Below are 113,406 nucleotides of genomic sequence, written 5' to 3' on the forward strand. Positions count from 1 at the left end.
TCTAACTTCAGAGTGCAGTCTACAACTTCACCAAATTTGGAAAAGTAGTCCTTCAGATCTTTCTTTGTAGTGTCCCAGCTAAGGCCTCCTATAAACATTTTCCTGTAAAGACAAAAAGCAGTATTAAAATGCTAAGAAAGAAATTAAACCTTGCCTTACATTTACTCACATTAGAAACATGTTTTTCAAACATTTATTAGTACAATAAAATGTTATTCTTCCTACATAGCACATATCAAAAAACCCTACTGTTTGAAGTCCCACTTAGCACTGCTCCTTCTGATCAACCACAATACTGAGCAAGCAAATTGCTGGTATTTACATACATACGTACGCATGCCAAGTAAAAGTATTGCTTCTAGATTCTAACAAATCTTCATTAACCATGTCAAGGGCTATTGTGCAGTCTCCAGTGTGGCAGCCCCCAGCATGCTGTCTATGCTGAGACTCCTTTTCTACTTTTAATAGTTCTTCCATCTGCAGAATTCATAGCACATACAATGGAAAAATGCTAAGTCCTCCAAACTGAACTAACTTTTTTCACTTCTAAGAGTCCTTAAAAAGGACCAAAGTAATCATATAAACAGCATAGAGCAAGAATCACACAAATCACAGCTCACTAACTTAGATGATTACCTACAGTAGAGCCTCAGCTAGCGAGTTATGAACGGCTTAGGCCTGTAAAATGGTAAGTGGAATACACCCAAGAAAAGATCATATAGAAGACCAAATTAGTCTCAACATACAGCAAAATGCCAAAAAGCAGTCCTGGCAGCAGTTGTGGTCCTTTCTACATCTGCTTGTTTTCCCAGTAAGTTAATAGCAGTAATTATAAAAGCAAACCTGTACTTTTTACCCTTTACGAGTCAAAAACAGTCGTAGTAAATTGTTAAAATTAGTCCTATAAGGCTAAAATTTTTTACTTCAGAGATAGAACTATGCTTGCTCAAGATTGTCTCATCTTCATAGCTTGGGATATGGGGGGGTGGGGTCATGAAAAGGGATGGGGAAGATAAGGCACCAGCTTTCAGCGCTGCAAAGACATTAAAACATCTCATCTCCACTTCGTAGGCTTTTAAGAGACTGCCACTACAGCCCATTCTGGTAGTAAGATGTTCATTGTATCTTCACCTCTAAGGCGTCCGTTTTACTGAAGTGTTGTTACTGATCAATTCTTACCACAAGTTTGTTTAAATTAATGCTAACAAAGCTAACTTTTAGTACAAATAAACTTTACTTTACTTGAACTCTTTCCATTTAAAGTTAGGTTTTAAACCTAGAATATAACAGAGCAGGCCCCAATTTTCAAGACTCCCTCAAAGTGTCAAGTCCTGAAGACTTATAACCCTTTAGTAATGTTATAATCAAATGAATATAACCAAAACCCATTATGTACATTTTAAATGTCTGTTTATTGCCAATTTCATGGAAAATTAAAAATTTCTCAGCACACATTTCTTTCAATTGAATAGTGCCAACTCCTAATATATATCTCTTATTTAAATAACCACTGCTATACACACAGTATTTTTTTTTTTACCTACAGGTCCAGAATACTACTTTCATAAATGAAAATTTCATTACCAACAATTCACCTTTCAAGGTGAGGCATATGCTAGTTTTTAAAGACAAGGATATTGACTACAAAGCAATGGCCTCTTGCTTAGATATCCATTATTAAGTCCCAGAACACAAACAAATTCAGCTAGATTTAACTAACTAGTAACCATTTCTGTGATTACAGAATTTCCCCATGAATAACTGAATTTAGAATTATTTCAGTCTAACCAAACTAAAGTTATAATAAAAGACATTGTAGAGGATAAACCTGGACAAGAAAATTCTGCCTAGTCCATTAACCAAGTATCAAGACAGAACTTGCTTTTATTTCATGAAAGCAATGTATAGGGGAAATGTCCTCAATTTAAAATTGTTACATATACTTCCTAATAAAAACAACACATAGAGGGCTGAAGAGATGGCTTAGCATGGGCGGTTCTTCCAGGGTTGAATTCCCAGCACCCACCTGGCAGCTCACAACTGTCTGTAACTCCAGTTCCAGGGGATCCGACACCCTCACACAGAGTATATACACGCAAAACACCAGTACACATTAAATAAATAAATAAACCTCTTGGGGGAAAAAATGACACATAGAATGAGGCATCTACTATTTTTGAGCCACATAATTGTTTTTGATAGGAAATTAATTTTCTGAAATATTAGATATGCATACCAACTCATCAACTGACCCAAAGGAGTTCAAACGTAAAATCAAACAAAACCCCTCCGTACCCTTACCAGAGGTAAAACTGTTCACTGTGAACACTCTTCTATAAACAAATCCCCTTTATCCAGATATTAAATATTCTGGTCAACTTTCTTTTTTTTTAAACTTTAATACACTACATAGTATTAGTTTTCTCCAAGTATTGCTTGCCCTCCCTAATCCTCCAACTGTTTGTTTTTTAACCTCCAATTATTTTAAATGAAATGTTTTAAGACTATTTGTGACGAGGTCTTACACTACAACTCAAGCTGGCTTCAAATTGGTGGCAATTCTCCAGCCTCCACCTCTAGCGGAGCTGCCACAATTGGCTTCCAGGAACAATAGTCTTCTACAAACCCCAGCCGTGCCGCCTTCAACACAGCAGCCACGATGTTAACAGCCTAGGGTCTGCCATCTCTACTAAGCTACCGTAGTATGTTCATTTTCTCTGAAATAAGCTACTTAACTAGTACATCAGGTGCATCTCACTTGCTTAGCTTTTAGAACACACTTTTGCCAGCAATTCATGCCAACAAGCAATTACTTGTTCCATAATGAATATCTCCCTTCCATTCTGTAAGTAAAGGGGCCAGATGTCAAGTTTTCCAAATCTTCTGTGAACTACAACTGCTTATGACAAAAGTATTAGTATTCTGGTAGCACAAAAGCACTCGGGATTTTTTTCTGCTTTAAGAAAAGCTGAACAGATAACTAGAAAACCCAATACATTACAACAAACACAACACTGTATTCTATCGTTACTAAATAGGAAGTATGAAGTCCACTCCATTTTTATTCTGTAGGCACATAGTTTAATGCTATTTCTGCTAACCTTTATGGACAAGTAGGCACCTATTGGATGCTCTCTAGAATACTAGCCTAACTTCCTCTAACTCTGAGATGGCTTGAGATTAACACTAATTTGGACTACTTTATACCTACTGTCTGTCCAATAAGGAGCCTGACACGAAACGTTTTTCTCAAGCTGCTATTAACTCCTGCAGGGATGTAAACACCTTGCAGTAAGGCGACAGAACTTGGAAGTTTCTAAGCAAGAGTACTTGACACTTTGAGGGAGTCTTGAAAATTGGGGCCTGCTCTGTTATATTCTTAAGTCACAACAAATTGACTCCGAATGCTGTCATCTAAATTTAAAATGTGATCCTTAGCCGTAAGCAAACCAATAATCCCAATTAAAGAACTTAAACTACAAAGGTCATCTGTACCCCCTACTCCATTTTTTTAAGAAGTCTCACGTAATCCTACCTGACTTCAAACTTATAGCCATTTTCCTGCCTCAGCCTCCCCAGAGCTGACTGACAAAGTTTCATTTCTTAATCCTACTTATAAACCAAGTGTTTCAGTGGCCCAAAGGAAATGCAGCAGTCTATTTACAGTTACAGAATAATGGAAGTGCTTTCACAGCTACTGACAGGAAAGCCGGTGTCAAGCACAGTTACACACTTAGTATAGACGACTGACTCCCCAACTGCTTCCTTCTCAGCTTTGCAGGGCTGGTCCCGCAGAAATTCAGACTGCTGGGTGGGGGACATTAGTGCTATGTACTCATACTCGAGGTGAGCGAGCGGGCCAGCTGCCTGGTTTTATGTGCTAGTTCTGCTACCTACTAACTAACTACACAGCCCAAAAGAGGTTAGAGTGATAATGTTTAAATGTTATCTGCAGTCAGTAATAAAAACTGCGTTAATATAAAAGAATGTATTTTAATTCTTCAATGAAAAGTTATTTTTAGAGGCAAAACATAATCTAAAAGTAACTTAAAACTTTCTCATTAACTTGCTTTCCTTTTCAAATGGAGAGGCTTCATAAATTCTAACACTAAAGGGGAAAAAACATGATAAAGTTTACATAAGATCATCTATGTTCAAGTGTGAAGTTCTAAAATACCCTATAAAATATTTAAATACCCAGAATAAGAAAGACAGCCTGAAAATTATGTCAACTTTCCTTTAAGAAAAATTGTGAGCCAGGAAGTGGTGAGGCATGCCTTTAATCCCAATACTCGGGCATGAAGAGGCAGGCAGATGTCTTGAGTTCGAGGCCAGCCTGGTCTACAGAGTGAGTTCCAGAACAGGCTCCAAAGCTACACAGAGAAGTCCCTCCTCAAAAACAAAAACACCAAAAGTGTGTCTGTGTGTTCTATGCATGTGACTGACTGCAGGTGCCCCGGAGCTGGAGTTACAGGTAGTAGTGACCACCTGATTTGGATCCTCTGGTAGAAGCGACTGTTATAAATGTAGCTTCTAAGTCCTCTCAGTAACTCAGCTCTAACCTACATATATGCCAGTATTTTTTTTAAGTAATTAAAAGCATAAAAGGCAATACCTTACAAGCACTTGATACCTGACAGAAAATGCCTTACTAATCCCAATTACCAGGGTATGGTGGTCCATGACTATAATCCTAACACTTAGGAAACTGAGGCCAGAGGATCAATAACCTGAGCTATTGTTTGACTATCTAAAATATAAATAAATAAAAAACACCCTCATCCTCTCCCCAGTACACAAAGCTAATTTTCCCTGGACCATGGAGATCACTAGTTTAACACTCCAAACTGAAGAAATATTATATTTAAAGATGCTTTCCCTATCAAGTCTTTTGCTCCCACTTTTGAGGTAAAACAATGTTTAAACCCCTCCAACAATTCATTATCTTACATAAAAGACTCATACCAAGTATTAGCTTGATACATTTTTCAACCATAACTGCCCCATTCACTGGCACCCTTTATAGTAATGTTATTCAAGCACACTTATTTACATTATTCTTCTGGTAGTCTATCATTAAAGCTCAACTTTTGAAACACTACCATGATAAATGCTAACAAAATCTTACCAGTATGTATTAAAGAGCATTTTTTTTAGAAATTATTTTTAACACTGGGGAACTAACTACCACTTGGTAGGGAGTAACTTTACAATCTATATAAACTACCCTTGAAAACACCCTGACATACCTTTAACAGTAACAAGACTTATATCTCATGTGGTTTACGGCACTTGAGAACTACTTTTTAACTATTTAAAACTATTAAAGTTAGCCAGCCAAGAAAACTTTATTCAGTAAAACCTATATGCAAGTATTATCTGCCCACTATTAAACAGACATTTCCTCCCTACATTTTCTATTATATTTTAAAGCTAAGTGTGAAAAAGGATCCTATTATTCAAGACTAACACATAAAAAAAAGCAAACATTTCAAGGAAAGATTTTAAACTCTTTTACATTAAATCTCATTACTCCAAAAGAACCACAAATCAACCACCATAAAAAAGATAACTAGACTGAAAACATCTTCCCAGCAATCAGGAGGCAGAGGCAGGTGGATCTATGGGAGTTCCATGCCAGCAAAGGCTACATAGTAAGATCCTGTGTCAAAAATATAAAGTAAAAGGAAGAAAGGAAGGCAGGTATAACATCTAAATTAAATATGACAGCTTTTAAAAATAGACCTTAAATGCTTAACCCAGTATTTCTATCATGCTGTTCAAAGTTCTAAATAAACTCCAACCTTAGAAAGTAAACTTCCACTTACCTAGAAGTTAAAGACTGGTGTCTCCTTAACCTAGAGGTTAAGGTTTGGGTTAACTGAGATCACTACCTATTCAGTTTTCTATTAGGTCAATTTAGATAACACTAACTAAACAGAAATGGATGTTTCCTTTTCTTAACCCAGGACTGTAGGTAAGTGTTCCATCACCAAGCAAATTTCCATCCAACCCCCACCCATCTTTCAGAATCACATTCTTTTTAATGCAATGAAAAGCCGAACTCATTTCCAAGACATGTGTTTACTGGTCGCCTTTTCACTGTGTTTGCTGACACTTTCCCTGCCTCTTAAGACTACAGTGGAGATAGAAGGTGGGTTTCCTGACCCATTTATTTATTTATTTGCTCATTCATTCATTCATTCATTTTGTTGGCCAAATATAAGTATTTGAGTCTAGAATCCAATACTTCAAGCCATCACTATGACTACTGGACAAATACGCCAGTATGAAGTCTTCCCCCACCCTAAAATACTCTCAAGTACATAGGCATGAACATACTATTTTAACAGTCCAGAAACTAAAATATGCTTACCTTTACTCCACAGGAGTAAATCACTGGCAGTAGCAACTATTAGAGCAATGGATAAATACACACAGACATGAAAGTAGGCTGTGTAGTCAAGTCAGTCTTCCTACGGCGAGCATTGTTTCCAGCAAACAGATCAGAGAACCAAGTATAAACGTGTTTTATTACCTGAGACCACACTGTTGGAAGTAACAGAAACAAATCCCAGGCTTCCTGCATCCAGTTTAGTGTCCTATCTACTAGAATACTGAAGCACAACTACAGTGAAATCAAACTAACCGGTTCTTTATCACTCCATTTGTTAACATGCACATTCGAAGCATACAGCCATAAGTTAAATAGGAAAGTCATTGTTTTATGTTCTCAGGCACGGCTTCTAACATCACCCAAAGCTAAAGATGATTAGTTAGCTTTCCTGGTGGCCTTAAGTCATAGCGAAATGGACTCTGAGGTACATACATATGTATATCTACCAAACTATAGATATACATGAGATGTTTTGCATACCTCAGACTACCCAGGCTAAATTACTGAGACTATATATATATATATATATGTATGTATGTATTTATATAAAGTGTCACTTAAGCTCAAGAACTTGTCCAAGTTTAAGGCGTTGTCTCAAAAATAAGCATTTGCCAAGAGGTACATGTCATGCTTATTATCTCAGATCCTGGGAGGCCGAGTATGAGGATTCTTGTAATTTCTAGACCAGCCTGGGCTAAAAAAGTGAGATCCTGTCTTTAAAACAAAGTACTGAAATTTTAAATGATAATCCAGTTTAATCCTAGGACTATATATTCCACATTTCTCTTAACAGATGACAACTGGAACCTAGTACTCCTAGATGGGAGTATGGCTCAAACAGACCATCTAACCACACGTGTACAAGGCCCTGGGTTCCATCTCCATCATGGACAGAGAAAACAATGAATGCTCCTCCCCCTAAATCTGGAGCTTCAGCTTCTATGATTTTACCCCTGCAAAGGTTCCAAAGGAAGTAAACATGGAGACCATCAACTGACAGTCTAGGCCTGTAAACCCAATCTTACTAAATCGAAAGGCCAATAAATTTGGCATGAGAACCCTCTAAAGGTACTGTTTTTCAAAGCAATGTTCAAATTGTCCCAGAAACTTGGGGTTTCTAATATACTCTCCAATATTTTAAACAGAAACATGTGTGAGCCCCTTCTCAAACAGGAGAGAACTAACCATCTCTAAAAAGAATCACACTTGACCTTGCACACTAACGGTTACAGGACCAACTCTGACAACTCTGACACCGCCCTGGACAGTCTTATACTGACAACTCAATGGAACTCTTCTGCTTCCCACTCAACCACATTCTGGAGGCGGGGGTTGGTATGTGGGATGATTTAATGTATCTAATCTGGTAAAAGTGTCTATAGTAGTCTAGGTTTCCAATATTCTTTATATTTTAAAACTTGTCCCCATAGCTTACAACATGGCATGCACATTTCACCAGACACTACCCCAAAGAATTGAAACACTGCGGAGTGATTACACACTGCAAAGCAAAATGAGAAATTTATACTACAAAAAAATAGAGATCTCAAAGTTGCAGACATTGAAGTGGCCAGCAAGATGGCTCCACAGGTAAAGAAGGCACTTGCTGTGCCTGAGCCCAGAGTTCAATTCCCAGGACCCACATTACAGAATAAGGACTCTCACCAGTATCCTTTGATCTTCACATAGCACTGACATACAGATAAACAAATCTAACATCAAAACCAATTTTAAAGGTGAACTCAGGTAGCCATTTTACACTGTAATGAACCACTGTTGCCAAGCCCCATTATCTTGAAACAAGGTTGCTCTTCTAAAAATAACTATTCATTTTCGTATGCGAAAAAATAAATAAGTAAAAATAACCATGTCAAATAACAAATTCATCTTTAAAAATATTTTAGGAGGAAAAGCAGGAACAATGGCATCTACCTACAGCCCCCAACACTTGAGACGGAGATATGAATATTAGGTAAAGGCCAGCCTAGGCATGTAGACCTCGCCTCAAAAACAGCACTTGAGGACAAAAACCTCATTGTAACAGAACTACACACAGAAGTGTTTAAGAAATTAACTTCTGTGATTTTTAGTCTACTAACCAGTCTCATCTTCACTATGGAGACTGTCTTCCTAAACTGGTGAGGAAGACAGAGAAACACAGGGTGTACACACATGGATACCAAAAAAGTATGTTTAAGCATCTTCATTGTTTTGTTCAGAAAGTTTAGCATCTGCAACAAAATGGAGTTGGATAAATGGACAATCATCAAATCAAGTTAGAGAAAGAAAAGAGAAGGAGGGGAACCTGGCCACATAGTGCTAACAACACACCTCTAGTCCAAGAGACTTGGGAGGCTGAAGAAGGAACCTCCAAAGCCTGGGCAACACAGCGAGACTGTCTCCAAAACAAGTGTTGGAGGGTAAGAATGCCTTCTAAGTGCAGAACTGCTTTTGTAAAACCTACTACTCCACAAAGTCTGCCAGTGGAGAACTGGCCATCACCTGAAATGTTCTGTAACACTGACAGAAGTTATCAAACTTCCTCCACAAGATGACCCCAGAAAGCTCTTAAGTATTTGCTACTGAACAAAGGGGCAAAGATATTCTTTAACAGTGAGACAATGACCTTCAAATCTAACACATGGTCAATTCAACTTACCACAAACAATTTACAATTATCTAAGGTTCAAACGGAAGTCAAATACAGTTACAGTTTAATTTTAATTTGACATTATTACCTAGTTAACTAACTGTGCCCAGCAGGCACCAAAATATAAGGTTCATCCAAACATTATCATTTACTATGTCGCACTCAGACCCCAGTCTTTGTTAGTCTACTTTACCTCCAACTTAAAACTGGACAAATACCAGTAGATGAGAATAGTTAAAAAAAAAAAAAAAAACCATATAAAATTTAAACATTTCTAAAATAATGGATATGGTCTGTACAGACAGACATAAGGCAGTGTATGGCTTTTTAGCCTCCAACAGTGAGACACGGCCCAGGAAAATTACAGTATGACCCTAACAGCAGAGACTGACATTTTAGGAGGGAGAATTGGGAGAAAAAGAATACTCAACCTACCAGCCTCCAAAGGGAAGTCATGCAAATGTGAGCACATGTCAACCAACTGTAATTAACATTCCAGCCAATCACACTGAAAATAAAAATCTGGTAAGAGCTGTAGTGGGAAGCCACATTTAGCCCACCTATGAGTAGTACATACACAATGCTTTAAGTGTTTATACTGTTGGTGAAGAGAAATAGGACTTTGCATAAAGCACAGTAATACTTAAAGAACTGTCTACTTGACAGAATACTTCAGTATAACATGCAAGACATTTCAACACACAATATTTTTATCAAGTAACCTTTATATTTAGCATTAAGCTTAGAATTTTAAACAAAAATATTTCAACCTAATAAAAACTAAATGAAAGTACAGTAACTTTTCTGCTTGCCCATATTTAAAAGAAAAATTACTAATTACATTTAGTTTAGGTTGGCCAAATTGTCATTCATTACATCATGCATTACCACAAACCATATACCACGCAATGGCATCAATTTTGCCCACAGATTACTTAGGATATCTAGAAAGGCTTTAGGCTTTATATCCCAGGCACAAGACTCATCCTACCGTATTAATGTCTAAAAATCTCCTGGGACTCAATGGGCAACTAAATTACAGAGCCTCTGCATGTTATGACTACTGAAATCTTTATAAGACAGAAATAAAATGTAAAAGTTTTACCATTCTTCCCGCTGTGCCGTCGCTGCTTCAGTGTGTCGTGGGGAGGAGTTTGAATGGCTAGGGAATTAACAACCGGTACAGCAACCAATCAAAATTCTAGTTTTAGTTTTTGACATTGTTAGGGTTAAAAACTAATTCATTTATACGTCAGTTCAACAAAAAATAACTACAAAGACAGCAAGCTACTTTGTAACTTCAAAACTCGGGGGAGTAATAAAAAGCCTGCCCCAGTTACACAATTAACCATTTTGGTGCCTCTGTCCAAAGAACAGAATTCAGAAAGCAAAACCCAAAATGTTAAAAACTGAATTCTTCAAATATTTAAGAGTTATTTCTTTCTAAAACTAAGCCACATTGTTGCTCAAGATTAGTTCTATTTTAATAAATTCACTTCCCCTCCCACCCCAACTCCCCACTAATGCCAGGACAACCAGTAGCTGACTCGAGTGTCAATCTTAACTGAGATTTTAAAACTATATTCCAAGTACTTCTCTGTTGCCCCAACATCCCTACAAATCTTATATTTTTAACCACTAATGGAAATCACGTTTTCTAATACCAGATTTAAATGACTTTTTTTTTACTTCCAACCAAAACTTTTTCCTTCTTAAAGTTAAAAAAAAAAAATTGCATACGCACAGCCCCATTATAAAAAGTATCGAAACGGTAACTCAAGATCAGCAATCTGTAATGGGAACATGAAAATCTAAGGACCCAGATCGAACCCACCATTCTAACCTCCTGTATGATACTCAGCTCCCAAAGACTGCATTTTAACATACTAAAAGCAGCTTTTGGTGGCAATATAAAAGTTATTTCAACTAGAGGAATCAAAGTAGCTTTGAAAAAAATCCTGAAAAATTAACCCATTGAACAACACAGAATTTATTGTATTTTAAAGGGCGAGTGGGCTTCTTTCAACAATAGTAAGAGGGCGAGACTGAGAAGAAACCAAACAGGCTCCTGGGCACTGAAAAGGCGGGAAGAGAAAATCTTAAGCTGCACAGAGTAAGTAAGGAAAGATTACAATCTGTACAAATAGGCAACCCAGCATCTGAGGGCGCGAAAAGGGTGCACAGGGAGAGTAACTTGGCAGAGTGGGGGAGGGGCAACCGCAGGCAGGAGGTAGAAGAGCTCCAGTCAAGTGCAGGCCCCATCGACCAGGAAGGACTTAAACGCAGCCCGAGGAGCCAGACCAACGCGCCAGCAGGAGACCGGGGGCATCTGTCTACAGCACAAATGCAGGCCCAGTCTGTCTATTGCACAAATGCAGGGCCTATTATGAACGTGCCGTGGTGACAGCGTAAAGTGGACAGAACGAACGAGTCCTATGGCGAAACTTATTTAAAACGCTAAAAACCACTGGCCTGAAGCCGACGCGGGAGAAAGAGGTGGACAGCCTACACCTTCCTGAAAGCAACAGCATATAAATAATCGCACCGTCTCGGGGTGGTGGAGAAGCACCCAACAAACCTTGGAAACCCTAGTAAAAAGCATTCTGTGCGTTTGCATTTTTAAGCCTAAGAGGTTAGAAATCCGGGAGAGATGGGGGGGGGGGGGGGCGGTTAGCTCCGTCAGGCGGGAAAAAATCCTGGCGGCTAAGTCGGTGGGAGGAGACCCATGGCGAGGGAGGAAAGAGGGCGGGCCGCGGAGTAGCATGGTGACGGCTAAAGGTGGAAACGTGTGTGATGGGGGAGGGGGCGAGCAGGCAGGGAAGGAGGAAATGCAGGCCCCGGGGAGCCCGAGGTACAAGAGGGGCGGCCGAGCAGGCGACTGCACTCGGGCCTGCGGGCGGGCGGGCGGGCGGGCGGGCGGGCGCGGGAGCGAGGCCTAATGGCGGGGAGGGGGAGGGGGCCTGGCGAGCGGCTGCCCGGGGCCGCCCCTTTACTCACCCTTCATCCTCCTCGTTCTTACTAGCGTCGATCTTCGCCCCCTCGGCCTCGGCGCTGCCTCCCTCGGTGCCTCCGGCCGCCGAGCCGCCGCCGCCGCCGCTCCCGCTTCCCGCCGCCGCCGCCGCCGCCGCCGCTGCCCCCTGCGCCGCCGCCACCATGGCTCCCTCCTGCTCGCCCGCCGAGCCGCCTACCGCCGCCGTTGCCGCCGCCGCCGCCCCGTCCCCTCCGAACTGCTCCTCCGACATCGTGCTACTGCCGCCGCCGCCGCCGCCGCCGCCGAGACGACACCCGCCGCTGCCGCGAACCGAAACTAGCAGCAAAGTAATCCCCGCCGCCGCCGCCGCCGCCGCCGCCGCGCGCCCGCTCTACCTCGCGAGGCACACACACACAAGGCCAGGCGCGCGCGTGGCTGCAAGGGCTCCTGCGCCTCTCCCCGGCCTGCCCCCCTCGCCTCCCACTCTCGCGCAGCGCGCACTCGCACTCTCCCCGGCCGCGCTGAAAAAAAAAAGAATAAGTAAAGCAGCGGCGGCCACTCTCGCCTCCTCCTTCGCTTTAATGGCGCCGCCGCGGACCACCTAAAATGGCCGACGGAAGAACGGCGCGTCCCGGTCACGTGACTCCGGAGCGCGCCCTTTGCGCCTCCTCCGCCCCTTCCACCGCTAGTCCCCACCCCCCACCCCTCAACCCCCCTCCTCCCCCCAACACACACACACACACACACACAGACACACACACACGCCCGCGCGCGCGCGCGTCCCGCCCTCCCCTTCCCTTTTATACTTGGTCTCACGCTCCTCCGGCGCGCGGCGCGGGCCTTTAAAGGGAACCGGAAGTGGCGTGCCGGGGAGGGTCGCGCGGGTACCATCGAGAACAAGGAGCGCTGGTTCGAGGCGGCGGCTAGAGAGACCTCCCCTTCCCTTGGCCCCGCCCTTCCGCGGATTCCTGGAGTCCCTCGCTCCTCCTCGGCTGCGGCTGGCGGCGGCGGCGGCGGCAGCAGCAGCAGCAGCAGCAGCAGCAGCGAGCGGCCCGGGTGGAGGGGTGTGGTTCGGCCTCCCCCGCGGCGGCGTGGCCCCGGCTGCCCTAGGAGTCGGCGGCTCCGGCCCCGGTGGCCTGCGTGGGGCGGTGGCCACGCGTGTGCGCTGGTGGCCGCGCTCCTCCGCCCGCCGTCCCCGCCTGCTCCGGGTGACATTGAGGTTCCGCCGCGGCGCCGGCTGCTGGCGAAGGCCGCTGACGGCCGAGGCTGCGTTTTCTCAGAATGACTTTCCAGCTCTTAAGGCTTTACTTCCGTTACTAGAAGAGCCTAAAGCCGGCCACGGTGCTTTGAACCGACTAGGGGTTGGGAAGTGTGCTAAAAGTCGACGCCAGGGTTCGTATTTTTAATGAGTTCCAGTCCTTGTATTAAATAGGATATATAAATGTCATGAATCATCTTTACGAGGGTTCTGAGTTTGTGGTGGTGAGGTGGCGATTTTATAAAAAGAAAAATGAAACACCGTTAGGATTGTGATTCAGGATTTAAAAATTAGAAACCTCTTAGAATTCCTATTCATGTGTTGGGCTTTACAGCTCCCTCCAAGACTCTTAGAAGAAGATGGGATTTCTATATACTTTTTTGTCGTCGACCACTTGACTGCTTAGTGTCCAGACTGGGTTTGGAAAAGTTTACAGAAGATGGCATAGAGACCAAAGAGTTCAGCCTGGCTGACTTGGTGCACATTGTAATCCCAGAACTCAGGAGAAAGGATGATGGATTGTTGAGGCCAGCCTCAACAAAACATCAGAAACGTTTAAGTAAATGCTTCCCATGGGGTACTTAAGTCAATTTATAGTAATTGTATATAATCCGAAAATCCCAAAGATTAAAACAAAACGTTTATTACCAGAATTTGTGTTACAGAATTCTTAAAATAAAAGAATATGAGTCAAATTGTGGAAGTGTCTTTAAAATACAATCTTATAAGACTTAAGCAAATCACAGAAAGGGAATGTCAACACTGTTAAGTAGAACTGATTAAACATTTTTTGTCTCCATTTTCCAAAATGTTAGCCAAATAAGGTGGCCTTGTATTCAAGTCAGATATTGCAGGCTGGTGGCAACTGGGATGAACTCAGGTTTTTATTATCTATGTTCGGCTTCAAGAGAATACTCCTTTGAATTTAAATGACATGCCTACCTTTTAAAAACACTGGCTGTGGTGGTTTGAATGAGAATAGCCCCCATGGGTTCATATAGTTGAATGCTTAATCACCAACAAGTGGAACTGTTTGGGAAGGATTAGGACATGTGAGTTTGTTGGAGGAACTATGTACTTGGGAGTTTGCTTTGAGATTGCAGAAGGCCACACCAGGCCCAGTATCTGTATCTGCTTTCTGCCTGGATCAGGATGTAAAGCTCTCAGCAACTGTCCCAGTGCCATGCCTGTCTACTTCCCACCATGATGATACTGGACTAATCCTCTAAAATTGTAAGCAAGCCCCCAATTAAATGCTTTTCTCCAAACGTTGCCTAGGTCACGGTGTCTCCTCACAGCAACAGCGTAGTAACTGAGATAGTGACTTCCCCAAAAAGTCCATTTTAATTCACGAGCAGCCCTGTAGCTTCTGGAATTTGAATGAGACTCGGGATTCCTCAGATTATAGCCCAAATATCTGCCTCGTTTTGTTTTCTTTTTTGAGATAGGGTCTCTAACCCAGGCTGGCCTGTGGGTATAGCCTACCATGGCCTCACACTATGAGCAGTATTCCTGCTTCAGCCTCAGGAATGCTGGGATTACAGGGATGAGCCTCTCTTCCCAGTCTCTGGCCTTAAACTCCACCTCGTGTGCCATTTCCTCCAACCTGAACTTCTTTTCCAACTGTCTAACTTCAGCCTTAACTGCCTGGTGAGATTATCCATCCTTCAAAATCCCAGTCAATGTTATTGTATCTGTAGCATTTTCATAGAGACACCCCACACACACACACACAATTTTGAATTAATCATCCCTTCACATAGCCCATTGTCCTTTATTTCTGTTATTCTTAATTATAGTCATCTAGACACCGTTGGTTTATGGAGAACAAAAGTAATATTCCCTAGTGTGGTGGTTTGAAAGAATGGCCCCCAAAGGCAGTGGCATTTTTAGGAGGTATGGCCTTGTTGGAGGAAATGTGTCACTGTGGGGATGGGCTTTGAGGTCTCTCTTGCTCAAGCTCCCTGCAATGTGATACTCAGTCCACTTCCTCTTGCCTTCTGATCAAGGTGTAGCCAGCACCATGTCTGCCTGAACACCACAGCCATGATGATAATGGACATGACCTCTGAACTGTAAGCTGCCACCCCAATTAAATGTTTTCCTTTGTAAGGATTGCTGTGGTCATGGTGTCTCTTCACAGCAATAGAAAACCTAACTAAGACACCTATATATCCCAGTTCTGTCTTTCACACAGACATAGAAATAGATACTGTATAAAGATGGAAATTATGTAACAAATATTGTGTCGACACAGTAATTGCCCATTGAATTATTTTTTCCCAAGGGTTTCTCTGTGTAGCCTTGACTGTCCTGGGATTTCTGTGTAGACCAGGCTGGCCTCGAACTCACAGAGAGCCAGCTGCCTCTGCCTCCTGAGTACTGGCATTAAATGCATGTGCCACCACTGCCCATTGATTTGTTGTTGTTTGTTTTTCGAGACAAGGTTTCTCTGTGTAGTTTTGGTGGCTGTCCTGGATCTTGCTCTGTAGACCAGGCTGGCCTTGAACTCAGAGATCCGCCTGGCTCTGCCTCCTGAGTGCTGGATTAAAGGCATGCACCACCACCACCCAGCCATGCCCATTGAATTTTTAAATGATCAAAATACAGGGTACATCCAATTGGCTGGGTTTGAGGTCTTTCAAACAAACCAGTTTTTTTCCCCCCTAGGGATTTCAAATGGCCCTCTCCTCATCATCTCACTTCATCATTGACATAAATATACCTGGGAATTTCTTGATGAATGAACTTTCTTAAGGAGAAAAAAAGGGGGGGTATTTTTAAGCTTTATTCCTCAGTCATATGTAAGAATGTAATGCTCGAGTGGCTGGAGATGCTATATTTGATTTTCTCAAACCACTGGAAGGGAAGCAATATCACCTCTAAATGTCCAGGGTGTCAAAACTGCCATTGTTTCAAAGGCTTCTGAGTGTGTTTCAGGCAACACTGGGATGCTGAGTGAGGAATTTGTAAACTACAAGCAGCTTGGCATGCCGGAGGCCCTGGAGTCAACCCCCAACACTACCAAACATCAAAACTGATTTGATGCTTTGGCTGGGGTCACTTTTTCCAGGACAAGATGGCCTACAGTCAAGGAAACAGTTTTAATCTGCTAGATCCAATCTACAGATGGTGTCGGACGACCCTTTGCTCAGATTTAAGTGCAGCAATCCCGTTGGCACTAGAATGAAAAGGATCAAACAACAAGAAGAACCCACTGTTACACAAGATGCACGAGCTTGGTGTTTTTAATCATAACTAGCATGTGCCAGGATAGACCCTTCTATTGCTTGAAGAATATCCTCAGCAGGATTAAAGCATTTTGGTAAGAGTTGGCTTTGAAGCTGGAAAGGTGGCTCAGCACTTAACAGCACACGCTGCTCTTGCATAGGACCTGGCTTCGGTTCCTAGCATTCACAAGACAGCTCACAACCTTCTGTAACTCCAGTCCCTGGGGATCCGACACCCTGTTTTGACCTCTTCTGGCACCAGGCACACAGGTGGTGTGCAGACATACCTGCAGACAAAACACATACATAAAAGTACAGGTGACCAAGGAACGCCAAGATCAGGAGAAATAGTCTTTCACAAAGAAGAGTGCACCAGTTGTTTATTCAATATGAAATGGCCAGCCCTGGAAACATGCATACAAGTAACAGTACACAGACTATCAGGTTGTATTTCTATGTTTGGGAATACATACACATAACATATATGAACATATATATGCTACACACACACATACATACACATATATATATGTATCAATTTTTAAAAGGCCATAAATTTGAAAGAGCAATGGAGGGAATGTGTAGGACAGTTTGGAATGAGTAAAAGGAAGGTGAAAATGATATAATTGTATTATAACTTCAAAAGATTTTTTAAAAATTTAATTAGTTTTGATACTACATGAAGTGACCAGTTGCCTGGAAACCACTCTATTCACTCTATTCATATAATATAGAGCTCATCAACTATGAACGGTCAGGTTTTATTTTAGCAATGAAATCTGCCTAGCGTAATCAGTCCTACCTATTTAACTGAACTATCAGAAGGGTGCCTTTAGACACAGCTGAAAGAATATCACTCACAAAGGATTGAAATGATAAGAAAATTAAGGCACGTTACCACAGAACTGCATACCCAACTATCTTTGCAATATCTCCACTTTGAGGACCAGAGACATCCTGAGTTCAGATGTCCCAAAACTCCACCCTTGCCCACAAATCTGCTTCTTCCATCTTCCTTACATGTCCCCCCACTCCCACCAGAAACCCAAGGGTCATTTTAATATCACCCCCATCCAATCAGTCATCAGCTCCTTCCTACTTTCAAAATACACGATTCATTTTTCTTAGATGTGGAGAAGCATATCTGTCATCTCCAGCACCGGGAGGCTAAGGCAGGAAGATAGCCTTGACTTCAGGGCTAGCCTGGGCTTATAGAGTGATATCTTGCCTCAAAAAAAAAATCAATTTTTTATTTTAAAAAGTAAATGTTTCTTACGTACTGAAGTAGTTCCTAGTTAGATTTCACTCAGACATGCAAGACAAGGCATGATTACATTTCTGTTGTTGGGAATGTAAGTGTCTGAAACAGTTTCTAGTCCCATGGACTTGACATCCTAGTGAGCAAAAGAAATGACAAATCGATGATGTAATTTCAGGTAGTGACAAGAAAATGCGATGCTATGGAGGCTGGGGAGATGACTCATCAGTTAAGAACACTTACTGCTCTTGCACAGGACCAGGGTTTGGTTCCCAACACCCACATGTCAGCTCACAGCTGCCTGTAACTCCAATTCCAGAAGATCTGACACCCTCTTCTGGCCCCCAAGAGTACCAGGCATATATATGGCACACATATATACGTGTAAATAAACATACATGTATAGTTAAATCCGTTCTTTAAACAGCTGCTGAAGATAAAATACATGGTATGGTGTGGTCAGAAGGGACTCCAGGGAGACAACAAGTGTACACTAAGTCAGTGGTTCTCAACCGTCTGGATGCTGCCACCTCCAACCAAAGAATTATTTTCATTGCTACTTCATAACTTGAACTTTGCTACTGTTACGAATCATAATGTAAGTATCTGTGTTTTCCCATGGTCTCAGGCAACCCCTGTGAAAGGGTCGTTCCATCCCCCAGAGGGGTCATGACCCACAGGTTGGGAACCACCGCCTAAAATAAGTGGGGAAAACACCATACTCTTAAGCGTAGGAGTACTTTTACAAGGCAGAAGGGTACATATGAGGCCGGAGTGTGCTTAATGCTTAAATGAACAATGGAGGCCAGTGTGGCTGAAGAGAAGGAAGGAAAGACGGTGTAATGAATCACCTAGGAGTAATCCAGGAATGAGGTCACCCAGAACCTTGTAAGCTTTGCTTTTATTTTTAAAGTTATGAGAAAAGTGAAGGGTTTTGAACAGATTAAAGACATGAACTTCCTTAAACTTTTAAATGGGTCATTTTGGATGCTTTGTAGACAGTGCACTGTGGGAAGGCATCAGGGAGATAAATTAAAGGGCTACTGTCATAAATTGACTATTTCAGCCTCTTGGATGATTTCTTCTGTCAATAGACAAATCCACAAAAACAATATTATTTACATGTGAATTTACATTTTTCTGAATGCTATTTTCTGCACAGAAAAGCACATTTTGATGACATTGGTTATTAAAAAATAAGACTTAAGGGCCAACACTCAGGAAGCAGGGGTGGGTGGATCTTTGTGAGTTCAAAGCCAGCCTGGTCTACAAAGTGAGTTCCAGGACAGCCAGGCAGTTATACAGAGAAAACCTGTCTAAAAAAAACCAAAAAAGTAAAAATTAAGAAAGACATAAGCTAGGCCTGGTGGCATGCATACCTTTAACCCCAGTACTTGGGAGGCAGAGGCAGGCAGATCCCTGTGCATTCAAGGCCACCCTGATCTACATAGTGAGTTCCAGGCCAGCCAGGGCTACACAGTGATGTCCCATTTAAAATACAAGAAGAAGAAGACTTGAAGGACTGAGGTGTGGCTCATTTGGTAGAGTGCTTATCTAGTATGCACTAAGCCTGGGTTCATTCCAACACCACATAAAACTGGATGTGCCGGCACACAGTCTGCAATCCCAGCACTGGGAGATGGAGACAGTATATTCAGAAGTTATATTGAGACCAGATGGGCCATTTGAGACCCTATCTCAAATAAATGAAGAAATAAATACTTGTACCTAGTATGAAGAAGTGTACTTGCAATTCTAGCACTTCTGGGGGCTAAGGTAGGAGGATCATGTGAATTTGTGAATTTGAGACCAATGATCAGAATGTATACCAACATCTTGTCTTCAAAAAATAATAAAACTGGACACAGTGTGGCTGTAAGACCCGCATAAGACTGGCCCCATTAATATGTCCTCGTGGATGGAGATGGTGCATCATTAACCTCTACCACTCCCTGCAGAGCTATAAGCAGCTAAGGTTGCTGGGGGAAAGAGCTATATTCCTCAATGGTGTAGTCACTGGTAAGCTGCTCTTGTTTGGATAACTAACCCTCCAACCATGCTCGTGCAAACAATCCTAATTAAATGCAGCAGGACACACACACACACACACACACACACACACACACACTGCAAAGGAAAGAAGGAGGATGAATGTGTTGAAAAGAAGTTTTGCCAGGTGCACACATTTAATCCCAGCACTCGGAAGGCAGAGGCAGGTGGATCTCTGTGAGTTCTAGGCCAGCCTGGTCTACAAAGTGAATTCCAGGACAGCCAGGGCTACACAGAGAAACCCTGTCTCAAAAAAAACAAAACAGAAACAAAAAACAAACAAACAAAAAGAAGTTTCAGTGAGAGGGAGAAGGGATAAGAAGAATGTAGCTGGAGTTTTCCTGGTCCTGCCTGGCCCACAGTCAGGACAAATCTCTCTCACCCGCCAGTCCCACAGCCGCTCAGACCCAACCGAGTAAACACACAAAGACTTATATTGCTTACAAACTGTATGGCTGTGGCAGGCTTCTTGTTAACTGTTCTTATATCTTAAATATAAATAGTTCTTATATCTTAAATTAACCCATTTCTATTAGTCTATACTTTGCCACTTGGCTCGTGGCTTACCGGTACCTTACATCTCGCTTTTCATGGTGGGCAGCTGACAGCGTCTCTCTGACTCAGCCTTCCACTTCCCAGAATTCTCCTCTCTCCTTGTCCCGCCTATACTTCCTGCCTGACTGCTGGCCAATCAGTGTTTTATTTATTAACCAATCAGAGCAACACATTTAACATACAGAACATCCCACAGCACCGATGAATGATGGGAGGGGCTGGAGAGATGGGTCAGTGGTGAAGAGCACAGACTGCTCTTCCAGAGGACCTGGGTTCAATTCCCAGCACCCACATGGCATCTCACAACTGTCTGTGACTCCAGTTCCAGGGAACCCAACACCCATGGGCAAAACACCAATGCACATAAAATAAAAATAAAAATAAAAATAAAATAAAAAGAATGATGGGAGAAATAAGACAAAGAAGTAGTGTGTGTTAAATGTGTCTATGGCACATATATACTAAATATACATCTATTTAAAACTATATTAAAGGGACAGTGAGATGGCCCAATAGTTAAGAGCGCCTGGCACCTATAGGTGGAGGGAGAAGTAATGCCCCAGAGCTGACCTCTGACCTCCAGGCTGTGTGCCCACATACAGACATCACACACACAACACAAACACACACAATAATTATTTCCAGCAAAGGTGAATTGCTTTCTTTTCTATTGCTGTGATAAAACACAGGGGCAATTTATAAAAGAAGGGTTAATTCGGGCTTTCGGTTCCAAAGGACTAAGAGACTGCTGTAAGAAAAGGGAGACTGGCACATGGCGCAGTGCAGTGCACACCTCTAATCCCAGCACTCTGGAGGCAGAGGCAGGTGGATCTCTGAGTTTGAGGCCAGCCTCTGTAGCCATACATTTCTCGGGTCCCACCAAGCCCCGCAGTTCCACAGCCACTTATAATCACTCAGAGGCTTAATATTATTTACAAACTATGGCCTGTGGTAGGCCTTTTGCTAGCTAGCTCTTTTATCTTAAATTGATCCATTTCTATTAATCTATGTTTTGCCACGTAGTGCGTGTCTGCTGGCATGTTGTTCCTTGGGCAGCAAGCTAAAATCTCTCTCCAGACTCCGCCTTTCTTCTTTCCTGTCCCTCTCCTTGGATTTCCCACCTACCTCTAAGCTGCCTTGCCATAGGCCAAAGCAGCTTATTAACCAACGGGAACAACATATATTCACAGCATACAGAAAGACGCCCCCCAGCAAGCCTGTTCTACAGAGGGAGTTCCAGGACAGCTGGGGCTACACAGAGAAACTGTCCTGGAAACAGACAAACAAAAGTGAGGCAGAGAACAGACAGACTCCATCTCAGCAGACTGAGACTTTATTGGAACTGTGAGGGCCACAACCTTTTCTCAGGATGAAGGCTGAGCACATTTAGAGGAGCTGAGGGACACAGAGAGAGCTATCAGAAGTTACAGCTATTTTTAATGGGAGCAGGGTGAGTTGTTTTCTCTAGCCAGGAGTTGCAGCAGTCCGCTGGCTCAAACGCCATTACAAGATGGCGCTGGTTTCCTGTTTATCCCGAATGCTAACGTGTCGCTCTCCCGCCCGATAGTACTGACCAATCAGCTTACCGCCCAAGCTCCGCCCCCAGAACCTGCATATAAGCCAGCTTGCCCCGGCGCCCGGGGCCCTCCTCCCGTACCAGCTCTCCCGAGAAGCCATAACCGAGCAGCGTTCAATAAAACCGTGATAGAGGAAGAATCTTGGAGTCGTGTCTTGCTTCCCCGCTGGTCGGGGCGCGCCGCAACTGGTGCCGAAACCCGGGAAACTTCGGACCTTGCGAACGACTCGGAGGAGGGCCGAAGATTCAGAACCTCACACGGGAACGGTGAGTACTCATAAGAATGCAAGAGACCCGATTTGGGTGCCGACAAGACTAACACGAGGGGTACAACAACATGAGGAAGATGGAGAAGATGATGCTGACCTTCCTGAGAATTTGAAATGTTACAATTGAATTTCACCGCCTCTATTGCTGCCCTAAATCAGACGCGTGCTCATTTGACCACCTTGGGAGAATTTACTGATTTTTTGGTCACAGCTGCATCTTATGTGAAGGAATGGGCTGGGGTGTGGGCGATGGGAACAGTGGGCTTGATTGGTCTAGTCATACTGGGTTGGATCCTCTGTAGGTTGATAAAGCGCAATCGTACAGAGCGTACACTTATGCTCAAAGCTATGGCCGCCCTGGATGCTGGCGGTTCCCCAAGTATCTGGTTGGCCCAGCTGAGGGAACTGTAGGCTGTCCTTGCACTCGGAGGGCTCTGCCCATTGCACCCGATTAGGAAGCCTATGATACTGCTCCTGCACACGGAGAGCTATGCTCATTGCACCCGTTTTGAGAGTATCATTGTTCCTCCTACTCAGCACTCGCCCATCGAGCAGGAAGCTCATCATGAGGAGACTCCTAGCTCTGGGTTGCCAAAAACAAAAAGGGGGAACTGCAGCAGTCCGCTGGCTCAAACGCCATTACAAGATGGCGCTGGTTTCCTGTTTATCCTGAATGCTAACGTGTCGCTCTCCCGCCCGATAGTACTGACCAATCAGCTTACCGCCCAAGCTCCGCCCCCAGAACCTGCATATAAGCCAGCTTGCCCCGGCGCCCGGGGCCCTCCTCCCGTACCAGCTCTCCCGAGAAGCCATAACCGAGCAGCGTTCAATAAAACCGTGATAGAGGAAGAATCTTGGAGTCGTGTCTTGCTTCCCCGCTGGTCGGGGCGCGCCGCAAGGAGTATTGTTTGTGCAGGTGGAGCAGAAAGTTCAGGCTGGGGTTAAGCAATTCTTCATGGCCTTCGGTTATCACTCAATACAGCCTGACTCAATTCCTCATGGTCTGAGGCTATTACCCAACATATCCTAACTCTGGAAAGGAAAAAGGAGAAGTGTTGTAGTTTGGGGGAGGCTGCTTCCTGCTAGGGCAAGCCTCCCTCTCAGGGGGCACATTGAGCAGGCTTCCAGGTTGGATACAGTCTGGAGGCTTTCAGCCATGAAGAATACAGTGACCCTCTGGGCAGCAAAAGCTTGTAGTCTTTGTTGGAGGAACTGTGAGAAGTGACAGGGCAGGAACCAAGAACAAAGTTAGCACTATCATAATGATTGAGCCTGCCAGCAAATGCGTGGAACTAGGGAAAATCATCCTGAGTGAGGTAACCCAGACCCAGAAAGACAAACACTGTGTGTACTCACTCAAAAGTGGATATTAGACGTAAAGCAAAGGATAACCAGGCTACAATCCACAACCCCAGAGAAACTAGGTAACAAGGAGGACCCTAAGAGGGGCATACATGAATCGCCCTGGAAGGAAGAAATAGATAAGATCTCCTGGGTAAACTGGGATAGGGGGGAAAGGAGAGGGGATGGTTGAGTAGGGGGAGGGGCAGAGAAGGAGAATAATGAAAGAGGTATCTTGATAGTGAGAGCCATTATGGGGTTAAGGAAAAACCTGTGCTAGGGAAATTCCCAGGAATCCACAAGGATGACCCCAGTTAAGACTCCTAGCGATAGTGAAGAGGGTGCCTGAATGGCCCATCTCCTGTAATCAGATTGGTGACTACCCTGATTGTCATCATAGAGTGACTGACGGAAGCAGATGCAGAGATCCACAGCCAAGCACTGGGCTGAGCTCCTGGAGCCCAGTTAAAGATAGGGAGGAGGGAAGGAGGGATTGTATGGTGGAGCGGGGGCAAGATCATGATGGGGAAACCCACAGAGACAGCTGACCCGAGCTAGGGAGAGCTCACAGATTCTGGACTGACAGCTGGGGAGACTGCATGGGACTGAACTAGGCCCTCTGAATGTGGGTGACAGTTGTGTGGCTTGATCTTTTTGTGGGGCCCCTGGCAGTGGGACCAGGATTTATTCCTGGTGCATGAACTGGCATTTTGGAGCCCATTCCCTATGATGAGATACCTTGCTCAGCCCTGATGCAGCAGGGAGAGGCTTGGTCCTGCCTCAACTTGATGTGCCAGACTTTGTTGACTCCCCCATGGGAGGCCTTACCCTTTCTGAGGAGTGGATTGGACAGGTGAGCGAGCAGGAGGAGGGAGGAAGGGGGAATTGTGGTTGGTACGTAAAATGAAAAAAATTTTTTTAAAGAAAAAAAAATGATTGAGCCTGCCAAGGGGGCGGTCCACAGTCCCCAAGCAGCCCAGGTATCCTTCCAGAAAATATTGTCAATACTGTCTCTGTTTTTCTTTCTAAAACGTGTTTTTTGTTTTCCCATAGTAGGCTGGACTCATCAGTTCTAGTCCTCTGTGGTGTTGGAGGACCGCTGTCTGGTTTTTGTAGGGAGACTATGCTGTGTTGCTGTACCAGGTCAGGTCTTCCCCAGTTTGGCTGGTTGTATTATACCTGTTAGATCCATATCATTGTCGCATCAGTGGTGGTTGCCAGCTGCTAGGGCACTTCCCAGGAGTGTGGAGAGTAGAATGGGGCTTCTCTTTCTCCAGCTGTGAGGGACAAGGCATTAGCTGATTACCCAACCCAGAAGACCATCTAAGTCTGAAAGGAGGAAGACAGAGGCAAGTGTAAGTGCCCTCCTGGCGTGCAGAGCACCCATGTGGTGCCATCCTGGAGTGCAAAGCACCTACGTGGTGCCATCCTGGAGTGCAAAGCACCCATGTGGTGCTTGGTTCGGAAACCAACTGGGTACAATTTGTTTAATCTATTTTAGTCAGTGTTCTGTTGCTGTGTTCTATCCCTGGCCCCCATAGGCTTGTGGCTATATCATAATGTAAAAACACATTCAGTGTAACTTCAAATGTCTCAATAGTCTATCACAATCTCAACAATGTTTAAAACTCCAAAGTTCAGCCAAGTGGTGGTGGCACACGCCTTTAATCCCAGCACTCTGGAGGCAGAGGCAGGCAGATCTCTGTGAGTTCAAGACCAGCCTGGTCTACAGAGTGAGTTCCAGGACAGCCAAAGCTCAAAGCTACACAGAGAAAACCTGTCTCTAAATAAATAAATAAATAAATAAATAAATAAATAAATAAATAACAAAAACCCTCCGAAGTTCAAAGTCTCTTCTGAGATTCATACAATCTCTTAACTATAACCCCCTGTAAAATCAAAAGGCAAGGCAGATCACATACTTCTAATATACAATGGCACAGGATATACATTACCATTCCAAAAGGGAGGAAAGGGAGTATAGGGAAGAAATACTGGACCAAAGGAAGACCAAAAACCAGCTGGGCAAACTCCAAATTCTGCATCTCTATGTCTGATGTCAAAGCCCTCTTCAGATCTCCAACTCCTTTAAGTTTGTTGACTGCAACCCCCCCCCTCATTCCACACCCAGTCTGCAGCTGTCCTTGGCAGGTGTCCCATGACTCTGGCATTCCCAATATCTTGGGGGTCTCCATGGCAATCCAGGCTTCACCTTCACAGCTTCACTCAGTGGCTTCTCTGGGCCTCCGTGCAGCTTTCCTTATCCGTGGAGGAAGATTCCACAACCCCTTTCTTGTATTCTTGACTCTAAAGCCAGAACCACATAGCCAAAGCTGCCAAGTTCTTGTGTTTGCTGAGGTTGGGACATGTCCCCCTCATTCACTTACATCTGCATCAGCTTTCTGATGGTGGTTTTCTTCATGGCTTAAGCTTTCCTTTAATTTCTTCCCACAGTTAGAAGCTTAGCAGGGTGGAGTCTTACCCCGAGGTCACCACTCCTTTTATTCCACTTAGAATCAGGCTTTCTTTAAACTTTTTATCTCCTGGGGCACTGGACTTAGCTCCATTACAGGTCCAGATGCTACTTTTTTCCTCAAACTGTACATTTTGTATTTTTCCTTGTTCATCTTGCTTCTTTTTATTATAGATCTGCAAAAGAATGGCCACTAAGAACCATACTACACAGTCAACAGTAGGCTGCCTTGATCTTCTGTGGGTGCCCCTGCCCATGATCTAGCAAAATCAACATAAGACCAGGTTTTGAGAAAGGACCAGTTATCTCTGCATTCATCATGCAGCCATATTGTATGCGTCTTTTCTGGCCCAGGAGCAATCCTGGCATCCATGTTGTGGGGTGCCATCACAACACGACCTCATTCATGGCAGGAGACAGGACCTCTGTCCATGGTTCCAACAACACTGGAATGAAATTTTGCAGGGTTTTCCTTGGGGACAGTAAGTTGTATAGATTGGGGTCCAAGAACTGGATGATCTGTAGGAGAGTAAGGCTATCCAGGTAATTAGTCAGAGAGGGAAGGAATGTGTGATAGTTTGAATTAGAATGGCCCCCATAGGTTCATATGTTTGAATGCTTGGTCCTCAGTTAGTGCAGCCATTCAGGAAGTCTCAGAGTTTCTATTGCTGTGAAGAGACACTATGACCATGACAACTCTTATAAAGGAAAACATTTAATTGGGGTAGCTTGCAGTTTCAGAGGTTTAGTCCATTATCATAATGGTGGGGCATGGCAGGATACAGGCAGATATGGTGCTGGAGAAGGAGCTGAGAGTTCTACATCTTGATCCACAGACAGCAGGAAATGAATGGTGTCACTGGGCATAGCTTGAGCATAGCAGGCCTCAATGCCCACCCCCACAATGACACATTTTTTCCAACAAAGCCATACCCATTCCAACAAAGCTACACCTCCTAATAGTGCCACTCCCTATTGGGACCATTTTCTTTCAAACCACCACAGGAAGGATTAGGTGTAGCATTGTTGGAGGAAGTGTATCACTGGGAGTGGGCTTTGAGGTTTCAAAAGACCACTCCAGGTTCAGTCTCCCTATCTCTCTCTGCCTACTACCTGTGGATCAGTGTGTAAAGCTCTCAGTTATTTTTCCAGAACCATGCCTGTCTGCTTCCCACTATGATGATCATGGACCAACCCTCTAGAGCAGTAAGCCAGGCCCCAATTAAATGCTTTCTTTTATAAGAGTTGCCATGGTCAAGGTGTCTCATCACAGCAATAGAACTGTGACTAAGACAGAGTGAGAGAAGGCTGTAGACCAGAAGGGTCAATAGAAGGTTTAGGGCATTGGGGAGGGAGCTGGGCTTGAGAGGCATATAAACAGATCACACAGTGTGGCAGAGAATATGCCTATCTGATCCAGAGTAAAGGATTGGAATGTTCCTTATAACCAAAGGATATCAAGGGTTTCTAGGTGAGTAGGGATCATCTCTATTGGGCCCAGGGACAGCCACAGATCTTCCTTCATCACATGAAGGAAAAGCACCAAGTTGGGACTGTTGTGTGATAAAGATTTTTGTAGCTGAAGTTTTCCTGGTCCCACCCAGCTCCCGCAGTCCTGCAGTCCCACAGCTGCTCATATCCAAATGAACACACAGAGGCTTAATATTAATTAAAACTGCTTGGCCATTAGCTCAGGCTAACTACTGACTAGCTCTTACTCTTAAACTTAGCCCATTTCTGTTAATCTATATGTTGCCACATTTTCTGTAGCTTTACCTGTGTGCCATTACATGCTGCTCCCTGGGCAGTGGGCTGGCATCTCCTGACTCTGTTCTTTCTCTTCCCAGAATTCTCTTTGTCTGTTTATCCCACCTATACTTCCTGCCTGGCTACTGGCCAATCAGCTTTTTATTTATCAACCAATCAGAGCAACACATTCACAGCATATAGAACATCCCACAGCAAAGCTTTCCTTGGGGAGACAAAACACACTCATCTAGTCACTCCAGACAGGGAGCCCATAACAGAACAAAGTGCAAATACCACCAAAACCCAACTTGGTGACCCAGCGAGTTTTATTGGGATTACTTACAGGAATATGGGTGAGAGGTTACTTACAGGAGCAAAAATGACTCATAGACAACTGATCACCAAAGCCCGCCCCAGCACAGGTCACAAAGCTGGGAGCTTGTCTGGGAGTCTTCATGGCAGCTGGCTGCTGCTTGCTCTGGCAGAGAGGGGCTCAGTAAATCTGGTCAGTTTCAGGGAATTCTTAAGCTATTTTGAGTCGTTTAGTCTCCTGCTTAAGGAGCTTCTTGTGGGGTGGAATGTTTTGATCTTGGAGGAATCTGTTACACAACAGGGACACACTCAAGGGTATTGGGATGTCTGGATGGTGGGGAGGCAAAGAGATTGGTGATTATTCAGCTGTGATTGTTGGGAGCTGGAAAATGGAAAGCCTAGATATCTTGAGCTTGGTGGGACCTAGAGATGAGGTGTGGACTTGAACACTGTGGAAGGCTTCTTGAGTCTGGAAAGGTTGGACCCAGGAGTTAACACTATTGAATTTTATGTCAGCAGGGATGAGTAAGATAACCCTGTGGGATCCCTGCCATTTAGGTGTTAGGGAAAAGTGGGATGGATCTGAGATGTGTACCACATCTGCCATAGGGGGAGGGTAGGACAGAGTCAGTATGTTTCTGAAGTTGTATGCAGAGAAGAGACTGAGCTCCGGACAGAAGTTGGGGTGTGTCTGCTGTGTACCTAGGATATGAGGGGGTCTCTCGTATGAGTTCAAAGGGACTGGCTAGGAAGGGGAATTTTTGGCAGTCCTTGAGTCTGATCAAGGCCAAGGGTAGTAGTTTTACCTAGTCTTGTTTTAATTCTGTAGTTTGGTGAGGGTTTCTTTTATGGCCCTATTCATCCTTCTCACTTTCTCTGTGGATTGGGGCAGATGAGGGATATGGAATGCCCAGGGCATTTGGAGGAAGGTGGGTATTTGTTGGGTGACCAAATAAATTCTGGACCATTGTCTGACTGTGTGGAGGAGAGCAAGCCTAATCAAGGGATGATCTCAGACAGGGGTGTGTAAGTTAGAGCGTGGGCCCTCATATTTGTGGTTGGAAAGACCCCAATCCATCTTGAAAAGGGATCTATGAATACTAGTAAGTGTCTGTGTGTCCTTACGGGGGGCACATGGGTGAAGTCTATCTGCCAGTCTAGGGCAGGTAACAGATCTCTCATTTGGAGAGATGGAAAAAGGGGAGGAGAGAGGTGGGAACTATGATTTACCTTTTGGCAAATCTAACAGGATTGGTGTCTTAGGATTTCTATCGCTGTTATAAAACACCAGGAGCATGTAAACTCTTATAAAGGAAAACATTTAATTGGGGCTGGCTTGCAGTTTCAGAGGTTTAGTCCATGTTCATCATGGTGGGGCATGGTAGCATGCAGGCAGACATGGTGCTGGAGAAGGAGCTGAGAGTCCTACATCTTGATCCACGGCAGCGGAAGGAATCTGCCACACTGGGCATTGCTTAAGCATATATGAGACCTCAAACCCCACTTCCACAATGACACACTTCCTCCAACAAGGCCACACCTACTCCAGCAAGGCCATATCTACTAATAGTGCCAGTCCCTATGGGCCAAGTAGTCAAACACATAAATCTATGGAAGCCATTCCTGTTCAAACCAACACTTTCCACTCCCTGGCCCCCATAGGCTTGTAGCCATACCATAATGCAAAATGCATCCAGCACAACTTTAAAAGTCCCCATAGTCTATAACAGTCTCAAACTTGTTTAAAACTCCAAAGTTCAAAGTCTCTTCTGAGATTCATACAATCCCTTAGCTATAATCCCCTGTAAAATCAAAATCAAAAAGCAGATCATATACTTCCACCATATAATGGCACAGAATATACATTACTGTCCAAAAATGGAGCACAGTGAGGAAATATTGGTCCAAAGCAAGACCAAAAACCATCTGGGCAAACTCCAAACCCTGCATCTCAATATCTGATGTCAAAATTTTCTTCAGATCTCCAACTCCTTTCAGCTTTGTTGACTGCAACACACTTCTTTCTCTTGGGCTGTTTCCACTCCCTGTTAGCAGCTCTTCTAGGCTAGTATCTCATGACTCTGGCATCTCCAACATCTTGGGGTCCCCAAGGCAATCCAGGCTTTACCTTCACAACTTCACACAATGGCTTCTCTAGGCTCCATTCAGCGAGACCCCTGCCACACACCTGGCCTCAGAGGCTTTCCTTAGTCATGGAGGGAGATTCCAGACCCCTTTCTTCTACCCTTGACTGTAAAGCCAGAATCAAGTGGCTGACGCTGCCAAGTTCTGCTGCTTGCTGGGACTGGACCATGGCCCCCTTGTTCAATTACATCTCACCAGCTTTCTGTCTTCCCTGGTTTCCTTCACTACCTAAGCTTAGCTGTCCTGGAACTTGCTCTGTAGACCAGGCTGGCTTCAAACTTAGAGATCCACCAGCCTCTGCCTTCCCAGTGCTGGGTTTAAAGGTGTGCACCACCACACCTGGCTCTGAGATTTTCTTTAATTCCCTTTCACAAGTTGGAAACTTAGCTGGGTGGGATTTTGCCCTGAGGTCACCACTCCCTTTATTCCATTTCTTAATTGGTTTATCTCCTTGAATACAGGACTTAGCTCCATTCCACTTTCTGGTGCTCCTTTTCTCCTCAAATGCTTTTCCTCGCTCAGCTTTCTCCTTTTCATTATAGAGCTTCGTAAGAATCACCACTATTAACAACAGAGTCAATTTTAGGCTGTTTTGAGATTTCCTCTGCCAATGAAATTGATCCAATACTCTTCAATTTAGCCTCAGGCAAACTTTTTGGACAAGGGCAAAAAGTAACCACATTCTTCACCAAAATATCATAAGAATGATTTCTAGGCAATATTCTAACATTCTTCTCCTCTGGAACCTCTTGAGCCGGGCCCCCACAGTTCAAATCATTCTCAGCACCACTGACTTCCATGCTCTTGCTAGTATGGCCCATTAAGCAGCACTTAAATTATTCCACTGCTTTCCTAACACAACGTCCCAAAGTCCAAACTCCTCCAAACAAAAACATGGTCAAGCCTATCACAGCAATACCCCAGTCCCTGGTACCAACTTCTATCTTAGTTAGGAGTTCTATTGCTGTGAAGAGACACCATGACCACAGCAACTCATAAATGAATACATTTAATTAGGACTGGCTTACAGTTTCAGAGGTTTAGTCTGTTATTATCATGGCAGGACATGGTGGCATGTGGGCAGACATGGTGCTGGAGAAGGAGCTGAGAGCTCTACATCTTGATCCACAATCAAAAGAGTAGTCTGCTACACTGGTCATGGCTTGAGCATATATGAGACCTCAAAGCCCAACCCCATGACACACCTCCTTCAACAAGGCCACACCTCCTAGTCCTTCCAAGTGGTTCACCGACTGGGGACTAGGCATGCAGATATATGCGCTATGGGGGCATTCTCATTCAAACCACCACAAGTTAGTATTTTTGTTGGCCCATGCTATTTTAGTGAGTAAGGAAAAAGAAACCCCTGTATCAGTTTCTGTTTTGTGTGATGGAAAAGCCCCACAAATGGACAGTAGTATTAGGACATAATATCATGAATATAATAAATCAATACAATTAATGTAATTAATGAATATCATAATTATAGTTATTGAATGAATATCGAATGTAATCAATGAATACCACAAATGTAATTAATATCATGAGTGTAATTAATGAATGTCATGAGTGTAATTAATATCTTGAATGTAATTCATGCTACTGAATTGTGAACTTAAAAATGGTTACAATTGCAAATATTATGTTCATTTAAAAAATAAGGTGGAATGTAATCACCATACATTATATATATGTATGAAATTGAAGACAGCGATGTTCTAAAATAAAAAAAAAGAAACCCCTGTATCAAATATGAAAGAAATCTTTCTTCCAGCTGCTTCTATACTGTCCATGCTGAGTTCTGAGGAGCCAAGGTGGGGCTCTGTCAGGAGCCCAGAACCCAGGGCCTTTAGTGGACCAAAGCACTGGACAAGGAATGTCAGTGGAGGTTGGAGGGTGGGGCACTGGTGCAAACCGACAGTCTTCCAGTGGCCCCACTGTCCTCCGCCAGGGATCGGAATCCACTTTTAGCCCAATGGCCAGTTTGATTGTATTGAAAGCAAGGACTGAGGGTGGGGGCTTGATGCCCCTCCCGGGACAGTGGGTGACGGGACAGTGGATGACAAGCTGGGCTGGGTTTGCCGAGAGTCAGAGGCCGGCATGGTGTTCTCTCCTATCACTTTGCTGTCTCTTCCTTTTCCTCTCTGTTGTTGGGAACTTTAAAGGTCACGTCTAGAAGTTCATTCTGAGAAGCCAGGGCCCTTTATGTCATCTTTGGAGCTTGTTTCTAAAGTATGGGGTGCTCTGACCCAGGAAATGAGTGTGGAGTTCATAGTTCCCTCAGTGGAGTGATCGTCCACATTGCTATGCTTTGTTATTTCCCAGTGAGGCAGAAGAGGAAAGAGCAGGGTTCACTGGGGCCTGAGTGACCTCTTTCCGTTTGTCAAAGTTAACTCTAGAGTGGGCATTTTGTCCAAGCTCTCAGCTAAACAAGCTACCATTGACAGAAGGTGCTCTGCCCCCGTGCCTGTGTACTGGTAATTCCTATTTGGGCCCCTAAAAGGGACTACCTCCTCCCTTTAGGGGAAGGTGTCATTTTGTTAATGGGATTTATCAGCATGGTCCCTGGCTGCCTTCTATATACAGTCCTTTTCATCTTGGGTGAGGGTAGAAGTTGGGATATAATATATATCATAGCTGAGTGTGGTGGCCCACACCTTTAATCCCAGCACTGGGCCAGTCTGTAGATACACACACACACACACACACACACACACACACACACACACACACACGTTTGTATATAACCAAGCCAGGTGAGGTCACAGATTTGAGTTATCTGGATGAATTATTTTCTAAAAGGAGTGGGCTTTCAGAGAACACCACAAGATTTTGTTCTATTCAAGTCCATTTCCGTCAGTGTGAAGGGCTCATGGACTTGGGTGGAACCGTCCCTTCCAGCCACCTCACATAGAGGGAACAAGGTTGCCCTGCAGCAGGTGTGTGGAACGGGGGTGAGGTGGGGTTAAAGGCAAACGGGGCTGGAGAGAAGAGTCTACAGGGGATGGTGGTGTAGCAGGAATCTTAAAAGTTCTTATTAATAAAATCAAACCTGAGGCCAGTTATTGGGGTGAATGCTGGAAGATCAGAGAAGCAGAACAAGCCACAGCCACCTCACCTTGCCAGTTCCTCAGCTGATCCTGTTTCCTCAGACTGGAAGCTTCTGTGTCCTCATCCCAATAGATCTCAGCTGAACTGCTGCTCGAAAGCCTGAATGCTTAACCAGCCAAAAGCTTCTAGTCCTCACGCCTTATATACCTTTCTGCTTTCTGCCTCACTCTCTGAGATTAAAGGCTCACTTTCTGGAATTAAAGGCGTGAGTCACTATGGTGATATTTTATTTTGTACTAAAATGTTATTTGTATGTTAATAAATAAAGTTGCCCAGGGGTCAGAGCTATTAGCAAGCTATAGGAAAGCTGGGTGGTGGTGGTGTATGCTTGTAATCCCAGCACTTGGTAGGCAGAGCTAGGTAGATCTCTGTGTGTTCAGGGATACAGCCAGCATTGGAGACACATGCCTTTAATCTCAATACCAACCATAGAAGACTTGGAGGCCTGTACAGACAGGCAGTGATGAGGCGGTCATGTGGTTGGGTTTACAACCAATGAGAAGGCAGAACAGAAAGTCTATATAAAGACTTTAACACAGGAAGTAGCTCTCTTTCGGAGAGGTAGGACCACTGCAGGAGGAAGGGTAAGGTTTTAGCTCTTAGCTCTGACCTCTTGGCTTTCTTCTTTGCATTAGTTCTGTGTTTCTTATTTAATAAGATGGTTGGTTACATCTACATGTCACCATGCCTAGCTGTTTCCAATGTGGCCTTGAACTCACAGAGATCCAGAGGGATTTCTGCCTCTGGAATGCTAGGATTAAAGGCGTGTGCTACCACTGCCTATCCTCTATATTTAATATTGTGGCTGTCCTGTTCTCTGACCCCAGATAAATTTATTAGGGTGCACAATATTTTGGAGAACACAATACCACCACATGATGGGTCAGAGGTTGGAGTGGCTGATGGTGGGTAGGAATTGAGAAGTGAGGGGAGGAAGAAGCATGGAGGATAAGGATGAGAGGGTGGGGCAGTGGGGGTGGAAGGGTGGGGGTTGTTTCTGAAAGGGGATGTCATAGGGAGCAGGCTCATCAGTGGAATCAAAAAACCAGGGAACTGGAGGTGGGGTTGGGTTTGGCTTCAGGCTTCTAGTGACAGGAGGACTTGTGAGCAGAATAGGAATTGTAGAAAGAGGCGCTGGAGTGAAGGGTGGGAAAAGGCTTGTCTAGATCTGTAAGAATGTCAAGATAGAAAGTTCTGAATTGGGGCCAAGGATGGCCGTTCCTGAGGGGGTTCTGGGGGCAGGTTTGAGTATAGAATAGAATGAGTTTGGTAGGCTGAAGCGTGCTAAGTGGGAGCTTTTGAAGATCACCTTGGAGACAAGCTGAAGGACAGTGATTAAGATAGATAATTTAGATAGAGCCCATTTTGTAAAATTTGGTTCAAACCTGAAATACCCAGCAGGGGTAGTAGAGAGTCTACCCCCACTGCCTGAGATGTCCCCCAGGTTTAAATGAGAGATGATGAAGATGGACCTGAGTATTAGGAAGGGATGTCCCCACAACGTAAGAGTTGGGGGAAATCACAAAGTTATGCTTGGGAGGTTCCCAGAACCTTCAAGCATTTGATTTGGTGAAGGAAGGATTGAGAAGAAGCTCCTGGGCCTTCTGGGGTCTGGTCAGGGCACCTCGGAGTCAAACCTGGGAATTTACCTTGTCCTGCAGAATTAGGGCACATAGATGACAGTGACCTCTCAGCCTGGACATTAGAGAGCCTGGGAGGAACATGTCAGATGAACATGGTGGGGAGGACCAGAGGAAAGTGAGGGATTGGGGTCAGGCTGGATTTACACAGTGGTAGTTTGAATGTAATTGGCCCCCATAATCTCATAGGGAATGGCACTATTAGGAGGTGTGGCTTTGTTGGAGTGGGTGTGGCCTTGTTAGAGGAAGTGTGTCACTGTAGTGGTGGGCTTTGAGGTTTCCTATGTTCAGGATACTGCCCAGTCTGTCAGTTGACTTCCTATTGCCTTCTGGTCAAGATGTAGCCAGTACCACATCTCTCTGCACGCCACCATGCTCCCCGTCGTGATAATGGACTGAACCTCTAAAACTGTAAGGGAGCCACCTCAAATGTTTTCTTTATAAGAGTTGCTGTGGTCATGGTGTTTTTTCACAGCAATAAAAGACCCTAACTAAGCCAGGTAGTAGTGGTGCACACCTTTAATCCCAGCACTCAGGGAGGTAGAGGCAGGCAGATCTCTGTGAGTTCAAGGTCAGCCTTGTCTACAGAGTGAATTCCAGGACAGCCAGAGCTACACAGAGAAACCCTGTCTCCAAAAACAGAAACACTAACTAAGATACACAAAACTCCAATAAAGCCCCAAGGCTTTGTCTAAGGCAGTTGTACTGTTCGTGGGGGCAGCAGTCACAAAGACCAGTGTTCTCAGATAGCAACTGGAGGCTGTTTAACCTATGTAGTGAGTTCAGAGGGTGGCTGTGCTCCTGAAGGAATGACCCCTAGTAGGGAGGAGGACTTCCTGCATTAAGGGCCCTAAAAGGGTCCTGTGTTTTAGCACCTGATGTAAGAAAAGTGAGACAGAACCGAGTTGATCAATGGGCTGAGGTTGTTTATTGGAACATTGAGGAGCCACACAGCCTTTCCATGAGATGAAGGTTGAGAGAGCTAAGGGACATTTTGTGTGTGTGTGTGTGTGTGTGTGTGTGTGTGTGTGTGTGTGTGTGTATGAATGAGCACGTGCAGCTATCAGTAAAGTACAGGTGTGATTTGAATGGGAGCAGGGTGAGCTGTTATATTGCTTTTGCAGGTAGAACAAAGTGACGAGGTCAGGCTGGGGTTAAGCAATTCCTGATGGGCTATGCTTATCACCCAATGTGGTTTGACTCAATTCCTCACGGCCTGATGCTATTGCCCAACTCACTTCATGACAGCAGTGAAACAAGGCACATGCTTGAGCAGAACTCAGGACTCACATCTTAAACCACAATTAGAAGCAGACAGCGAACTGGAACTGGGTAGCTTTTGAAACCTCAAAGCCCACCTCTAGTGACATACTTCCTCCAGCAAGGCCACATCTCCTAAGGCTCCCCAAACAGCACCACCAACTGGGGACCAAGTGTGGTTGATATATTATGCACCCCAATAAACTTATCTGAGGGTCAGAGAACAGAACAGCCATAATATTAAACATAGAGGTCAGGCAATGGTGGCACACATGCCTTTAATCCTATCACTTGGGGGGCAGAGATCCATCTGTGAGTTCAAGGCCACACTGGAAACAGCCAGGCGTGGTAACAAGAGCCTTTAATCCCAGGGAGTGATGGCAGAAAGCAGTAAGGTATATAAGGCGTGAGGACCAGGAACTAGAAGCTTTTGGCTGGTTAAGCTTTTAGGCTTTTGAGCAACAGTTCAGCTGAGATCCATTTGGATGAGGACACAGAGGCTTCTAGTCTGAGGAAACAGGATCAGCTAAGGAATTGGCGAGGTGAGGTGGCTGTGGCTTGTTCTGCTTCTCTGACCCTCCAGTATTCACCCCAATACCTGGCTCAGGTTTGATTTTATTAATAAGACCATTTAAGATTCATGCTACAACTAAGTGTTTAGATGCCTGAGACAGTTGGGGACATTACATTCAAACCACATAAAAGGCTAACATTTTGGTTCAGTTTCATGGTTTGTTTTTGAGATAGGACCTTGCTATGTAGCCCAGGCCAGCCTCAAACCCTCCACTCTTCTGCCTCAACCTCCCAAGCACTGGGATGACAGGCATGCACTACTACAGCCAGAGAGGCCAGCCTTGTAATGTCTCTGCACCTGATCCTTCTGCCTGCACCTCCAGAGTCCTCCAGGGCACCACTGTGAACTTCTCCCTTTGCCTTCCTGAAGTTCTGAAATGAGGTCGTTCACTGCAGCTAGAATTGTCCATAATTCTACTTCAGACCTTACGGTATAATTGTTTAAGGGAATCGAAGTCTAGCATCCTGGATATTCCAAACTTCTTTTCCCAGAATAAGGATAATAACTTCAACCACAGTTTTACTTCGTAATAGTTATTATTTATTAGATATGGTCTCACCATGTAGCCCTGGTTAGCCCAGAATTCTGAATGTAGACCAAGTTGGCTTTGAACTCGACATCTGCCTGCCTCTGCTCCTAATTAAAGGTGTGTGCCACCACTGCTGGCCAGGACGTACTTTTGAGTTTGTTGTTCAAACACTTACTTTTTAGGAAGTTACTATGGAAGGACCGTAATAGAAAAGTCACCATTTGCAGATTGAAGCTCAACTATTTGTTAGATAGGTATCTCAGTTAGCTATTTGTCCTGGATTTGAGATCTATCATCAAGTATTAAAAGCCTCAGGAAAGATCCAGGAAAAGCCCTCTGTCCTGTGGCTGTTTGGAGCTCTCCATCTCTGTGGCAGTGGCTGAGTTATTTGAGAATCCTCATTCCCTTCCAGCCACATCAGAAGATTCACCGTTACACCCGGGTTGAGAGTTCTCAGGGCTGTAAACTTGGTACAGCGACTCAAGGAGACACAGCGTCATGTGGCCCGGCTGGCCTGGAACTCCTGGTCTTCCTGCCTCCACCTCCAGAGTTCTGGGATTACAGCTGTGCTCCACCACGCCCCTATGTGGTGTTGAGCATCTAAGCCAAGGCTCTGTGCAGGCAGGGAGGTACTCTGCCAACTGAGCTACATGCCAGGTCTGATTGCTTTCTGAGAGAGTCTCATTATGTAGCCCATGCTGTCTCCACAGCGCTGAGAAGTTCTCTGCCTTGAGAAGTTATTCTTGGGGCTGGGTACCTCCCTCTAGACTTAGTCATGTAACTCAAAATCCCGGGGGCGGGGCAATAAGGGTGGGGAAAAGAATTGGAGCAAAGTATAATGACTCATGTATGAAGTCTGTTACTTTGTGTGTTAACCTAAAAAATCAGTCAGGCAGGGAGATGGCTGAGCAGGTGAAAGTGCTTGTCACAAAAGTGTGACAACTGATCCCTGGAAGGGAGCACCAACTCTACAAGACTTTCCTCTAGTCTCCACATACAAACCGTGTGGTACAGATGCCCACATACACATCACACACATACACATGCTAAACATATTCTTTTATAAAATATGTAATTAATCCAAAATATTCATACCCCAAACTACCCTTTATTGGTTAAGCAAACTTGACTTGCAGTTTCTCTAAATCAGAAGTATCCCAAGTAAAGTGATCTGTTAGTTCTCAACTTCCCATCACTACTGCTCACTTGCAACATCTCTGCACGGAGGAGGAGAAGCCAGGAGCATTTCCCAAATCTCCTTCCCTTTATGGAAACTGAGTCAGAAGTTTGCCAGGTGAGGTATGTCACAGTCCTTTCAGAAAGTTAGAGTGAAGGACTGTGGCACTGACCAGGAGCTTATCAATAACTGAAATTGATTTCCCTCCGTTGTGACCCTGCAGGTGTGATTAAGACTCCTGAGCTGGGCAGATTAGCCCGTCCTCATGGGAGCCAGAAGAGAAAGAGTTGAAGGTGCTCCACTCTGACTCTGCATACAAAGAGGGATGGCCAGCTGTCCAGGAGTGCAGGCAGCCTCAGAAACCGGGCTCGTCAAGGAGAGCAACTGTTCTCTAAGCCTCTAGGAATACAGCCCTGCTGACAACTTCTTTAAATCTGTGAGACCTCCAGAACTGTAAAATCATGTATCTTCAGCATTATAAGCCACCGAACGTAACTTGTTTCCACAGCAGTAACCCATTGTCCTAAGGAATGATCCTCCTCTGGACTGAAGAGCTTAAAAATGACCTCTCTTCAAAGTGTTGCTTTGTGGGAGAGTGCTGATTCTTCTCAGGACCCACAACTGCTACTTCACATTACATTGTGTCTAGAGGAATGGTCAAGACTCAAATCTAGAAAGAACTCAGCAAAACAAATACATTGTGTGATACTCTGTGGGTCTTGACAAGACTTAAAGAAATTTGGAAAACTATTTTTAAAAGATTGTTAAAACATATCTTTTTTTTTTTTTGGAGACAAGGTTTCTCTATGTAACAGCCCTGACTGTCCTGGAACTCCCTTTGAACACCAGGCTGGCCTTGAACTCACAGAGAGCTGTTTGCCTCTGCCTCCTGAGTGCTGGGATTAAAGGCGTGGGCCATCACTTCCCAGCTTAAGAGTTTTTAAATTTTATGTATGCATTTTTTTATGTGTATGAGTGCTCCGTCTGCATGTATGCCTGCACATCAGAAGAGGGCATCGGATCTCATTGTAGATGGTTGTGACCTACCATGTGGATGCTGATACCTGAACTCAGGACCTCTAGAAGAGCAGTCAGGGCTCTTAACGGCTGAGCCATCTCTCCAGCTTGGTTAAAACATACTTCTCAGCCGGGCGGTGGTGGCGCACGCCTTTAATCCCAGCACTCGGGAGGCAGAGCCAGGCGAATCTCTGTGAGTTCGAGGCCAGCCTGGGCTACCAAGTGAGTCCCAGGAAAGGCGCAAAGCTACATAGAGAAACCCTGTCTCGAAAAACCAAAAAAAAAAAGAAAAGAAAAAAAAACCATACTTCTCGAAGGATACACATTATTAATTCAAAAGAGGGCTTGTCTGCTGGTACTTTAACCCGAAGGCCAACTGGCAATCCAGGTGCCATACAGCTATGCTTATGGGAGCTCATCACAGACCATGAAAGGGTGTTGATGGTAATGACGGGACTGGCAGAGAACAACTGGTGTTGTGTGTGTGGGGGGGGTGATGAGGTGTGTAGCTGAACTTCTAAGCCTTTAATCCCAGGGAGTGGTGGTAGAAAGCAGAAAGGTTTATAAGGCGTGAGGACCAGAAACTAGAAGCATTTGCCTGGTTAAGCATTTGGCTGGTTAAGCATTCAGGCTTCTAGCAGCAGTTCAGCTGAGAGCCATTGGGATGAGGACACAGAAGCTTCCAGTCTGAGGAAACAGGACCAGCTGAGGAATTGGCGAGGTGAGGTGGCTGTGGCTTGTTCTGTCTCTCTGATCATCCAGTGTTCACCCCAATAACTGGCTTCAGGTTTGATTTTATTAATAAGGACTTTTAAGATTCATGCTACATCCTACCTATACCTCCTGCCTAACAACTGGCCATCCATCTCTTTATCAAACCAACCACAGCAATAGATCTTCACACAGTGTACAAATATCCCACAACACACCCCTCTTCTAACAATGCACTTGGCAGCCTGAGGCCCTTACCTGCGTAGACTATGCACACACACACACACCTCTTCCCAGACTATGTACATGGTCAATTGTTGCAACATAGGACCTGCACCTGCGTCAAGTTCATGCACTACTGTACCAGGCTTTCCTTGGGGCCACCAAACAGCTCTAAAATCATGACATGAGACTTATTAGCCATCAGTGCTTGGCCTTATCTTATGCTTGTCCCACTAGCTCTTATAACTTAACCTGTTTCTCTCCATCTATGTTTTGCCTCAGAGCTTTTTACCTTCTTTCCTTCTGTATACCTTCCTTTCACTGCTTCTCTTGGTTGGCTGGCTGGCAGCTGCCTGGCTTCTGGCCCTGGGCGTGTCCCTCTCTTTCTCTGTCTTTCTCCCTCCTTCTCTCTCCTTCTATTTATTCTCTCTGCCTACCAGCCCCACCTATCTCTCTCCTGCCTAGCTATTGGCTGTTCAGCTTTTTATTAGACCAATCAGGTGCCTTAGGCAGGCAAGGCGAAACAAATGTAACACATTTTTACATCATCAACAAAGGCAGCAGAAACAAGTGTAACACACCTTCATACAGTTAAAGTAATACTCTGCAGCATAAGCAAATGTAACACATCTTTGCCTAGCTAAAATAGTATTCCACAACACATGACACTCTCTGAACAATGGAGTACATTTCTCTTCACCTTAATGACATCAAACTTGAAACAGTTTCTTTGAGTGAAGTATCCATGTGTGCCCTTATCTTCTCCTTGAATAATGTGCCAAGAACCTGCAAACACCAAGCCCAGACCTTGACCACCAGTCATAGTGGGCACACTAAGACACTGACTGTGACAAGCCTCAGTCGAAGCCGACAAAGGGCAGCCACACAACTGCAGAGTCACTGAGAAGAGGACAGAGTGACCACCTATACTCACCCCTTCTAATGCCACCCTATGGAGACAACTTCATCCATTATAGATTTCACCATTATCTGGGGTTTCCTACTCCAATGATTAACTGAAAGCTGTCTCTACCAGTTTGACATATTTCTGAGAAAAAAAACCCTGTTTTTACCTAGTCCTTCAAGAACTAGCAAAGATGCACTACTTTAAAATGTCTTACTGTACATCCTAGGTCTCCTTAACAAGAGGTGGATGAACTTCCTCACAAATCAGTGAAGCTGAGAGTGACTGATGAAACAACAGAATCTTTACCACTTTCCAGCGAGATATTCCAGGGAGAAGATTTTTGCACCATGGGCCACAGGAGGGACCTGTGGAAGGGACTGCCTTGGCGCTTCCACAGCAGGTTGCCAAATACTGTTCGGTTACAGGCAGTTAGCTGTGGCCTCAGGTGTGGAATATGATAGGCTTAGCTGTCTCTTCTTCCTGGGTTTACTAGCCAGTATCCTTGCACACTACTACTGTTATCTTATTTTATTTATTTTTTAAAATAATGTATTTAACTTTATTTTATGTGCATTGGTGTGAGGGTGTCAGATGCCCTGGAACTGGAGTTATAGACAGTTATGAGCTGCCATGTGGGTGCTGGGAATTGAACCCGGGACCTCTGGAAGAGCAGCCAGTGCTCTTGACCTCTGAGCCATTTCTCCAGCCCTGTTGTTTTATTTTGTACTAGCCTCTTATTCTTAATTTGATTCTAAAGAACTCCAGAACTATATGAATATAGTTTCATTCTCAAACTCCAGAGCAATCCAGGTATGGTGGCTCATAATCTGTAATCCCAGCACTCAAGGGGCTGAGGCAGGAAGATTGTGACCTTCCAGATCACAGAGGTATAGGCCAGCCAGAGGTATACAGCAAGACTCTGCCTCAAATTAAAAAAAAAAAAAAAGTCCAAAGAGAAGTCTCTGCCGGCAGTGGTGGCACACGCCTTCCCAGCACTTGGGAGGCAGAGGCAGGTGGATCCCTGTGAGTTTGAGGCCAGCGTGGGCTACAGAATGAGTTTCAGGAAAAGCACAAAGCTACACAGAGAAACCCTGTCTCAAAAAAAAAAAAAAAAAAAAGTCCAAAGAGAAGTCTCTGCACTCCAGCTTCATCCTCAGAAGAAGGAGGCATGCAGTGCTCTCCCAGCACTCTTGAACTGGGCTCTTATTGTCTTACAGTCTGCCTCCCTTGGCCTGCCTTTAAACTGTTTTCAACCAGGACTTTGTCCTTTGCTCCCTTTTGTTTTATTACCAATGCCCTTTCCGAGTAACGTGGCTTCAAACACTGCCTCACACCGATGACTTCTTAAAACACATCCACGTGCTCCATAAACACCTGGTATAGTATATGATCAGCATTCTGCAGCGGCTGCCAGGCCATTGGTCTCCAGAGGCAAACAATCTGATCTAGAGCGAAACTGTTGGGATTGGAGATACAACTTGGCAACTGAGCACTGTCCTGGCATGTGTAGGGCTCTGGGTTTGAGCCCCATGAAACAGACAGACAGACAGAAATACTGGTTTTAATTTTTGAAAACCCCCCACTTCTACCTTATTCAGTCTTCACTTCCCCCTGGCCTAGGAAGCTGTGGGTTTTGTTTGTTTGGGTTTACATGTGCTAGGCAAATTTTCTCCCACTGGGCTTCCTTCTCTGAAGACTCATCCAGGTTGCTGAATCAGTAATTTGTTCCCTCTTAATACTGAGTCATATCTTATGGTATACCAGCACCGCCGTTTAAGCTACCTATCAAGTATGAGATTTCTGGGTTCCTGGGGGGCTATGACAAAGCTGTGATGAACACACCTGTTTTGTGTGTGTGTGTAGGGGGGGGTAAATTCTAATTTCTTTAGGATAAATGTCTCTGGGTGATATAACGATGGCATGTTTTGATTTTAGGAAGTAGCCAGACTCTTCCAGAGGGGCTATGCTAGTTTGCATTTCCACCAGGAGTGAACGAGGAGGGCTCAGGTGTTCAGATCCCCGCTTTAAAAGCCAGCGGAGGTGGCACGCACCTGTAAGCCCAGTGCTGGAGGAGTGCAGACCTGACAGTCAGCGGTCTTACTAAAACTCTGAGCTCCAGGGTTAGTTAGAGACCTGCCATCAACCTACCCCTGTCCTCTACCTGTGCTGGTGGCCACATCAGAGGAGCAACAGGTGGCAATTGAGGTTCCAGGTGTCAGCCTACCAGGAGGAAACTCCCGGATGGGTGAATCTCGGATAGGCAAGGCCCACGAGATCACAGACCCCAGAATGTCTTTTGCTTCTGCCGTGCCTTTACATGTTTGCTGCTGCCATCTTTCTCTGGTATCTGGCATGGTGGGAATGGGTGTGGGGAAATCCCCACTGCCTGCAGTGTAGTGCGTTTATCTCATGGAAACATCCAGTTCTACTGGCCATTTTTACCTGTAGATTACTATGAAGATGATTTCTTCTTAAACTGTACTGTATAATTGATAACATTAGTTTAAATAGAGTTTTGATGATAAAAAATAAAACAAGGAAGTGTCGCACAGCTAGAACACATGAGTTTCTATTGAGAAGCCATGTAGATAGACTGTGGCTTAGGTTAATGATTAAAAAAACAGTTGAGTCCCAGTAGCCCAGCTAGTTTAAATTCTTTTAATCTTAATGTTAGGAGATGTGTTCATAGATTTCGGAGTGCATCACAGCTGAGACAAAGCTTTGAAAATAACTTAGAGTTAGACTAAGATGTTTTGTCAAATAGCTTTGAGGTGAAAAACCCAAGAAGACAATCTAAAGTTTTAGAAAGGCACATAGTTGAATGAGGAACTCATTAAGGTCAGGGAACAAGAACAAAGCAGCCCAATTATTTCTAGCTGACATACTTTTCTTACTAGGATTGGTTGGTGATCAAAGGTGATGATTAATTCCTTATACCCATTTTTGCCCTCAATCTCCTGATATAAGAAACTATTGATGAGTGGGTATGTACCCTAAAGATTTAAAGTAGAGCTGACTGATTCTTTTTCATATATAAAAGTTTAGGTTTGTGATTCCTTTAAGATTCCTTATAAGATTACTTTTCAAGATAAGTAATAAAGTAATTGGCCCTTTCTTTGTAACTGCAAAATGCAACCTGCCAGTAGAAGATCTGGCTGAGAAGAATATCTTCTTGCCTACACAGTTAATCTATAACAAGTTGCTTGGGTATGAATGTATGCGGGTTCTTTGGATAATTTGATTTTCACCTGTAATACATAAACGATTTAATCATGTAAGGGATATGAAAAACCTGCTGTTTTTTTTTTTTTTTTTTTTTTTTACCATTTGTTTTGTATTCATTGTAATCATTCACTTGAAAAACAGAATGTAACCACTTTGTCATTTTTATTTTGCCTGAAAGATTTTTCTGGGGTATATAAGCTGTAAGGGAAAGAATAGAGGATGAATTAAATTGGGCTAGAAGGAAAACACTGAGAATGAGAGTTAGAAGGAAAACATCAAGAATGAGAGAAGGAAATCACCAGGAAAATAAAGAATAGTGAATTCAAAAGAAGAATAACGAAAAGGTCTGAAGGAAACCATCAAGAGAGTGTGTGAGTGTTGTTGCTAGAGAGTTTCTTTCCGAGTTCTGCCAAGCCCCGGCAGTCCCACAGCCCATTTATAAAATAAACACACAGACTCTTATTTAAACTGTTTGGCCTAATGGCTCAGGCTTCTAGCTATCTAGTTCTTACATCTTAAATTAACCCATTTCTATACATGTATACCTTGTCACATGGCTTGTGGCTTACCAATATCTTACATGTTGGTACTCATGGTGGCGGCTGGCGGCGTCTCCTGACTCAGCCTTCCTGTTCCCAGAATTCTCTTCTCTGCTTGTTCCGCCTATACTTCCTGCCTGGCTACTGGCCAATCAGCATTTTATTTATACAGAGCAATATCCACAGCACTTCCCCTTTTCTTTTTTTTTTCCAAAAGGAAGGTTTTAACTTTCACATAGTAAAATTACATATAACAAAACAATTATCAAGCAAGAATTACAGTTACAATATCTAGTCTATTTGGCAAAATTAAAGAAGATATCCTATCTATCCTATATTTGTGAGTCTAAGGTTTCATATCTAACTTATCTTTTATCATAACTAAGGAAAATTATAACTATCTAGTCTTCAACTACATAAAAGACCTCAGAAGGATATACTATTACCTGAGAAATGGGAGATGGATGCAAGCAACTTTCGGGAGTCTTGCGAGAGTAGACAGAGACAGCTGGCAGCCTGGACAGTCATCCAAAGTTCCTCTGTAAAGTTGGGGCATTTGTCTTCAACTCACAGGGCTAGAGTCTCCCAGTCGGTTTTTCTCTGTGTCCTGTAGAATGTCTGGCAGTTTCCTCTGTGAAGCAGAAACCTGAAGGACCATTTCGCCAAGCAAAGTTCAGTGGTCACCTTCCTATGGGTCCTGCATGTCCAGTCGATCAAGCAGTCCAGGCAAAAACAGTTTCTTGCCCAAAAGGCTATTTTTGCAAAGAAGAAGATAAACTCCCTATGGAGTGTCTTTGATGACCATCCTCCTCTCTGAAGTAAATTGGTTGCTGCCAGGAGCAGACATGTCTCACTGTCTAGAAAGTCTAACTTTTTAAAACATTTTAAATGCCATATCCTGTAGGTCTTTGAAGTGTTTGAAGATTACCTATCTAATTGAATTATATCTATATATACCTAGAAAACTTAACATGACTATAAGTTTGATTATCATAGATGACTAATTATTAATCTATTTCTTAATTATCCATTACAATTTTAAATGAACTGTACAAACATAATACCTTAACAAGAGTAGAAATATACACACAGTGTAACAAAATTAACTTTAAAATTGTATCAATAAACTAAAATCTGTACCAATGTAAAAATTTTAAACAAGTTGTTGCTCTTTAAAAGTAGGTTCATTAATCCACCCTTTCATTCTATCATATCTATATCATATCCCCTTTTTTCTTTAGAAAGAGATTGCATTTATAATCAACCTGCTTTAAATAAAAATGTTGGTTTTTCTCTGTCCCACACCAGAGAGCTCTTCTGATATGGGACAAAAGAATCTCTCAACTACTTTTTTAGTAATATGTTTGGGTTTAGAGAAGGAGTGAGCCAATTCCATCTCCAAAGCCAGCTTGGTATATTGGGGAATTTGGGTATAGCTTCTCTTACTACTTCCTGCTGGAGGGGGGCGCTGTATCTTATGGGGACACAAAGAAAATTTTAGGATTATGGAGTAGTCCATAAAGCTCTATTCTCTGAGCCAGTTGCCTTGAAACCATTCTGGATGTTGGATCATCTGGACCATGGTGTCATCGGAGACCTTTCAGGGGGTCTTGGCTGGTCAAACCTGATGTATCTTAATCTGGAACAAATCCATAGCCTCTTGCTTTCTGTGGAAACAAAAGCAGAGCCTCCTTTCCAAAGTAACATATCCCTAGATCCAAATTTTGAAGTCAAGATATCTTTAAAATATACATATTGGCATAACTCAACATCTTTTACAATCAAATGTCTTTCTGCAGTTAAGAACCCCAAAGACAACACAATCCAGATTCTCTGTGTAATATCCATCTTTACGTGGTTTATTTTTTATACTACCTTTATTGTCTCTTTAAAGACTTTATTTTTAAAAACTATCTATTTCTTTATATAACTGTATATATTTCTTTTTCTCTCTTTTCCAAGCCTACATACATTTTTACACACATTGTAAAGCATTTAAAGTCTTGTTCCATCTGAATCTGTCTTATTGTGAATCTATTGTTTTAAACTGCAGCATTACTAGGGCTAAAATAGCAGCTTTGGCTGCTGGCTCCGCCCACCTCAGCTTCCCAACATGGCGGTGGTACATTTTCTGCCAGCCCTGGGAGCCATCAACTCTTAGAAACAGTGGGTCTATGCTTTTATCAAAGCAGCATGTAGCCCAGAAACCTCTTTTTTTTTTTTTTTTTTTTTTTTTTTTTTTTTTTTTTTTTTTTTTTTTTGGTTTTTCGAGACAGGGTTTCTCTGTGTAGCTTTGCGCCTTTCCTGGAACTCACTTGGTAGTCCAGGCTGGCCTCGAACTCACAGAGATCCGCCTGGCTCTGCCTCCCGAGTGCTGGGATTAAAGGCGTGCGCCACCACCGCCCGGCCTCTTTTTTTTTTTAAATAGCAAAAACTATATCCAACGCACAGCATAGTGCACAGCTTGGAGACACCTCTGTGTAACATAGCATAGGTCAAGCCCACATGCACACCATGAACCCACCATAGAGAAAGCTCAAACCTGCAGGCTGCCACTAACTTGAGAGAACTAACTAGGAAGCTGTTTTTAGCTCCATTTTACAGTTTTGTTTCTCAGGTTTTAGGTTGAAACTCTTGCCAACCTGTTGGGCGCCATTTGTTGCTAGAGAGTTTCTCTCCAGGTCCCACCAAGCCCCGGCAGTCCCACAGCCCACTTATAAAATAAACACACAATTCTTATGTTATTTAAACTGTTTGGCCTAATGGCTCAGGCTTCTAGCTATCTAGTTCTTACATCTTAAATTAACCCATTTCTATAAATCTATTCTTAGGTTTTAGGTGGAAACCCTTGCCCCACCTTGGGCACCATTTGTAGATGTAATGGTCTTATTAAATAAGAAACACAGAGCCAAATGCAGAGTTAAAAGCCCAAGAGGTCAGAGAAGTAGCTAAGAGCTGAGACCAAAACCGCCTTCTTACCACCTGCTGCTGCTGCCATTCTTCCCCTCTGAAAGAGACCTACTTCCTGTGTGTCTGTCTTTTTATTGACTTTCTGTTCTGCCATCTCATTGGTTGTAAACTCAACCACATGACTTCCTCGTCACTGCCTGTCTATACAGAACTCCAGGTCTCTATGGTTGGTATTGAGATTAAAGGCGTGTGTCTCCATGCTGGCTGTATCCTTGAACACACAGAGATCTGCCTGTCATGTGATCAGGATTAAGGGCATGTGCTACCACTGCCAGACTTCTGCTATGGCTTGCTATTAGCTCTGACCCCCAGGCACTTTTATTTGTTAACATACAAATAAAATCACATTTCAGCACAAATAAAATATCACCATATTTCCCCCTTAACGCCCTCAGATAAAACAATTCTAGTATGTGCTGACACTTGTGGATTTCCCTTCAAGCCCTGAGCTGTCTGGAGGCTGGCCCCCCAGGCAGCAATGTACATGAACATGGATAGGTGTGTGTATGCTCCTCATATACACACACACTATACATACATATAGTGCCCTATACACATATACCACCTCTCTCTCTCTTTCTCTGAGAAAAACTTAGATAGAAGCAGTTGTTAATCAATTAATTTAATGGTGCTGAGAATCAAACCAGAGTTAATACATACCAGGCAAATGCTCTTCCACTGAGCCATACCACCAGCCCAATCTGTAGATTGAACTTTCTTGGTCCTGCCCAGGCAGCAGGCATTTTTATAAAGTAATCATTCAGACCAGGGGGTGGTGGCACACACCTTTAATCCCAGCACTCGGGAGGCAGAGGCAGGCAGATCTTTGTGAGTTTGAGGCCAGCCTGGTCTACAGAGCGAGATCCAGGAAAGGCACAAAGCTACACAGAGAAACTCTGTCTCGAAAAACCAAAAAAAAAAAAAAAAATCATTCAGAGGCTTAATATTAATTACAAACTGTTTGGTCTATGGCTTAGGCTTATTGCTAGCTAGCTATTACATCTTAAGTTAACCCATTTCTATTAATCTGTGTATCTCCACGTGTCTCGTGGCTTTACCTGTGTTCTATTACATCTTGCTTCCCTGGTGGCTTGCAGCATCTCCCCAACTCTACCTTTCTTCTCCCTGTATCTCTCTTGGATTTCCCACCTGGCTATATCCTGTGTTGTCATAGGCTAAAGCAGCTTCATTATTAACCAATAGTAGCAACACATATTCACAGTGAACAGAAAGACATCCCACAGCACCAGTCAGTTTAGTAGGTTTACAAGTGCCACTGTCTTTTTCTTCTGCCTTCAATAGGGTAGTGTGTATTTGTGTGTGTGATGTATGCAGGTGTGTATGCAGGTGGGTGTGCCCTTGCACTTGCCTGTGGAAGACAGAAGAGGACATCAGTGTCCTCCTCTATAGTGTGCCACCATTTTGGCTGGACGGGCTGGCCAGCAAGCTCCCATGATTGGCCTGTCAGCCTCTCAGTGCTGGGGTTATAAGTGTGTGCCACAACATCTGGTTTTTTTGTTTTTGTTTTTTTTTTTTTTTGGTTTTTCGAGACAGGGTTTCTCTGTGTAGCTTTGCGCCTTTCCTGGGACTCACTTGGTAGCCCAGGCTGGCCTCGAACTCACAGAGATCCGCCTGGCTCTGCCTCCCGAGTGCTGGGATTAAAGGCGTGCGCCACCACCGCCCGGCCAACATCTATTTTTTTAATGTGAATGCTAGGGACTCAAACTCAGGTCCTCATGATAGGAAAAGAGAAATGTGCATGTATTTGTGCAAGCAGTTTTTGTGCATGCTTTTATCCCTTTTTCTCTATAGTGCATTACTATCTAGTGTCAAAGGTTCTCTTTTATTTATTTGTTTGTTTATTGATTGATTGGCTGATTTGTTGTTTTGAGACAGGTTTTCCCTGTATAGCCCTGGCTGTCCTGGAACTCACTTCATAGACTAGGCTGGCCTCAAACCCAGAGATCTACCTGCCTCTGCCTTCCAAGTGCTGGGATTAAAGGCATGTGCCACCAGCCCCAGATCTTTTTTATTTATTTTTTTTAGTATGAGTTTTTTTCATCTAGTTATTGTGTGTGTGTGTGTGTGTGTGTGTGTGTGTGTGTGTGCGTGCTCATGCAGATGCATGACATGGAACTTGCATTAAGTTGTCCTCTGATCTCCATATATGCACCACGACACATGTGCATGTAGGCACAGGTGCACTTACATTCACAAACATATGCACACTTACACAAAATAAATAAGTAAAATAATACAAAACTTATATTGTACCCACACAGTATTATTTTATAGGTAGGAAATTGGTCAAACTTAATTATTTACCTATGGAATAAAAAATTTATTATCATAATTTATTACGTAGCTGCAAGAGAAACAATAAAAGGAAAAATTACAAGAGTCCTGGCATACCATGATGGACTCCACGCCATATTTCCATCAGATGAGAGGTCTGGGGAAGGAATGTTTGGTTTTTTGGGTTTTGGGGGGAGGTCTCTGAAAGTTTGAATTGTAGTTAGAAGTAAAAAATTTGTTTGTTTTATTTTACCTTTATGTGTGTGATTGTTTTGCCTGCATGTATGTCTGTGCACCATGTGCTTGCCTGGTGCCATCAGAGGCCAGAAGAAGCCACCAGATTCCTTGGAACTGGAGTTATAGATAGTCAAGCTACCGTACAGGTGCTGGGAGGTGAATAGCAAGTGCTCTTAACACTAAGCCATCTCTCTCATCCCTTGGAAGTAAAAATATTTTGAATTTTTTTTAATTGACTCAGTTAAACAAATTTCTACATATTTATGGATACCATGCTACATTTTAATACATATCTAATTTATGTAATATTTAAATAGAATTATAAAGACAAACTTTTACTTTACTTCACAAAATGACTATTAGTGAAAGGCCCAAGCAGGAGAAATGGTTGTGTGTTTAAGAGCATTTCTTGCTATGTGCAGGGGACCTGGTCTTGGTTACCAGCAACCACATGGTGGCTCAAAACCATGTGTAACTCTATTTCCAGGGAATTCAGCACCCTAACTAAGACAGAAGTTGGTACCAGGGACTGAGGTAGTGCTTTGATAGGCCTGACCATGTTTTTATTTGGAGGAACTTGGTTTTGGGAACTTTGGATTGAGAAAGCAGTGGAACACTTTAAGAACTGCTTAACTGGCCATGCAGACAGTGGTGCTGAAGGGGATTTAAACTGTGGGGCCTGGCTCAAGAGGTGTCAGAGGAGAAGAATTTTGGTATGTGGCCTAGAGACTGCTCTTGTGATATTTCAGTGAAGAATAGCTGCTTTTCACCCTTCTTCAAAAAGTCTACCGGGGGCTGAAGTAAAGAGTTTTAGATTAATTTCCTTTGCATTAGCAAAGGTTAGGGTTAGGGTTTTTGCATTAGCAAAGGAAATCTCAAAACAGCCTAGTATTCTTGTATAATATTAGAAGGACCAGCCTTAATATTATACATCCCAGGGGCTCAGTAGAGAGAACTATGAACGGTGGGCGAGGACTATTTTCAGGAAATGGAATCTCAGTGCACAGAACTCTTAGTCCAGTCATTTATTCTTCCAAATCTTCATCCTCCTGTGCCCTGGGAGTCCTGGTATATTGTAGATGAATAGTATTGTTAAATAAGAAACACAGAGCCAATGCAAAGATGAAAGCCAATGCAAAGATGAAAGGTCAGAGTGATAGCTAAGAGCTAAAAACCTTACCCTTCACTGCCACTGCTATCTTCCTCAGAAAGAGACCTACTTCCTGTATGTTTGTCTTTTTTATAGACTTTCTATTCTGCCTTCTCATTGGTTGTAAACCCAACCACATGACCTCCTCATCACTGCCTGTCTGTACAGACCTCCAGGTCTTCTATGGTTGGTCTTGAGATTAAAGGCGTGTGTCTCCATGCTGGCTGTATCTTTGAACACACAGAGATCCGCCTAGCTCTGCCTCCCAAGAGCTGGGATTAAAGGCATACACCACCACCGCCCAGTTTCTGCTATGGCTTGCTATTAGCTCTGACCCCCAGGCAACTTTATTTATTAACATACAAATAAAATCACATTTCAGTACAATTAAAGTATCACCATAGTATATATACACTTACAAGCAGTAATCCCTTGGCAATGCAAAGCCAGGCTTCCTGGGTCAAACAGAGGGGTGATAAGAATCACTAAGAGGGGCAATAATTGTTAATTATCATTTACAGCCCAAAAGGGAAGTGACTAATGGGGAAATGAATTAACTAAAGGCTAAATTTGGGTAATATCTAAGAAGAGGGATCTTATGTGCTCAACTATAATCTTAAATGTGAGTGGTAGAAAATGTTAAAAATCTATAAGTTGCAAGGTCAATGGGAGAAAATAAAACTGCTTTCTATTTTCCTATGGCTCCTATCTGTCCAAGCTATCTGCCGTTTTTTCTGCAGGGTGGGGGAAAGTGTGCTTGGTCGATAGGCAACCTGTGTACAGCTAGATGCCTCTGGTGATAGTTAAAGGGAGAGCTGGAACTAGAGGTAAGATTGGGAAAGGAGGAAGTTAAGATTAATCCACCAGGCCTTCTCAAATGGTTTGTCTGTTCTTAGAGAGTACAGAGGTATCTCTGATAAGGTACTTTCCTCCATCTGGAGATGGACCTGGCCGGATGCTGCCAATAATGATAATTACAGTGAGGCTTGAACTGGGGTTCTGGCTGTCCATAGCTGTCAGTGCAGAAGGTTATCTAAATATTCCTAGAAGTGGTTAGGTGAGGAGTTAGAAGTCTATAAAGTTAGTAAGGCTGTATGAAAGGAGGGTCCGAGCTGAATTGTGTAAAGCTATTACTCAAGGTCCACCTGACCTAGGAGGTGTCTCCTTGTGGAATTTACCTTAAATCAGGAGACTAGCATGTAGTGGTCTGGACTGTTATTTCTGTTAGTCCTTGAAAGTGGTTAAGGGAGATATCTGATTCCAGTGCTGAAAGGGGAGAAATGGATGGGCTGGTGGGAAGGAAGCCTTTCCTGAGGCTGTTCTCCAAATACCTTGAATGTGTATGTCCAAAGAGTGATCAGTCCACACTGTAGCAATTCTTAGGGAAAAATCAATTGGGAAAACTATGAAGGCACACATGATTTTCATAACAGAAGACAGCTGATATATAACAAGCCAAGTAACACCAAAAGCTCCTTGGAATTTGGCTTCCTCTGAAGGAATTCCTTGATCCCTTCAGGTAGTGGCTTTGCCATAACCACCTGAGTTCTTATAATATATTCCTGTGGCCCGTAGCATAGTATAGACTGTCATGTGGTTATTAGTGTTCACTCTTATGAAGATCTATAATGAAAAGGAGCAAGCTGAGAACGGAAAAAATATAAAATGTACAATTTGAGGGGAAAAAAGGGGCACCCGGAAGAAGAATGGGGCTAAGTCTTGTGTTCAAGGAGGTAAAAGATTAAAGAAAAGCTTGATGTTAAATGGAATAAAGGGAGTAGTGACCTCAGGTCAAGATCCCACTCAGCTAAGTTTCTTACTTGTGAAAAGGAATTAAAGAAAAGCTCAGAGTGAGGTGGTACAGGCCTTTGATCCCAGCACTAAGAAGACAGAGGCTGGTGAATCTAAGTTCAAGGCCAGTTGATGGACAGAGTGAGTTCCAGGACAACCAAGTTTAGGCAGTGAAGGAAACCATCAAAAACAGAAAGCTAGTGAAGATATAATTCAATGAGGGGGCTACCTTCTAGCCCCAGCAAGCAGCAGAACTTGACTTTGGCCACATGTTTCTGGCTTTAGAGTCAAAGATAGAAGAAAGGGATTATGAAATCTCCCTGTGTGACTAAGGAAAGCCAATGAAGCCAGGCATGTGTCAAGGGTGTCCATGAATAGAGGACTAGAGAAAACCTTGTGTGAAGCTGTGAAGGTGAAGCCTGGATTGCCTTGGAGACCCCAAGATGTTGAAAATGCCAGAGCCATGGGATACCTGCCGAGGAGAGTTGGTAACAGGGAGTGGAACCAGCCCAAGAGAAAGAAGTGTGCTGCAGTCAACCAAGCTGAAAGGAATTGGAGATCTGAAGAAGATTTTGACATCAGACATTGAGATGCAGAGTTTGGAGTTTGCCCAGCTGGTTTTTAGTATTGCTTTGGACCAGTATTTCCTCACTGTGCTCTATTTTTGGACAGTAATGTCTATCCTGTGCCATTATATGTTGGAAGTATATGATTTGCTTTTTTATTTTGCTTTTGATTTTACAGGGGATTATAGCTAAGAGATTGTATGAATCTCAGAGGAGACTTTGAATCAAGTTTGAAACTGTTATAAACTATGGGGACTTTTGAAGTTGTACTGGATGCATTTCTGCATTATGATATAGCTATAAGCCTATGGGGACCAGGGAGTGAAATGTGGTGGTTTGAATAGGAATGGCCCCATACACTCAAGTGCTTGAATACTTGGACCATAGGGAGTGGCACTATTAGGAGACATGGCTTTGGTAGAGGAAGTGTGTCACTGTGGAAGCGGGCTTTGAGGTCTTATATGCTCAAACTATGCTCAGTGTGGCAGTCTCCTGCTGCTGCCTGTGGATCAAGTTGTAAAACTCAGCTCCTTCTCCAGCTCCATGTCAGCCTACATGTCACCATGCTTCCTGCTATGATGATAATGGACTGAACCTCTGAAACTGTAAGCTAGCCCCAGTGAAACGTTTCCTTTATATGAGTTGCTGTGGTCATGGTGTCTCTTCACAGCAATAAAAACCTAAGATACTTCCCTTCCCCCTTTTGAGACAAGATCTCTGTAGACCTGGCTGGCCTGGAACTTGCTGTGTAGATTATGCTGGCCCCTAACTCACAGAAACACATCTGTCTATGTCTTCCCAGTTATGAGATTAAAGGCATCCTCCACTACAGCTGCCTACCCTAGATGGGAAACCAGTAACACCAAAGTACCATTTCACCAAATCCAACTTGGAGAACTAATGAAGTTATTGGGATTATTTACACTAGTATGGGTTACTTATGGGAGCAGGAATGACCCATGGACAACTGAATCACAGAAACACCTGCTCCGTCCCTGAGCACGTATGACAGCTGGAACACTGGAGCTCTCAGCAAGACCTACAGGCAGCTCAACCTGTTGAAGAACCTCCAGGCCATCTGGCCAGAGTCTCCTCCCTCAGTAGTCGCTTGCTTAGTCTATAGCCTTGGAGAAGACCTTGTGAAACTTACAAATTTCTGCTTTCCCAGACACACGTCTGTTTACTTCCTGAGTCAACATTCCAGGATGGAATGTTTTTTTTTTTTTTGTTTTTGTTTTTGTTTTTTTTTTTTGTTTTTTTTTTTGTTTTTTTTTTTTTGGTTTTTCAAGACAGGGTTTCTCTGTGTAGCTTTGCGCCTCTCCTGGAACTCACTTGGTAGCCCAGGCTGGCCTCGAACTCACAGAGATCCACCTGGCTCTGCCTCCCGAGTGCTGGGATTAAAGGCGTGCGCCACCACCGCCCGGCCAGGATGGAATGTTTTAGCTCCGAGGAAATGGATACATAATCCATTTAGCTCAAACACAGCCCCAGTGAGCTATTATATGTCCTCATTGATATTGTCTGGAAATATGTACACCTCCCTCTGACCCTTGTGACCTTCTAGAGTTCCAGGACTTTATTGAAGCTTTAAAGAACCCTTACTAGTTCATTCATTCTCCATTTTTGGACAGCCTATGATTAGCCCTACGCTTTCACCTTCTTCCTGCACTGGTGTGTGTTTGAGCAATGACCTCAGGGTATGTGCATGTAAAGAGCAAATACTGAGTCAGGTGAAATAAAGACAGAGGAGGGGAGAGCTGTGTTCCTAGGTGAAGTGCTGCAGGGAAGGGATGTGGAAGCTTACGCTGGTTTTCCCTCTGTGGTTCCTGAGTACCTGCTTTGCATTTACCATTGTCCGGAGATGCTGCTCAAGGCCTCTATGGAGCTTGGGAAGGGTGACCAGAACAGTAAAGTTAAAATTTAAATGTCACCAGGATTATGTTTCCTGCTGAAATAAAATCAAGTTTTGAAAAAAGTAAACATTTTTCAGGTTGTTGTAAGATGTTACTTTCCAGGGTTCTGAAAAGTACTAGTTTAGGCATTTTTTTTTTCTTCTTTTCCTTATTGCCGGTGTGGAACCATACTTTTGGATAGACATACCCTTGTTTTCATGTGTGAGAGTCCAGCTCCAACCTGTTGAAGGGTTCTTGGGGGCAGGGAGGAGAGAGGAATGAGGAAGTATTAGATAGAAATATAGGCAGAGACAACAAGAAAGACAGAGACACAAGAAAGCTTCGGGAGGGCCCTGAGTCAATACTCAGCTGCCCCAAGGTTTATTCTAATGAGCTTTTTATACACCACCCAGGGGAGAGGCAAAAGACCTCCTCCTTTCAAGATCAGAGCACAATGTACAGCCAATTGTAGACCCTTCAAAACACCTGTTAACCATGCCTTTGGCCAAATCATCCCATTATGCAGCCCTGCTGTGTAAAGCAAACTCAGATTCTCTGACCTTGAGTAAGGTCTTACTAGGGAGCCTCTGTGGGCCCCCCACACTCATGAAAACACTTTTTTTTTTTGTTTTTAAAGATTTATTTTTACTTTTCAATTGCAGAATGAGTGTGGGTACCCACAGAGTCCAGGATCCCCTGGAGCTGGAGTTACAGGATGTGAGCTACCTGACATGGGTGCTGGGAACCAAACTCAGGTCTTCTGCTATACATGCCCTTAAGCACAGAGCATCTCTCCAGCCCCTGGAAATGCTTCTGATTAATATGTTTATTATATTTCCATTCTTCTTTCCCATTATTATTTGAGTTAACGACTTTTATAAAATGGCTATGATATAGCTGGGTCTGTGAAAGCAGTGAGCATGACAGGGCCAGGGATATGGCTGGATTAGCAGAATGCTTGCTTGTTAGCATTCAATCCCCAGCAGTGCACAAACTGGGTGTGGTGGCACATATCTAACTCCAGCACTTAGAAGGTAGAGACAGAAGGATCAGGAGTTCAGGGTCATCCCTGGCTCCACTGTGAGTTAAGGAGCAACCTCAGACAAATGGTTTGGGGACTGGCGCTTTTAGACTACATGGACAACCACGATCCTTCGCACTCTGAGTTTGGAGCTGCTGGCATCTTGCAACTTGGAGGTCTATGTGCACTCTCTATCTACTTGCCTCTGTCAGCTGGCTGCTATGCTCTGGGCACTGTGGGCCACTGATGGCCACTTTTCACACTTATAGGAATGCCACCTATAAGAGGTCTCAAGCCAGAGCCAGGAGGCCTGAGCCAACTTAGCACACAGGGGGCTGTGTTCCTGACACCCTAGAAACATTCCAGTCTGGACAGTCTTCCCCTATTTCCATTAAAGAGCAAGCTTTTTTGAAAAGGAGAGAGAGAGAGAGAGAGAGAGAGAGAGAGAGAGAGAGAGAGAGACAGGCAGACAGACTATGGACTATTCTGGTATCTGATTTTCGAAAAGGGTTGGGAACTATTTCTAACACCACACAATACTGACTGCACGCAGACACCAGTCTCCACTGTGGATCTTCTTGCTACACGAAGGTAACACTGCCTTAAACACTGACATCATCAAGGCTAAACACGGGGTGTTGTGCCCTGTCTCTTTGCTTCACTACCACTTTGCTCAAGGTCTGGTCTGAGAGAATTCTGACAGCTGGCGTCACACATCTGCATTCTGGTGTAAAGAAGTCTGGGAAGGCGATTCTTACTTCTCTATATTGTATGATACATGGATTCTCACTAAGCCTGTGATGTAGCACTATTAGGTGGTGTGGCCCTGTTGGAGTAGGTATGGCATGGTTGGAAGAAGTGTGTCATTAAGTGGTAGGCTTTGAGGTCCCAGTGTGTCTCAGTTTTCTTCCTGCTGCCTGTGAATCTAGACATAAAACTCTTAGCTACCTCTCCAGCACCATGTCTGCCTGCATGCTGTCATGCTTCTCACCATGACGATAACGGACTAAACCTCTGATCTGTAAGCCAGCCCCAATTAAATGTTTTCCTTTATAAAGAGTTGCCGTGGTCATGGTGTCTCTTCCCAGCAACAGAAACCCTAACTAAAACAGCCTCCACAATGAAAACTCCCCTTTTCCCATAAAACATGTACCATGTTCATATAGTGCATGAACAGCTCTTGAGGGCTGGTGAGAGGTTCAGTGGGTAAAGAGACACTTGCAGCATGAGTCACCTCTTCAAGGTCCCCTGCCCTCAACATCTTACACTGGAGACCAAGTTTCCAATACAGGAATTCTTTTGGAGAACACGATCCACCATATTCAAATTGCAGCAATACTTACTATGGACTAAATGTTTATGTGATGAGTGATCTTGGTTGTCAACTACACGGGATTTAAAATGACCATGGAAACACATTTCTGTGTCTATGAGGGTGTTTCTAGAAAGATTTAACTTAAAGGGGGAAGACCAACCCAGAATGTAGGCGGCACCACCCATGGCCTGGAGTCTCGGGCTGAACAAAGAGGAGAAAGGAAGACGAGAAACAACACTCATCTCTACTGATGAATTCATCCCACTTGCTGACACAGTGTGACAAGCTGCTTTTTATCCCACTGCTGTCCTGCCATGTGGACCATACCCTCAAACTGTTAAGTCAAACCAAATCCTTCTTTTCAATTTTTAAAAAATTATTATTATTATTATTATTTTTAAGGCATGCACCTTTAATCCCAGCACTTGGAAAGCAGATGCAGGTGGATCTCTGTGATTTTGAGACCAGACTTGTCTACACAGAGTTCCAGGACAGCCAGAGCTACATAAGCGAGATCCCATCTCAAAAATTTTTTTTAGGTATTTTATGTGTATGAGTGCTTGCCTGCATGTATGTCTGTGCACCACATGTATGCAGTGCTCATGGAGGCCAGAAGAGGGCATGAGATCTCCTGCAACTGTGAGCCACCCACCACCTGGGTGCTGGGAACCAGATTCAGGTTCTCTGTAACAGCGGCAAGTGCTCTTAACTACTGACTATTTCTTCTCTAAGTGGTGGGCTTTGAGGTCTCAGTGTGTCTCAGTTTTCTTCCTACTGCCTGTGGATCCAGACATACAACTGCTTTGGCCAGGTATTCTGGCACAGAACCCAGAAGAGTAAACACAGAACACTGGTGTCAAGAGTGGACTAAACCCGTGACAAAACTGCCGAGGGCTGTAGGCCTTTGGAGCTGGATAGAAGGAACATCAGAGCATTTAGAACTTTAGACAAGAAAAGCTCTAGAATGTCAGAAGAACTTAAGGGGTTATTCTGCTGAAAGTTTGGGAGATCAGAATGCCAAGAGAAACACAGTGGAAGCTGGTTTCTGAGAGGAACAAGGACTCACTTGTGTACCAGGCTAGAGGCCATTCCCGTCACACTACGGCAGAGTCTGGCTGCCTTCTGCGCACATCCTGGGAATCTGAGTGAGGCTGCATTCAAAAGCAATGAACTAACTTCTTTGGCACAGGGAATGTCCAGGCATAGCTAGTCTGTTTTATTTGTAAGTCTTCCGAAGTTCCCCATGTTGGCCTCAACTTGAGACCTATGTGTTAGCCTCCTGTGCAGAGGGAAAACAGGAGTATGGCCCCTGCGGCTGCCCCGCCAGGCTTCTGTTGGGTGAATCCCAGTGTCTGGTTAGTTCTTCAGTGCTTTCAGGTTTTTCTGGTTGTTGTTTCTATTTTTCTGTTTGCAAAAGGAGTTAGAACTACCTAGACCACAGCTGCTAAAAGCAGAATCACGTATATTCTCTTGAAAAATGATATGAACACATATGTGCATATGCCCACATATATACTCTGAAAAGTATATATTAGTCAATTCTAATGTATGTGAATGTGAATATGTAGTTTTTTTTTTTTTTTTTTTTTTTAAAGATTTTATTTTTTTATTATGTATACAGCATATATGACAGCAAGCCAGAAGAGGGCACCAGCTCTCATTACAGATGGTTGTGAGCCACCATGTGGTTGCTGGGAATTGAACTCAGGACCTCTGGAAGAGCAGTCAGTGCTCTTAACCGCTGAGCCATCTCTCCAGCCCGAATATGTAGTTCTAAACAAAAAACTATGTTATCTTAGGAGTGAATTCTGGGCTAATTCTTAGACTTTTGACATTCTGAGGAAAAGCTAACTCCTAGAAATAAACAGTACCATTTGTGGGATATTGGGAATTGAACCCAGGGCTTCATCTGTTAGGCAACCACTCTACCAACTAGCATGCTTTCCTGACATTGTCAGCAATGACTATATCTTCTGGTTGAGTCTCTTTTTTTCCCCCCCGAGACAGGGTTTCGCTGTGTAGTTTTGGTGCCTGTCCTGGATCTCGCTCAGTAGACCAGGCTGGCTTCGAACTCAAAGATCCGCCTGGCTGTGCCTCCTGAGTGCTGGGATTTAAGGTGTGAGCCACCACCGCCTGGCCTGGTTGAGCCTCTATCAGTTGTTGCAGAGCTGGAAGCTTCCTCTTTGATATCTTTAAGGCAGAGAAAGCTTTTACCAAGAGGTGAATATTTATGCCCAAGAAAAAACGATTTAGGTAATTTTAAAGTAGTAACCTGTTGGCTGTAGAGATTCCTCAGTCAGTAAAAGTGCTTGCCCCCAAAGCATGAGGACCCAAGTTTGGATCTCCAGCACCAATGGAAAAGCTGAGCAGACTTCAGGGTTCTACACACTTACACATAACACATTCTCAAAAGTAAATAATACAAGCCAGACATAGTGGTGCAGGCCTTTAATCCCAGCACCCCGGAGGCAGAGGCAGAGGCAGGCGGACTTTTGACACCAGTCTGGTCTATAGAGTGAGTTCCAGGATACACTGAGAAACCCTGCCTCAAACACCATCCCCACACAAAAATTTAAAAATTCTAGCCTACTAGATTGGATCCTACTACCATGGATACTGGCTGTGTGTCACTGGAAAAATCTACATTTGATCTTAACCAAGAAGATAAATAGCAACATCACTGGAAAAATCTATCATGGGAATCACACTTGGGTTCTCTGCAAGTACAGTTCATGTTCTTAAAAAAAAGTCTTGAGATTTATTTTTGTTTTGTGTGTATGTCTATGCAACACATGCATGTAGTGCCTGCAGAGGCAGGTGGTTGTGAGTCACCACATGGGCACTGGATTCTAACCCAGATCCTATGGAAGAGCGACCAGTGCTCTTAACCACTGAACCATCTCTTCAGTTCCAAAGCATTTGAACTTGGCAGTACTGAATAAGAGGGCAAATTAAAAAAAAACAACAACCTTTTTGTTAATTTCTGTATCTTGGTGCCCTGAAACATCAGGGCAATAGCAATTAAATAATTTTAATTAACAAAATGCAAAAAATGATTTAAACAAGGGAAGAACTAGGCAGAGTTGAGTTACTACTTTTGATAGACCCTTAAGACTTTTGTGCACATACATTAAGAATAACTACTGAAGAAAGAAAAGAATATTGGACAGAATTGGGAGGTGTCTGTTTTTCCAAAGTCCGGTAAATGCTAACTTAAAAATTCCTAACTTTGCAGCCTTCTGTGCTTTAAAGCTTTTCCTTTTGCAGATGCAGCAGTGACGCTTTCCTAAGTTCCCATCTTTGTCCTTATCCCAGCGATGTGCCAAGTGTGCTTCCAAAGTCTTAGCAAGAGGGACATTTCTTGGTTTAAAGCTTTTCCTTTTGCAGATGCAGCAGTGACGCTTTCCTAAGTTCCCATCTTTGTCCTTATCCCAGCGATGTGCTAAGTGTGCTTCCAAAGTCTTAGCAAGAGGGACATTTCTTGGTTTCAGTATTTTAATAAGTGTGGCAGAAATGACCATCAACAGAAATCTCTACAGGGCGCCAGACATGGTGGCACACGCCTTTAACCCCAGCACGTGGGATTAAAGGATCCGCAGAGGCCAGGCTGGTCTACAAAGTGAGTTCCAGGCTGTGACACAGAGAAACTCTGTCTTAAAAAACAAAACAAAATAAACCAAAAACAGCATGGTAAAAAACATTTGATTTTAATTGGCATGATATCCATCATCTCACAATGTTCTGAAAGCTGCCTACCTTTGGTTAATAGAAACGCCATAGCACAATGAAAGTTACACACACACTATTTTAAGCAAGTCAGCCAAGAGTATCTTGCACACTTGTAACCCAGCATTAAGACTGAGGCAGGAAGAACTCAAATCCATGATAAGCTACATGGGGAAATTGGGCTCAAACAAAATCCAATGTATGGGAAAAGAAAATCAAGGGTTCTGGTGATGAAAAATTTGGAAACCACACCACTCAAACTTCAAGTTTACAAAACAAACAAACAAACAAAACACACCGCCCCCCCAAACCAACCAACCAAAAACCCTGCAGATAGCCGTGGTAGTGCACACCTGTGATCCAAGCAGTCAATCAAGGTCAGTCTGAGTTACACTGAGACTGTCTCAAAAGTGTGAGGTTGTTGGAGAGACGGCTGAGCAGTTAAGAACATTTGCTACAGCCAGGCAACAGTGATGATGGCAGTCTCGCACACCTTTAATCCCAGTACTCCAGAGGCAGAGGCGGGTGGATTTCTGAGTTCGAGGCCAGCCTGGTCCACAGAGCTAGTTCCATGACAGCCAGGGCTACACAGAGAAACCATGTAGCCCCCCCCCCCCCGAAAAAAAAAAAGGTGCTTGCTACTTTACAGGACCTGAGTTCAGTTCCCTGGTCCCACAAGGAGGCTTACAAGCGTATAATTCTAATTCCAGGAGATCTGTTGCCCTCTTCTGGCCTCCATGGGGCACCACACACAGGTAGTGCACAGACATACATGCAAACAAAACACACAAAGTCCAATTCTTTTGGTATGTACACATACATGCACACATATACAACCTAAGTATCTCAACGATCCAAGGACAATGGGAATCACTGTCAATATCCAAGGACAGATCTTTCACAGAACAACTAGCTGATTTCCTGGGTGTTTCATCAGAGAAGAGAGGCCACTGTAGCCAATTCTACTTCCCTACAAGAGATCCTGGCACTCACAGTGATAGTATTAAGGAACATTGACCAGTCTCAATGCCCAAGTAGTTCTCAAATACTTCATCTGGAAACCTGGGCCTCATATATGGCTAATAGCTATAAAAGCTGTTTAATGTTTAAGATTCCAAAACGTCATCAGGGCTAGTGCTTATAAACCAGCTAACTGCCTGACTTGAGAAGCATGGAGGTAATGAAGTTTGAGAAGGACCTTTGGTAGGGATGCCATTCTTTTCTCACTAAACCACAGTATCACACGTATCCTCTGTGTATGTGCACACTTGTGCATGTGTCCCCAAGGAGACCAGAGCTATTGGTACTCCTGGAAGTGGAGTTACAGGCAGTTGCGAACCGCCTGGTGTGGGTGCTGAACCCGGGTCCTCTCCAGGAACTGCGCCCACCCTCAATTTCAAGACCTTTAAGTTGTGCTGGTCTTTGAGAAACCAAAATCTTGTACTTTTTGTCTGAAACTTCTTGAACTGAATATGCTTTTTCAAAGCACAGACAAACCACTTGAAGAACACACCTCTTCAAATGAGTACCTTTGAGTCCTGATTAAAAGGGAAAGCTGGAGATTAAGTTAGCATTCGAGGAGCACAAGAAATCCTCACTGTTCAGCATTCCACTAGGACCCAGACCACCAATCAGATCTTGTAGTTTTTTCAGTCACTGAGAAGTCATGGTGCATCCTTACTTTCTATAAAACCAAATCCTACTAAAATCCTTTTTTCAATTTGGCCATTTTGAAGAAAAATGTTAAAACCCCAACTGATTCTAATTTTTTAGGAATAATATGTATTTTTAGGAATACATTTTCAAACACATGCCAAAAAATAAAAAAGGCAACATAGAGGTTGCATTGTTAAAAAAGTTGAGACCAGCCAGGCTGTGGCAGCACACACATTTAATCCTAGCACTTGGGTGGCAGAGGCAGGTGGATCCGAGTTTGAGGCCAGCCTGGTCTACAGAGCTAGTTAGCTCCAGGACAGCCAGAAAGAAGTTGAGACCATGGGTGACATTAGACCAGGGTTTGAGAGGACTTCTCAGAATTAGTATTTTCTGATATTGCTCAATGTTATATATAACGAATCCATATGTTCACACACATCACGTGTTGTGATTGTGCTCAATGTGCACTTCATGGGGCCAGGGCCAAGGCTTTGTCGGTCTCCCTTGACCGCTCTCCACTTACACGTCCATGTGCCGTGGCAGGGTGCAGAGGGCAGTTTTGTGTAGTTCTTTCCTTCTCTTTGTGCTCAGGTTTGTAGGGAACTGGTGCTTTTAGGGGCACCACCATCTTACCAGCCTGTCCACCTTTTGCTCTTTTAGACAAGATCTTTCACTGTACTTGAAGTAATGAGGTTTAGGGACCCACTTGCCTCCATCCAGTCCAAGCGAGGTGATTACTGTTATACCCTTCCAATCTGCTTTCACATTGTCTCGAATGTGAAGGCTCTACCCAGCTCTTGAGTAAGGCACCTTTTTAAATTGGTAATGACTTGAAATGTGTTCTATTTGCTTAGCAAAGGTTCACTGGCTCTGCTTATTCATGGTAACAGTCCAGCAATGACCAAGTCCTCATCCTACAAATGTAGCAGTGAGACTACTGAAATAAAACAGGAAAGTGTGTAGGTTGTCTCCTCCATCACAGAACTTCAGAATTCCCACTTCAATATTCACTCAGCTTAGTTCTAAACTACTACTTAGGAATAAAAGCCACACTAACCTGTCACTCTAACTACAAGTGTGCAGATTATCTCTGGCAATGTCACATTTCTGTGGATGAATGTTTAAGGTACCTCAGTGACCAAGTACAGTCTTACTCTTCCATTCTTAGTAAACCATCTCAATGACCTTTAAATTTTCTTAAAGTCATACATAAAGACTTAATTGAAAGAAATTTTATTTTAAAAAGACTTTATTCATTTTGATCAGGGAAAAATGACAATCTCAATGTCAACTTGTCACCTAATTGTAAGCTTGAACTCACAGGTATTTCTTATTCTGGATATTGTACCTACTAACATAATGTGAAATGGTCTCCCTTCTGTTGTCTTGGCTGCAAGTCAAAACAAACAATTTTTAATAGCCAACACTGGTACTTGGCCATAGTAAAACAAGGCCAATGCATTGTAACTCCATAGCCTAACAAGTACAAATACTATCAGAACAAAGTTGTAGGCATTTTTAAAAAAGGTTATCAGTATAAAAAGCTTACACTGGTCTTCTAAGACCAAGTACTCTAAACTTTAACATATCCCAAACCCAGAAGCGTCTGTGGAACCATGGAAACCCCTTTTCTAAGTCCAACCATTCAATGGAAAACTCAAAGCTTGTATTACCTTAAAAAGTGTTTTTAATGCACCAGAAGATAGACCACATGACTCATCTTCTCCACTGGGCCCCTCCTCTGCCTGAATACAGAACTGTTTAAATCTACTCAGCTCCTGCACTATGGTGGGATGGACGCACTTTTGAGTGCTAACTTTCCTAAATTCACCCCACTACAACCAAACTTCAGGAGAATCCCAGACGTATCTGAGTAAGCCCTTCCTACCATTTGACAGCATTCTTCCCTTGCATTTATCTATAGCACTAAAACCCCAACAACAGCCACAGTGACCACCTAAAGCTTTCTCTAGCAGACAAGTCATTAACTCTTAAAGCCAAAGCCATCTATGAATTATACATGGTTTGTCAGACAGGAACAAGCAGAGATAGTCACTTAACAAGCCTTGTGCTGCTAACAGGTTTTTCATTTTCTGTGGTGATGGGGATAGAAACCCTGGCTTCATTGATGCTCAAACAGCACTGTGCCAGTGAGGCAGTCCTAGCTCAGCAAGGAGACTTTTCCTTAGAAAGATTCTGAAAGCACAGTTCACACTAGAAGCTAGAAAGCTCCACCAATCACAATAGACTGTAGTGCTAGTCTCCAGATACCTGGAGGGGGAACATTATTCAAAAGGTGTGGAATCAACCTCACTTAACAGAAATGAAGCCTTAGACTTTAATTACAGACTATGTCTACAGAAACCAGGAACAAGGGACACTAGGACCAGTTTCTTCCTGTGGACCAATACCCCCTACAAAAAAAGCTGTGCCTTAATTATTGCTTCTTTATAAAATTACATTTCCACAGAACTATGTAGTACCTGACGCAGAAAAACAATCACATAAGGAAGCATTTATTGGAGGTTTAACATGAATCATACAAATAAAAAGGTGTATAAACACAAATCCACATCGAGTCATAACACAGATAGCAAAGGACAAAGTGAAAACAAAGAAACTAATCGGCAGCTATATACAGTTGGACACAATTGTGTCAGGTACACTAGAAAGTCTTTTACAAAATAATCATCTTAGGTCAACAGAAGATCAAGCAATCTTCAATGTCGTCCTGTAAGATGGTTTCTTTACACCTCCTACAACAAAAACAAAACCACCATTAGATGTGTGCAATCCTCACAAGCTTGCAAAGGTCCACTTTCATGAATTGTTTTAAGTCCTCACTTTATTCTTTTCTTCAATAATTAAAGATCACATGCATATTCATTAACAAAGTGTAGTTTGGGTATTTGAAAAACTCACTGGAGTTCCCAAATGGTATTAGGAGGATTTATTTGAAAACACAGGAATGCAATCTTCCCAGTTACAAGCCTAGCAGACAAAGACCAACTAGAAGCACAGCTCTAGTAAGCCAAGGAGGATGCTATCACCAATGCAGATTTCAGGTTTCTGATCGTAACACAACGAATTGCTTTGTGCATGTGATCTTTAACTTATATCCCAGATTTAAAAGTTCTTGTTTTGGTTTGTAGATTTCACTATTAGCTATAAAAAGAAAAAGCAAGCATTAAATCTTAAAGAATGGACACTTAAAATGAGGCTCCACAATTGAAATACAACACTAAACAGAAGACCAAAATGATTAAGCTGTAAAAAGGCATTTATGTACTTTAACTCCTGCAAAAAACCATTTAAGTTAAGTTTAGACACTTAATCTCCAAAAAAGATTAAAAAGAAGCCAAAGTCTGAAGTTTCCACTTTTAATCTTTACGCTGGTACATGAAGTTGGAAGAGACCATACCACAGGACAGCGTTTTCTGGTGTATGCCTTGCGCTCTGCCCGCAACGTGCGACCCCCAGAGATAGACGTGGTCAGGGTGACACACGGCCTGCAATGAAGTTCCCGCTGGCGGGTACAAACAAGGTATAATGTCAGAGTTAGAAGACAACATTCTTGTTTTCCTTAAGTTGTACCCATTTCAGTACTTTACCTGTTAATAGTTCTAAAAAAGTTTAAACCTCCTGGTACACAAAGCAAACAGAAAAACTCTTAAGTTTTTCTGTAATTCTAAAAAAGGTGAGGTAAGACTTTAAAGTTAAAGATCTATAGACACTTTAGGCAAAACAGGCTCATAAAGCAATTAAAAAATTAACAATTTAGTAAAGACTACACAATATTTTGTTTACTCCTCTGTTCCATTTGTCTATTGATCTTTAAATGAAATCAGACATTGCCAATGCTGTCCTGTAAGCTCACACACCTGCTTTCTCCCAGGTCCTCCTCAGTAGGGCTGGTAATTGTTCTGGTGATTGCCACCCCCTCGGGATGCCTTGCCATAAGTGCTCTGTTGACCTAGTTTGAAAGGACACAAGTTTTACTAAGAAGTTTCCTATAAAACTGTCCTTTTAAACATTAGAAAAACCAAAACCAAACTACCCCGTCTTTAAAACTGTGCATGCTGAACATTAAAATATAAAGCCATCTTACGAGCCAACAGTTGTAAATTGTACTTTAAGATAACCATCACTGTCTGTTACTATCCTATGACTACACAACACAAAGACTTAACTCCAAACATCTCAATAGGAAACTCACACACACAAACAACTTAATGGGAAAGTACTTCAAAATTGAATTTTAATACCACTGGTTTATAAAATTAAGTTAAGTATTCTTACCGCTGTAGTCTGCATATCCCTGTCCATATCCATAGTTCCCATAGTTATACCCAGTATAATCATATCCGCCATAGCCACTATAGTTTTGATCACCACCATAGGCACTATTATAATTTCCATATCCTTGATCATAATAGTTATTAAATCCTTGGTTCCAGTTTTGGCCCTGACCTGAAACAATGCACAATGATTGTTAGGAAACCACTCTGAATCCTCCCAATCCTAACACAAAATGATGCATTCTCGTCCCCTACACTGTACTTTTAAAAACCTCCCCACAAACCAGCCTTTATCATGTGGGATCATTTTAAAAGTTTCAATCTAACTGTGCTTTCTAATGGGCCATTTTACCTAGCAGTTTACTGCTTCAGTTACAAAAAGATAAATCAGTATCCCCCAAATGAAGCCTCACCTCTTCCGCGCCCCCTCGCTCCACCTCGTCCACCAGCTGCTCCACCTCTCCCGCCTTTTTGTTGTTGCTGTTGCTGCCTGTACACCTCTTTGGGCTGTGCAACTTTGATTTCGCACTAAAAACAAACAGAATTCTTGCTGATGTTCTAAGCTCTGAACACAAAACCAGCTTTCTTTTCAAACAGGTTTTTCACACACAATGTAATTCAATGGATTTACCTTCCCAGACCCTATCTGATGGTATCTGCTTTCTAACAATTTCTTTACTGGTTCTTCATCTGTGTATGTGATAAAACAGAATCCTCTTCTTTCATTTGTTTTTGTATCCATGGGAAGCTCAATATTTTCTATCTGAAATCAGGTGTATTCAAAACAAACAAAACCACCCGTTAATGGTAGTGCAGAATGCTACAGGCTCTTTACAAACTTCAAACACGTTCTACTGGCCACTACTTTCTAAAAAGCTGTGTATATTCCTTCACAGCTTCTTTTACCCCAGAGGCCACCGGCTGGTAAAACACCCATCACTCTAAGCCCTTGGGCTTTGGCCAAGCCGAGGTTAGATATTAGTGTCTACTACAGCACAGGAAGCAGCAATCGAGATGTAGTAACTAGAAGGCACCCAGCAGTAATTCAATCCTATCCTGTTTAATATTAACGAACCCTACGCAAACTTGACCAAGCACAAACATTTCAAAAACACATCAAACGTGTACAAACACAGCCCACCTCTCCAAAGGCTCCAAAGTATTCTTTAATTTGTTCTTCTGAAGTATCTGGACTCAGTCCACCCACAAAAACCTTTTTAGGGGGTTCTTTTCCCTTTAAAGCTTTGGCCCTTTTGGGGTCTATCAATTTGCCATCCAGTTTGTGTTCTTTCAGTTCCAAAACCTAGAAGACAAGTTAGACAGGAACTTAGAAGCCTACAGCAATTTGCAAGCAACACGAAAGGCACAAGGCAAAACACACCCCTACCTTATCCACACTAGCAGCATCTTTGAAAAGCACAAATCCAAATCCTCTTGATCTTCCAGTGACTGGATCTGTTTTAATTGTGCAGTCTACAACTTCCCCAAATCGAGACAAATATTCAGTCAAATCTTTCTTGCTTGTATCCCAGCTCAAGCCTCCAATAAACATTTTACTAGAAATAAAGTTATTAAAAAAAAAAAGACTTAACAGTAACTCAGTGATTACTTCAACCCTGTAATTAAACCATACAATAAGTACAGGGTAACTTACTAAGTGCAAGCAATCTACTTTGATTACAAACACTAATAGACCACAAAAACCTTAAGATCACTTGCTCAAACCAGCACACAGTTTGCTTCCTACTGTCCAAACACAAAACTTAAAAAAAAAATAAGCCAAAACGAAATCTGGCGGAGGTTCTGCTCCGATGACTTTGGGATGCCAAGCACAACTTCTACACCGAATCCCCCACACAACTTAGGTGGACTTTCGACCACGGCTCTCAAGCCAACTTGCTAAAACCCCAAGAACTCTTAGCATCAGCGACTGGCGCCCAAACCGAAAAGTTTTCCCAACCTCCCCAGCGACAGTCGCCCCAGCGGCAGCAACAACACACACAATGAAGAGGCGGCGGCGGCAGCTGCCGCATGTGGCGCACCGAGCCCGGCCCCTCCCCCCCGCCCGCCCGCCCCGGCCCCACGCGGCGCCTGCGCACTCGGGACACCGACGGCGCCGCCCTCCTTCCCCCACCCCTCCTCCCTTCCCCCACCCTCGGCGGGCCTCTCGAGTCACCCCATCTTACTTTCCACTAGTGGGGAAGCTACTGGGGTCCAGCGGGCACGCGGAGACTCGACTCGGGGACATACGGGGGGGCCGCGCGCGCAGCTCCGGAGGGACGAAGGGCGCGCGCGGGGCTCTGGAGGGGGAGGGGAGGAGCGGAGCGTGCGGTACCCGTCATCCTGCTGGTTCTTGCTCGCGTTGATCTTGGATCCCTCTGCGAACTCCTCTATGTTGCTGTACTCGTTCATGTCCTCCATGGTGGCGGAGCCGTCGGCAGCGGGGTGCTGGCGCGCAGTCCGGGTCCCGGCGGCGGCGGCGGCGGCGGAGCGTTGTATGGAGCCGGATTTAAAATGGCGGCGGAAGAGATCCGGCCGCCGCCTGCGCCCTCCCTTTATAGCCGCCCCGCCCGCCAATCGGGAGGGCTGCTGGGCGGTGACGTGGCGCTGGGTCCGGCGCGCCCCCTGCCGGGAGGCGCTGGAAGCGAGCGAAGGGAGGAGCGGGGCGAGCTGCCGGGGAGCCCGCGGCCGCCAATGGGAGAGGCTGCGGGAGGCTAAAGTCGCGGGAGCCGAGGGGAACAATGGCGGCGGCGGCGGCGGCTGCTGCACATGGGAAAGCCGGGGCGGGACCTCCATCGCGGGGCTCCGGGTGAGGCGCGAGGCGGCGCCGGGGGTGGGGTGGGGGTCGGGCTCAAGAGAACAGCAGCAATCCGACGAGCAAGACCGAAGGGCAGGAAATCCCGGGCCGCCGCGTCGCAGGGGCCACAGTCCCTCTTGCCTTGAGAGCCTTTTGTGTCGCGCGTCCCGTTCGGCCCACTCCCGTCCTGCGCCCTCAGTCCCCCAGGGCGGAGCTGCTGGGACCGCCCGCCCGCCCGCCCGGCTGGCTGGCCGGCTGCTCCGGGGAAAAAGGCGGCGTGCACCCGGCGCAGCTTGCCGAGGAAGCTGCAGCGCGCCCGCCTGCTCGCTCGCTCGCTCGGCGCACGCGTGCTCTGTCCCCGCGCGGGCTGGCAGCAGCCGGACAGAAAGCGGACGCGCGATGACCACCCGCTCCGGTGCTGGCGGGGGCGGGGGGGCGGCTCTCCCGCCGTCGCCTGCGGGGCGGTGTCGGCTCAGGGGCCCCCGGCGATGGCAGGATCGCCGCAGCCCGGCTCCGTGCGGCCTCCTAGGCTGGCTGAGGCCGCGGCGGAGGGCGGGGCCTGCTCGGGTGACTGAAGCTGTGCCAGAGCGCACGCGGTGGGCGGGGAAGGGGGGCAGGTCAGGGGCCGGAGAAGGCAAGGGGCACTCACGTCCCCGGCGCGCCACGCGAGGGGCTCCCGTCCGCACGTGCCCCGGGCCACTGGCGCCGGCTCCACCAGGCTGCGGAGGGCTTGCGCCCGCGCTCCGGGCTCCGGGCTCCGAGCTCGGGCGTTCGCTTCTTTGTTCCCGCCCACGCGAGGCCCATTTTGACGGACGGCGTTCGGGGGCTCGCCGGTGGCCAATAGGCGCGCGCGCCCCGCTTCCCCCGCCCCCTCGGAACCCGGAGCGCCGCCCCTCGGGCTGCCCACGTGGTCTGGGCCTGCGCGGCTCGCCTGTTCTTTGGGGTGCAGCACCTTGGGCGGCTTCCTCTGCGATTGCGGGTCCCCCCCCTCCCGGAGCCGGCCTGGTCTTCGCGCCTCGGGGTTCGCTCGCTGTCGCCAGCGCTCCGATTTGTTGCTGGGCCTTCGGGAGCCCAAAGGCGTCCTGGGGCGCAGGCGGTGCTGTCCTCTTTTACCAGCAAGGCCGAGCCCGTGGTAGCATCCGGCAGGGAAATGGTCGTGGTTTCGGTGCCCGCCGAAGTCACAGTTATCCTGTTAGATATCGAAGGTACCACAACCCCGGTTGCTTTCGTGAAGGTGAGGGGCGGAAGGGAGCGGGGAAGTTATTTGCGCCTAAAAGCATCTGAAAAAGCAATTTAAGTGTTGGCAGATTTTTGCCTGCGAGCTCGAGGAGAGGTGGTGTGGCTTTGCGTCTCTGGAATGGGGAAGAGAGGGAGGCTGCGGGGGTGCTCTTCCCCGCGCCACCATCTTCTCCCTCCCCTGTCCTTGCTTTTGGTTAGGTAGAGGAGGACAGGAAGACGAGGAGGTGGTCTCCGCAAAGGCTTGGGGGAAGGCAGGTCAGCTGGGAGGAGTGGGGATGACAGGAGCGCCCACGGCCCGGCAGGGAGGTGTGTACCCTGTCGCCCGGTGCCTGAGCGTCCACCGTGTGCATGCGGGGTTGCGGCCTGGAGAGGTAGTGGCCTTGATTAGTGGTCTTTGAGGTTTAGGTCTTCCCAATGCAAGAGACAGAAGTGAACGGGTTTCCAAGTGGCTTTGGTACCTTGGGCAATACCAATTGGTTTTCACACCATCTCACTTGGCGCTGGTAAGTGGCTCAGCTGTAAGCACGCTTATTTCAGTTGACTACCAGAACACATCTAAAGTCCATTTATTTTCCTTAGAAAACCACGAGGTGTTGAAACTTTTAAGTATCTGCCCCGTTAACACTGTTTCACACACAGGCTTAGGACTTTGCTTTCTTCCATGTACTCAAGTTAATCACCCGTACTAACCGCAGATATTTATGTAGAATAGTTGAGATAATATAGGGGAAACAGTTGGAAAACCCATCGTCTAGTAAAATGTGCAGCCTGTTTTAAGTTCTATTTTGATTGTTTACGTTTTACAATTACCCGATTTTCTAGGTGTACACAATTTTAGGTCTCCAGATATAACAGCTGCTTTGTTTTTGTTTTTATTATTTTCTTAAGGCAGGGCCATTCTCTCAATATAAAACCCAGGTTGGCTTTAAACTCCCGGCAATCCTGCCTCTGTCTCCAGGGCTGAGATTTCCAGACAAGATGTCACCAAACCTGGCCACTGTTTACTTGTTTTCCCCCGGAAGAATTATGGTGCTTTGGACACTTAACAGAGGTCCTAAAAAAGTCTATTTGGACATTTCCCCAAGATTTTAATTACAGTAGAGATCAGTGGAAAATTTCAAGACCACTTAAATGCTGATAATTGTGTCTGTTTTCTTGTTACATAATTAGCTGCTTTGTGTGTGTGTGTGGGGGGGGAGTGGGGGTTGGTTATCATTCACTAGCTCTTATTCTCTTCCTGTCTGTTGTCCACTAGGGCACCAGGAGTAATGGCAGCCGAGGTCATGATGTCGCAATAGATTTGCACCATTTTTGGAAAATTGATTTGTTGAATAAGATAGGTCATACAAATCAGTTTGGAAGCAAAGAGTAAAACTTCTCCCCCACCTCTCTCTCCCTGCCTTCCATTATAGATCACTATGAGCCATTTCTTAATCCCTGGGCAGTCTTACTCTGAAATCTTGTAATAAAAGTGCTCAAGTGACCTAAATACAATTTGATATCAGAATATATGCACATTCAAGGCTAGCTACAAAATGATTTGGGAATCTCTACAAAAGGATAGCTTTTAGCAATCAGTGTGGTGCTGCTAGGAAGGCTGAGGCAGAAAGATTGTTAGTTTGAAGTCAGTCAGCCAGGGCAACACAGTGTGACATCATCTCAAAAATAACTAAATATAGGGCCTGGAGAGATGGCTCAGCAGTTAAGAGCACTGGCTGCTCTTCCAGGGGACCAGGTTCCGTTCCCAGCACCCATATGGTGGCTAATAACTGCCCGTAACTCCAGTTCCAGGGGTCCAGATTCCCTGTTTTGGTTTTGGCAGCCATCAGGCACATGAGTGTGCATAGACATACATGCAGGCAAAACACTACACATAAAATAAAAATTAAAAAAAAAATCTTAAAAAAAAAAAGTTCAGGGCTAGGCATGGTGACACACACCTTTAATCCTAGAACTAGACCAAGGCAGAAGCAGATAGATCTCTGTAGATTTGAGGCCAGCCTGTTCTACATCTCCAGTTCCAGAACAGCCATGAGAGAGAGAGAGACTGTCTCAAAAAATACAAAATATAAAAGTAGAGTTTAAAAAGTAAACAAATATAAATAAGGTAGTTTCTTGGGTCTACTGTTATTTTACTATTAGACATGAATTTATCAAAATCAGTATTTCTAAAAGCATGTTCAGAAGAATGAGTTACATTCAGAAGAATCTGAGTTCTGTGGGTGTCTATGAAATTCATTAGACATACTTGAGAGCTCCTGTCTGAACAAGTTTAGCTGGTTTTCTTTACAGCATGACTCCTCAGAGCCCATGCCGCTGCATGCTCATGTATGCATACGCTTGAGTCCTCGGGAGGGCGGCATTTTCTGAATAAGAAATGTTTACAGCATCTGAGGGACTGAGCTTTTTGAACACGTTAAAGGGAACGACCGAGTCATGAGTGGAGCTGGGAGTTTAAAGGTGTTCTCCTAAAGTACTGTTCGTCAAGTAGGTGTGCGAACTTTTCGTCTTGTTTCCTAGGAATGACGGAAGGAAACGTTGAGTAGTGTTTACACGAGATATTGAACTTGTCTTCAGAATTGTCTGAATTGAATAAGGCTCCAAAAAGCTGTACAAAATGCCTGGGATTTGAGCCCAAATTGTCATGATCAAAACCTCTTCCTCTTGGCTGGGGTGGCTCAGTTGGTAGGAGCTCACCTAGCATACACCTCTAGCATGGTGTAAAACCAGCCCCAACACTAGGTGTCTTAGGGTTTTTATTGCTGTAGAGAGACACCATGAACATGGTAATTCTCCCCCCCCCCCCAGGGTTTCTCTGTGTAGTTTGAGTGCCTGTCCTGGATCATGCTCTGTAGACCAGGCTGGACTCGAATTCACAGAGATATTTCTGGCTCTGCCTCCCGAGTGCTGGCATTAAAGGTGTGCGCCGGGCGACCATGGTAACTCTTACAAGGAAAAGATTTAATTGAGGTGGTGGCTTACAGTTTCAGAGGTTCAGTCCTTTATCATCATGGTGGGGAGCATGGCAGCGCGCAGGCAGACGTGGTGCTGCAGGAGTCCTACATCTAACTAGCAACAGGAAGTAGGCTGACTGTCACACTGAGTGAAGCTTGAGAAAAGAGACCTCAAAACCCGCCCCCACAGTGACACACTTCCTCCAACAAGGCCACACCTCCTAATAGCGCCACTCCCTTTGGGGGCCATTTTCTTTCAAACCACCACACCAAGTGTGGTGTGGAAGGTCTGTAATCCTGTTATTAAGGAGGTAGGCACGGGAGAATCAGAAATTCAAGGTCATCCTTGGCTGCAGAGCAAATTCGAGGCTAGTTTGGGCTACATGAGACCCTCTTTTAAAAAAAAAAGCCACTCTTAATATTTCTGTTATTGCACCTAACGTTTGTAAAAGTGTTCTGTCCCATCTCTGTAACTGTTTTATTAGACATATTTATGTGTGTGAGTATGTATGTAGACCATGTGCCTGTAGAGGCCAGAACGAGGTATCAGATATGGAACTGGAGTTAACAGATGGTTGTGGATGCTGGGAACTGAACCTGGGCCTTCTGCCAGAGCAACAAGTGCTCTTGACCCCTGTCCAGTCTCTTTTGCTTGGTTATTGTTTGTTAAGTGGTAACAGTTGATATGAGAACACATTAATCACTATGAAATACCATAAAAGTACATGGTAAGAATAATCCAGTTTATGTTGCTGTTTGATGATGAACCTGGATCAGAATGAGTAGAGGTACCCTTCATTTGCGTATTTGACTCTGTGGTTAGCGTGCACTGAGAACGTGGAATATTGTCAAGAGTTGCCCTTGAAGGTAGCCTTCGTGTGTCAGTACTTTTTGGAAAGACTTGTGTTTCTTTTCTTTTTCTTTTTGGTAGTTCTGTTTTGTTTTGAGATGGTCTCTTTATGTAGTCCTGGCTTTCCTTGAACTCTGTGTGTAAACTGGGCTGACATCAAGCTCACAGAGATTGGCTTGCCTCTGCCGCCTCCCTCCCTGGTGCTGGAGAAAGGCGTGAGCAGCTACACCCAGTAAGTCAAATGCAGCCAGTTATTGAAGGTTGAAATAAACCCTCCTTTTCTCCTTGACGTCAGATGGAGAAGCTGTTGGGAGCTTTGGGTGTAGGGGGTTATTTTGGCTTCCCACTGAGCAGTTCACACTGTAAGAGACATTGGAGACCTGAGATAGACTGAGCACCCTCACTGGGTGGGACAGCAGACAGATTGCTGGTACTATTATTGTTTCTCTTTCTCTTTGTTGTTGAATGTAACTACCTGTAACTTAGTGTCAGCAGTCCTGGATATGTGATTTCATTAACCGGGTTTGGGAAGTGGTATTTTTTCTTGCTGTCTCTGTTGCTTCAGCCCTGAGGCTACAGGCAGTTTTACTTACCAACTCCTCTGTCTTATTTTCTGATTCACATGGTTCTGGAGCAGGATGGGCTCCTGGGGCCCTAAGTTTCTTGGGGACATGGAACCTAGAGAGCTGTCCTGTGTAAGGCTCATCAAACGGGCTGGGCAGCCGGCACCGGGAGACCCGGCTCCCTTCCAGGTTCCCACTGCTTCTTTGTCGGGAATGCCGCCAGCTCTGCCCTCCGTGCCTCTGGAGCTTGGTTTGTTCAGCTGCTGGCTCTGTCAGTGTTTTCGCATTGCTGAGCTGTCAATGTTTTTTTGATCAGATACATCAGCAGAACAGGAGCAGGCATTGCCAGAACAAAATCTGTCCTCATGTTTCTGTACTAATAAGTTTTAAGAGTGACTTAATGTAATCAAGTGATAATTAATGGTTTGTATCAGTGAATTGTTTTCTTTTACCCTAGTAGCATCTCTCGTGACTGTTGGGGTGCACGCATGCTGTGGAACAACCACTTGGTCTTTTTTTGTCTGTGGTGATGTAATGAGCATTTTCTTGGGCTTTGTTTTTAGCCTGTGAATACAGATTAGCACCAGTCAGCAATTTTTGTGGTTATCTTACTTGGGAAACCAGCTGTCGCTTCTGAGCTTGGGGAGGGTTCTCATTTGAGAAAAGGCTTGCTGTTTGATGCTTCTTCTTTCGTTGTGTGTCAAAGTTTCCTTCTGTACAGCTGCTGTGAGCAGTATTAGTGAGTACTGAATCATTGCCCCTGAGGGAAATCCCACCAGGTTTGGTCCTGTTTGTATCAACAATCAGTGCACAACCTTGTTTTATGTGTTTGTTTGCCTTATTTTGTGTGTGTGTGTGTGTGTGTGTGTGTAGAGACTCATTAATATTGCAGTACAGCCATTTGAGTTTGCTGCAAGCCACAGGAAAACATAATGGAATTCAGCTACTATCACAAAAGTTACTACTTGGAAAAGTCAAGGACTTCTCCAAAGGTCAAGCCATGGCTTAAGTCTTGGTGATATTTTAGCTTTTGTATATGTGTGTGTGTGTGTGTATACATATATGTGTGTACATATATATGTATACACACACACACACACACACACACACACACACACACACATTAGCTGGTTCCTAAAATGTTTTTCTTGTGTGCTTCCAAGAACTCCTAACAGTGTATTTATCTAAAATGCCTATCAAGCATCCAAGGCCATACGAAACAACACCTGTCTCTTAGGTCAGGCAGATAGCTTTATTTCTTGTGCAATTTAAGGTGAGACTCTCCTTTCTTATACAACCTTACTAATAGACCCCTAACGTCTTACCTAACCACTTCTCGGAATGTAGACTGAACACATAGATCCCCTTTTTGATAAACTAACTGGTCATTAGCACTCAGTTGACCTCCTCTTACCACTCCCATTTTGGATTATAAAAGAAAGCCTGACACTGACAGTCACTACCTGAGGAAAATTATGACCCCGTAGAATTCAAGCCTGGTGAACTTGCTGAGCCAGAGGATTGCTATTGCTTGGGTTTATAACTGGATTCCAGAGAGACTTAGGGAGAACTGAGAGAATAAAGAGACAGAGAAGAGAAAAGAGAATAGAAGAACTAGATGGGTAAGAACTTGAGAGGAACAAACTGAGATGGGGAAGAACTAGATTGAAGGGCAAGAAGAGAGTACTAGAGGGATGAGATGGAAGATGAGGAAGAGCCAGATGGGGAAGAACAAGATGGGAGAGAAGCTGATATGGGAAAGAACAAATGGATGAGAACCTAGGAAGGGCAGAACTAATATGAGAGGATTAGATAGAACCTAGAGGGGACAGCAGATAATGTCCAGAGAAATCAGGCAAGAAAGGAGCTAGGCGTGAGAGCAGAATAGAAGCTGTGTAGAGAGAGACTGGCTCAGAATAATAAAGTGTATGGATTAAGGAGTTTCATGTACATAGATTGATTTCTTATCATCAAAGATTCATTATCAGCTGGTTGTAGATTCTTCCCGGACCCTGGGAGGGGACTCTCGAGGGGCTGCACCCCCATAGTCCTCCATAGTACATCATGCTGCCTTGAGTTGAGGAAGCACTAGACGGCGCTTGGGCACTTGCTGTGGGGCCATTTTCAAAGCAGAGCTGCCAACAAAAATGTGGAAAGGCTAATTGTGCATTGTGTGCCAGCTTAAATAGGCAGCCTTTGTTCATCCTCAACTGTCAGCTGGGATGTGGGCATCTTGTCCTTGGGAAACTTTAGTGGGTTTTTGTTTTTTTGATATCATGACAAGCGTGTGGAAGAATCTGAGGCAGGATGATTGTGAGTTCTAGGCCAGCCTGGGGTGCATAGCGAGACTTTCTTTTCAAAGAGAAGAATTAAGTATTTGTGTAATGTAATAATTTCAAGAAAGGGCTTGGGGACCATGTGGTTCAAGATTACAGTTTAGTTCTTGGCTATACTGTAGTTAGACTTACAGTGGTTCAGTGTTTTATAAAATTATCATTTATGACATTGAATATGATCTATAATCTTTTAAAAAGATTTGACAGTTAAGTTTTTTTACATTTATTTATTTTGTGTATGTGTGGGTGTCCATGTGCCACAGTGTATGTATGTCTGAAGGTCAGAGGACAGCTTGTGGCTGTCAGGCTTGGAGGCAAGCACCTTTACCTGCTGAGCCATCCTGCTGGCCCGGTTTTGCTTTAGAAAGGATTGATGGTCAGGTCATTAAAGACTGAGTTCAGGGCTGAGAATTAGATACTTGTTGGTTTTGAATAGAAGAGGGAAAGTGTAGCATGAATCTTAAAAGTTCTTGTTAATAAAATCAAACCTGGAGCCAGGGTATTGGGGCGAATGCTGGAAGATCAGAGAAGCAGAACAAGCCACAGCTTTCTCACCTCGCCAATTCCTCAGGTGGTCCTGTTTCCTCAGACTAGATGATGCCTCTCAGTTGAACTGTGCTGCTCAAAAGCCTAAAAGCTTAACCAGGCTATAGTTCCTCGTCCTCACGTCTTAAATACCTTTCTGCTTCCTGCCATCATTTCCTGGGATTAAAGGCATGTGTCACCATGCCTGGCTGTTTCCAATGTGGCCTTGAACTCACAGAGATCCAGGCGGCTCTCTGCCTCTAGGATGCTAGGATTAAAGGCGTGTGCTACCACTGCCTAACCTCTGTGTTTAATATTGTGGTTGTTCTGTTCTCTGACCCCAGATAAGTTTATTAGAGTGCACAATATTTTGGGGAACACAATACCACCACAGGAAAGTGCTACTAATATGGTTATAGTTACAGCTGCCTAGTTAACCAAAAATCCTCAGTTTTTCAGTTGAAAATCTCTTAGAGCTGGGGAGATGTCTTAGTCAGCCATGTATGTAAGTATTGATCACATGAGCATGAGGACCTGAGTTCTGGTCCTGGAACACATGTAAAAGTAAAAACAACAACAAACCCCAAATCCGGAGCATTCCTGTAATCCCAGCACTGGGGCTCCATAGACCAGTGGTGCTCAGGGGTTTGCTGGCCAGCCAGTCTCCTCAAAACAGCGAGCTCCAGGTTTAGTGAGAGCAGTGCTTAGCTTTGACTTCTGTCTCCAGAGGTACATGCATCCCTCTCTCCCAAGTCTCTTGAAGATGTAAAGCTTGGTTATTAATTTTCAAGTGGAATATGGTATCAGAATCCAGGGCGTTGGTGCTAGTGAGCTCTGTACCTTGAAGACAGCCGCCCCTGAGGCCTGGATGACCTCACCTTGGTGTTGGGATTTGAGAAGCTCGTTCATTGAGCTCTGGATATACTTTGGGCCAGCAGTAAAGCCTCTTGGAACCTCGACTTCTTCATCTACTGAAAAAGAGTTTGTTTTCTTGGAATAAATGTGAATTCTTGACCCCCTTCTCTTAGAGACTAGGAACCTGGGCCTGGCTGGCTCTGAGGAACTCACAGGAGTCTGACACTCTGAATTTTTTTTAAAGAACCTTACTCCAGTTCCTAGCCGGTTGTGATGATAACGTCCCTTGTTGGTTGTGATTCGTCACACTTAATTAGATTAGAGTTTATCTTTCGTTAGTTACAGTTAACCTCCTTAACGGGATTTACGAGTTGGGCACATCTCTTGGTTTATTTAGAGTGCAGATACCAGTTTTCAAAAGGGACACCCATTGTTTGGGTTCTGCCTCGCTCACCTCGGGGTGTAGAGGGACAGTTTGTGAGCCCTTCTGGCCCCCAGAGCACCACATCAACTCAGACTTCTTAGTTTCTGGTCTTGTCCTCAGGAAAGATGTTTAGTCTTCAGTGCTCTAACTGCTGAGAGGTTCTGGAAGATGGCGTGGCTGTTGTGTGGAGTGATTCCCATTGTCAGAAGTGTCCAGATTAAGCCTGGGAGGTCATCTAAGAGTTATTTTAGTGTGCATGGTGGCACATCTCTGTCATCCCAGAGGCTGAGACAGGAGGATCATGAGTTGGAGGACAGTTTAGCTAACCATTAGTCCTTACCCTGAAGAAATTCCCGTAATAAAAATAAAACTCACAGTAAAAGTGGAGCTCGTTGGCCCGGGAGCCAGTCTGAGGAAGGTGGCCAGCACATAGGAGATGGCGTCTCACTCCTCCGGACAGAGTGCCTGGATCATTGCCTCAGGCTTGTGGCTTTCCCTGGCACTGTCCGCAGAGCAGTCAGTGGTCCGATGACTCGGGTAGTAGATCCTGGGGAACCAGAGAGTGTAATGAGGTAACTGTCTAATTCAAACCCTCCAGCCGCTCTGTGCGGTGAGCATTGTGAATGAACAAACTGAGGCTCAGGCTGGGGTTGAATGGAACCCCTCCCATGTCCCTCCTGCATCTGCTGGGGTTGAAACTGTGTGTGGGCATGATAAATGAACACATTCCACCCACCCCCGAGCTACGCCCTCAGCCCACAGTACTGTTTTTGAAGGGCGACATTATAATTTATATATATGATAAAGCTCAGTTGTTCTTGCAGGGTGGGTAGCTTTCTCTGAAGTCACAGGGACTCCTTAGTTCTCTGTATGAAGCTGCAGCTGCCTTGTGTGATGACTCCTGCCGTGCTGGCTAAAGGCAGAACATGTAAAGTCTTTACAGCCAGTGTGGAGCTGTCCTATAATAAACACTTAACTTGCTTTGAGCTAAGTTAATGCTTCTCTCTCTCTCTCTCTCTCTCTCTCTCTCTCTCTCTCTCTCTCTCTTTCTCTTTTTTTTTTTCTTTTTTGGCTTTTCAAGACAAACTTGTGTAACCTTGCCTGTCCTGGAACTCACTCTGTAGTCCAGGCTGGCCTCGAACTCACAGAGATCCACCTGCCTCTGCCTCCTAAATGCTGGGATTAAAGGCGTGCGCCACCACCACCTGGCAGGACTTGGGTTTTGGCAAACTCTTTAGCTATAGTTATGTATAGCTAACTACTCTTGTCATTGCATTTATATTTTTTCCTCCTAATTTCATTCAGGATAAATGGCCTCTAGTCTGTTTTTATGGTGAGTGGCTTATTTAAATACTACCAATAAGCCCAGTGTGATAGCATGGGCCTATAATGCCAGCACTCAAGTTGAGGCAGGAGGTTCTTGAGTTTCAGGCCAACCTGGGCTATGTAATAAGAGTGTCATACCTGACCAAAAAATATTTTTTAAAATCTGATTTTGTTGTTGACACAGAGTCACATATCTCAGGCTGGCCTCAAGCTTTCTACATAGCCAAGGATGACCTTGAACTCCTGATTCTTTTGCTTTTTGCTGAGCTCTGGGATTATAGACATGTTGCTGGCACACGTAGATTGACTTTTTTAAAAACTAAACTTTAATTATATCAGTTTTTGTGCTCTATTATAATTATATGTTTTTAGGCTGGTGAGATGGTTCTCTGGGTAAAGGCACTTGCTGCCAAGCCTCATGACCTGAGTTCATCCCCAGGACCCATGTTAGTAGAAGGAGAGAACCGACTCCTGATCATCACACACATGCTGAGGAACACACCCCCCATACACCTACACGAGCGCGCACGCGCGCGCGCACACACACACACACACAGGGCAGAAAGTAGAGTGAGGTATGGTAGCTCAGCTTGTACTCCCAGCACCACAGAGGCCCAGTTAGGGAGGTGGTCAGGAGAGCTAGGGTAGTGGGAGCCCCCGTCAGCCTGAGCAAGAGTGAGACCTTGGCCTGAAAAGAAAGATAGATGAAGGTATATCTTTTTAAAGTTTTTACTGGACTGTATTAATGATAAATTATGGGTTTCATGCATGTTTGTAGTGTGTTTTGACCATTTTCACTCTCCATAACCCTTTCTTACCACCGCCCTATGCTTGCTAATCCTTGCCGCTTCTAACCAGTCCCCCTCGGTGGTCATGTCTTTTCTGTTTTGGTGACCCCCACTGAGTTTAGTGAAGGTTGCCTCATCTCCCCAGCACCCACGGACTGGTTTAGAACTGCAGGGAGAGGTGGAGTGAAAAGGTGTCCTTTGCTGCCAGCGAGACCAGCCCAGAGAGATTCTTAGCAGAGCCCTGTCCTCCTCCGTTCCCTTCTATATCTTATATTGCCTACAACAGGGTTTTATGTTGCAAACTGTTTAGTATCGAGTTTTATTTCTTGCTTAGGAAATTGATTTGTTTTTAAGATCACTGAGCCATTTCATTTCCCTTCTCCTTTGAGCTTAGTGAGATAGTGGCCTCTCAGAATTGCATCTGCATTATCTGCATTATTATCTCATTTTCTGGGTAAGCGTTCTTAAGGTTTCAGTTACTATCACTTGTACTCTGGTTCCCTTGAAGGACTTTTAATGTACTTTGTTTAAGTAGCTGAACTCTGTTCCTAGGAGGAATCTTTCATCCCCCATTTTCTTCTAAGGGAACGGAAGTAAATATTGCAGCCACTATTTTATTTTTATTGATTCTGCGACTTTCTCATTAAAACAACCACAGCCATAAAGCACATCCGTATTTTGACTTCTAAACATTTACGAGGCAGCTTCTGCAGTTAGAGCCTTAATGGCGCTCTCTCTGTGAGCTATCATTGAGCTGTGTGGAGTAATATAAATTGCTGCTTGCACGGTATCCCCGTCAGCGCTTAGTGGAGCTTAATCATAGTTCCCTGAAAAGCAAACACGTTCATTTAGTTTTCTAGCTTTCCCTACCCCCAGCGTTTCAATCCAGGCCCTTGCGCCTGACAGGCTAGCACCCTGCCCCTCTGCTGGAGCCCTGCCCATAACCTTTTGTTCTCTGTACTGCTAAATCTAAATCCTTAGATGTCTGATACACTAAAAATATTCATAGCTTTATTTGTAGACTCCAGGGTTAACAGCAGCATGTTTTTTTCGTACTAGAATGTTTTGAAACTACCAATAAATGGGTTAAAACTGAAATTAAAAGTTATGATTTCTGGAATTTTTAGGCCTAAAAACTTCACTGGATTGTACGTTAAATTTTTATTCTATGTATGTACTTTGCATGTATGAGGTAGAGGTTCACTTGTGGAGCCGGTTCTCTCCTCCCACCATAGGGGTCCCAGGGTACTGGACTTGGTGGCAAGTGCCTTCACCCAGAGCCAGCCAGCAAAGCCCCCCTTTCTTTGTTTATTTTTAATAGTGTGTGTGGGGGGGGAGAGGGTGTATGAATGGTGTGGGGGGTGTGTGTGTGTGTGTGTGTGTGTGTGTGTATGAGAGAGAGAGAGAGAGAATGAATGGTGCGTTGTGCGTGAGTATGTGCGCGTGTCTGGGAGAGAGAGACGGAGAGAGATAGGGTGTGTGGGGTGTGTGTGTGTGTGTGTGTGTGTGTGTGTGTGTGTGTGTGTGTACACGTGCCAGGGAGAGAGAGAGGGTGTATGGAATCCAGAGGCATCACATCTAGAGCTGTAGTTATAGAGTAGCCTAACATGGGTTCTGGGAATTGAACTCAGGTCTTCTGGAAAGGACAATGTGTGTTGTTAACCACTTGACCATTTTTTCCAGCTCCCATTGTACACACATACACATTTTTTTTTTTCCCCCCGAGACAGGGTTTCTCTGTGTAGCTTTGCGCCTTTCCTGGAACTCACTTGGTAGCCCAGGCTGGCCTCGAACTCACAGAAATCCGCCTGGCTCTGCCTCCCGAGTGCTGGGATTAAAGGCGTGCGCCACCACCGCCCAGCTACACATTTTTTTTTATAGTGGAGCTGAGGATGGAGCCCAGGCCTCTTACACCCCAACCATGTGCATCCCCAGCCCCACTGCTAGCTTTAAAAAGTATGTTCTAGAGCATTTTTATATGTGTGTAATGATGTATGTCACACTATGATATAATTATTGACCATTTTTGTACGTACCTTAAAGGCATTTTGTGTTAGATAGAAGCTCATTGTGTGTTCAAAGAATGGATAAAATCTTCAGAATGAATGAATTGTATATGTATTTTTCTGCTGTGCAGTAATACCTTCTCACCCAAGTAGGACATATAGCTAACACATTGTCACTAGATGATGTGAACATTCTGGGTGTTTTTCTCCTTATACTGTATAGCTTTGTGTTTATCCAGTGCATGGGGATGGGGAGGCTTTAGAGGTGAAGATGGGGTGGATGGATGAGAGACTGTTTTAAATAGTCTCTAGCTTTTCAAGCTTTCTCCAAACGTTTGGAATTGTTTTACGTTTTGCACCTCATCTCTGGGAGTTCTCTGAGAAGAGTGGCTCCATTATTGGCCTTTGGTGAATGTTGGATGGATGAAGTTGCTGTGCTTGAACATTCCCCACAAGATCATGTGTTACCAGCTTCATCCCAGCCGGGGTGTGTCTTAGTTACTGTTCTGTTGCTGTGAAGAGACACCACAGCAACTTATAGAAGAAAGCATTTAATTGGGGACTTGCTTCTGGTTTAAGAGGGTGAGTCTGTGACCATCACAGCAGGAAGCTTGGCAGCAAGACAGACAGGCATGGTGCTGGAGCAGTAACTAAGAGCTTATATCCTTTGGGGCTGGAGAGATGGCTCATAAGTTAAGAATGCTGTCTGACCTTCCTGAGGACCTGGGCTCGATTCTCAGCACCCACATGATGGCTCACAGTTGACTATAACTCTAGTTCCAAGGAGCCTGATGCCCTCTCCGGCCTCCAAGTACGTTGTATGCATGTGATGCACAGACATACATGTAGGTATGTGGTGATATATTGTGTACCCTAATAAAATTTGCCTGAAGATCAGAGAACAGAATAAGCCATTAGATTAAACATAGAGGCCAGGCAGTGGTGGCACACACCTTTAATCCTAGCACTTGGGAGGCAGAGATCCATCTGGATCTCTGTGAGTTCAAAGCCACCCTGGAATGAGATTGACTCAGTCTAGGAGAGAAACAGAGCCAGGCAGTGGTGGCACACACCTTTAATCCCAGTACTTGGGAACCACATGCTTTTAATCCCAGTGCTAAGAAGAAAGTGATATGGCTGGGCAGAGAAAGGTATGTAAGGGATGAGGAGACAGGAACTAAAGCTTTTCTGCTAGAGGCCTTTTGGCTAGAAGCTTTTTCAGGCTGAGGAGTCCTGGAGGTAAGAGGTGGCAGTGGCTAGATCCTTTGTCTCTGATCTTTCAGCATTTACCCCAATATCTGGTTCTGAGTTTTTATTAAAAGACCATTTTAATTTTGTGTTAGAAGGTAAAACACTCATAAAAGAAAAAAAAAATTCCTTATATCCTGATGGTATCTTTTGAAACATCAGCATTTAACTCCTACTATGCACCTCCTCCCTCCCAACAAGGCCACATCTCCCAATCCTTTTAAACAGTCCACCCTAGGGTCCAAGCATTCAGGTTTCCGAGCTGTGGGGACCATTCTCCTTCAAACCACCCAGTGCTGTTGGGAGGTGAGGGAAACCTCAGAGTGTGCGTCCTCACTGGAAGAAGTCATTGAGTGCATTCCCTTAAAGGGGGATCCTGAGGCCCTGGTGGCCATGCCCCACCCTACCCACAGCTTCCTGGCTGCCCTGAGGTTAGCAGTCTTTCTCTGTGACATGTGGCTGAGGCCCTGGTGTTCTGCCTTTCCCGTAGTCTCTGTCATGAGACTCCAGAACCATGAGTCCAAACAGGCCTTTCATCTGTTGAGTTGGTTTCTCAAATGTATTGTGAAAGACAAAAGGCTGGCCCCCCCACTTGTGCTTATGATTTACTCTCTGAAATCTGAGCCAGAGGTGATGCTTGTCTAGTTTAAATATTTGTGCTAGAGAATACAGTAATGACTAAGGTACAAGGTACTTTCTATAAACTACCTCTGATTACTGTCATGACTTTGCCTCATGTTACCGTTTCCATATAGCCAATGAGGAAACTGAGGAGCAGCGAAGATAAATTCCACAGCTAGGAAAAGGCACAAGTCCATCTCCAGCCTGGAGTCTACTTCTTACATCCTTTCATCAGATGTCAGAGACCTGGAAATCTGGAATCGTAGGCACTTCATGCACCTTTCTGTGTGCGCCATGTCAGGAGTTGGTTTTGGTACCAATAAAATGGGCAATAGGAAATTGGACTGTGGAACATTGCGTCATTTTGTGAATTTTTCACTTACTGGCAATTCCAGAATCTAACCTGCATTGTTCTCTAGGAGGGCTTCCAGTTGTTAGAAGTTGGGAATGTTGGAGGCAAAGCCTTGGAGGACGATGGCCATAGAAGAAAGAAAACAATCATAAGTTGGCTTGTTTGTTAGTAATTGTGGACTGTGCTTTTAGAGGCCAGAATAAAGGCTCCTGTAATTTCTCCCACACAAAGATTGTCACGCCATGTTTGTTTTAGATCTTAGTTTAAAGAACTATCTCGCATTTAACTGAGACCCTAGGTACATTCTGTTTTGTAGTCATGCCGATAAATGTAACTAGCACATTCACTTCCAAGGGCTGTGCAGTGTTTCCTGACTGTGAGACAGGGTCTCACGTGACGAGGCTGCAGTGAAGCTCACTGTGTAGCCGAGGATGTTCCGGGATGGTCCTCCTCCTGGTCCTCCCTAGGCTCCTGAGTGCTGCACTTGCAGCCCCTGCCACACGGACTGTATACTGTTCTACAGTTGCTAAAGGTCTGGGCTGGTTCCAGGTCCGTGCTGTTCCTACCGGTGCCGCAGTAAACATGCCTGTAGCCTTCTTGATGCATTGCTCCAGAGGACTGGCTGTATGTAGCACCTTGTTAGGTGGTGTTCTCAAGAGGAGAACCAGTTTACTGTCCTACCACAGAACTGTGCTGGAGGAGGGGAGAGAGTAAGCAGAGGAAAGGAAGGAGAAGAGAGAGGCGCGATACAGAACTTACGTAATGGAAAAATTAAGTACTTGAAATAGGAAGAGTGTCAGTAGAAAAGGGACTTGCAGATGTCTGCGGTGCTTGGCTCTTGGCTTTCATTTTTTCTGTGAGCTTATTGGAGGCTTCTCTGTCAAGTATGCTGGGATGTACCTTATCACACTGTTCTGTGTGCCTCTGAGTCTTACTGGGACGCCTTGTGAGAACGTCCAAGTGACTGACTTCTTTGCATTGTTGGAGTAGGTAAAGTGTGGATAATGGATTGCGAGGGAGGTAATGAAAAAGTCGGAAGAACTTGGTTATTTTCATTTGGGAGTTGTACTTAGATTTTGATTTTTATGTTTTTAAGTTCTCAGACTTGGGCGTTCTCGATAGTGGAGTCTTTCCTAGTATGTACAAGGCCCTGGACTCATTCCTCAGCACTACACACACCTGCCTGGATTTCTTTTGTTTTGTTTCGAGACAGGATTTCTCTGTGTAGCTTTGGAGCCTGTCCTGGAACTTGCTCTGTAGACAAGGCTGGCCTCGAACTCACGGAGATCCGCCTGCCTCTGCCTCCCAAGTGCTGGGATTAAAGACATGTGCTACCATGGCCTGGCCTAGATTTCTAATTATATACCCCAACCTTTGTTTTGTCTTAGGGAAAACTATGTACACCAAGAAGATAGTTTTGTTCATATTGATCTACTAACTATTAGCTATCATAACCTTATTCCATGGCTGTTACTAGTAACTTCGGGTTTCTGCACACCACCCATGTGTATTTGTGTGTGTGTGTGTGTGTGTGTGTGTGTGTGTGTGTGTCAGTGCAGTGGTTCAGAAGCTGTGGAGGAGGCCAAGTGAGGAGAGCAGGCAGTGTTACCTGCAGCAGGCTGGGTGGAGGCTGGTCCTGGAGGTGGGGATCAGAAGAGGTGTGAGTTTGTGTTTCCACACACATGATGGCAGCGTGTGCTGGTGCTGCGGGACTTGCAGTACCTCTTCTAATTACGTAGCACCTAGTGAGCCCACTTCGCCAGGAAGAGGATTGTATGTTTTCAGGGCCTTCTGACCACTCTGGTGTGGTGTGGAGATATTTGAAAAACTGTAATTTTTACAGTGAGTAGATAAGGTCACCCTGCCTGAGAACCTTTTCTGATCACGGTGTATCAGTGTGGAAATTACTCTGGATTGATCTGTTTAACCTCTGATCCTACTTACGTATTTATCATATTGGAATTAACACTGAGCAGTAGAGAACTTTTCATTATTAATTATTATATTTTTGACTCCCCACCACCTGCCAGTTCTTTTCTTGAACTATCCTGGACTCTAGTCTCCCAACATTTGCCCTTCCCAACTTTATTTATCATCTTCTCTCTCTCCTCTTTAGAAAATAATACCTCATTGGGTCCACTTAGTGCTCCCTATGTGCTCAGGGTAATGGGTGTGGCCAGCCTAGGTAGCTTAGTCAACTTGACATAGCCTAGAGCCATCAGAGAGGAAAGCCTGGCTTGAGTAAATGCTTAGATCAGATTGGCCTGAGGGGGACTGACTATCTTGACTACTCATTGACGGGGTGTGTGCCCAGCTCACTGTGGACAGCACCATCCGTGGCAGCGATCCTGGACTGTATAAGAAAGACAGCAGACAGCCTGCAGAGCAGCCGCCTTCCAGGGTTTTTGCTTCATGCTCCTGCTTGAGTTCCCGCCCTCAGGGGTTTCTGTTGCTCTGATGAAACGCCATGACCAAAAGCAAGGTGGAGAGGAAAGGGTTTATTTGGCTTCAAAAGGAAGTCAGAACAGGGACTCAAGCAGGGCAGGAACTTGGAGGTAGGAGTTGATGCAGAGGCCATGGAGGAGTGCTGCTTACTGGCTTACTCCACCTGCTTTCTTATAGAACACAGGACCACCACCAGAGATGACAACACCCACAATTGGCTGGGACCTCCTTTATAAATCACTAAGAAAATGCCCTACAGGCATTTCCTCAATTGAGGTTCCCTCCTCTTTGATGACTCTAGCTTGTGTCAAGTTGACATAAAACTACCCAGCACAATGGTGGACCGTGACCCGGAAGTATGAGCCAAATAAATCCTTCTTCCTCCCTTAAGTTGGTCTTGGTCAGAATGTTTTATCAAAGCAACAGAAATTGGAACCGAGCAACCTGCCAGTGGCCATATCCCCAAGGAAAAATGAGCTCCCTGTCCCCTGGCAGCCAGCAGCCCGTAGGTCCTTTGTTAGGTGTGGATTCTGGCACACCCTTCCCCCATCCATGCTGGAACTTCGACTGGCTTGATCTTGTACAGGTAACTGTAAACCGTACAGAGGACAGCAGTGCACAGCCCCCTTCCTGTCCTCCGGCTCTGACACTCTTTCTGCCTGCTCTTCCGTGAGGTGTTCCCTCTGTCTTGGGAAAGGTGGGGTTGATTTAGATGTGACATTTTCCCTGTGTCTTGGGAAAGGTGGGGTTGATTTAGATGTGACATTTTCCCTGTGTCTTGGGAAAGGTGGGGTTGATTTAGATGTGACATTTAAAGCTAAATAAAAGGAATGCATTTTTGTACATCCCTTGAGCGTCTATTATTGAAGATACCTGGATTCTTTAATTTTTTTTTTATTACCTGTGTATGGGTGTTTTACCTGAATGTGTGTGTACAATGTGCATGCAGTGCCCCCAAAGAGGGGGTGTATCCCCTGTACTTGGAGTTAGGTGGTTGTGAACCATCATGTGAGAGCTGGGAATGGAACCTGGGTCCTCTCCAAGAGCAGCCAGAGCTCTTAATCTCCCCAGCCCTGATGTCTGGGTTCTTATATCTGTATTTGGTCTTTGTGGTACCTCCATGGCCTGTGGAAAACCCCACTGCATACTCTAACTAAAAGGAAGGAAGGAAAGGAGGAGGTGGTGACCTCTTAAAATTGATCAGAAACTGAATACTTGTTTGAAGGTGACTGGCAACCATTGCTAAATTAGTCACTCTGCCAACTTACCTATAAAAGTTTCTTTATTATCATTGACAATATCAACATCTTAGTGTTCTAGGAAAGTACCTTGACTTTTCAGGCTCCCCAGAAGGTCTCGGAACACCCCAGAGTTGTGAGTTAATAGTTTTAGAACCTCTGATTGGTTCTGTTACCATTTTCCCCAACCTTTCTCTTCGGTTTCTTGGCTGGGTATGGTAGTTTATGCCTATAGTACCATTACTTACTAGGCCAATGTAGGAGGATGGGAGTTCTAGGCTAGCCTGGACTACATAGCAAACTTAAGCAGCAAAATATAACAAAACAACCCTCTTCCCCCCAAAAAAACATTTCCAGGGCATCTGACATGCTCTGTGGGTATACGTACAAAGGTAAACCCCCATACGCATAAAATAAAAATAAATAATAACAAAACAAAAGCAAAGGGAGCAAACAGAAAGACTCCATGGTCTGACAATGTAGTCTGAGAGTTAGCAGATTTGTGGAAATGGCTGGGGAACTTGTTTTAGGCTTTGTGGGCTAAATGGTCTAAACTCTGCCATTGTGGCCCCAAAATAGCCAGAGAATATGTAAGTAAATGATTGTGGCTGAATTCCAACAAAACTTCATAAATAGAAGCAGGACCAGCTCACCAGTTCCTGGTCTAGTGTACCTGTTTCATAGTCTCCTCGTGTCCCGCTAGGAGACCACAGCAGCAGTTTCCATTGAGACTTCCAGTGTTGAGTTTGTTAGTTAAGATGAGATTATAAAACACAGGTCATGTGGTGCAATTTAAAAAATAATACTCCTTTTTTTCTTCATTGTGCCCGTTTTTCTCCCAGGACACTTTATTTTCTTACATCAAAGAAAATGTCAAGGAGTACCTGCAGACACACTGGGACGAGGAGGAGTGCCAGGAGGATGTCAGCCTGCTGAGGAAACAGGTCAGGACTCTTCTTCCACATTCCCAGAGTCTCAGAGTGGAGGATGCCTGGAGACTTACTCCTTCCACATTCCCAGAGTCTCAGAGTGGAGGATGTCTGGAGACTTACTCCTTCCACATTCCCAGAGTCTCAGAGTGGAGGATGCCTGGAGACTTAGGACATGCTGTGAGCGCACAGTCAGTCAGCGCCCCGGATCCTGGGGATGGGAGTGCAGTGACTTACCTGCCTAGCAGTTCACTGTGAGCGCACAGTCAGTCAGCGCCCCGGATCCTGGGGATGGGAGTGCAGTGACTTACCTGCCTAGCAGTTCACTGTGAGCGCACAGTCAGTCAGCGCCCCGGATCCTGGGGATAGGAGTGCAGTGACTTACCTGCCTAGCAGTTCACTGTGAGTGCACAGTCAGTCAGCACCCTGGATCCTGGAAATAGGAGTGCAGTGACTTACCTGCCTAGCAGTTCATAGCATGTAGTAAAACAAGCAAGTCATGGCACTTTGTTGTCTGCAGAATTGCTTCTTTCAGCCACTATTTAAATTGTGTGAAAGCCTAGAGTATTTGAAAACTGAAGCCTTTCTGGTGGAATACACAAGGTTTTGTGCAGTCTCATCACGTTTCATTAATGTCACAGAGTGCTAGCCCCTTGTCATTTTCTACTGTCCTACGTCATGGCATGAAGCTACCCCCTTCCAGTGCTCATGGGTCCTCGTGGCCGGCCGGCCTCCAGACTTCTCAGCCAGTTTACCTTGGCCCAGCTGCAGACCGCTCTCTGCCGCTCTCTATCCGGTCTGTACTTCCTTCTTCTCATGGACTGCTGACTTCAGTGGCAAAGACCTTGCATGTAGTGCAGCCCTGACCAGCAGTTTTCCTACACCGGATTGTAGAATGCTGTCCACGGGTCTTTTAGTTATGGTGATAAGTTAGGATTAGTAATAATTGTAACATCTATTGAATCATGCAGTATTGGGGTTTGCTGAGTTTTCTGGATAACTTGAGGTTATTCTAAAATACTCATTTTTTTTTATTGTCTCAACAAAGGTTCCATACATACATATTTTATGTTCAGATAATGTATCGCATTGTTACAAAGTCCTTGTATATGAATTTATTTTAGGGGTGTGTGTGTGTGTGTGTGTGTGTGTGTGTGTGTGTGTGTATGTGTGTGTACACTTGTGGAGTCAGAGCATAGCTTGAGAGAGTTGTTTCCTCTCCTTTTGATCATGTAGGTCCCAGAGATTGAACTCAGGTCTTCAGGCTTAGTGGCAAGTGCTTTTTACCTAGTGATCCATTTTTGCCAGATCATTTAAGAATAATTTTTAGCAGTTCTCAGGACAATTAATAGTTGAAGAAATTGATCTGCCTGGTTTTGTTGTATCTTTTTTTTTAAAACATGAATGCATGGGTATATGTGTGTGTGCAAGCATATGTGTATAACACTCTTAAAATGTACACATAAATAAATTTGATTTGTTTCTGATTAAAGGCTGAAGAGGATGCACACCTGGATGGGGTTGTTCCAATCCCTGTGGCGTCTGGAGACGCAGTGGATGATCTGCAGCAGATGATCCAGGCTGTGGTAGATAATGTGTACTGGCAGATGTCTCATGACCGAAAGACCACAGCGCTCAAACAGCTGCAGGGCCACATGTGGAAGGCGGCATTCACAGCTGGCCGCATGAAGGCAGAGTATGTGCTCTAATGATAAAACATTTCATAGGCCCCAATCCACATACACCCCTCACTATTCCCCTTTCTGCCTTCTAAGTTGCACAATTAGTAAAAAATAAAGTTGCTAGGCATGATAGCACACGCCTTTAATCCTAGCACATAGGAGGCAGGCAGATCTCTGAGTTCTATACAAATCCAGGGTACATAGAGACCCTATCGCAGAAAAAACAAAAAAACAAACAAACAAAAGATAAAATTGGTATTGCTTTTATGATAGCCAATGAGTTGTTTTCTTTTTTCCAGAATCCTTTTACTCAGCTTAGTCCCCTAGATCTGGGGCTCTGTGGGTGGGTGAAAGACTTTTAGTTCTATTTTAAAGCAGCTTCCTAGAACATGGCAACTTCAGCCTGGTGTGGTGTACATTTGTGGGATCAGCACTTGGGAGCTGGACTTCCTGAGCTTTCTGTGAGCCAGCCAGGTCAGTTAACCTGCAGCACGCCAGTGGCACTCACACGGTGAGGGCACTGTGGGTCTGCTGCTCCCAGCCAGCTCTTTGCTGATGAGAGAAATGAGAGGGCTCAGCAGTTCGCAGTCCTGGGGCACCCAGTGCCCACTTCTGACCGCCACGGTCACTAGGCATGTACATACATTGTGCATGCGAAACACTCAAACACATAAAGTAATAAAATCAGAGAAAGAGAGAGAAGTACGAAGGCCGTGAAGTCATGTTACTTTGAGGTCACTGGCGAGCACTGTTACTTCTGCTTTTTGAGTCTCAGTTCCAGGATTTCTGCTAGCCCTCCTGCCGAGTGTTGCATTGCTGAGGGGCCAGTGAGATGGCTCAGTGAGCAAGGGCGAGTGCAGCCAAGGCTGACAGCCTGAGTTCAGTCCCCGGAATCTACATTGTGGAAGGAGATAAACAACTTCTGCAAGTTGACCTCTGACCTTGATATGTGTGCTATGACATGTGCCTGTGTGCAGGTGTGTGTCTGCACTTGCACGTACATGCAGGCACAGACACATACACACACACACACACACACACACACACACACACACACACGATGTAAAGAAATTAAAGATAGGGTCTCATCATGTATGTATATATCCTAGCCGGCCTAGACTGGCAGTGTCGCCCAGCATGGCTTCAAACCGGGATTCTCCTGCATCAGCTTTCTCAGTGCTGGAATGTAAATGTGTGCTTCCACACCCAGCTGACCTCAGAGATTCTTTTCATTTTTTAAAGGATTTTAGTCAGTTGCCTTATGTAAATCCTCAGATTCAAAACCATTTTCATCTGCCTGTGTTTCTTATGTATTTCTTGTATTTTGTTTTGCTAAATGAGATGTTTATGTCTGCCACAAGGATCTGCCCTTTAAAGGAAGCATTGCAATTTCAGGGTATGTCCTTACGTATATGCAAGAAACACTCTTACATGCAAGAAAAACACTAAAATCTTTTTAAAATTGAGAGGAAAGCATTTTCATGGCTTCTCAAAGCACAGTGAAGGTAAATTAGTCTTTTCTTACAAATAAATTGCATCCATTAAATAACATTGTTTATGTTTATTTTGGCTCCTTGAGAATTAAAACATAGTCACTTTCTTAGATTTATTTATTTTATTTGTGTAAGTTTTTTGTCTTCATGTATGTAAGTACACCACATACATGCTTGGTTCCCATGGAGGTCAGAAGAGGACATGGATTCCCTGGAACTGGAGTTATCCGCAGTTGTGAGCCGCCATGTGGGTGCTGGGAACAGAACTAGGGTCCTCTGCAAGAACACCAAGTGCTCTTAACTGAGCCATCTCTCTACCCACTAGTAGTGCTTACTTCATCTCTTCATGCTTTTCATTGTCAAATACTATTCTCTCCACCAAACTTGTTGCTTCTAATCTGTGATCCTGGAACTCCAGTGACCTGTTTATTAGAAACGCAGGAATTTTCTGTTTTATGGAGTTGCTTCTCAGGTTACCATTCGAGCTGAGGCAAAGAAGTATGGCATCTATGTGCTGTCTGATTTTCATCTGGCCTGATGGTGAGTTTCTGCTTTGTGACTTGCTGATTTTCCTCCAGGTTCTTCTCAGATGTGGTTCCAGCAGTCAAAAGGTGGAGAGAGGCTGGAATGAAGGTGTATATCTACTCTTCAGGGAGCGTAGAGGCTCAGAAGCTGCTCTTTGGGCATTCCACAGAAGGAGATATTCTTGAGGTAGGTTACTTTACTTGGTGTCCTAATTTGTGTGCTATTGCTGTGATCAGTACTATGACCAAAGCAACCCGGGGTGGGGGGGGGATTTCTTTGGCTTCCACATCCATATCAAGTCATTTGGGGGAGTTAGGGTAGGAACTTGAGCAGGCAGCTGGAGACAGGCACTGATGTGGAGACCACAAAGGAGGGCTGCTCTATTGGCTTGCTTTTTCATGCAGCCCAGGGCCACCTGCCCAAGGGTGGCACCACCTGCGTTAGTCAGTAACCAAGACAGGGCTCCACAGATATGCCCAGAGGCTAGCCTGATGGAGACAATCCCTTAATTGAGGTTTTTTCTTCAAAGATGACTCTAGTTTGTGTCAAGTTGACAAAAACTAACCAGCATACTGGGATTACTTTGTTTTGATACCATCAAAGCATGAAATATTGAATAGTAAAAAAAATCTACTAAATAAGCTAAATTGACAGCTAGACAGTTGTACTGACTGTCGTAAAAAGACGTGGAAAAACCGAGGATGCCTTATAGAGGGATGAATGACCTTGGCCAGCAGGTCATTCTTCAGTGACAGGTTCCTTAGAGAGAGGTGACCAGAGGATGAGCCGATGGAGAAGCCAGGAAAGTTTGGGGTCAGGAGGTCCTGCACAAGCGGATGGCTCCCACAGCCAAGTTCATTAAGAATGCCGCATCTTACATACAGCTTGCAAGGGGGAGAATGGGACAAAGCCGCAGGAAGTTAGTCAGGCACATTGCCCAGGGGACACAGGCTATCTCAGATGTCAGAGCACAGCGGCCCTGGGACTGATGACTCCAGTCTCTCGGGAAAGCCAAGTTCCCAGGAACAGAAACCATAACTCCTTCGAGGCCCTGTTCCGAGCCCCAGATTGGACCTTGTCAAGTCTGCGCCTGGGCAAAGACAGAGCTTGGTTCCTTTTGTGCTGTCTCAGGGCCTCTGAGAGTGCCCGGCTCTGCCTGGCTTTCAGCAGGTGAAATATTTTGTGTAGTACCAGCTTTTGAGTTGGAAGTCTCATAAATTTTTCTTGTATATAAGGATCACCAGAAGTTTGTGTAAAATGGGTTCTGGGGCTGGGACAGCAGCTCAGTTGGTAAAGTGCTTGCTCTGCAAGCCTGGGGACCCGGGTTTGATTCCCAGCACCCATGCAGAAGCCAAGCTGCACGGCATGGGTTTCTCATTCCAGCACTGGGGATGCAGAGACAGGAGGATCATTTGGGCTTGCTGGCCAAAGTGGTGAGTTCCAGGGTCAGGGAGAGACCAGGTCTCAAAAAATAGGGAAAGGTTGGTGAGTTGGGTCCATGAGTAAAGGCACTCACCTCCAAGCTTAGTGAGTTGAATTTGATCCCTGGCACCCACACAGAAGAAGAAAACCAACTTTCCCAAGCTGTCCTCTGCAGCAGGCCTATGCACAAACACAACAGACAAAAAATTAATAATGTTAAAAACGTGTAAGTGGAGAGTGATGGAGGAGGAGCTCTCTAGCTGTTACCTCAGACACAACCACACATGTACCTGCACACATAAACTCAGAAAACGTAGATTTCAAGCCATGCTCCCCGCCATGTGATAATGGACTGAACCTCTGAAACATTAAGCCGCCACCTCGATGAACTGTTTTCCTTTAGAAGAGTTGCCATGGAGCCAGGCAGTGGTGGCACATGCCTAATCCCAGCACTCAGGAGTCAGAGCCAGGCGGATCTCTGTGAGTTCAAGGCCAGCCTGGTCTACTGAGCGAGATCCAGGACAAGTACCAAAACTACACAGAGAAACCCTGTCTCGAAAAAAGAAAAGAAAGGAGGAGGAGGAAGAGGAGGAAAAAAAAAAAAAAGAGTTGCCATGGTCATGGTGCCTTGTTGCTAGAGTTTTCCTGCCTGGCCCACAGTCAGGGCAAATCTCTTTCACCTGCCAGTCCCACAGCCTCTCAGACCCGACCAAGTAAACACAGAGACTTATGTTGCTTTCAAACTGTATGGCCGTGGCAGGCTTCTTGCTAACTACAGCTCAAATTAATCCATTTCCATTAATCTATACCTTGCCACATGGCTCGTGGCTTACCGGTATCTTCCCATGCTGTTTGTCATCGTGGCGGCTGGCAGTGTCTCTCTGACTCAGCCTTCCACTTCCCAGCTTTATTCTCCTCCTTGCCCCGCCTATACTTCCTGCCTAGCCAACGGCCAATCAGTGTTTTATTGATTAATAAGCAACACATTTGCCATACATCCCACAGCAGTGCCTCTTCATAGCAATAGAAATACTAACTCAGACAATCAGCAAATCAGAAGAAACTCTTCCCCTCCCCAGAAGGGCTAACTAAACAGAATTAATTTGGCTAACTAACTTTAACTTTCTGGAGGCCAGTTGCTATACTCCCATCTCTAAAATTAGTATTTTCTGGGCCCATATTGGGTGTGTAGGTTACATTTTGGTTTTGGATAGTGCCATATTTTAGTTTTAGTATATGTTCTTTTTGTCTTTTATATCAGCTATTGAACCAGTAATGGGATCTTTTAATCAGTGATGACTATTTTCTAAATACAGACAAAGACTCTCTATTCAGTGAGATAGACAGTAAGGTCAACATACCTACGGCATGATAATTACCTACTGATTTCAGTAGTAAAAGTCGCGTTCTCCAGTTACCAGGGGAGGCAAGTAGAGAAAAGAAGTGTGCAGAATCGGTCTCAACTTTTTTAATAGTTAGAAAACAAACCAACCAACCCTGGGCCTGTGGATGGCTCAGGAGGTAGTAGTGCTTTCCAGGAAACCTGAGGGCCTGAGTTCAGTTCCTGGAACCATTTAAAAAGTCAGACTGGGGGCATCATCGTCTTCCCAGTGCTATCTGTTACAGTGGCGAGGAGGTGGGGGCGCAGACCACCCAGAAGCTAGCCTAGGCTGCGTGCCGTAGCAGAAACCACCTCAAACCTTGACATTGCCTTTCTGTCTTTGATTGTTAAATTTGCTTTTAGTTGGCAAAAGACATCCAGACAGTCAAAGCTGAACCTGCTGAATGTGAACTTACTTTAATTACTACTGGGTAAATTAGCAAGCATTTGATCCCAGTTAGGTCCAAGCCCTCAAGGGTAGTGTTCCAAGATGTGTTAATTAGAAACGAAGCTGGGTGTGCCTGTGCTTACTTGTATCCTAGCTTGGGAGATGGAGACACAAGGATCAGGAGTTCAGGTCCAAGGCCAGCCATAGCTCCAGTCATCCTGTCTTGGAAGAAAAGTGAAAGTTTCTTGAAAGCAGAATAATAACCTATTAATAAAGGTTCTGGTTAGAGATATCTTTTCACGCTTTGTTTTTTGAGGCAGGGTCTGGGTGTGCAGCCCTGGCTGGCCTGAATTGTGCTGTGTGAATCTGGCTGACCTTGGTAGTGAACCTCCTGCTTGCCTAGAACTGCTGTGATGAGAGGCATGTGCCAGCACACTCGGCTAGACATCTTTTCATTCTAGGATCAGAAGGCCAATGGTCACAATCTTCTTGTTGTTTTTTTGGGTTTTTTTTTGAGACAAGGTTTCTCTGTGTAACTTCCTTGGCTGTCTTGGAACTTGCTCTGTAGACCAGGATGGCCTCAAACTCACAGAGATCCGCCTGCCTCTGCCTCCGAGTGCTGGGATGAAAGGCGTGTGCCACCATCCGGACACAGCGTTCTTTTTCATCTGGAGCAAAACCCAGGCTAAGTAGTTTGAATGTAAACAGTGTTGTAGGGCATGCATATTTGAAGTGATTTGGGGCACAAAACAATGCTAATGGCAACCAGATGAAACATAGGTTGAATTAGTAGATTTCTTGCAAGTATTTATTACCATAAAGTCTTTGTTCTTTTATAGCCTCCATAAAGTTCTCCATTAGCTATGTTTTCAGTAAACATTTATGGAATGAAGTCGCTGTGCCTGGCATGCATTTCAGAGGAAGGCCTGCAGTGAACGGGCGTGATATGTTGCACATATATTTGTACTGAGTAGTCCTTCTCATTCTCTTGTTCAGCTTATTGACGGCCATTTTGATACCAAGATTGGACACAAAGTGGAGAGCGAGAGTTACCGGAAGATTGCAGATAGCATTGGGTGCTTGACCAACAACATCTTGTTCCTCACAGATGTCACTTTAGGTAAGAAGCTGGCCTTTTGTTGTCTTTGTGATGCAGTACCCGGGGGAGCAGCTTTAAGCGGGGAGAGGTTTGGTTTTGCTCATAGTCCAGAGGATGGAGCCATCATGATCACGTGTCACCTCTCACACAGTCACAGAGCAGGAAGCACAGGAGACCAATGCAGGCCTGAACCGTACCCTGTCCTAGCCCACACCTTCCAGGGAGGCCCTCTTTCCCGAAAGTTCCACAATCTCCCCAAGCTTAGCAACACCTGATGGAGACCAGTGATGGGTTGCCTGAGCTGTGGGGGACCGCTCAGAGTCACATTAGGGTAGTTCTCTTATATGTGGTATCTTGTTGGATGTCTGAATCATCCCTCATGGAAGGGTTCGGGGCTAGGGAGCTTGCTCAGTAGGAAGCGCACTTGCTGTACAATCCTGAGAACCCGAGTTCAGATCCCCAGGACCCACATAACAAAGTATGGCTGCATATACCTGAAATCTTAACTGTAGTGAAGAAAGGTGGGTTCTGGGAGCTTTCTATCCTAACCCAAATGAGTTCTAGTTCAGTGAGAGACTGTTTGAAGACAGTAAGGCGTGTAATACACACAGATACCATATCCTCTCTGCACATGCATGTGCGCACACACACACACACACACACACACACACACACACACACACACACACAAAAGAATGGGAGAGCAGCCCTCCTACCCCCCAAAAAAGACATGACAATAGAAAAGGGGCTATCTTATAAGAGGAAGGGGGTCGGGGACAAGAGAGGGTAGTGGGTGAATGTGATAAAATGATTATGTGCATGTCACAGTGGTACCTGCTACCATGTGTAATTAATACATATTAATAGAAAGAAAAGTACATTTTCACTCCTTGGTAGCTTGGCTGAAGTTTGTAATCTGGCCAGATAGTACCATTCATAGGGCCTTGTCACCCTGAGGTTTGGTGAGGGCTGGGCTCTCTTGCATGTCCAGGCTGGGGCTGGACTTCTGTAAACCGCCTAGGTCCTTCCACTTCCTGGCAAGTTCTCCTTTTCCACACCTAAGTGCACTGGGGGAGAAACAATGCCTGGTGTGGGCAGTGCATATTTGTAATCCTGGTTCTTGGGAGAAGGAGACAGGGAGATCCTTGGGCGTCCTCACCAGCCAGCCTAGCTTCTGGTAGTTCCAGGCCAGTGAAAGACGCTGCATCAGGAAGAAAACGGTGACCAGTGCCTGAGGCACGACACTCCAGGTTGTCCTCGTGTCTCCATGAGCATACTTGCACAGGCACATGCATCCACACACGTGTGCACATTAAGTAATTCTAACTCTTGTTCACGTGTACATGCATTTATTATGCCGGAGTTGGGACGTGCTCTGTGTGCACTGAGATTAGAAGACAGTGTGTGTGGCTGGTGGTGAGTTGGTGTCAGGTTTCTCCTACCATGTAGATTTGGGTAATGGAGCTCATGTCATCGGGTTTGGGAGCAAGTGCTCTTACTAGCCAACAAACTCAGATCTGCCTGCCTCTGCCTTCCAGATACTGGGATTAAAGGTGTGTGCTACCATGCCTGGCTATAGTCCCAATGTTAAAGACTGGGAATACCATCCTAAATTGGCCTTAAAATGAAATCAGCTTTATCTAGGTGTCCACTAAGCCCTGCCCCAGCTCCCCTCCCATTAGGCAGGAGGCCCAGCACTTGGATGATCTGTAGCTGGGATGGGAGAGGTGGAGGTTGCTTGCTTTGCCCTTCTGTCAGCTCTGTTCCTGTGGGGTTTGTATCATGTGTCCATCCTGTCACATCCAAGGCAGGGCAGAAAACCAAGCTGATGGTGCCAACGGTACTAAAGAATGAAAGGAAACGAGAAGACTTGTTGGAATTGTAGCTTGCGGTGTCTGCAGAGTACACTTGCAGTATTTGGTGCCTAGATGAAGAAGAGTTGGCATCAGATAGCAAATACGTAGCTTTCAGCCCACAGAGTCTCTGTCACAGCTATCCAGCCTTCTCTTGTGCAAAAGCAGTCACAAACAGTATGCAGATGAACGGGTGTAGCCGTGTGCCAGTACGACTTTTAAGTGGCAGCGTGCTGTGCTTTGCCAGCCTTTGTTCTAGGGCGGTGGTTCTCAACCTTCCTAATGCTGCCACCCTTGAATACAGTTCCCCAAGTTGTGGTGACCCCAACCATAAAATTAGTTTCATTGCTACCTCTTAACTGTAATTTTGCTATTGTTATGAATCACAATGTAAATATTTTTGGAGGTAGAGGTTCATCAAAGGGGTCATGACCCACAGGGTGAGAACCACTGTTTTAGAGTATTGGGCATTGAGTCAGGCTGACAAGTTTTAGGCCTACAGTTGCTTTGCTCGGTTTCCGTATCTGTAGACTGGGCCAGGGCTAACAGCATAAGTTCTTGGAGTTGCTGGGAAAGACAATGAGGATGGGAGCTGCACACAAAGATGGGAGCCCTGTTTTGTGCACATATCTCTCGTCCAAGTCTGGTTCCTAGCGTGGAGTGTAGCTTAAGTTTTCCTGCCTGACCCACAGTCAGGACAAATCTCTGTCACCCGCCAGTCCCACAGCCTCTCAGACCCAACCAAGTAAACACAGAGACTTATATTGGTTACAAACTGTATGGCCGTGGCAGGCTTCTTGCTAACTGTTCTTATAGCTTAAATTAATCCATTTCCATTAATCTATGCCTTGCCACATGGCTCGTGGCTTACCGGCATCTTCATATGCTGTTTGTCATCATGGCGGCTGGCAGTGTCTCTCTGACTCAGCCTTCCACTTCCCAGCTTTATTCTCCTCCTTGCCCCGCCTATACTTCCTGCCTAGCCAACGGCCAATCAGTGTTTTATTGATTAATCAGCAACACATTTGCCATACATCCCACAGCAGTGGAGTAGATGCTTTAAAGATGAAATTAGCTGTTGTTTTTCAAATAAAAATAAAATGGAGAGATGAATGTAAGCCAAGGTCTATTAGAGATATCCCTGTAACACCAGCTTACCTAAGTGACTATGACGGGCCTTGTTTTTACTCTCTGCCGCCCAGCACCATCCCAGTCACTGATCATAAGGTACCCACAGTCTAAGGAGGGTAAACAGTAATAAAGTGCATCGTTGGGACAGCTGAGTACAGACTGTGAGGCGCACGCGGGCCGCTCTAATACAGGAATGGCGCTTCTGGATGGTGTCATGTTTTGAGTGGAAGTCTGAAGAGTAGGAATTTGTCAGGCAAAAAAGATGTGGCATCTAGGCAGGGGACATGACATGTTGGGACCTGAGGTTAGAGCCTGTACTTTGGCCAGATTAGATCATAGGCTACTCTTGTTCTCTGTCTACTTAATTGGTGTTAGTTAGACCCTACAGCTTGCCCTTTGAGAAACAGCTCAGCTGTCTGGGGCTAATTTGTAGGAACGGACAAAGGGTGTGGGCCAGAGCAAGCCTGTGTTGAGTCATCAGTAGCTCTAATTAAAGCGCAGTATAGGATGGGCTGTGTTTCTGTCTCTCGTGTTCAGTCAGGTGCTTTTTAGCACAGAGTTAATACATATAAAGAGTATATAACCTGCCTCACTGAGCCGTCTTTTAGCTGCAGCAGCAGCCAGGGCCACACTCACCCTGGTTCTCTCCCGGCATCAGCTCATCTCAGGCAGGTTTCGGTGTGTCTCACTTGTGCTTTGATTTCCCAGAGGCCAGTGCTGCTGAGGAGGCAGACGTGCATGTCGCCGTGGTGGTGAGACCTGGTAATGCGGGGTTAACAGACGACGAGAAGACATACTACAACCTCATCACGTCCTTCAGTGAGCTCTACCTGCCATCAACATAGAGCAGGTTCTGAGCGAGACGCAACTGTCCCCCCAATGTCCAGCTTTATTCTAATTGTAACAGTAACTTACCTATGTGTACACACAGACATATGCAAGTGTATCTACATGTATGTGTGTGTGCTCAGATTAATTTCCACAGGCACATATGTGAGAAAAGTTGTCAGTTCCGTGAGAACCAAATTCATGTAAAGATGCTTTCTGTGTAGACCGTAACTCTTAAGTCTTACCAGTGCACGAGAGTGCATTTGATAGAAGAAACTGCAAAGGCACAGACCAAATGTGTGATGGTATCACATCCCTCACTGAAGTGGGGAGCAGTTTTGAGAAATTGTTATCCAGAGACCTTGTTATTTTAAAACTGGAAGTGCTTCAAAGGCATCTGTAAGAGGGACCCACCGACCGTGTCTCCTTGTGGACTCAATCTCCCTCCCGTGCCCAGACTCACGTCCCTGTGTACAGGAGACAGGCCTCACTTCCCCTCAGAGAAAGCATTGGTTTGATCAGTCAGGTATCGTAGGCGTTGGCAGTGTCCGCCTCTGGAGCGGTGGTCACGAGCAGCCCATGTGGCGGTGGCCCCGCCACCCTGCCAGTGTGAGCACCCTTTGATATTGCCTTTTTATGTCTTAGCATAGTTTGAGAATATATGTTGATGACTATTTTTAAAAAATGTTTTATTGAAACCAGTATAACGCCACAAAGAGCTCTAATGTGTAATATTCCCTCTGAAATGGATGTGAAGATGTACATTTTATAACAGTATTGTTTATCCCAATGCCACTCTGACAGGATTTCCTGTCACCTTCGTGTAATTAATTAATTAATAAAGGCGTTTTTCTCTTTCAGTTTCATATAGATTGTGGATTGATTGTACCTCATGCGCCAGAAGCAAACAGGAAAGTAAGCCCGGAGCAGCTGAATGGTTGGATGTTCTTTAGTTTTTGCACTGAGTGTGTGATGTCCATGTCTCTTTTAGCAGACTATGAATGAAAATCATTACCTAGCTTCAGCTGGTGTTTGAATGTTGTTACTGTTTAATTCCGACAGTAAGCGCTCATGTATGAATGAAGTTCTTGGAATTTTTATAACCATGTTTTTTCTCCACATTTTAATTGTGTGTGTGTGTGTGTGTGTGTGTGTGAGAGAGAGAGAGAGAGAGAGAGAGAGAGAGAGAGAGAGAGGGAGGGAGGGAGGGGGGGAGAGAGAGAGAGAGAGAGAGGGGCAGGACAGCTGATGATAGCTGCTCCTCACCTACCATCTGGGGTCCTGGGTATTGAACTTGGGTCATGAGTCTCATTGGCAGGAGCCTTTACCCACCGAGCCATCTCGTCTTTTTGTCAGTGCTGTTTTGTTTTTTGAGACAGGGTTTCTCTGTGTAGCCCTGGCTGTCCTGGAACTCTCTCTGTAGACCAGGCTGGCCTTGAACTCCCAGATCCACCTGCCTCTGCCTCTTGAGTGCTGATTAAAGGTGTGCGCCACCATCACCTGGGACTACCTCATTTTTTTTTTAAAGCTGTATAAGAAAATGCTTGAAGGAAAAAGTTATTTTTCTAATTACTCAAGAAAATCCTGGAGGAATAATTTTGGGGATGCATTAACTATGAGGAAAAGTCTCACAAATATAAGGGGGGAAGGAGATAGAGAAAAATGTTATGTTGATGATTCAGATTTTGGGTCAGACAAACTAGAATTAGAATCAAATTCATGTAAGTCATAGAAATGGGAATAATTTGTAAATAATTTGTAAACCACAAACTCATGAAAGGATTAACTCTATTTTTGTAGACAGGTTTATGGGCGGATGACAACTGATTATCCTTTAATAACAGTGTCTTAATTAGGGTTTCTGCTGCTGTGAAGACACACCATGACCACGGCAACTCTCATAAAAGAAAAATATTTAATTGGGGTGGCTTACAATTCAGAGGCTTATTAGTCCATTGTCATCCTGGTGGAACATGGTGGCATGCAGGCAGGCATGGTGCTAGAGAGGTAGCTGAGAATTCAACATCTTGGTTGTTCTGTTTTAGGGAGAGGATTCTCTAATCAGTAATTCTGGAGTGGAGAGGTCTGCGGTTTATGCTGGCCTTAAGCCTGACTGATGTTTATAGAGTTGCAGAGGGAAGGTTGACCGGCAGGGTTAATGCTAACTTGGGTGCAGAACAGGCTCTGCCCAGCAGGTGGCGCTGTTTCCCCACGGACCTTGTCAAATGGAAGGCATCCCATCAGATGGAGCAGGAAGGGAGAGGGAGATGCAGAGTTCATTTGTCTTTAAAAGCCAATAGCATGGTTTGTAAGAGCAGAATCGTTGGGCAGACGCTTGGTAATAATGCCAACTGCAACCTACCCACAAGTTCCTCTTCCTCCTCTTGTATCTAACACATTAAAAAAAGGAAACAACTTGATTTTTGAGTAGACAGGTTCTAGCAGCAGTGTTTAAAAGGACTTGCTTAAATGTATTTTTCATATCATACTTCTCCTGTCAGAGAAAAAAATGTTAAATATAATATGTCCCATAACAATTTGCTATAGTACCACTTGGGCCTTGATGTCAAAATTACACTCTCTTTAAGTAGTATTCAACAATAGTTTGCAGAGCCTGGGCTGATGGTTTATATCTATAACCCCTGAAGGTAGAGGCCAACCTGGTTTGATTGGGAGTTCCAGGTTAGTAGCCAGGGCTACATGGGCCCTGTCTCAACCTTTGCCCCCCCCCCAGTTCTTGCTAATGGAATAATGAATAAAATCTACCCTGAGTTTCACTCAAATTTGTTCTGTCAAGATGTGAGTCCTAGGTTTGATGCAAGGGACGCATTCTCCTTATGGTCAGAATGCAGATGTTCTTAGAGGTGTGAGAAAACTAAACAAAGACAACACAAAATAAGGTATAGGGGTGGAGTTTGTAATCTAAGCATGAAAGATGAGATATATGCGGAGGAAAGAACATTGTATGCAGACTACATGTAGAGATTTAAACATAGCTCTGCCTGGACCAGGGAATCAGGAGTCCAGTGGCTAGATACCATTAGAGAGGTATGCAGAAACTTGATCATTAGGTCTCTGGAACCTAGTAAAACATTTAGACTGTAATTTAAATGTGGTGGGAAGCTACTGGAGAATTCAGAACAGAAGTGACCTATATTTTAAGAAATTGAGTTTAATGGAGAATGGATTGGGGGAAGACCTATGAGTGGGGAGTTGGAAGCAGAGAGCACTTAGGTATTTCTTAAATGATTTAGTATTTGTGTGCGTGTGCGAACGCACCAGTGCTGTGGGATGTCTTTCTGTACACTATGAATATGTGTTGCTCTGATTGGTTGATAAATAAAGCTGCATTGGCCTGTGGCAGGGCAGGATACGTTAGGTGGTCCATTCGAACTGAAGACGAGATGAAGAAGGGTGGAGTCGGAGACGCCAGTCTGCCACCCAAGGAGCAGCAAGATTCCTGCACACCAGTAACACTGCGGCCACATGGCAACATGTAGATTAATAGAAATGGGTAAAGTTATAAGAGCTAACTAGCAAGAAGCCTAACCCATAGGACATACAGTTTGTAAATAATATAAGCCTCTGTGTGTTTACTTGGGACCAAGTGGCTGCAGGATGCGGGTGGGAAAGATTCGTGCCAACCATGGGGCTGCGCAGGACCAGAGAAACTTGTGGCTACATTTTGGCACCCCATATTGGGCGCCATTGTGTGTCCTAATAAACTTGCCTGAGCATCAGAGGACGGAGCCAGCCACTAGCGTAGACGCAGAGCCAGGCAGTGGTGGCACATACCTTTAATCCCAGCAGTTGAGATCTCAAGCCTTTGCTTGGGAAGCACACACACCTTTAATCCCAGGAAGTAATATGGCAGGGCAGAGAAAAGTATATAATGCTTGAGGAAACAGGAACTCGCTCTCTTTTGACTGAGGATTTCGTAGAGGTAAGAACTAGTGGCAGGCTGTTCTGCTTCTCTGATCTTTCAGCTTTCACCCTATTATCTGGCTCTGGGTTTATTATTGAAAGACCACCTAAGATTTGAACAGCACACCATCATGTGTTTGTGGGTGGAGGCTGGAAGATGGCACCAGAGCCCCTGAAACTGGAGTTAGAGGTAGTTGTAAGCATCTGATGTAGGTGCTGGGAACTACGTTTAGATACTCTCCGAGAGCAGCAAGGGTCTTGCTACTGCTCCATCTCTCCAGCCCCTACTTAGGTGTTGTGATCACAAAGGAACTTGAAACAAGGAATAAGGCTCTCACACAAACCAATGGAAGGCTTAGTGGGGGGATAATTAGGGGAACTACCCAGGAAGCGCCACCATGGTGAGTTCAGGAAGCTTGGCACGGTTGTCACGGCTGCTCACCCATGAAGCTGGCCAGGTAACACTTGTGCTTTAGTGACCTTGCTTGCCACGCCAACAGCAGGACTGCCCTCTTCTCTTTGTAAGATTGCTCTACCACATTTCATTGAGTCATTCCCAGAACCACATGGAGGTACGTCTGGGGAATGTTTGTTTAATTCTCCAACTCCTCTAATCGCTCTATTTGCTGGATTCACTATCAAAGACGATCGTAATGAAGGGCTAGCAGTGGCTGGCTTTGGGGTAACAGTGGAGGTAGATGTGGACACGGCAGGGCTGTTTTAGAGGTGTTGATAACGACACATGATTGACAGGACTTGAAAGGGCAGCTCCTAGGTTTTTAGCCTGAGTAACTGGATAGATACTGGTGCTGGACGGACAGTGACGTAGTGTGTTAAGTGGAAAGCTGATGCAGACGGTAATGTAAGCAAGGGTCTGCCTTCATATTTTAATCTCTCTCTCTCTGAAGCTTATGCGCGCATGCACACACACACACATCTTGTTAGCACACCAGTCATGGTTGGGGGGTGGTCTGTCTTCATTTTAATACACACACACACACACACTTTCTAAATATGGTTGCATTCTGAGTTACTAATTGTTAGACATTGAGTGTGTCTTGGAGAGGTGGGGGAGGGGGACATACATAAACGCATATCAGCCAAGAAAGCAACAGGACTTCTCAAAGCCCTAATTCACCGAAGCATCTCATTTTTCGATCTTTCCTAACAAGCTTTTGGGCTAAGTCTATTGTCTGCTCAGCTATTGCCCGTTATTTCACACAGCTGTGGTTAATACATTTGTCTTTAACGGTTCCAGCAAATGGTCCTAGGTAGCTGCCTGGGAACTGGCAGAGTTCCAAATTAGGGAAGGTTAAAGTTGATCCCTTGGAGCCATTCTAAGGCATTATCAGACTGGTTGCCATGGTGACCCACCCGAGTTGTTCCTTTAAACTCATAGAAGTCCTAACCCAATGTGGCCACATTTTGGGTAGGCATTTAGGAGGTAATTAGATTAAATGAAGCTAAGGGTGGCAGCACTGATCTGTCATCTCAGTACTTTGCAGGCTGAGGCAGGAAGGTCTGAACGTGAGTTCTAGACCAGCAGGGATGCATAGTAAGATTCTGTCGCAATAACTGAAGAAAGAAAATAAGTAAATAAATGTCAGAAGCATAAGGCCCTAATCCAATAGGGGAGGAGGGGACGGGACAGTGCTCAGTTTCATCTTTTTTTTCTTTTTCTTTTTCTTTCTTTCTTTTTTTGAGATAGGGGTTTCTCTGTGTAGTTTTGGTGCCTGTCCTGGAACTCACTCTGTAGACCAGGCTGGCCTTGAACTCACAGAGATCCGCCTGGCTCTGCCTCCCGAGTGCTGGGATTAAAGACGTGCGCCACCACCGCCTGGCTTCAAGAGCTCTTTTGACAAATGCTGGAGTTGGCAACTTGCTCCGGGGAACCCAGATTCTCAGCGCGTGCCGAGGAGCAGAGTACATAGTCAACCTCCACTTCCAGACATAATAAATCAGCTTCAGCCTCTAGCTTTCAAGTCATCCTGCTGAGACCCTGATACCACGGAGCAGAGAAGAGATGTCCCAGCTGTGCCATCGGGGCCGGCATAGAACCTGGGAGTCCAGTAAATGGCTGTGCTGCTGCGTCTTGTGACAGTGTGTCCAGCAGTGACAGTAACTAGAACAGTCATCACGTGAATCGATGTTATCAAGCAGTGGACGGCCTTTCCTCTCCAGCACAGAGGCCTGTGCCACAGCGTGCAGTTAGGAACGTCAAGAACCTCATTTTCCTCCCCGACGGTGGCATCACGTTTCTTCTGGGATGTCGCAGTTGTCCCTGGCCCCACAATCACGCAGGCTTGAAACCACGGGGTGTCTGACCTGCCTTCACCTTTCTCCTCCAGGCCGTAGGACACTGCCCTTCTCAGCGTCTCCGGTTCTTTCCGTGCCTGAAAGCCTTTTCATTCCATTACCTACATTATAAATGCAATACCCTCTGGAAGGACTTGGATAGCAGGTGTGCATTCAGCTTTGCATTCATTAAAAGGCAGTTCTTGCAAAAACCTCAGAAAGCTGGGCATGGTGGTCCATGCCTACAGTACCAGCACTCAGGAGGAGGCGGTTACATATCAAGCTGGAGGCTATCCTGGGCTATCCAAGACCCCACCCCGTCTTTAATATCAAACAACCCCAGAGCAAGGAATGATGATGTTTATAGATAGGAAGTACACTGTAGTTTGAGAAAGCTGCTACCAGGGCAACAGAAAAATGGAATCATTGGCTGCTCTGAATGTCCTGAAGAACATTCAGTGGCACTGAATCACTTCGTCTGTGTTTAGTCAAAACCCTTCTCTCCAGCTCCTACCCTACCCTGGATAGATACAAATCTATCTGGCTTACCAAAGTCTAGAGGTACTCGGGGTTATTCTAATACTGACTAGCAAGTGAGCTTCCTACGGAAACGCTGCTGGAATACCATTTCTTCATTCTGACCCCCACACTTGTAGAGACTGTATTTGAGCAGTAAGGCAAAAAAGAATTGAGAATGACCCAAAGTCAAACCAGCTTCTTGATTGAGAAAATGAAATACATTCAGTTTTCCCCAGCCGGGACCCAGTTATCCTCAGTGCTCCACAGGAAGCCACACGGGAGGACACCAGTCCCGTCTAGATCTTGGGAATGTGGCCTGTAGTGGTAGCTGCACACACTGGAAAACGTTGGCCTTTTCATAACAGCATTGGCTCCTCAAGACAGAAGGCAGCTGGCTGAGCTGAGCAGGGGACTGCTGCGTCCCCTGAAAGCTGACCACAGGGACACTGCTGCTTCAGGGCTTGGAGCGTGAGGCCGCTCGCAGTGGACGAAAATTCCCAGAAGAAAAGGAGAGGAGAGGGGTTTGTGTAAGCTATGGGCTTCGCTTGTTTTGGGTTATTTTTCGTCTGTGTGTGTGTGTGTGTGTGTGTGTGTGTGTGTGTGTGTGTGTGTGCTTGTGACTACAGATGCACGCACGTGCAGAGGATGGAGGACAAACCTGGGTGTCAGTCCTTGGCTTCTCCTGTGTAATGTGGGCAACTCCATGTAGTTAAAAGGAGGTTTATTTTGGGGTAACTTACAGCCAGTAAAGGGGTTGGTTACAGGATCTGGGAGAGGTGAGGTGCAGTCCCCCAGTGGGGTTCTCTGGAGAACTCTGACTTGGTCTGCCATCCAGCATCCAAGATCACGAGGAGCCAAGAGGGCTCCTGTCCCGGCCACACCCCAGGGGCAGGTCCTAGGTCAGCGTGGCAGTTACCAGCTGCCTCACTGGGGCAGTGCTTCAAGGTCAAAGCTGGAACAGCTACCACTACAGCCGTGCTTAAAACGAACTCTCATTGTTCACTGCTGCATGTGCCAGGCTGGCCTTTCTGCAAGCTCCCGTGGATCCTCTCTGGGCTTTCCATTTCACTGTAGCAGTAGTGGGACCAGTGGTGCATGCTATCATGTCCCCATGGCTGGCTTTACGTGGAGGTGTTTATGGTGCTAAGAGGTGCTTTGCTCCATTCCAGAGTCTTCTCTTGAAAGCATCGACATCACCTAGCTACAAGCTCTGTGACCTAAAACGAGATATACTGGGGCAATGGTGAAATGTTACAGGTGTAACCAGCCACTTTTGATCGGCTTTGAGGACTGCTCAGTGACATGGGACACTGCTCAAGTGGCCAAGAACTGGGACTGGATAGGTCATGAGCCTAGGGGAAAACCTGCTGCTGTGATTCTGCTAAAGGAAGATAGCAATAAAATGACCCTGAATGACACATTGCTGTACTCTTTACTCACACACTCAACTCTCATCAGAGAAGCTTCTTGCAGGAGATGGTCATTAACAGAGACCCACCTGGACAATATGCAGAGTAGGAGAGTTTGGAGCTCTTAGTACTAGATGAGATGTCTTTATCAAACACCCTCTCCTCAAGGCTCAGGGATCCATGCTGAAGAGGAGGCAGAAACATTGTAAGAGCCAGAGGTGATGGAGGACTCCAAGGAAACTGTTTGCCAGACACAATAGGGCCGATGCAGATAGGAACTCAAAGAGATGTTGATAGCAAGGCCCACATGGGTTCAAACCAGACAAAATCCCAGTACTGAGAACGGAAAATGGACACAAAGTCCCAGCCCTAACCAAGAAGTTATTCATAATTGGTACCTGCTTGGGAACAGGAAGCCAGTTTTCTGAAATGGAGCGTCACTGGGTATATCAACCACACTCCAGGGCAGGTCCCATGCCTAGGAGTAGTTGGCTAACACAAATGTTCTTATGTGAGTTTTTCATTTTGGTATTCTTTTTCTTACTGGTTTTCTTTTTCACTTGCTTTTATTTTAGCTTTTTGTTGAGAGAGAGAGAAACTGGATGGGACTGGAGGTGGAGAAGATCTGGGAAGAGTTGGAGAGGAGAAAGAATATGATACAGTTTTATTGTGTGAAAACATTTTCTCAAATAAGATGTTTGGCTTTTGTTTCTATTCCTGGCTGAAATTCCTAACCCGCTTAGAACATAACAGCAATGTTTCGTTCAGAATGAACCTCTTCTGGTCAAACCAGAATTCATGCTACTGAGGTAACTTCAGGATGAAGGCTGGTTACCTCAAGTACCAAGAGCTTAGACCTCCAACCCACCCACTTCAGGAGGTTGGGGGGGGGCAGCTGGGGAATGGAGAGCTATCACCAGTGTGTTATGAGCTGTGGATAGCTTCCAGGCTGAGCAACACTGTGGGAAGCTGGGAGAGTGGAATGCAAAGGTACAGAAGCCCTTGACCCCCTTCTCTTCCCATGCACGTCTTCCATGTACCTGATCCTGAGTTGTATCCTTCATAATAAAACAGCCAGCGTAAAGATGCTGTGCCTACACACACCCATGAAGAACAGTTAGTGTAAGAAACAAGGAAGTCACAATTTTGCATAAAACAACTTTATTTAGTGGCCAGATCCCAGTGAGTAATGCCAGCCTTTGCTTGACTCTGCTAGGGTGTGCTGTTACATACTCTTAAGAAAACAGACGAGTGGGTCACCAAAAGCTGTTTGACTTGGAGTGTGTACAGTAAAACAAAACTGTGTTTGTTCTTTGATTAAACCTTTAAAATATAAAAAAGAAAGGAAAAGAATGCCCAAAGCAGTTTTAAAACTAAGAGACGTCACCCCGTACTATTTACAGTAAGATGCCTTTAAAGAAGAGAACACTCTGCTCGAGGCTCTTCACATTCACCGTTGAGGGAGTCCCACCCCGTTCTTTGCCTGAGTGACGGTCTCTTCCTCTCCTTCCTTACTTGAGACAACTTCCATTCTCTGTCCCTCATCTCCCAATCCCTTTGATACTCCTTACCTCCACTCAGAAACCACCTATTCAGTGGACACTTACTGAGCACCCACTGTGTACCAGGCACTGTGCTGGGAGTGGAGATTTAGATGAAACATTTGAGCCTCTCCTTGGGAAGCTATACTTTGGGTTGAATTTACAAAACAGCATTTTTCACATTATCACCGGGGTATCCCAGGCCCCTAAGAATTTGGGGGTTTCTTGAAACTGTGCACTTGGTTGGGGTGGTGGTGCTCATGTACTAGGTACACTGCTGTGCACCTTGGTACGAGGGATCTAGGATGGCCTCGAACCCCTTTACTTACGATCTCACATCTGAACTCGCAGCAGGTGA

At 44.7% G+C, this 113,406-nt stretch overlaps 3 protein-coding genes across 14 annotated transcripts in view; 1 reads left to right on the plus strand and 2 right to left on the minus strand.

Annotated features, from left to right (window-relative positions):
• Positions 1-12,708, minus strand: part of Hnrnpd (heterogeneous nuclear ribonucleoprotein D) — an 18,698-nt gene extending 5,990 nt beyond the window's left edge. For 4 of the 6 annotated variants that reach the window (XR_009381645.1, XR_009381644.1, XM_059274720.1 and 1 more), the window contains exons 1-3: positions 12,045-12,708; positions 10,153-10,209; positions 1-102 (exon numbers count right to left, since the gene is read on the minus strand). The exon at positions 1-102 is cut by the window's left edge and continues 67 nt beyond it. Coding sequence is in view for 4 of the 6 variants with exons in the window: in XM_059274720.1 (XP_059130703.1) it covers positions 1-102; positions 10,153-10,209; positions 12,045-12,289 (404 nt within the window). In the remaining 2 variants the exon portion in view is untranslated. The remainder of the gene's footprint in view (positions 103-10,152; positions 10,210-12,044) is intronic. The other 2 variants (XM_059274721.1, XM_059274719.1) reach the window with 1 other exon arrangement.
• A 53,551-nt stretch (positions 12,709-66,259) lies between these two features.
• Hnrnpdl (heterogeneous nuclear ribonucleoprotein D like) lies at positions 66,260-70,880 on the minus strand. 5 transcript variants are annotated; one of them, XR_009381646.1, is made up of 9 exons: positions 70,398-70,875; positions 69,450-69,618; positions 69,204-69,365; positions 68,694-68,825; positions 68,476-68,590; positions 68,064-68,234; positions 67,646-67,737; positions 67,186-67,290; positions 66,260-66,520 (listed from the first exon to the last, which is right to left on the minus strand). XR_009381646.1 is itself a non-coding variant. In XM_059274722.1 (8 exons), exons 1-7 carry the CDS (start codon positions 70,856-70,858, stop codon positions 67,667-67,669), a joined length of 1,281 nt encoding a protein of 426 aa, XP_059130705.1. In that variant the 5' UTR covers positions 70,859-70,875; the 3' UTR covers positions 66,260-67,290; positions 67,646-67,666. The 5 variants fall into 5 exon arrangements, 4 of the variants coding, with proteins under 4 accessions (XP_059130705.1, XP_059130707.1, XP_059130709.1 ...); XM_059274722.1 differs by having other exon boundaries at positions 66,260-67,290; XM_059274724.1 differs by lacking the exon at positions 67,186-67,290 and having other exon boundaries at positions 70,398-70,874.
• Positions 70,700-104,226, plus strand: Enoph1 (enolase-phosphatase 1). Of its 3 annotated transcripts, none has more exons than XM_059274727.1 (6): positions 70,700-70,871; positions 91,472-91,573; positions 93,052-93,254; positions 95,312-95,444; positions 99,446-99,569; positions 103,241-104,226. In XM_059274727.1, the coding sequence occupies exons 3-6, from the start codon at positions 93,130-93,132 to the stop codon at positions 103,375-103,377; spliced, it is 519 nt and encodes a 172-aa protein (XP_059130710.1). In that variant the 5' UTR covers positions 70,700-70,871; positions 91,472-91,573; positions 93,052-93,129; the 3' UTR covers positions 103,378-104,226. The 3 variants fall into 3 exon arrangements, with proteins under 3 accessions (XP_059130710.1, XP_059130711.1, XP_059130712.1); XM_059274728.1 differs by lacking the exon at positions 70,700-70,871 and adding an exon at positions 71,850-72,093; XM_059274729.1 differs by lacking the exon at positions 70,700-70,871 and adding an exon at positions 71,850-72,064.
• The last annotated feature ends 9,180 nt before the right edge of the window (positions 104,227-113,406 follow it).

The sequence above is a fragment of the Peromyscus eremicus genome, chromosome 10, assembly GCF_949786415.1.
Source record: "Peromyscus eremicus chromosome 10, PerEre_H2_v1, whole genome shotgun sequence".
In the NCBI taxonomy this organism is placed as follows: domain Eukaryota; kingdom Metazoa; phylum Chordata; class Mammalia; order Rodentia; family Cricetidae; genus Peromyscus; species Peromyscus eremicus.

Coding starts and splice junctions, on each gene's coding strand:
- Enoph1 (XM_059274728.1), top strand. CDS start 72,010: ATGGTCGTGGTTTCGGTGCCCGCCGAAGTCACAGTTATCCTGTTAGAT. Junction 91,574..93,051: donor TCAGCCTGCTGAGGAAACAG/GTCAGGACTCTT, acceptor TTCTGATTAAAG/GCTGAAGAGGATGCACACCT. Junction 95,445..99,445: donor CAGAAGGAGATATTCTTGAG/GTAGGTTACTTT, acceptor TCTCTTGTTCAG/CTTATTGACGGCCATTTTGA.
- Hnrnpdl (XM_059274722.1), bottom strand. CDS start 70,858: ATGGAGGTCCCGCCCCGGCTTTCCCATGTGCAGCAGCCGCCGCCGCCG. Junction 69,619..70,397: donor AAGAACCAGCAGGATGACGG/GTACCGCACGCT, acceptor CTTTATTTCTAG/TAAAATGTTTATTGGAGGCT. Junction 68,826..69,203: donor ACTTTGGAGCCTTTGGAGAG/GTGGGCTGTGTT, acceptor ACCTGATTTCAG/ATAGAAAATATTGAGCTTCC.